Below are 140335 nucleotides of genomic sequence, written 5' to 3' on the forward strand. Positions count from 1 at the left end.
CAATGGCTATTCTGCTGGAGAACATGACAATTACTTTCAAAAAACTGAACATATACCCTGAAAATTACATCAATTCAATTCAGTAAGTATATGCTAACTACCTAGTATGTGCAGAAAAATGTAGAGACTTGACTTTATGCCCACAAACACTGCAGGATCTCATTAGGGAAATAACACTACAATCAGAGAATATAAAACAGGTTATAATTAGATCAGTCACAAAGACCGACTCTTCCAAAGGTGTAATACATTTTCAGTAAATATATATGCCAAACCTGCAAAAACTAGAAATATAATACAGATGGGGGGCCTGGGTGGCTCAGTCAGTTGAGCATCTGCCTTCAGCTCCAGTTATGATCTTGGAGTCCTGGAATCAAGCCCACATCAAGCTCTCTGCTCAGCAGGGAGCTACTTCTCCCTCTCCCTCTGCCTGCTGCTCTGCCTACTTGTGCTCTCTCTCCCCGTGTCAAATAAATAAAATCTTTAAAGAGAAAAAAAAAGGTTTATTTTGCCTGTGGTATGTCAACGGACTATAGTTTAGAGGGGACAAGAAGGGAAGCAGCACTTACAGTGGTCAGCCGGAGAGGCTCAGGATGGTGGCAAAGCAGACAGTCAAGACATATTCTGGACGTAAAACCAACAGACTTGCCAGAGGCTTGGATGTGACCGTGTGCTCACCTAAAGAAAACAACTGAGTGACCCATATATATCATTATAATTAATCAAAAAAATTTTAACTTGTAGGACACCTCGGTGGCTCAGTCAGTTAAGGGCAGACTCTCGATGTCCCTCAGGTCATGGTCTCAGGGTCCTGGGATCCAGCCCTGCTTTGTGTTCCTCGCTCAGTACATAGTCTGCCTCAGGATTCTCTCCTTCTCCCTCTGCCCCTCGGCCCCCTGCTTTCTCTCTCTCAAATAAAAATAAAAATAAAATTTTTTTAAGATTTTTAACTCGTGTAGGCTCTACCAATTAGAAAGCCTGTTGGCACGCACACTCATTCAATACTTAATAACCATTCTGTGCGAGGAGTACCACTCCCCCTACTTTTCAGATGAAGAAACTGGAGCTGTAAGAGGTTAGATGGTCGAGGTCGGCCTCCCAAAAGACAGGGTGCAGATAAACCACAGGGGGAGCCAAAATGAGAGAAAGTCGGTTCAAGTACTCATGAAAAAAGAAGGGGCTTACACTAGACTGGGTGAGTCCTATTCAATCTCACGACGGGTTCGGGTTGGGGGTGCACGGTACCCAGGCCGGGAAGACAGACTTGGGAGTCGAAAGTGGGGAAGGGGGCGCCTGGGTGGCTCAGTGGGTTAAGCCGCTGCCTTCGGCTCCGGTCATGATCTCAGGGTCCTGGGATCGAGTCCCACATCGGGCTCTCTGCTCGGCGGAGAGCCTGCTTCCCTTCCTCTCTCTCTGCCTGCCTCTCTTGTGATTTCTGTCAAATAAATAAATAAAATCTTTAAAAAAAAAAAAAAAGAAAGAAAGTGGGGAAGGGGCTGGGTTTTTAGAGAAGGGAAAGATCACTCTTAACCCACTGAGAATAATCAAACTGGCAAATCCGAAACGTCTACTTAATATCCTCTTGGGTGCTCTGCACTCATACACCCTTCGTAAGCCCATTTTTCATTTTCAGGCCCTTCATTTTTCTCTGCTGCACCAAGAGAGATTTCTCTCGCGACTTCCCAGCTACTGCATGTACTCACTCCCATTCATCACTCCCCTGTTGAATTTAGGGCGCTACAGCGCAAATGTACACCAGCGTGTCTCCGACTACCAGACTCCCTGAAGGCGCGCAAGGTCCTGATTCATCCTTCATCCCTGGCACTTCACGAAGAGAAGGCTTACAAGAGAGCCATTCTTGGCGTGAGTGTCCCACGTCTTGATCTAAAATGGCTACTTTCAATCTTCTGAGAGGGCCGCGCTGGTTCCAGGCCTCGAGTTCGTGGACGCCCCGGGCGCTGAGGTAACCCTGGTCCGGCGGGCCCAAGTGCGCTCCCACCTGAGCCCCTGCGTCCCGCCCCGCCAAGGCCTCCGTGCCGCGGGAGGCTGCTCCGGGGAGACGCGCCGCCCGCTGCCTCAGCCCGGCCGCCGCCACCGCAGCGGCCCCAAAACCCTGCTCCGCCGCCGCCTCGGCCCGCAGCGGCCCCGAAACCCTGCCCCGCCGCCACGGCAGCCTTCGCCCGCCGTCCCGCGTCGCCCCGACCCAACACTCACCCGCCGCCCCTCAGCAACGCCTGCCAGGCCCGAGCGCTCAGAGGACCGGATGTGGGCCGCGGACGCTGTCAGACAGGTGCGTGAGGAAAGAGCCCCTTTCCGCTTCCTCTCTAGGACTCCCGGAGGTCGGGGAGTCTCTATGGTCGCCGGTCCACTGGGCCTGTCCCGGGAGACTGAGCGTCTCTTCCCGGGCTAACTCTTGCCCTAGAGGCTCGAGGTCCTCATGGTCGTCAGGTCCTTTGGCGCCTCCGTGCCTTGGCATCTGCTTTCCCTTCGTGAGAAGGTCCCTCTAGACACGCTACTGGACATGAAGCCTCTTTCAGCAGGCTTTATCCGCCAACACATACTTATTGCGCGCCTCTTGTACTTTGTGACGTGGGTGACAGAGGGAAGCACCTAATCCTTTAGGTTCGCATAAGAGGGGCCTCCCCCCTCCAGTAGTTGGGAGGAGGGAGTCAGGGAAGACTTCCTGGAGGAGAGGCACCTCCGCTCAGATTTGAAGGGTGAGTTTTTAGAAAGTGAGGTGAGCGTCCCCAGTGAGTGGGGAGGGGTTGGCGGCATTCCCACACCACCCAGGCCTCTCGAGCAGACGGTTAAACTTAGTATTTCAGCTGGTGAGCTAAAGGCAATGGGGAGCCATGGAAAGGTTTCAAGGCGGGAAGGGACACATTTTGCGAAGATGCTGCTGAGAACCCTTCGAGAAAGACCGGGGAAGAGGGGAGGGAGCTGGAGAAACCAGCTGACCGCTTAAAAGAAGCTTAAGAAGCAGTCCAGATGGGAGAAGATATTTGCAAATGACAGTACAGACAAAAGGCTGATATCCAGGATCTATAAAGAACTTCTCAAACTCAACACACACAAAACAGATAATCATGTCAAAAAATGGGCAGAAGACATGAACAGACCCTTCTCCAATGAAGACATACAAATGGCTATCAGACACATGAAAAAATGCTCATCATCACTAGCCATCAGGGAGATTCCAATTAAAACCACATTGAGATACCGCCTTACACCAATTAGAATAGCCAAAGTTAGCAAGACAAGAAACAACATGTGTTGGAGAGGATGTGGAGAAAGGGGAACGCTCTTACACTGTTGGTGGGAATGCAAGTTGGTGCAGCCACTTTGGAGAACAGTGTGGAGATTCCTCAAGAAATTAAAAATAGAGCTTCCCTATGACCCTGCAATTGCACTGCTGGGTATTTACTCCAAAGATACAGATGTAGTGAAAAGAAGGGCCATCTGTACCCCAATGTTTATAGCAGCAATGGACACGGTCGCCAAACTGTGGAAAGAACCAAGATGCCCTTCCATGGACAAATGGATAAGGAAGATGTGGTACATATACACAATGGAGTATTATGCCTCCATCAGAAAGGATGAATACCCAACTTTTGTAGCAACATGGACGGGACTGGAAGAGATTATGCTGAGTGAAATAAGTCAAGCAGAGAGAGTCAAGTATCATATGGTCTCACTTATTTGTGGAGCATAACAAATAACATGGAGGACATGGGGAGATGGAGAGGAGAAGGGAGTTGAGGGAAATTGGAAGGGGAGGTGAACCATGAGAGACTATGGACTCTGAAAAAGAATCTGAAGGTTTTAAAGGGGCAGGGGGTGGGAGGTTGGGGGAGCCAGGTGGTGGGTATTATGGAGGGCACACATTGCATGGAGCACTGGGTATGGTGCATAAACAATGAATTCTGTTATGCTGAAAAGAAATATAAAATAAAATAAAATAAAAAAGAAGCAGTCCAGGAGAGAGAGGATGATACAGACCTGGGCCAGTCCCCAAGACCAGAAACTGCCAGGAGTGATTCGATAGGAAACTTACTGGGGAAGTAACATTGCCATGGTTTGAGGATTGATTGGATCTGGAGGATGACAGAGAAGGTGAAATAATTTAGTAAATGACCAAAGCCACATATATCAATAAGAATGAACATTTTTAAAGCAAACAATTTATTGGTTATCTGGAAAGAGATAATGTTGGGTCCATACCTTATGACGCATTCAGGACCAAGTCCAGCTGGGCTCAGAGGATCACAGATGTTTTTATATTACAAATTATATAATCAGTCCACCTTGGGAATAGTGTTATAGCCTACATCTGCTAACATGCACTCACATCTGAGAGTTATTAGACAACCTTGACATCCAGGGCCAAATGAAACTGCCTGATTGGCTCAGTCTATCTGGGAACACTGAGCTATTCCTAGTGATATCAAAAACCTTCCATCAGCTTGCCACGGAGAAGACACAGAGAAGAGAGTGTTCTGGCAGAGGCAGGATTGGATCAGATCACAGGTTTCCAGGGCAGGTTTGGAGAGGAATTGGGAAGAAAAAATTCAAAAAGATTCAAAGAGATGGTCTAGGTTAGGGCTCAGCAAACTTTTTCCACGAAAGGCCAGAAATAACTATCCTAAGTTTTGCTGGACACATTTTCATATATTCTTCATTTTTGAAATCCTGTAAAAATGTCAAAACCATGTTTAGCTCACACCCAGTGCTAGCTTTGACACAAGGGCTGTAGCTGGCTGACCCCTAAAGTAGATGGTTTTAAAATCATTCTACAGAGGTGTTTGAGGAGTTCATTCTTGGCCTCTTTCCCCAGTGATATTACCTGTTGAGAATGCACAGGACAATGATAGGCTTAAATAATGAAGTAAAAAAACTGAAATATCTATTGTGAGGAATAATGTAAGAAAAAACTGTAGGGGCACCTGGGTGACTCAGTTGGTTAAGCATTTGCCTTCCGCTCTGGGTCTTGGCATTGAGCCCCACAGGGGGCTCCCTGCTCAGCGGGGAGCCTGCTTCTCCCTCTCCCTCACCCTCTCCCCCTGCTTGTGCTCTCTTTCTCTGCCCCCCCACAGTTTGTGCTCTCTCCTCCTCCCTCTCTCTCTCAAATAAATAAAATCTTTTAGAAAAAAGAAAAAATTGTAAGGCAAATGGCAAGATTGTCAAGCAACACTGAACACCCAAGTGAGATTGAAACCAAACAAGTGATAGAATCAAGCCACACAATTGTTTGTGCAATCTGGGGCAAATCTGCTTAAAAATAACAGGTGGATTGATCTAATGTTGGGATTTGACATAGAGAATCCCGGAGTGGAGGGAAGGAGTACTCTGGTGGGAAAAGTTTGTGCTGAGTGGCCAGGAGTCTAAGCTGAGCAGAGAGGAGGGATGGAAACCAACAAGAACGGAACAGCTGAGGAATGAGAGGTTGGGATGAGGCCGTGAAGCAGGTTCCAGAAATGTTATAGGCAAACTAAGCATAAAATGCATATCCTGTTTGTTTCCCATAAACAGAACCATGCTATATTATTCTGCACTTTGCTTTTATTCACTAAACAACATCTCTTTCCGTGTCTACACATATCGATCTATTCCACTCTCTTTAACCAGCCGCATAGTGTTCCAGTGCATGGATTTGCCATGACTTATGGAGACTCTTGGTAGACTTTTAGGATGTTTCCAGCATTAAGATTTACCAGAAATAGGGGCACCTGGGTGGCTCAGTGGGTTAAAGCCTCTGCTTTCGGCTCAGGTCATGATCCCAGGGTCCTGGGATCGAGCCCCACATCTGGCTCTTTGCTCAGCGGGGAGCCTGCTTCCCTTCCTCTCTCTCTGGCTGCCTCTCTGCCTACCTGTGATCTCTGTCTGTCAAATAAATAAATAAAATCTTAAAAAAAAAAAAGATTTACCAGAAATATAGGATGAACATTGTTAACCATTCTTGAAAGTTTTATCCAAGGATAAATTCCATACATAGAATTGCTGGGTCTAAAAGTTATATGCATTTGGAATTTTGTCAGCTACTGCCAAATTTTCCTGCAAGGAGTCTGCACAAATTTCCATTCTCACTGACAATGGGCGATTAACATTCATTTCCCCACAATCTCATCAACATTAGATGTTATCAAACTTTTCCATCTTTGCCAATCTGATGAGGGAAATAAATGATGCCACAATTTTTACTTGCATTTCTTAATTATAAGGGAAGTCAATCATTATTCCTGCCCACATTATTTACTTGTATTTCTTTTTCTGTGGACTAGCTATGTTTATCCTTCCCTCTTGTTTCTGTTAGGTTATTTATCTCTTTCTTATTGATATATGTGTTTTCTGGACATTTGAGACAATTGGCCCTTTTCTAAATGTCTTGCAAGTATTTTCTTTTTTGTCTTTTTTTTTTTTTTAAGATTTATTTACTGGGGCGCCTGGGTGGCTCAGTGGGTTAAGCCTCTGCCGTCAGCTCAGGTCATGATCTCAGGGTCCTGGGATCAAGCCCCGCATCGGGCTCTCTGCTCAGCAGGGAGCCTACTTCCCCCTCTCTCTGCCTCTCTGCCTACTTGTGATCTATCTCTCTGTCAAATAAATAAATAAATTCTTTTAAAAAAAAGATTTATTTACTCACTTGAGAGAGAGAGAGAAAAATAGAACAGGGGGAAGGGCAAAGGGAGAGGGACAGAGAGAATCCTCAAGCAGACTCCATACTGAGCACAGAGCCCAACTCGGGACTCAGTCCCAGGACCCTGAGATGATAACCAACTGTGCTATCCAGGTGCCTCCCCATTTGTGTTTCTTAATGAATTTCATGCATGACCAAAGATTGTATGTTTTATGTATTCAAATTCATTTATCTTTTTTTATATTTTTTAAGATTTTATTTATTTATTTAAGAGAGAGAGCGTGCACGCACCCACACACACAAACCTGGGTTGGAGGAGGGGAGGATTGAAGGCGAAGGGGCAGAGGTTGAAGGAGAAGCAGACTCCTGCTGAGCAGAGAGCCCAAGGTGGGACTCAAACCCAGGACCATGAGATCATGACCTGAGTGGAAGATAAGTGCTTAAGCAACTGAGCCACTCAGTCACCCTTCATTCATTCTTTTTTAAAAATCTCTGTGCCTTCCAAGGGCACCTGAGTGACTCAGTCCATTAAGTGTCTGCCTTTGGCTCAGATCCTGATCCTGGGGTCCTGGGATCAAGCCTTGTGTCAGGCTTCCTGATCAGTGGGGAATCTGCTTCTCCCTCTCCTTCTGCTTCTCCCCCCTGCTCATGCTCTAGCCTGTTCTCTCTCTCGCTCCCTCAAATACATAAAATCTTTTTTTAAAAAATCTCTGTGCCTGGGTGGCGCAGTGGGTTGGGCCTCTGCCTTTGGCTCAGGTCCTGATCTCAGGGTCCTGGGATCCCCCCGCATCAGGCTCTCTGCTCAGCGGGGGGTCTGCTTCCCTCCCCACCCCGTCTGCATCTCTGCCTACTTGTGGTCTCTCTCTCACTGTCAAATAAATATAAACAAATAAATTCTTAAAAAGTCTCTGTGCCTTCCATACTCCCAATGACTAGCAAGTTTCCCTCAACACCATTTGTTGAAGGCCATATTTTTCCCTGTATAAAGTTGCCTCTATGTTTGGACTCTTATTCTTTAATCTAGCCCTATGTCAGAACCTGCCAAATTGTTTAATAACCACAGTTTTATATTTATCTTTTATATTTGGAGAGCTATTCTACATCACTGGCCCTTCTTTCATGATGTAAAGAGAAGATTTTTGAAGAAAAGTTAAGAACAGCACTCTGAAAACTGCAAAGGAAACCAGACAAATTCCAACCTCATGCTTCTGGCCCCGAGAGGTCAGAATATAACCAAAGGATTGTTAGGGAAAACGGCAATGTCAAAAAGAAAACAGCTCAGGGATGCTGAGCAAATGAGGGCATTTTTTCCTAGCAAGGAACATGATACGGAATGAGTTGAGAGCACTATGAGGCTCTGAGAGAAAAGAACGGGTAAAGGGAGGAAGGAAGGGAGAAGGAGACAGAGAGACAGAGGGAGAGGGGAAGAAAATTATCTGACAAAAGACATCACCTCTGTGGTTCTTATTTTAAAAATGGGTAGAATTATACCTGGCCTATCTTTGGCAGGACAAAGTAAAATGACAGATGTGAGAGTTGTTTTAGCATTAACAATGGAAATGTAGGTTATAGGGGTGCCTGGGTGGCTCAGTCAGTCGAGCAACTGACTCTTGATTTCAGCTCAGGTCCTGATCTTGGGGTCCTAAGATCAGGACCTGAGTCAGGCTCAGTGGGGAGTGTGCTTAAGATTTTCTCTCCCCCTCTGCCCTTTATGCCCCCCAACTCCCTTTCAAGTAAGTAAATCTTAAAAAAAAAAAAAAAAAATGAAGGTTATAAGTTCAGAGTGCTGGTATGGACAGTTTGGGATTTTTTTTATATATTACCCTTTCTTATTTAACTTTTATAATTCAATAGGAGGTTTTGAAAAGGTAAAACACATGTTTTGAGAGTCAACATCATATAAGTTACCCGCAGAGAATTACTGCTCCTATCTCTGCCTTCTGCTCCCACCCCATTCCCTAATCTATCTCCATCGCCAAAGATTTATTAGTTTATTGTATGAGCTTCAAGCATTTATTTGCAAATACTAATATTTGGATATTTTCCTTATCTTCTCCCCATTTCTTGCATGAAAGGAACTACACCAGGTACCTTGTTGTTTTTTTTTTTGTTTTGTTTTGTTTTTTAAATATTTTATTTATTTATTTGACAGAGAGAGAGGTCACAAGTAGGCAGAGAGGTAGGCAGAGAGGGAGAAACAGGCTCCCCACCGAGCAGAGAGCCCGATGCGGGGCTCGATCCCAGGACCCTAAGATCATGACCTGAGCCGAAGGCAGAGACTTAAACCACTGAGCCACCCAGGCGCCCCGGTACCTTGTTTTTTTAATCATGTAATATGTCCTAGAAAATTTTCTGTGTCGGTACATAAACATCTTTTTTTTTTTTTTAAGATTTTATTTATTTGACAGACAGAGATCACAAGTAGGCAGAGAGGCAGGCAGAGAGAGAGGAAGGGAAGCAGGCTCCCCGCTGAACAGAGAGCCCGATGCGGGGCTCGATCCCAGGACTCTGGGATCATGACCCGAGCCCAAGGCAGAGGCTTTAACCCACTGAGCCACCCAGGCGCCCCGGTACATAAACATCTTTCTCACTTTCTTTTCCCCTTAAGCTAGTGTGGATGTAACATAATTTAACATGTCCCCCATTCATGGACATGTGAATTGCTCATTTGATGTGACAAATGCGACCCTTTGTATCCGTGCACCTATATGTCAGTTTTAAACATGCGTGCAGGTGTATCTGTCAGATAAATCATTAAATTGAGAATGTTAAAGCAGGAATGCTCCTGCAGTCTCGCACACATTGTAAGAGTCCCCTCAGCAGGGGTTATGTCATTTTTTACTTCCATCTACAACACGTGAATTCCCGCCACCCCACAGCTTAGCCGACACAAAGGCCCATCAAAATTTTGAGTTTTGGGGCGCCTGGGTGGCTCATCGATTAAGCACCTGCCTTAGGTTCAGGTCATGATCCCAGGATCTTGGGACAGAGCCCGACATCTGGCTCTGTGCTCAGTGGGGTGTCTCCTTCTCCCTCTCCTTCTGCCACTACCCCCGTTTGTGCTCTCGCTCTCTCTCAAATAAATCAATAAAATCTTAAAAAAAAAAAAAAAGACAAAACACTCAGGAAACACAGACTAATTCAAAAAACTTTTAATAAACTGCAAATACAAGCAAGACAGAACAGTTGTGAGTACAGGGAAGGGGACCACTGATCTGAGTCACGAAGCTCCTTGGAAGCGGCGGAGACCAGCTGCCCCTTAGGCCTCCGCAGGCTCATACAGCTGAGGACGCCTGGAGGACGCTCTCTTGGACTAGATAACCGTTTCTTCCTTCAGCAATGTCTCCTTTTGTATGGAGCTCAGGTCTCCTCCCAAACTCTCCAGATTCTCCAGGTTGGGGATGCCCTGGGTCTCCTCGATACTCCGGGAATTGGGCAACCAATGGCAGCTAAGGCAGGCTGTTTCCTGGAAGAGGCAGATGGCACCTGGGTAACAGCGAAAGTTTGGGTCAGGTTAGGGATTGAGGTCAGGAACGCCCTCCTCGAATGTGACCCCCTCTGACCTGCATCTAACCTCCCTAATTCTCCCCTCCAATAGAGAGTATCACAGAGACAGATGGAAAACAGAATGCATCACAAGACAAGGCAGACGAACAGATGGATAAACTCACAGAACCAGAGCCAGTGCTGGAGGGCGTCTTAGCAACCGGCTAACTATTAATAGGTAAGAAAACAAGGTTTAGGAGAGGAAGGTCAGACACAAAACCCAGGCCTCTTGATGCCCCGCTCAAGACTCCCAGCGAAGTAAAAGAAAGGAAAAAGAGAGCTGATGTCACAAATGGAGATAGCTTGAGTGAATAATATATGCTGTGTTAAGGTTAAGGCTAAGGGAAAGGACAACTTCGATGTTCTGATATGTGTGATAGCAGACTACATACTCTCCCACTGAAAAAAACCCAAAAACTCGACAGAAGATATTTCTTCAGAAACCTATTGGTAAATACAGCATCAAACTGGCATCAGGGTAAGGCATTCTTAGGAACAAAACTCTAGTGAAAACAGAAACCTAGAGAGTTTAAGCAAGCATACAATCAGCCTTCACCGTAGGGACATACACTCAACCCAGGTGACCCTGAGTTTCCATTCTTTTGGACATTTGGGACACAAAGTGAGAGGAAAAGCCCAGGGCCTGCTCAAGATGACCAGTCTAACAAGGCTCTGCCATATGGAGCTAGAACTTCAAAGTTACCTGTATTGACTGAGAATTCATAAACAGAGGCTAGCTGTTCTGTGGGTCTGCAACCAAATTCACAATACCTGTTGTGATCCTTGGCTAGCTGTACATCCGAGCATCAAACAGGAGCAAATGCAAATCCCTTTTTGAAAAAAACCACTTTAAATACAGGCCTCAATTAGTTTCTACTGGGAAAAAAAAAAAAAAAAAAACTTCCAAGGAAAATGAATTCACAAACATACCAAGAAACAAGGCACCAGAAACAAGAGCCAGTAGAAATAGCAGCCTCCGGACACAGACCTGCATATCATTCAGTTGTTAAACTTAAAAGACACAGAATCGGGGTGCCTGGGTGGCTCAGTGGGTTAAGCCTCTGCCTTCAACTCAGGTCATGATCTCGGGTCCTGGGATCAAGCCCTGCATCAGGCTCCCTGCTCAGCAGGGAGCCCGCTTCCCTCTCTCTCTGCCTACTTGTGATCTCTGTCTGTCAAATAAATAAGTAAAATCTTTAAAAAATAAAAGACACAGAATGCAAAGTATGCTTAACATGAATAATAAAAAATGTAGAGAATAGATTAAAAGTATAAATAAGGAAAAACAGCATAAAACTAACACAAATTAAGGGAAAATATAATTCCAGTTATAAAAAGATTCACAGATTGAGTGAAATAAAAATGTAATGAACGGGTAAAGCAGCCAACCAGACACAGCTGGAAAGTGAATGGATGAAATTGAAGATCTACATGAGTTATTCAGAAGGCAGCCCAGAAAGACAAAGAGATGGAAAGCATGAAAAGACAGAGAGAGAGACATAGAATAGAGTGACAAAGTCTAACAGATGTCTTCCTGGCGTTCTGCAAAGAAAAGAAAAGAGAGAGGAAAGCACACAGAGATTAAAAAAAAAAAAGAGAGAGAGAGAGAGAGATTAAGATGGTTGAGAAATTTTGAAAGACCTCACTCCTCAGACTCAGTTCACACCACAAGTCATGACACAAATATCCACACCCTGTAAGGTACCAAAGAAAGTCTGAGAGAAAACTAAGATTGCTTCAAAAAGAATGATATTTTTAGAGTCAACAACAATGGAAGTGGTCAAATAAGAAAAAATAATAGAATAATATCTTGGATGCTTAGGGATACTGTCAACTTCAAAATATAAGTTCAGCAAAACTAATTTTAATAAACAAAAATGAAAGGAAGGGGGCGCCTGGGTGGCTCAGTGGGTTAAAGCCTCTGCCTTTAGCTAAGGTCATGATCCCATGATCGACTCCCACATTGGGCTCTCTGCTCGGCGGGGAGCCTGCTTCCCCTTCTCTCTCTGCCTGCCTTTCTGCCTTGTGATCTCTCTCTCTCTCTCTCTCTTTCTGTCAAATAAATAAATAAATAAATAAAATCTTTTTAAAAAATTTTTAAAAATGAAAGGAAGATAATTTCATACAAACAAAATATGAGAGTGTATCTCTAATTGACCCTCACTAAAACCCATTATAAAGTATGTATTTCAGGCAGAAGGACAGAAGGTCTGAGAAGGGTTGATGAGCAACTAAATTGGTAAATATGTGGGTAAATTTAAACAAATAAATATCAAATGCATAAAATAACAATAACATCAAATGTATAGAATTAAAAAGGAAACAGAAGAAACTAAAACATACGAAACAGCATATAAATTGGGAAGACATTACCTTGTATTATTTATAAAGAGAATAAATATGTTGGTGAAATTTCAACTTTGTTTAGTAAGCATGTTTAGTGTTTAGTAGCATGTTTAGTAAGCATGTTAAAATGACAAGAGTCGCTACTACAAGATAGACTACATGACTTCCAAACTAAAGAGGGAGGAAATATTTAATGAGAACTGTATCGATCAAAGTCAATCAATTCAAAGCAAGGCAAGAGAGGTGGGGAGCAGAAAAAACTGAAAGCAAAAAGTAAGATGGTAGGAAAAAATACAAATATATCAGTAGTCACAATAAATATAAATCAGTAATAAATGCTCCAGTTAAAAGACAAAGATTAGGGGCACCTGGGTGGCTCAGCTGTTAAGGGTCTGCCTTCGGCTCAGGTCATGATCCCAGGGTCCTGGGATCGAGCCCCACATCAGACTCCCTGGTCAGCAGGAAGCCTGCTTCTCCCTCTCCCACTCCCCCCTGCTTGTATTCCCTCTTTCACTGTCTCTGTCTCTGTCAAATAAGTAAATAAAATGTTTTTTTAAAAAAGACAAAGATGATAAAACTAGATGAAAAAGATACAATCACAAGCTATATGATTACATATAAGTAAAAGATTAGAAGGATCTATAACAGGCAAATACTAGAGCACTATTACTAGCTAGAGTAATACCAGATAAAACAGACTTTCACAAATGGGATTACTAGAAATAAAAAGGATCACAGCATGCATAATGATTAAAAGTTCAATTCACCAGTAAAACAGAACAACTTTTTTTTGCCTTTAAAATCATTTTATACACAATTTTCCCAACTTATTCTCCCCCTCAGTTAATAGAGCATGAAGGGCCCTCCACATCAATACATAAAGATTTGCTATACTTTTTAATAGCTACATAGTACTTCATTACACGAACGTAACATAAGTTTATCTATTTCTCTTCCTTAGATAATGCTGCAGAGAACATTCCTATATTTTCCCATACTTGTGCTAGTATTTCCATTTCATTGTGTTTTGAAAAGCCTGTTCTATAGTTATAGTTCCTAGACTTTCTTTCTTTGTGTTGAACTGAAATCTGTGTACCTGTGAATTTCTCTGCTGCCACCCCTCCCTTGATGTGGTTTTTCCACTTCCCTGTGAGCATGAATCTAGGCTTATAAAAATTTGTGAATACAGTTTCACTATACATATATTTGTCTCTTTTACTGGTAAACTTGAAATCACATGTTTTCAGGGCTTTAGCCTTGAAACAAGTATGATGCGATTAAAATGTGAGTTAAGGGGCGCCTGGGTAGCTCAGTGGGTTAAAGCCTCTGCCTTCGGCTCAGGTCATGATCCCAGAGTTCCAGGATCGAGCCCCACATTGGGCTCTCTGCTCAGCAGGAAGCCTGCTTCCCTCTCCCTCTGCCTGCCTCTCTGCGTACTTGTGATCTCTCTCTCTGTCAAATAAATAAATAAACTCTTAAAAAATAAAATAAATAAAATGTGAGTTAACTTTATTAATAACTGGATTTCTGGAAAGGTATGCTTTTGTAGCAGACCGTGTCTTTGTGGGCCTTTCCACATGGCTTCGATTGTGTTTCTTGACCTGAGAGATGCCAGCCACGTCTGTGCGTTGTGTGGTCAAGCAAGGTCAATTGTTAGGCTGTCATTAAGCCACTTACAAAGACCATTTAGAGGAGTTTTACAGGGAAAAAAATCAAAAGAAAAGTTTCCATCTATGTGTAAGCTCTGCCCCTCTGAAGCTGGCATCTGAATTGTCAGGAATGGTTCTTATCACATTAAGTTGGAAGCAATGAGAAAGGAAAACAGGGCATCTTGGGGCACCTGGGTGGCTCAGTGGGTTAAAGCCTCTGCCTTCAGCTCAGGTCATGATCCCAGAGCCCAGGGATCGAGCCCCGAATCGCGCTCTCTGCTTAGCAGGGAGCCTGCTTCCCCCTCTCTCTCTGTCTGCCTCCCTGCCTACTTGTGATCTTTGTCTGTCTAATAAATAAATAAATAAAAATCTAAAAACAAAAAAAAAAACTCAGGGCATATAAGTGAATGAAACTGAGAACTGCCTATAGGAAGTAGGCTCTATTGTACTTTTTTTTTCAGCCTTTTAAAATTAATGTAATTTTCTCCATTTAAAAAATATACTTGGAAATTAAAAATAGAGCTTCCCTATGACCCTGCAATTGCACTACTGGGTATTTACCCCAAAGATACAGATGTAGTGAAAAGAAGAGCCATCTGTACCCCAATGTTTATTGCAGCAATGGACACGGTCGCCAAACTGTGGAAAGAACCAAGATGTCCTTCAACGGATGAACGGATAAGGAAGACGTGGTCCATATACACGATGGAGTATTATGCCTCCATCAGAAAGGATGAATACCCAACTTTTGTAGCACATGGACGGGACTGGAAGAGATTATGCTGAGCGAAATAAGTCAAGCAGAGAGAGTCGAGTATCATATGGTCTCACTTATTTGTGGAGCATAACAAAGAACATGGAGGACATGGGGAGATGGAGAGGAGAAGGGAGTTGAGGGAAATTGGAAGGGGAGGTGAACCATGAGAGACTATGGACTCTGAAAAACAACCTGAGGGTTTTGAAAGGGTGGGGGGGTGGGAGGGTGGGGAACCAGGTGGAGGGTAATAGGGAGGGCACATACTGCATGGAGCATTGGGTGTGGTGCAAAAACAATGAGTACCGTTATGCTGAAAATAAATTAATTAAAAAAATATATATATACTTGGGTATCCTTATCATTTCCATTTTTTGAAAAACGAATTCATTATTTTCAGCTTTTGTTTTGATTTTTTTTATTGTGGTAAGAATACTTCAAATGAGATCTACCTACTTAATGAATCCTTAAGTGCACGGTACAGGTACAGTATTGTTAACTATAGGTATTATGTTGTGCAGCACATCTTTAGAACTTACTTATCTTGAATAACTGAGACATTATATTCATTGAACAACATCTCATTTTGCCCTGCTAGCTGCTGGCAACTACCATCCTACTCTGCCTCTATGACCTTGACTATTTCGGTCATCTCATATTGCACAATCATGCAGTATTTCTCCTTCTGTGACCAGCTTAAACCAGAACAATTCCAAATCAAGATTAGAATAATATAATAAATAAGCTTGATCTAATGTTTATAAGTGAAAAGTTGTGTTCAACATCAAACATCAAAATGGACCTCCAGGGGCGCCTGCGTGGCTCTGTGGGTTAAAAGCTTCTGCCTTTGGCTCAGGTTGTGATCCAGGGGTCCTGGGGTCAAGGCCCACATCCGGCTCCCTGCTAGGTGGGGAGTCTGCTTCCCCCTCTCTCTGCCTGCCTCTCTGCCTACTTGTGATCGCTCTCTGTCAAATAAATAAATAAAATCTTTTTTAAAAAAATGGACCTCCAACTAGGCTACAAGAAATCTCAATAAATCAGAACGCTTTAGGATTATATAGACCATGATCCCTCATCACATTGAAATTAAGTTAAAATCATTAACACGAAAATATAATAAAAAGTTACATGCTTGGAAATTTAAAAGTACACTCTAAAATAATCTATGGATCAAAAAAATCATAAGGGGAGCTAGAAAATATTTGAAATAGAATAATAACATAAAATACCTCATATGAAAATGGGAGCTGCAAATGAAGCAATTCTTACAGGGGAATTAAAGCTTTAATTGCCTACTTAGAAAAGAAGAAGTAGGGACACGTGGGTGGCTCAGTCAGTTAAGTGTCTGCCTTGGGCTCAGGTCATGATCCTGGAGTCCCAGGATAGAACCCTGCATTGGGCTCCCTGCTCAGGGGGGAGTCTGCTTCTCCCCCTGCACTTCACCCCTCTCATGCTCTGTCTCTCTCTCAAATAAACAAAATCTTAAAAAAGAAGAGAAGAAATAAGCAATGAGTTTAGATCCTGACTTAAGAAGCTGGAAAAGGAATAGCAGAATAAATGCAAAAAAGCAGCATGGAGGGAGGTTCAAAATAAGAAGCAAAAATTAATAAAATAGAAAACAAACATAAGGGGCGCCTGTGTGGCTCAGTGGGTTAAAGTCTCTGCCTTCGGCTCAGGTCATGATCCCGGGATCCTGGGATCGAGCCCCGCATCAGGCTCTCTGCTCGGTGGGGAGCCTGCTTCCTCCTCTCATTCTGCCTGTCTCTCTGTCTACTTGTGATCTCTGTCTGTCAAATAAATAAATAAAATCTTTAAATAAATTAATTAATTAAATTAAAAATAAAATTCTAAAATTTTAAAAAAAGAAAACAAACATAAAATATGAAGGTTCAAGAAAACTAAATGCTGGTCCTTTGGAAAGACTAAAAATGTGGTAAATCTGACACAAACCTGGCAATGAGAAAAGAAAAAATTAAGTATGAAAAATGAAGCATATAACTACAGATGCAGCACAAAATAAAGTTAAAAAAGAAAACATTTCAAGTAACTTTATGTCAATAAATTTCAAAATTTAGACAAAATGTATAAACCTATAGAAATATGTAAATTACCAAAACTAACTCAAGAAGAAATCAAATAGCTGAACGGTCCTATAGTAATTAAAAGAAACTGAACCATGAGCTTAAAATTCTCCCACAGAGAAATACCATATTCCTTCTATAGACAAGCTTAGTTTATACAATTAAGTACTTAAGATGTTAAAAATGGGGGCGCCAGGGTGGCTCAGCAGGTTATAGCCTCTGCCTTCGGCTCAGGTCATGATCTCAGAGTCCTGGGATCGAGTCCCACATCGGGCTCTCTGCTCAGCAGGGAGCCTGCTTCCTCTTCTCTCTCTCTCTCTCTCTGCCTGCCTCTCTGCCTGCTTGTGGTCTCTCTCTGTCAAATAAATAAATAAAATCTTTAAAAAAAATAAGTTAAAAAAGATAAGACAGTAAGGTGTTGGTGAGGTGAGTAAGATCACAGATTCCAAGACAGAGATAGAGACAGGCACAGAAACCTGTAGGAGTCAGGAACAGAATAAGATAGAATGTGAAATCTGGAGGCTGGTTCTAAAGTCAAGGAGGACAAGGGTGAGAGAGAGGACTGAGGCTCCGGAGCAGTGCTGTTCTGTAGAACTTTCTGCACTGATGGAAATTTCCGCATCTGCCCCATTCAATATGGCAGCTACTAGTACATTATAATGTTACCAAACACCTGAAGTGTGGTTACCATGGGTGAGGAACTGAACTTCTACAAATTTCATTTTAATTAATTAAATAGCCACAAGTAGTTAAGTGACTAGAGTTTCGGACAGCACCGCTCTAGAGCGTCCACGGCTCCTGAATCCAGACAGAGGGCAGGGAGAGGGGCACCAGCCCCAGGACACTCACCGGCCACTATGAACAGAACGATGGCAAAGCCAAGGACGTAGTAAGGCCACTGCACGGAGAACTGGGGGGGGCTGGGCTTCATCCTCAGATTCTGGATCTCCAGGGCATGCAGCAACAAGGCCAGGAAGGCACAGACCCCTGCAGGGTCACAGGGAGGCACTCTTGCTCTCCTCCCATGGTCCCCGCCTTTGCTCTTAATCCGACAGAGGCACGTGGTCCACACCGGTGGTGCTCCAGTGCAGAGCCTGTTTTCTCCAGCCCACACCTGTGCCCTGTCGGAGCCCGTAACCTCTACCCCACATGCCTCCATCCCAACTCATTTCAGAGCCCATGTGCCTCAGCTCCCAGGGGCCCCATAACCAGAAATCCCTTTCCCGGGTCCCCTCTGTGCCCATGCTGTTGGCTGACTCCAGTTGGGACCCCCTGGGTGCGATGTCTTGGGTGCAACTCAACCTGATTCTCCCACTGTGAGCGTTCCACCTTCTCCATGTGATGGGAGCCTCCCGGGGCAGGGCCTTGGCCAGCCTCTTAAAGTCAAAAGGTTCCAAAGGGCAGAGATGGTGTCTTCCATCCACTCATCCAAGAAACACTTATATTTCACTCATATTATATATTTCACTTCCACACTTTCATTCTGCGCCAGATTCTATGACAGTGGCTGGGATAGAGATGATGGCAAAAAAGAACCCCAGACCGATGACCCCAAGCCAACGCAGTGAGGGCTGTCCTAGCTCAAGTGCAGGGGGCCGAGCAGCCCCCCGGGGAGAGTGACTGTCATCCTGGGGGGCAGGCTGCCTCAGAGAAGGCAGCAGGTGAGAGGGGCCCTAAAAATTCCCTCTCTCCTGACATCACAGAAACCAACCATCTCCCTGCTTTTGGGTCCCCCCACCCCACCCCAACCCCTTCCCAAGGCCGAGGCTTGCCTGAGGACAAGGCCTGCCTGCCTCTTCCACACCTGTGAGGAAGCTGATGAAGGCTGACACCAGATTGTGCTTCCGGGTCCTGGGAAACAGCTGAGATGCAAAGGACACCAGGATGAAGGTGGTGAGGAAAGACAGGACAACCGCAGACAGCAGGAAAACGCGGCCGAGAATGATGTACACTGCAAGGGAGGGAAGCTGGGCTGCAGCTGGAAACCCTGACCCGTGACCGGGGACAGAGCCCCGCAGAGCCTACAGAGGAGGCCCCCGGAGCTCGCCACCCTCAGTCCCACGACGCGGCCTGGGACCATGGCTCCAACCCCGCCACTTTGCCTCCGAGAATGCTCTGGTTCCAACATTTTGTTCCCCATGACATGGAAGTGTATGGGGGGAAAAAAAAAACTAGACGGACAAATGGTCTTTTCAATAAACAATAAAAATTATAAAAGCTGCGTGTGGAAATGTGAAGAATTGTATCAGTATGGGTCACACTGAAATAAGCCCCTGGTGGAAAATCAGAACTTATGCGGTTAAGATGGTCTGAACTCTGGGGGGGAGGGGTGAATGCTTATTTATTTGTCCCAGTTAACAGAAGTAATGAAACAGATCCAAAATGGCAGGACCAGGGTCTCGATGATCCCCAACTATTGGCGTGACTCAGACGCACATTAAAAACACGTCTGTACGCCCTCCTAAGCACGGAGAGATGGACAGCTAGGGGACAAAAAGACAAAGGTGTTGCTAAAGACCCAAATGTTCTAGAATCTACTCTGGAGTTAAGCCAATGGTTCTCAATTGGGGGTGGTTTTACACACACACCCCGGGGATATCTGGCGATGCTAAGAGATAATTTTAGTTGTCGCAACTGAGGGCATCAATTGTGTCGGAGGGGGTAAGGGCGCCGTTAACTGTCCCGCATGGAAGAGGAGTGCCCCCACAACAGAGTATCCAGCCAAGTTTCAGCAGCACTGAGGCTGAGGAGCCCCAGATCGAACAGCACACACAGCGTGGCCTGTCTTCCCCAAAGAGGCTTCTCCGATTCTGTCACCAGGAGAGAGTCCCTAAGGACTCTTCCCCAAAGAGGCTCACCCCTTTTCCAAGACAGACATCCTCCTGACCTCCCTAAGTCCCTTGTAAAACACAGCCTCAAGTGCACCCATGGTCCATTGGGCTCATATCCACCTGCTTTCCCTTGAGAATGTGGTACTCGGGCCTGAGCACCTTATCTGCCGGGTTGCCACCTGCAGTCGGACGGGTGTTCAGCACAGGGGACGAGCGGGGGCTGAAATCCAGCCTGGGTCCTACTAACAAGGCTTTCCCCAGCTGGGAGCTGTGCCCACCCAAAAGGGTCCCTTGTCGGGGAGCTAGTAGCTGCCTTGGGAGGTGGCGGAGCCTCACAGAGTAGGGCAGGACACCTGCCCCTCCATCCTAGGTGAAGCCACTCCCACCCCAGAAATCAACTTCCTTGCTGACACATTTGCTCCTGACCCTGGTGGTCGACTTGATACTATTAACTTTTTGCTAGCCACGTACTTCCCTCTAGAGAGCAGAGGCTCAGAAAATGTCCTTATGCGCTTACTAAATTCTGTCCTCTCTGACTCCTTCTGGTCCTCTTGTCACCCAAGTCCCCATGCTGGCCCCATCTCCCCCTGTCCTGTCCCTGCCTCCATCCCTCCTTACCTGATAAGGGTCGAGGCTTCCAGCACTTGATATGGAAGCAGTTCTCAAACAGGCCACTGAAAAACACCTCGTGGGACTCCCCGTTTACCAGCCGTACCCAGAAGGGAAAGATGGAGACCAGCAGTATGAGCAGGTAGCCCAGGGAGGTCAAGGCTGGGGCTATGGCCCACGTGAATCCCTTCATGTCCTTGTTCTCTAAAGTCAGCATCACCTGTTCAAGGGAAAAGTGAGCGCTTCTCATGCGGAACAGGGGAAGGAGATGACGCCTGCAGAAATGTTAGCACACTAAGTGAGGCTCGGGAAATGTTGATTTCTTGGTCCGGATAAACTTGACGACCTTACAGACCGCTTCAGCAGACCTAAAATATGCACGAAACGTTTTCTGCCACTGAGTCACTGGGGGATCTTGGGCAAGTAGGGTCCCTTCTCTGAGCCCCAATTTCCACCTCAATAAATGATGTTGGACTAGGCCAGTCCCAAAGCCCCGCCAACCCTGAAGTTCTCACCACTCGATTCTGTCAAGAATCACCCCGCCTGCAAAGACCCCCTGCCCTGTGCTCCGCAGGCAGCTAACAGCCAATGGCTTTGGGGATTTCAGGATAACGATGGAGGTGGTCATTAGGCCGGGGTCTGAAGTGCAGAAGACAGGGCCCTCGAGAGTGAGTGGGCTGTTCTCTCTGGTCCACACCCTGTGCAATCCCCCCAGGCACTGGGGCCTCTCCAGGGTCCAGAGGCAGAACCCCGCCCCTGCAGCTGGGGCAGGGAGTGTCTCTGAGGCTGTGGGACCCACAGAGTGGGGGGTGCGCTCATGCACCGCCCCCCCCAAAATCTGCTGTTTATAAACACGTGAACAGCTACACTACTCTGAGTGCTGTCAGTCTGGTTTGGAAACAGCCTCCTGCGCTTTCCCCTCTTTCCTGTCACTAGCTTCTCTTTTTCCCACCTGAATAATCCTTCGCTCTGTCCAAAGCTCCCCTTAGATCTTCCCTCCACCCCCCAGGCCACACCGCTCAGTCACCTCACTGCTGGGCCTCAGTTTCCTTGCTCTAAAATGATGGAGTCAGGCAGTCCCCAGATCAGTCCCAGCTCTACAGCTCTCTGGTCCGAGCCATCCTCACGCCCCTGCTCCAGGTGGGGCGGAGTCCACTAGACACTGTCAGCAGATGGTCTGCACCCCCGCCTGATCCCCCGCAACCTCAACTTCCCTAAAACAGGCCTTCGTGTTTTCCCTGTTTTGGTCATGCTCCATCACCACGCGACACCTCCATCTCCTCCGCCTTCCTCCCAGGAAGTCCCCAAGCCCCTACTCTTCCTGCCCCACGCCTACAGGTCTCCCTCCCAAGCAGCTCCAGCCTCCCCAGGGTGGGGCAGGGGGGCCCTCTGCCTCTCCCACAAAGCTCAGCTTGGCCCCATCCACGGCACCCAGCCCTCCCAGCCACCGGCCACTACCTGTCATTCCGTCCACACTTACCGGACGCCCCATGCCCAGCTTAGGCCAGCAGCAGCGATTCAGGGATGAAAAAGACAGGAACTCGCAGGCTCTTGGTAACTAGAGGGGAGAAAGACACAAAAAACAGGTCACTGGGTACAAAGCCTTCCTCCCCCCGCCTGGGTGACTTCAGGGCCAATGTACCCCAGCATGCCACCTCTTATCTGCTCCCCCCCCCACACCTGGCAGCTCTCCAGTGAGGAGGACCTTGCCAACAGCCCTTAGCCCAGGGACTGGACCACTGCACCCCATGGACATACAACTTGGGGGATGCACTGATATCGGCTAGACTTAAAGGACCCTAGACATGTTAATACAACAGGGAAATCTGTTTGTTTTCAGGGGGTCCCTGTTTGTATACAGGGACCCCTTTGTACTGTTGAAATGGAGAGCAGGAGAGAAAGACCCACCACCACCGGTCAGCGCAGGGGCAAGGACCAGAATCCCACACGGCTGCCCCTCCCTCCCGCTTCAGGGCTCAGGCCCAGAGTTCAGCTTGGTGACTTTCAAATCAGGAACCAGTGAATTCTTCCTACAAGATAAGCTCATTTGCATGAGTGAGAAAGAGATTGTGAATGGGGTGTGGGGTGGGTTACAGAATTGCTAAAACTTTTAATTTTGCCAAAAGCATTCAAAACAGCAACACTTGGGTGACTCAGTGGGTTAAGCCTCAGTCACCGGCTCAGGTCGTGATCCCAGGGTCCTGGGATGGAGTCCTGCCTCCCGGCTCCTTGCTCAACAGGGAGCCTGCTTCTTCCTCTCCTTCTGCCGCTCGCCCTGCTTGTCGACACATTCTCTCTCAAATAAATAAATAAAATTAAAAAAAAAAAAAAAGAGGCATTCCAAACAAAACAAAAACAACTGTCAGCAACTATCACGCTGTCTTAATTATTATTTTAAAAGGACCCAGGAAAGTAAAAGAGCTGCGGCTCGGGGACCTTGGACCAGCGGGGAGCCGCTCCCCGGCTCCCTCAATCGGGGTTCCCTCGGGGAGAGTCCCTGAGCCACCCTGCAGCAGCCTGGATGCAGCCCTGTTCCCTCCGGAGGCCCCGCGCAGCCCCGGGGTCAGCAGGGAACTGTACTGGGAATGAAAGCGATGGACGAAAGAAAGTACATCTGGTCAGGACAGTGCGGGTACCCCTTTCCCGCCAGTGATTCGGGGCAACCTGGGCAGCAAACTGACCCCGGTTTGGTCAGAAGATCCTTCCTGCCGACGAGCTTCCTTGGCCCTTCTCTGGCCCCAAAGCCAGACCCCAAAATGGACCCAGACCTGACGATCCGCCCCCATCCTACAGTGGGTCCCAACAGCATGTAGGGTTCTGTACAGCCTGGAGGTGGGGGGTTGGAGGCCCTCTTCACAACCCCTTAACCGGGGAGACACCCTGACCCTCCCTCCCCCGCGGCCTCCCTTCCCTCCTTGGGAACCGTCAGGGTCTCCCGGTCTCCGGGGCAGGCTTCCCTCCAGGAGGGCCCCTCACCCGCGCCTTGGACCCCCAGTCCGCAGTTTCCGTTGGGCCTGGAGGCCCGGAGCGAGAGGTTGCACGGTCTGCGGACAGAGCCCACGGAGCCCGTGGGGCCCTGCGGAGGGGGGCAGGGGCTCACGGGCCCTGTGACCGCACCCGCCCGCCACTGACCTGGCTCTCCGCTCGGCGGGCCCTGGCCTCCGCAGCTGTTGGCGGTGGGCGCGCTGGAGGGGTTGGAAGCGATCCGGAGCTGGGCAGATCTGAATTCGAATTCCAGCTCTGCCATCACCAGGAGGGGGACCTTGGGTAAGTTACTTCTCCTTCCTGGGTGTCAGCTTTCTCATTCCTGAAACAGGAATGATAATAATAACTCCTCCTGCCGGGCTGAAAGGGCCTAATAGCAAGTGCCCCGAAGAAGGCTCCGACACCTCAGGACCCTTGATTTTTTTTTTTCCCCCTGATTCAAAATAAAAGAGCTGTAAAACACATTCTTGGGGCAACTGGAGAAAGTCTGAATATGGACTGCACTTCAGACGGTATTAGGGAATTAAATTCTTTTTCTTAGGTATGTTACTAGTGTCGCGATGATGCAGAACTGCCTTCCTCTTAGGAGAAGCATGACATTGTACTTAGGAGTGAAGGTTATATCCATGCTCACTTTCAAGTAATTCAGAAAAAAAGTATATGGATAGAAAGCAGGTACCGGAAAACAATAATAATTATTAATCTGAGTGATATATAGGGTGTTCATTTATACTTTTTTCCAGCTTTTTGGTATATTGAAATCTCTCAGATAAAATTATTGTTTAAGAACATATACACAGCAGGGCACCTGGGTGGCTCAGTGGGTTAAAGCCTCTGCCTTTGGCTCAGGTCATGATCCCAGAGTCCTGAAATCCAGTCCCCACCCCCCACCCCACCCCCAAGAATCAGGCTCTCTGCTCAGCAGGGAGCCTGCTTCCCCTCTCTCTGCTTACTTGTGATCTGTCTGTCAAATAAATAAATAAAATCTTAAAAAAAAAACATATACATAGCTGGATGCTAAACTTGGGTTTATCATTCAGCTACATGGTATCTCAGTGCTTTCTCCAATGACAGATACGATGTTCATGTTCGCTGCATAGTCCTCGCCCTCATGGAGCTTGCAATCTAGCACAGAGACAAGTAACTGAATACCTTTTTTTTTTTTTTTTCTCAAATGTGATCAGTGCACAAAGGAACAGAGCTACAGGGATTGCAGAGGCAAATACGGTTCAAGGGAAGACCTGCAAGGAGGCAGGATTTAGACGGAATCTTATCCCGTAAAGGGGACAGCATTGTGCAAAGGTTTTCACTGGCTCTACAGCAAGAACTACTATACAGGGTACACACGTGTGCACATGCACACGGGAAAGCTCCACTTACCTTTGCGACACTCAATGCATGCAAATATTGTCTATCCTGCTCCAGCCCTGCCTACTTTTTACTTTTACCCTCAGTGCTGATTGCAACTCACTATGATAAATTAACCTTATGACCCATTAGTTGCTTTGACCTACATTTGAAAAATACTGTGTTCAAGGGCCCAACGAATTTTAAAACGACTGAAAGGAGTACCCCCAAGAGGACTGAAGAAATCAATGGGCAGAGCTGGGGTGTGAAGGGTGTTGTAGAATTTCATCCTAAGAGCCATGACAGGTGAGATGAAAGCAGTCATGTTTGGATGCTAGTACCCAAATTCCTCTTCCTCCTTCTATCTTCCCTTTGCCCAAAGACTCCTACCTCTTTAACCAGAGCACAGGAAATGCCTCTCACCCAGGGGTCCCAAGGCTATATACACAGCACAGCTAGGGCTTACCAGGCCAGCCCACACTAGACTGGAAATTCTAGAATGTGTGCATAGGTTTAGGTTATAGCCTCCTCTAGAAATACTTTCATATTTTCCCAGCTCCAGGGTAGAGGACGGGCAACGGAGGAGTGAGTGCCTGCTGAAAACGGGGTTTTTCAGCCCCCCTGAGCTGGGGCTCTGACTTCCCCTAGGCTCTGTGCTTCCTTTGGCCAGAGCTCCAAAGGGAAAACCCAAGTCACCCAAACTGTAGTGGGTTTTTTTTGTTTTGTTTTTTTTTTTTCTTTTCAGCATAACAGAATTCATTGTTTTTGCACCACACCCAGTGCTCCATGCAATACATGCCCTCCTTAATACCCACCACCTGGCTCCCCCAACCTCCCACCACCCCTCTTTCAAAACCCTCAGATTCTTTTTCAGAGTCCATAGTCTCTCATGGTTCACCTCCCCCTCCAATTTCCTTCAACTTCCTTCTCCTCTCCATCTCCCTATGTCCTCCATGTTATTTGTTATGCTCCACAAATAAGTGAAACCATATGATACTTGACTCTCTCTGCTTGACTTAGTTTTACCAGGTAACAGAACTGGGAATTGAGCAGGTCCCTGCCCCCTCCCCTCCACACCCAGCTTACTGCCCTCAGGGAATCCCCTCAATAGCTGGCTCCAAATCCAAGGCCAGAGCCCCCTCCCACAGCTCCTTCCTCCTGGGACACCCTCTCTCCACTTTCACATGGGGCTCCTGATGCACTCCACACTCCCAGCCCCATCCTCTTACCAGCCCTTAGTGACTAAGCCACAGATCCTATATGGTCTTTTTGTGTCTTTCTCTCAGCACCTGTAAAGCATTAATATCCTCTATCGCATGGGTTCTCAACCTTAGGTGCACATTAGAATTACCTGGGAACTTGCAAAATCCCAATATCCAGGCCAAACACCACACCATAAAATCTCTGAGACTGGAACCAAGACTATAGTCTTCTGGAAGCTACCCAGGTGATTCCAGTATGCAACCTAAGTTAAGAATTCCTGCTCTACTGGGTCCTGCTGCAGCTAGGAGCTATGAGGGACAAGGGAGGTGCGGTTACTATGGTGTCAGGTGACCAGTCATCCCAGTTTGCCCAGGACCAAACATTTCTTGGTGTGGAATGTTCAGTACTAAGACAGAGAAAGGCTTGACCAACAACTGGGCTGAGTGGTTGCCCTTGTGTTTACCTGAGGCCTAAGAGCTTGGTCAGTTGCCTGGCCACTTGTAGTGGTTGTGCCCAAAGAATCAGAGCCCCCACTTTAGTGGGTTTTTTTTTGTTGTTGTTGTTGTTTTAACATTTTATTTAAGTAATCTCTATACCCAACACATGGGGCTTGAACTTACAACTCCAAGATCAAGTCACATGCTCTACTGACTGAGCGAGCCAGGCATCGCCCCGACCACACACACACACACACACCAACCTCAGTGCCTTTGATGCTGCTAGACAAACTCTTTTCTCCCCTTTCCTGGTCTCCACAGACACCTCTGCCCTTGAAGCCTGGCATTTGACCCCACGCACTTGCCTTATCCTGGGGTGCCCCTCTCTGTTATTCTCCACCAATCAGAATCCCGCCCAGCCTTCAACCCCAACTCATCAAGCTCTGCCTCAACCCTGATGCAGCTCAAGACCCCACAGAAGGAAAGGGCCCTTTCTGTGGTGAAGGGAATGGGGAGGGACTCAAGGAGGGTCATGAGTCGAGTGCAGTAAGTGGGCACTTGAGCTCAGACCCGACCTCACAGAGGGCAAGTCCATACTCAGGACATCCAGATGCAAGGCAGTCCTTAGAGCAAGGTCACCTTCAGTGAGTGCTGATAACCACCTATCGATTACAGAGGGAGAAAAGCAGAGGAGTGCAGACAGGAGATCTGAGATAAAGAAGACTGTGGTGTCTGGTAAACAGGTTCATTCCAGAGCCATGCACTCAGTACCTGCTGTGTGCACAGCACCAGACCAGACTTGGGAGCTATGAGACCGGCAATTTTCTATTTTAAGAGTCCACATTGTAAGTATACTTTTCATTTATATTTTAGATAATCATTAATCCAAACTAACTGGAGAAAAAATAATCTGATTATTTTGTAACCAAAAATAAGCATTTACTTGGGGTGCCTGTGTGGCTCAGTCAGTTAAGCATCCAACTCTTGATCTCAACTCAGGTCTTGATCTCAGGGTCGTGAGTTTGACTGCCCTTACCCCACCCCACCCCACCCCCTGTTATGCCCCATGCCCAACATGGAGCCTACTTTAAAAAAAGAAAAAGAAAAAGGGGCGCCTGGGTGGCTCAGTGGGTTAAAGCCTCTGCCTTCGGCTCAGGTCACGATCCCAGGTCCTGGGATCAAGCCCCGCATCTCTGCGCAGCGGGGAGCCTGCTTTCCTTCCTCTCTCTGCCTGCCTCTCTGCCTGCTTGTGATCTGTCAAATAAATACACAAAATCTTTAAAAAAAAAAAAGTTATATGGGGCACCTAGGTGTCTCAGTGGGCTGAGGCTCTGCCTTCGGCTCCAGTGATGATCTCAGGGTCCTGGGATCGAGTCCCGCGTCGGGCTCTCTGCTCGGCAGGGAGCCTGCTTCCTTGTCTCTGTTTTTCTCTCTCTCTCTCTCTCTGCCTGCCTCTCTGCCTACTTATGATCTCTGTCAAATAAATAAATAAAATATTTTTTTAAAAAAGTTATATCTATTATGTATCACCATTCAACTGCTTTGCTATTCAGCCTTTTCCTGGACAATTATACAATAGTGAAGCTCTGCCTCAGGTTATGATTTAAATTTTGTTATGAAGGAGTTTGAACCGTGGCTTTTTCTCAAAGGAAGTCATAAAAATTATTTTTTCAAAAACAGCCAGAAATTAACCATTCCTCTCTATCTAAACTGAAAATCAATGTGTACTTGTTCAAGAACAGTAAGCACATGTATGACTAGGATTTGATCAGAGAAGTAAAACCATGAGGACACACACACACACACACACACACACACACACAGAGCCCAGCAAAGGCAGAGCAGGATCCAGGGGAAGGTAGGCAAGTGGCAGGCCCTAGGGAGCTGAGTCAGCAGATTAGCAACAACGTGGGTGAGCCACAAAGATAATAACTGCTACTTTTCTTCTGCACTCCTGGTCTCCTTAGAATCTCCCTCTAGCCCACAAGAACCAGAAAAAAATACAGAAAAGGGAATTCTAGCAAATGCAGTTCAGCCCAAGTTGACACATAACAAAGCCCATAACGTGTCATCCTGAGAGATTGTTTGGTCTAGAAAATTTGCCTGTTTATTAAGTGCATTTATGTCCTATAAAGCAAAAAGAGAGTCTGCAGAGTAGTCTGCAGAACGCTGAGGAGTGAAATGCTGGTACAAGATCCAAGAGTCACTTCCATTGATAGTTACAACAAATGGAAGAGATGAGATAGGAGAGTTACTGGGTTCAAAGGTCACCTGGCTGCTTTCTTGACCTACAAGTCCAAATCTAGAATTCCCGGATTCTTTCTTCCCTGGGATGGACCTAACTCATTCCATTTTCAGAAGGCTATGAAGATTTGGACACCAAACCACAGAATCTCCCTCTGATGCAGATCCTTGACACCAAATCATAGTGTTAATTGAAGGTTCTGCTTAGCCACCACCTTCGTTGTGCTGCACTATGTTCCTTTCACAGCCCTCTCTGACACACGCTCCTCCAAAGTGAATCTGCTGATGCTGAGTAAGGCAGAAACTCCATCTAAAGGTTTTTGTGCATTGAACACACCCATGAGATTTGTCTACCATCTGTATTTTCAGGTTTTATTTTTTTAAAGATTTTATTTATTTATTTGACAGACACGGATCACAAGTAGGCAGAGAGGCAGGCAGAGAGGCAGGCAGAGAGAGAGAGAGAGGAAGGGAAGCAGGCTCCCCGCTGAGCAGAAAGCCCGATGTGGGGCTCGATCCCAGGACCCTGGGATCATGACCTGAGCCGAAGGCAGAGGCTTAACCCACTGAGCCACCCAAGTGCCCCTGTATTTTCAGGTTGTTTTTTTTTTTTAAGATTTTATTTATTTATTTGACACAGAGAGAGATCACAAGTAGGCAGAGAGGCAGGAAGAGAGAGAGGAGGAAGCAGGCTCCCTGCGGAGCGGAGAGCCCCTTGCGAGGCTTGATCCCAGGACCCTGAGATCATGACCTGAGCCGAAGGCAGCGGCTTAATCCACTGAGCCACCCAGGCGCCCCTGTATTTTCAGGTTTTAATAAGAGCTGAGCCAGCACAGAAGGCCGCCCACCCTCATGAAACCCAAAGGCTTTCTCCCCAGTTGCAAGCTCTAACATTCAATCAAGGGCTCTACCCACTTCATTTCATTCAGTTGCTCTCTTGTGTGGATTCCTAGATGATTTGGAAAGGTATGAACTGTACTTGAAGGTTTTCCCACATTCTTTGTATTCAGAAGATTTTGCTCCACCATGAGATTTCTGGTGCTAAGTAAGAGTGCCAACTGAAGGCCTTCTCACATTCACAACATGCATAAGTTCTCTTTCCAGTGTGGATCCTGTGGTGTTTAGTAAGAAGTGAACTCCTACTGAAAGATTTCCCACACTCGCTGCAATCATAAGGAGTCTCCACTGTGTGGACTCTCTGGTGTTCAATGAGGTGTGAGTTACAACTCTAAGTTTTCCCACATTCGTTGCACTCATATGGTCTCCCTTTGGTGTGAACTCGCTGGTGTTCTTTTAGACTTGAGCTCTGGCTGAAGGCCTTCCCACACGGGCTACACACATAGGTTTTCTCCCTCGTGTGGATTCTCTGGTGTTGAACAAGACTTGAGCTCCGAGCAAAAGTTTTCCCACGATCATCACACATATAAGGCAGCTCTCCTGTATGAATTGTCTGAAGCTGGATAAGGTGTGAGCTGCACCAGGTTTTCCCACAGCCACTATATTCATAGGGTTTCTCTTCAGTATGTGTTCTTCAATGCTGAATAAAGTTCGAAATATGGCCAAAAGCTTTTCCACATTCATGACACTCATAAGGTTTCTCTTATGTGTGGATCCTTTCATGCTGAATAAGGTATGAGTTCCACCTGAATAATTTTCTACAAATATTACACATTTGGGATTTCTCTTCAATTAAGAATTCGTGGCTGTTGGATAGAGTTTGTGATGTTATGAAAGTTTTGTCCATATTCACAGAGCCCCTCATGTTTGTTTTGTTCATGTTCATCTCCTTTGTGTAGTCATAGCCCTATTTTGAGAGTTTTCTGCTTTTATAATTAACTGATCCTCAGTCCAGTTCTCACCATCTGACATAAAATATTAAAAAAGTAAAATATAACAAGAAAAATTCCTGGTGGGGAACAGGATGATCAGAGTATACCAGAAGTATTTGGTTTAAAAAAATGTATGAAAAATGGCCTTGCAATATAGGGAAAAGATGGATACAAGTTGAGCAGATTTGGAGAAAGTGGTGGGGAAACTAAAATTTGGGTTTATAAAGTAGATAACCAGACAGACATACTGGGATTAGCAGAAAGGGAAGCAGAGTTTGAGGGAAGTGGAGTCATCTCAGAACTTTAGAAGGGAGAGGCTGGGAGCTACATGTGGGGTGGGGCAGGGTCTGAACAGATAAATTAAAGAGGAGAACCTCACCCCAGAGGTTCTGCCCACATAGCACTCTGGCCACATGATCATCCCTGAGGTACAGAGAAGACTACCTTCATGTATCAGGGACCAACACCTTCCCCACCAGAGCATCTCTCTCTACATTCCAATGCTCATTCATGAACACAAACTCGGACCTCATATGCATCTTTTAGAAATACTGCAAATGGGTAAGATTTGATAAAGGAAGAGGTGGGAGGAGGAAAAGTTATTTAAAATATGAACCATGGGGTACAGAGAAATATTCCCAAGTTGATTTCAACTCTAAGAGAATATACAAAAACAAATCCTGTACCCCTGCATTCAAGGGAGACAGGAGAGAAAAATATCTATTTAACAGATTTCTCCCCTTAACTGAAATACGGCTTACTAAAGCTGGAGAGGTTGTTTTGCAATGAAATTAGAGAAAGGAGGCCCTCTGCTAAGAGGGATCTTTATGAAAGGACGGGGTGCCACATTTCCATCAGCAGTGAAAGCGTAACACACAAACAGCCCTGAATTTATTAGTCAATGGTCATTTTAAGAATTTAATAATCATCTGTAATATCTTATCACAGAACCTATTCACACTTGTTTTCCACCTCCAAATATGCCCTCATCCTCTGTATGTTCAGTTTAGATACTGTGTTTTTAATAATTTTTCCTTCTGATAAGAATTTTTAAGATCCCCTCTCTCAGTAACTTTCAAACACACAATACAGCATTACCAAGTACAATTGCCAGGTTGTACATTACATCCCAGGACTTGTTTATCTTATAACTGGAAGTTTCTACCTTTTAACCCCATTCATCCAATTCCCCCACTCCCACCTCCCATGTCTGGCAAGCACAAGTCTGTTTTCTGTGTCTGAGTTGGGTTTTTTTGTTTTTTTGTTTTGGATTCCACACATAATTGAGATCACACAGTATTTGTCTCTGTTTGATTTATTTCACTTAGGGTAATGCCCTCGAGGTTCATCCGTGTTGTCGAAAATGGCAGGATTTCCTTCTTTTTGCAGCTGTACAATATTCCACTGTGTATATTCATATATTTTTTGTTGGCCCAGCACATCTGCTTTATCCACTCGTCCACTGATGGACACTTAGGCTGCTTCCACGTCTTGGCTACTGTACCTAATGCTGCAGTGAACGTAGGGGTGCAGGTAGCTTTCCGAGACAGTGCTTTCATTGCCTGCAGATAAATACTCAGAAGTGGAACTGACAGATATGTAGTTCTCTTGGTAGGTCACCAGTTTACATCCTCACCAACACGTGTTACTTCTTGTCTTTTACGCAATAACCATTCTAGCAGTGTGACTGATTACTGGCTTAATGTTTTTACAAGCGCTTGTACATGTGTTTTACTGTTTCTCTTACATGTCACACAATCTGCAAACAGTTGGAGAACACCAGCTCGGTCTAAAAAGTTAGGTAACTTAAAAAGAAAGATAAAGACACCGATCAAGTCTAAATACTAGCTAGGCAGGCCAATTCTTTTTAGCAAGATACCATAATGAACTGGTACTATGAATTCAAGTCACTCACTGTGCACGGTCCCGACAGAACTTTCTGTGGTTATACAGCTGTTCCACATCTGCACTGTCCAATACAGTAGCCAGTGGCCACATGTGGCTACTGACCACTTGAAATGTGGCCAGTGCAACTGAGCAGCTGAACTTTTAATGGTATTTAATTTTAAATTAAATCTTTTTTTAAAAAATGGAAAGATCAATAGCCTTGGAATGCCTCCATTTGGACTTGGATTTGGAATACTTCATGAAGCAGGAGACGTGCCTTCTGTGGTTGGTTTGGGCAAATATTAAACTCAGGGTTTCTTCTACATCTCCCTGGCCTGGCCCGTCTTTCCAGCTTCATTCCCCTCTCCTCCCCTATACAAAGCCTCCTCTCCTTTCTGTTGGGCCATGCTATTTGTTCTCTCCCAACATGTGAAGGCTTAGTATCCTAGAGGATGAGCTTTTTATGTGGCCCACTGCCGGAGAACTGACAGCTGGCCCGACATCTTCAAGAATGTAAATCCTACAGCTCTCAGGCCCTGTTCAATACCACTCTCTCCATTAAGCTGGAGGTGATCCTTCTCCTACAACTCTCGAGTCCTTCTCTTTACCAGTCCTGTGACACTTGAGTCGTTCACATTTATCTTACTGAGCACCAACAACATGCCACGTACAGTTCAAGGTGCCGAGATACAGCAGGGGGCAAACAGGCAAAAACTCTGCCCTCTAAGGTCTTTCATTACAGTAAGGGAGCCGAGTAGTAAACCCTCATAATCACATACTACTAGAGGATACAAGTGGTACAGAGACAAAAGCAAGAATAGAGAGCCAGAGGGAGGGAGTGGGCAGAAGGGTTGTAATTTTACACCCTACGGTCAAAGGAGGACTAAGAAAATGACACTGAAGCAAAGACTCGAAGGAGATAAGGGTTTCTGGGAAAGAGCATTACACATGGAAGAAACAGCAAGTGCAAAGGACCGGGGTCTTCAAAGAGTCAAGTATGACTAGAACGCAATGAGCATGGGAAAAAGTAGTGAGAAATGAGGTCAGAGACATAGAAAGGAATCAGAGAACATAGGACCCGATAGGCTATTGTAAGAGGTGTGCTTTTATGAGGTGAGACAGGAAGCCTTAGGAGGCTTGTGACCAAAGGAAGACCAAGACCTGACATTTTAACAGGATCACGTTGCCGGCTATAATAAGTATATAAGTAGAGAGTATATAGTAATAAGTATATAGTATATAATAATAAGTATATAGTATATAAGTAGGGAGGCAAAAGCAGAGGCAGGACAACCAGCCAGGAAGCCACTGCCATGATCCAGATGAGGGATAATGGCACCCTGGACCAAAATGGTGGCAGAGAAGGTGTGGTAAGTGCTAGGATTCTGGAAAAACATGGTGATGATGGTATGGACAGGATTTTTCTCTGTGGGTTGAGTAGCTGGAGGGATTGTGTCCCCTTCTCCTGAAATGGAGGATATTTATGACAGGCGACAGCATCTTCAATAATCTAAAAAGGTGTTTCTAAGTGGCTCTCATACCCTAAGTCTCTTGAGATCATATGTCTCAAATGTGCTCCTCCCTCTGGCGTATGAGTATTGGTTTTACTGTTCTTTGCAACTCTCCTCTAGCTTTAGCGTTTTCAAAATATAAAGGGAACGGGTGACAATGAGCAGTAACTCCCTTTTCTGCCCCCACATCCACTTGGTAAATAAGTACTATTGCTTCTACCTACAACACACTCCTTGGTTTTTGTCCCTATCCTCCTATTATCACTAGCAACAGCCTAAGTCGGATCCTAATCACCTCTCACCTCCCATACCACACTCAACAAATCATATTCTCTCCCCTGATACACAATGCTCACTGGCTAGCTGCCTATTAAGAAAAGCTGACATAACATACTTCAATATCTACCAAACGAAAGCTAAGCTCCCTGGCTTGGCATTCCTTTCCCACAGTTCTACTTCACTCTTCCTCACAGACTCACCTTCTATCACATCTCCTCTGTGCTCCAGTCAATGTGAACAGTTTCCTGGCCGTGCATATCCCCTCCCACGTCCTTCTCCTCCACCTATCAAAATCCTATTCAACCTTCCAGACCCCAGACCCCCCTTCCTGAAACCTAACCCTACCCTAATCCCAGCTGGAAGAGAGCTCACCCTTCAATCTCTAAAGCATTTGCTTTTTGCCTCCTTCATAGAATTTAACCACATCGTCCTGGGACCTCTCCTTGGAAGTATTTTCAGTTGTGTGTGTTCCCTTCAATTTATATTGAAAGTATCTCTAGATTAAAAGATGTCTTCCGGGGCACCTGGGTGGCTCAGTGGGTTGAGGCCTCTGCCTTTGGCTCAGGTCATGATCTCGGGGTCCTGGGATTGAGCCCTGCATTGGACTCTCTGCTCCACGGGGAGCCTGCTTCCCCCTCTCTCTGCCTGCCTCTGCCTGCTTATGATCTCTGTCTGTCAAATAAATAAATAAAACCTTTTTAAAAACAATAATAAAATAAAAGATGTCTTCCGGGGCGCCTGGGTGGCTCAGTGGGTTAAAGCCTCTGCCTTTGGCTCAAGTCATGATCTCAGGGTCCTGAGATCGAGCCCCACATCAGGCTCTCTGCTCAGCAGGGAAACTGCTTCCCTTCCTCTCTCTCTGCCTGCCTCTCTGCCTACTTGTGATCTCTGTCTGTCAAATGAATAAATAAAATCTTAAAAAAAAAAAATGATGTGGGGTGCCTGGATGGCTCAGCGGGGTAAAGCCTCTGCCTTCAGCTCAGGTCATGATCCCAGGGTCCTGGGATCGAGCCCCGCATCGGGCTCTCTGCTTAGCTGGGAGCCTGCTTCCGTCTCTCTCTCTCTCTCTCTCTGCCTGCCTCTCTGCCTACTTGTAATCTCTATCTGTCAAATAAATAAATCTTTAAAAAAAAAAAAATGATGTCTTCCATTTCTTTGTCTCCAAGCCCAGTACTATGTAAAGAACCCTGCACACAATTCGGCGCTTCAAAATGCTCCTAATTAGGGCGCCTGAATGGCTCAGTTGGTTAAGCATCTACCTTTGGCTCAGGTCATGATCTCTGCATCCCAGAATCTGGCCCCACATCAAGCTCCCTGCTCATCAGGGAGCCTGCTCCTCTCCTCCCCCCTCATCATCTCTCTTGCTATCTCTCTCTCTCTCTCAAATAAATAAAATCTTCAAAAAAAACAAACAAAACTGAAAAAATGCTCCTGATTATCTCCTAGCAATCCAGAGAAGAATCGTTAAGTCACTGAGGGGCCCAAACAGACCATTTGTAAAACGTCTTCAGGACTGAGGCTCAAACAGAATTCAGAGAGATGTATCTCCTCATGGGTCAGAGCCACTTACAGAAAAAATATCAAAAACTTGGGATTTGAACACTGGTAGAGAGTAGGACCTTCTGGAATGCCTCAGCAGACAGTAGCCAGACTGAGACAGACCTTGAGAAGCCCAAGAAGAGAGCAGTTGTCCCCTGAAATAAACAAATCAAATGTGTCCCTGTGAACAGAGTTTTTTTTTTTTTAAAAAAAAAAGAGTTTCTTCACTGATCTGCTTCTAATTTAAAGGGAAGGGGGGAAAGTAGTTCTTCTAACCCTAACTACAAAGCTGTGGGATCCCAAGTATATTTACTTCTAACAGCAGAAGAAATGAGCATTACTTATTGTACTGGGTCCAAAAGTGCCGTTTCCCTGCCCCACCCCCCACCGATTCATGTCCACCTGGAACCTCAGATATGACCTTACTTGGAAGTGGAGTCTTTGCAGAGTTAAGATGAGGTCAGAATGGATTCGGGTGGGCCCTAAATCCAATGACTGCCATCTATAGAAGAGAAACGAGAGGAAGATTCAGACATGGAAACACACAGGAAAGAAAGCCATTGGACAAGTGAGGCAGCCTTAAGCGAAGGAGCACCAGGGATTGCTGGGAACCACCAGAAGCTGGGAACAGCCAAGGAGGGATTCTATCCTAGAGCCTTCAGAGGCAGCACAGCCTTCATGGATTTCTAGTTTGCAAAAAACTAGAAGAGAATACAGTTCTGCTGTATGAAGCCATGAAGTTGTGGTAATTCGTTACAGAAGCCCTAGGAAACGAATACACTCCCTGTTTGATTTAGCCAATCAGCAAACGTACATCCCACCTACTACATGCAAGATACCAGTAGAGGGCTTATAAAGGTGCTTCAAAGCACAATCAGGAAGGACAACCCCTACCTAGGTGAACTGGAGATGGTAGGCTCAAAGAATGACGTTGAGCTGGATCTTGAACTATGATCAGGATCAACAAGATGAAGAGTATTCCAGGCAAAGTAACAGCATCTGCAAAAGCTCAGCAACATGGAGGGGAACACTAAGTTTAAGGAATAATTAAAAAAAAAAAAAGAAAACCTCCATGTGAGTGAAATATATGGCCCATGTGGGCAGGAAGCCAGAGATACAGCAGAAAAATAGAGGAGAACCAGATGAGGTGCCTGGGAGGCTCAATCAGTTGGCTGTCTGACTCGATTTCGGCTCAGGTCATGATCCTGGGGTCATGAGATTCGAGCCCACACTGGGCTCTTCACTGAGCACAGAGTCTGCTCAGGATGCTGCCCCCTCCTCCCACTTACGCTTTCTCTTTCTCTCAAGAGAGGAAGGAAGGAAGGAAAATAGGAAAAGGGCAGAGCCAGATATGAAGAAGCATATATGCCACACCCAGGGCTTTGGACAGAGACTGACTTGATCAAATTTGTTTCCAGGGAAATTCATTCTGGCAGCAGATGGAGGATAGCCTAGAGTAGGGGACATGGCCAATAGCACAGGGATGTGTGAACGCTCCAAGAAAACTAGAATGGGTCTAAAGTGAGGAAATGGCAGTCACAGACAACAGAATCAGGCCTTTCTGAGGAAACACTGATGGGATTTGGTGGTAGTTGACTGAATACGGAGGGAAGGAGAATAGTAGAGTACAGCTCCAAATTTTCCAGCTTGGGAAAACCAGTTACTACAATTAACCAAGGTAGTCACTGGAAGGTAGGGAGGTGGGGGCCTGGCAGAAAACAAGGAGCTCCAAAGTACACCCATGAACATCTAGTATCCAGGACCCAGCTGGCAGCAAGAGCAGAAGCAAGCAGTTAAGAGAGGTCCTGAGAGGGGATAGGATCACCCACAGGAGTGAAAAAAAGGGGGCTAAGAACAGTCTTGGGAGAAAAACCAATGTTTAAAAACAGATGGAGAAACAGGAGTGGGGAAGGCCCGAGAAGGCAAGAGGAAGACCAGAAGAAAAGAGAAGAGTACTTCCAAAACCAAAGAACATGATGTGCAAGGAATAGCGATCACATCAACAAAAAAATAGTTATAATGGGCCAAAAAATTAAAGCTTATAAAAGGTGTCCAGTGGATTCCTCAGCTAAGCCACTGGCAACTTGGCTTTGATCAATTCTGATGAGGCAGAAGCAGTGCCTGCGTTCCAAAAGCAAAAGCAACTAGTGACGATTTTTTTAAGGGGTATGACAGTGACGGGAACGAGGGCGATTGTCCCCAATTCCTCCCTAATGCTCAATCAACCACCAGGTCCTTGGGTTTTCATGTAAATGTCTCTTGCATCTGTTTGTTTCCTTCCTCACAGTCCAAGTCTGTTTCATAAACTTCACGGAGGAGGCTGCCGTGCATGGGACGCTGGGATATGTGGCGTTTGGATAGGCAGAGAATGTAGGGGACAGCAATGCACATGAGAAAAAGGACACAAAGGCACAACGGTGGAGAGTGCAGGGTCTGTGGCATTACTTTGTGTAGACACACCAGTCTTGCTGGGTTTGTTTTGGGGAACACACAGGAAAGATTTCAAGGTGGGTTGAGGCCACACTGCAGAGGACCCTGGATGCCAGGTTATGGAGTATGGACTGAATGCAGTGGGCACTGTGAACCAACATGAGTAAATGAGTATTTTAGAAGGTGAGTCCAGGCACTTGGCCTTTTAGAAAGACTAGTAACAGGGGCGCCTGGGTGGCTCAGTGGGTTAAAGCCTCTGCCTTCAGCTCGGGTCATGATCCCAGGGTCCTGGGATCGAGCCCCACATCGGGCTCTCTGCTCAGCAGAGAGCCTGCTTCCCTCCTCTCTCTGCCTGCCTCTCTGCTTACTTGTGATCTCTGTCTGTGAAATAAATAAAATAAAATAAATAAAATCTTTAAAAAAAAAAAAAAGAAAGAAAGACTAGTAACAGGGAGCCTATGGTAAGCATCTATCCCCTCTCATTTAAAATTTGACTCCTTTCGGGGCTCCTGGGTGGCTCAGTGGGTTAAAGACTCTGCCTTCGGCTCAGCTCATGGTCTCGGGGTCCTGGGATTGGCCCCGCATCGGGCTCTCTGCTCAGTGGGGAACCTGCTTCCTCCTCTCTGCCTGCCTCTCTGCCTGCTTGTGATCTCTGTCTGTCAAATAAATAATTTTTTTAAAAAATCTTAAAAAAAAAAAAACTTGACTCCTTTCTGGAACACCTGGGTGGCTCAGTCAGATAAGCGTCCGACTCTTGATCTCAGTTCGGGTCATGATCTCAGGGTCGTGAGATCGAGCCCCATGTCGGGTTCCATGCTGGGCATGGAGCCTGCTTAGGATTCTCTCCCTCTCCCTCTGCTCCTCCACTCACTCACTTGCTCTCTCTAAATAAATAAATAAATACAACAATAGTATACTACTTAAAAGAGAAATGCCAACTTCATACCTTTCTTACTCTAAATTCTTTCAAGGCCAGACTTCTGACTTTCTAAGATTTCCAGGGCCAAAACCCAGTCTACGGGGATCTCCTCTTGCAAACTTTTACAGTTTACTGTCCCAAAGCCCCTCACAGGTAACTATTCCAACTCTTAAGTTTGCGGGTGAGTAGGGGTTTGGTTTTCTTCCAACTTAGTCCCAACACCTTATACTAAGAGCTCAATTAATACCTGTCAAGTTAAAAAATTAGTCTGAAAACACAGTTTTTACAAATAAATGTGTAAAAGAAAATCTCCCCCAAAATAAGCCATCTCAGAGTCTTTATCTAAGCCTTTGTCACGCAATTAAATAATCTTTTTTTTTAATGGCTATGCCACTTAATGTTGGGATGGATGGCAGGATGAAATAAAAATGTTTGCTACTCAGGGGAAAAATGTTGATACTAATAGCTTAACCTCATTTTCCATCAGCATCTACTGTACTCCACAGGCAAAGCACCCTCTCGGAGTTTACACCTCAGGTGGTAAATGTATCTTCCCTAAGGATGAAGGAGAGCTTGGGTAAGATGAGCGGAGAAGCCCACTCTTTTCCTGGTACTTCAGGTATGGGACACACTTGGCTGAGTTCATTCATTCATTTATTCACACATTTCCTGAGCTTCTCCGAAAGCCAAGCAAGTTGGCTGGTGCTGGAATGACAGATCCTCCAAGACTTAGTGCGAGGATAGTACTGCTGAGGCAGGTCTGCTCCACACAGTCAAGAGAGGAAACTTTGGTTACAGGCTTTATTTACAGGTAATAGAGCCCTGAGGTTAAAAAAATAAAATAAAAAAAGGACGTGGGGGAGTAGTTTTCCACCAGACCAATTCTAAGTGTAAAGTTAATCGTGGCCATCTGATCCGAGGCCGCGGCTGGAAGGACAAAGTTTAGACAAAGAAAGCCAGCTAGGTCAGCTCCTCACCCTTGCTCTTTCGGGGATCCTGCTGGGAGGATGGGTACAGGGACTCCGGGGTTATCTGCTCAGGCAGCTTCTCCATGGGCTGGATCCAATCCCCGGTGCTGCTCCAAAGACAAGACCTCTAAAATTTCTTCAGAGCGCGGCACAACGGATGGGCAGTCACTGCGGGAAAGGGAGGGAGAAGAGGGTAGATGTAGGGGAAACCGCAAGTGAAGCTTTTCCAGGAGAGGGTCCCACTTCTCTCTCCCCTGGCTGGCTGGGCCCCGGAGTCGGGGGGGCGCGGTCCTGCCTGAGGCCCCACCCCCACGCCACCTGGGTCCCCTCGGCGCGAGCCCCACTTCCGCCGCAGGACCGCGCTTCTCCCCTAGCGACAGCGCAGGCCCCGCAGCTCCCGGTCCCGGACCTCGATACTCACTGGCGCAACCGCTCCGTAGCAGCGTCGACCACGGTCCCCAGGCACGACTGGAAACTCGGGCTCCCCCGTGCGCACTTCCGGGTCCCGTCTAGGCAGCTCGGAGGTCTCTCGATCGCGAGTTCTCAGGGGCCGCTGGGGAGCTGGGCCCAGCGCGGCTTGGGATCGCGTCTCTTTCGGGCCCCCAAGGAGGCATTGAGGGAGATGGGGCTAGATTTCCCTATTTGCCCTTCATCGCCCATGTGGACCTAGCGTCTAAATTGGTTGCTTACTTCTTTCTCACCCCTACTGTCCCGTATGCACCCCCATTTGCCTACTCCCTTGACCCCTGCGGTTTTACCACCCATCCCCACCTCCCTTCTTCCGAATCACAAGGCGGGGATGCCCCTGCTGGGAGGAAATCCCTTATCTTTACCCGCAGTCCAGCCTGTCTTCTCCCTATGCTTCAACCCAACTGGTGTTTCCCCTACACTATTCCAGTACCCCCTAACTGGGCCTGGAGTAAGTAAGTAAGCAGGCCTAACATATAGGTATCCATGGGCTAAAAGAGGGAGAAGAGCCTTAGAAATAGGATCAAGATTTCGAATACCCTACTGTGCCTAGATAAGTTTGCCAGAGGTATATTTGATATGTTGATGCAGGAAAAATGTTAGGGAAATGAATTGTTCCTGATAGGGTTATATCCTGCTAAACTCAGAAACAGCAGTTACCACCTATGGAGTAAAATGGCGTCTCATTAATTTTCACAACAATCCCATGAAATTCGTACTTTTTCACAATTTTAGGTGCCCCAAACTGCAGACTCAGTAAGTAAAGGCAGCCTTTAGACCCCTGGCCAGTTCAAACCAGAGCCTGGGGAAGGACAAAGGCTAGACTAGGTGGAGATTTGTAATTGGAGCAAGTGTGGGGGGAAAAAAAGACAGACACTGTCATTATGCCCAAGTTGTAAATTTATAAACATGAATGGATTACAAATATGAGGTCAACCATTTTCTAAAAGTGAAGAGTGTGGGGGCGCCTGGGTGACTCAGTTGTTAAGCGACTGCCTTCAGCTCAGGTCGTGATCCCAAAGTCCTGGGATGAGCCCTGCATGGAGCCCCACATCAGGCTCCCTGCTCAGCAGAAATCCTTTTCCCTCTCCACTCCCCCTGCTTGTGTTCCCTCTCTCGCTGTGTCCCTGCCAAATAAATAAAATCTTAAAAAAATAAAAGTGAAGAGTGTGAACAGAATGCATCAGCAAAATGAAAAATTCCCGTATTTATTTTCTCATTGACTTGTACAGTGCAAGGTTGAAATCATCTTTCCAGTCTCAGATTAAGCACCCATATTTTGAAGGGAGTGTAAGATGTGATCCCAAAGGGTACAAATCTTAGCAAAAAGAGATGTCAAGGTTTGCTGACTCCAGTAAAGAGCGCCTATGGGGAGGCAGTTCCTACCAGTCTAGGATTCCTGATGACCTCTCAAGCCATATTTAAGTTCTCCAAACCCAGGGTATCCCTCAATGCTAGGACTAACAATGCTAGTCCTGCACTGCTAAATGCTTGCTCCTTAATTTGCTTTTTTTTTTTAGACTTCATGTTCTCACTGGTTTTTATAGTGATGTTTATATTTGTAATTTTTTGGCAGTTAATTTATGACCAGTACCTTTTCTATTACTTGGTTTAATTTTCATGCAATTATTAATCATCATATGGACAAGGAAACCAGAGGCTAAAATGTCCAAAGTCACACAGCTAGTAAACAGCAAAGTTGAAACACAGATATGTCCAATTCCAAAGTCATTGCTCTGACTAATGTTGTCTTCATTACTTGGTAGATGGTTTAACTGTGCCCACAGGTTAGCACTGAATATCACACAGCATCTGGCAACTGTATTACCGAATGAATGAAAGGATAGTTGAGGTCACATTTTCAGATGTGGAAATCCCATTGTGCTTTGCTGTTATGACATCCAAGGGGCCTCCTTTAAACTTCATTCTTTTTTTTTTTTTTTAAAGATTTTATTTATTTACTTGACAGACAGAGATCACAAGCAGGCAGAGAGGCAGGCAGAGAGAGAGGGGGAAGCAGGCTCCCCGCTGAGCAGAGAGCCCGATGCGGGGCCCGATCCCAGAACCCTGAGATCATGACCTGAGCTAAAGGCAGAGGCTTAACCCACTGAGCCACCCAGGTGCCCCTAAACTTCATTCTTAAATTTCCTCAGTTGCCCACTACTTCCTAGGGTGAGCCATTCCTCCAGAGAGCTTACTACATTGAAGATGCCAAACTCTTTTATCTGGAGGCCTTCTGACATGCTCTTTTGCCTGAAATACTCTCCCTGCTCCTCTTCCAGTGGTCCCCATCTCTCTAGTCTACCATCTATCCACTCTCTTGCTCAAGTCAAAATCTAGTTATCAAACTTGATTTTCCCATTACCCACCCTGTTCACTGCTATGATTTAATCAGAAGTGATAGGAAATCTAATACATGTCCATCAATCAGCAAGTTCCAGTTAGCAGGGGAAAAGAGCACATTCTGGCCATTGAGAAATGGAAATGTGTATAGTGATGGGAGCTAGGATAGCTTGACAGGAGGTTAAGAATTTGGGAGCTCTGACCTGTGGCATGTCATTGTCAAAATTATCTAAGCCTGTTTCAGGAGCAGGATTTCTGACTTGCTCCCCAAAGATACGGGGAGTGCTTTCTCCTAGTACTCCAGACAGCTCTGGAAGCATTCAGATTAACTGCAAACTGGTAATAGTCAACCACTGAGGATATAACCGGGAATGAAGAGCTATCAAAGAAAACTTCTCTGGGTTCTGGGATGTGTCTAATACCAACATCATGATGATGGAAAGCCTGGAGTCAGGCCTGACTTGGGCCATTAACTTGCTGAGTGACACTAGCAGATTCTTCAACCTCTCTACGCTTCAGTTCCTCTGTAAAATGGAGCTAGTTCCCTTGCAGAGTTGCAAGAATTAAGTCTGACCATGAATATACATACATACGCATGTAGGTAGGTGGACAGAAAAAAGATAAATCTGCTTGGGGTGCCTGGGTGGCTCAGTGGGTTGAAGCCTCTGCCTTCGGCTCGGGTCATGTTTCCAGGGTCCTGGGATCGAGCCCCGCATCAGGCTTTCTGCTTGGTGGGGAGCCTGCTTCCTCCTCTCTCTGCCTGCCTCTCTGCCTACTTGTGATCTCTGTCTGTCAAATAAATAAGTACGCCTGGGTGGCTCGGTGGTTTGGGCCGCTGCCTTCGGCTCGGGTCATGGTCTCAGGGTCCTGGGATCGAGTCCCGCATCGGGCTCTCTGCTCGGCGGGGAGCCTGCTTCCCTCTCACTCTCTCTGCTTGCCTCTCTGCCTACTTGTGATCTCTCTCTGTCAAGTAAATAAATAAAATCTTTAAAAAAAAATAATAAAAATAAAAATAAAAATCTTTTAAAAAAAGAAGATAAATCTGGTAGACCTCAACTATTAGATCTCTTCCTTCCTCAATCTTCAAGATTAAAAGACTAAAAATACAAACTCATATTATATTGGACTGATTAAATATCACAAGTTTAAAGAGGCAAGTTAATTGTCCTCCAGAATTATTTTGGTTTCTCATTTTTTAAAATGTGTTTTACTTATTTAAAACACACACACACATATATTCTGCCTAGTTCTACTGAAATCTCAAACTATTTATGTGCCAACAAAATCCTAACTGAACAATTCTTAAAACCCTAAACATTCCAATGGACTTTGTTCCCGAAGTCTGTGGAAGAGCAAGCTTTGTATCAGTATGAAAGAGAGTGATCTATTCTTGTGAAGCGGGTTTCTGGAAGGAAGTGAGTCACAGCCAGGAAGGTGATTCCGTGATTTCCAAATGCTTCTGGTTGAGGCCTTAAGATATTTTTTGAAACAAATTCTGAGTATCAAACACACCTTTATTCAAGTGGAAGTACAAAAGCACATTCCTAAACCAAATGCATACATGTGATTTTTACATATTCTGTTATTTAGGGATTAATCTGTTTCATAATCACCAGAAGTGACCATTGGTCTCTGTACATAAGGGCATACACATTCATAAACAAGGGGAAAAAACATGCATTTTTCATTTGCTTTTACATTTATATCAATTCATTTAGATCTCTACTTTGCCCTGATAAGATCCTATGCTTGCTGATGGCTAAGAGGCAAAATACGGTGGTAGAACTATCTTAGAGCTTAGCCATAAGAGGATTATAGAATAAGCAATAAATTGTTATATATTTGTTGAGGATCCCTAGTAAATATTATAACATCTGAACTACGAAGGCCTCACTTGCTTGGAATGACAGTAAGACTTTTAAGTGACATCTTATTCACAAAATGTTATGAAACTTAAGATGGAAAAATATAATAAAATGCTCTAACATCATCTAAACAATCACGAATTCTTGGCGAGTTGTTGACAGGGACCCTGAACTCTGGACATCCTGACATCTGTGATCACTTTTATCAATCAAAAAACCAAGTTCTTGGCCCGCAGACTCATAAAATGCAGAAAATGTGATGATGAACAAACAATTATACACAAAGCCCCCACACTTCAAATACTGTCCTGGACTGATGGGAGAGGGGGCCAAAAATCCAAACAGATAAAGAAGCAATCGTAGCGGTTAAAATTATATCAGGAATACCTGCCACTCTTGAAATTCTCTCTCCAGAGAGATTACAGAAGAATAGCAGTATCTTTTTTGAAAAGCTGCATTCCCTTATGAAGGTCTCTGACTTTTCTGTATATGTTCTTTTATTTTGCCCCTATCAAAAGCAGACCTGAGCATTTTGCTGGCCTTCAACAGAAGTATATAAAATAATTCTAAACCTTGACATGCAGAATAGGTGCTGAATGAATGTAGCTAGACCACCAGGAGTCTTGTGGGCTCCCTGATGTCCTTATCTCTTTTACAGGGCTGTGGATGCAGACAAGGCAGCTAAGAACTTGGGTGTCATTTGAAAATGTTTAGCTGCCTGCCACAAACAGAGCAGAGATGGAATCCTTCAAACGCACGGATGGACAGGATGTGGAATTCCAATTCTTTTTAAAGGTAGATGCTTCACTTTAGGAAAGAAGACACCAGAACACGAACATCAAGTAGGGACGGCATACCTGCTGGTGAGACGCTTAAAACTAGAAAACCATCATTTGACGGTACTAAGAAAATGGAGAAATTAACAGGAATCCAAGTGTTGTGCCTGGAAAGGAACAGGAAAGTAGGATGCTCAGGAAACAGCAGACCTAAGAGTCTGTTTTGGAGAGAACCTGGGGTGAGAACAGCAGAGATAGCTAAATGAGCTGTTTTCAGAGCTAACTTTCCAGAAGTTAATTATGTCTTTACATTGGTATATTAACAATATCCTAGAGAAGCTGTGACAGGAACCAAATTTCGGAAAAAATAAAAATGTTCATAGGCCATATTTAAAAAAATAGTTTCAATGAGTTCCATAAATTTCATATACCTACTTACACCAGCTATTAAATAAAAAGAATGCCAGGAGGAGTCAGCATTGCATTCACCAAGTCACTCCTCAGACTATCTTCTTCTGCAATGAAAAAGATCAGGGCTATATATTAACAATTTTATATAAAATTTTCTCTCCAATATTTTGATGTTGAATAAAGCCTGAAATGTACAAGTCCGTTTTTTCCATTTGCGTTATGAGCAGACTGTGATCTGGTGCGGAGATTCTAAGGATGAAAAAGACTTGAACTCCTACTGGAAGACCTGTCACCTTTGCTACACTTGAATGGCTTCTCCTGGGCATGGATTCTTGAGCGTTGAGTGAGGGGTAGAATATGACTGAATCCTCCCACGTGCATACAGATTTATTACACTCATTGGCTTTCTGCATGGGATGAATTTGATGCTGAGCAAGGTAGTTACTTTGACTGAAGGCTATTTCATATTTATTCTGGTGATGGAATTTTATTCTGGTTAAGAATTCTCCAGCGGTGACTAAGGTATGAAGATGGCATGGAGCATTTACCACATTCAATATATTCGTAGATTTTCCCATTGGTATGGGTTTGCAGATGTCGATGAAGTTTAACACTGGCAAATAGTCTTCCTACATTCATCACATTCAGAGGGTTTCTCTCTGGTTTCGATTCTCTGATGCTGAATAAAGGTTGAGCTGTGCCTGAAGGCTTCACCACCTTCAGTACGTATATGCTTTCTCCCTGGTATATAACCTCTCACATGTTGAAGGAGGCCTGAATCTGACTAAAGGTCTCTCCACGTTCATCACATTCATAAGGTTTCTCTTTGGTATGAATTCTTTGATGCTGAACGAGGTGTGCTCTCTGACCGAGGTTCTTTTCCCATACATCACAATCAAAGGCTTTTTCCCTGGTGAGGACTTCCTGCTGAAGAACAAGATCTGAGCTATGATTGAAACTTTCCTCGTATTCACTACACTCATAGGATTTCTCTCGCCCATGGATTTTGTGATGCTGAATAAGGCATGACGTTTGGCCGAAAGCTTTTCCACATTCGTTACATTCATGTGGTTTCTCTCCTGTGTGAATTCTTTGATGCTGAATAAGATGGGAATTCAATCTGAAGTCCTTTCCACATTCATTACACGTATAGGGCTTTTCTCTGAGATGAATTCCTTGATGTTTAACAAAGGTCAACCCACAATCACTGTACTCATAGGCTTTCTCTTCACAGTGGACTTTCTGATGTTCAGCCAGGTATGAGGTATGATGGAAGTCACTGCCACATACAGTACACTTACAGGGCATCTCTCTGTGAACCTTCTGATGCTGAGTAAGATGCACGCTACGACTGAAAACTCTTTCACAATTACTACATTTATAAGACTTTGCTCTAGTGTGAATCCTCTTATGTGGAGTGGAGTCAGAGCTCTGACTGCAGGACTTATCAGATGCTTCACAGGATTTATCAGATGCTTCACATTTATAGGGTTTTTCTCTAGTGTGTATTCTTTTATGTCGACTAAGACTTGAACTCTGACTGAAAGATTTTTCACATTCTTTACACTTGTAGGGTTTCTCTCTAGTATGAATTCTCTGATGTCTAGAAAGGGCAGAGCTCTGATGGAAGACTTTCTCACACGCATCACACTGATAGGATTTCTCAGCGGCAGGCATGCTGTCACATTTACTAAGGTGGGAGAGATCCATTAAGCTTTCCTTATATTCACTACTCTGAACATCCTGTATGAGATTTATTTGTTCCTGTTTACCAGCAGCTGAATTCTGGTTCACCCCCATGTCATACTTATCAGTATCATCAATATTCTGAATTCTAAGAACTCTTTGATCTGTATCAAGGGTGGAGTCCAGACTGAAGCTTTTTTCAGGTTCATTACATTCATTGTTGTCACTGGTGAAGGCTTTCTTGCTGATTGTTATTTGCCTAAACTCTCTCTCCAGGAAGAGAAATTTCCTTAGGATTTCCTGAAGCCTTTCTAATCTGTCCTCAGGTTTAGACACTTCTCTAGTCCCAGGAACTTGGGCAATATCCTTTTTGAGTCTTCCTACTCTCACTTTGTACGAATGTACTTCTTCCAAAATTTCCTGCTTAGGAATCAACAGCTTGTTCTCTTCTCTGGTCTCTCCATCTGATTCAATATATAAATAGAAAATGCAAATGTAATCTGTACCCTGTGCTTAATGGGGGGGGGGGAACCTCAGAGAGGAGAAAACTAAATAATCTAGAATTTACTAAAATGAGAGAAGTTTATTTACTCTGAAGCAGAGGCACAAAATCTCAACAGCAGATGTAAGGGCATGAACAGGAGCAATAAGGTTAAAACGCAAATGGTTCAGGGTGTGGTAAAACAGAGGACTTTTTGGCACAGAAGGTAATCAATTAAGATGGTTCAAAGCAGGTAACAGGGAAGTAATTCAAAAGATTTATAGATCTTTTGATAGATAGATAGACCCAGTACAACTTGTGGGTGAAAAGGGATAAAATAAATGCAAAGAATTCATCAAAACTGAAGGGAAAACAAAGGAGCTTGCCATCTGGTGTAGAGATCGAGCTCTTCTTCTGACTACCAAAGCGGCTACAATTTGGCTCAACAATTTGAATCTTACTTCCCTACTAATTCCATCTGATTGAGTCTACCTTACTCACCTGAGCAGTCATCTCTTAAGACTTCTCTATTCTTAGTTTCCAGATCAAAGACCTGTAGATCTTGTTCCCGCAGGGAGATCCCATCAGGCTTGGAAATTGGAAATCCTGCTCACAGAGAAGGAAATGGGATGTGGCGATTTATCCCCCAGACACTACACAAAGCCACTTTTTCTCTTAACTAATGGTTAATGGAGAAAGAAAGTAAATTCTTAGGAAGACATAAGGTTAGTCCTAGAGAGTGAGAAGGGCAAAGATCCTCCACAAGGAGCTCCTACTTGTGCTCCAGAAAGAGGTGTGTTATGGGGCAAGTTGATGACTCTGGGAGAAGTATTCATTTAAACATTACTCAGACGGGCGCCTGGGTGGCTCAGTGGGTTAAGCCGCTGCCTTCGGCTCAGGTCATGATCTCAGGGTCCTGGGATCGAGTCCCGCATTGGGCTCTCTGCTCCGCAGGGAGCCTGCTTCCCTCTCACTCTCTCTGCCTGCCTCTCTGCCTACTTGTGATCTCTCTCTGTCGAATAAATAAATAAAATCTTTTAAAAAAAAAATAAATAAATAAATAAACATTACTCAGACAAGGGAACTGGTGCATGAGTGTGTACCTGTCTTCACAGAAGCGATCTTCTTCAGCTACTGCCTATAGATCAATCTTTAGATTAGACCCCGTCAAAAGGGAGGCCCTCAAAATATACCTTTGCTGGACTGGAGAAAGGCAAATACTCAAATACCCATTGTGGGGTGAGCTAAACTGCAGCAACACAATCACTAACGACTGAATAAATATTCCAAGAACCAATCTTAAGAAATGTCACGAATCTCAATTTGCTTCAGTGCACATGAGGAAACAAAAAACAGCATAACACATTCTCACCATCAGGAGCTTACACTCTTCTTTATTCAACAAACATCTATGAGGTGCCTCCCATATGGAGAGTATGTAGAGACAGATATAAACAACTAACCATAATACGATATAGAGAGGCAAATACAATAAAAATGCACCATGGGGCGCCTGGGTGGCTCAGTGGGTTAAAGCCTCTGCTTTCGGCTCGGGTCATGATCTCAGGGTTCTGAGATGGAGTTCCCCATCAGGCTCTCTGCTCAGCAGGAAGCCTGATTCCTCCTCTCTCTGCCTGCCTCTCTGCCTACTTGTGTTCTGTCAAATAAAGAAATAAAATCTTTAAAAAAAAAAATGCACCTTAACATAAAAATTGCCGTTCTTGGGGCGCCTGGGTGGCTCAGTGGGTTAAAGCCTCTGCCTTCAGTTCAGGTCATGATCTCAGGGTCCTGGGATCGATCCCCACATCGGGCTCTCTGCTCAGCGGGGAGCCTGCTTTCTCCTCTCTCTCTGCCTGCCTCTCTGCCTACTTGTGATCTCTGCCTGTCAAATAAATAAATAAAATCTTAAAAAAAAAAATTGCCTTTCTTGGCTCACGTAATGGGACTGCTAGGATCTTATCTCTTTTAAAGCAAAACCAAAAAGCAGTCTGCTCCTGAGGGAGACAGAACTATCAGAGTATCAAAGGGGCAGTTTTTATACATCTTCAGACCAGAGTCTTCTACTAGCACACATACAAGGTCTAGCTCAAGCCCATCAACTTCAAAAACCTTTCTTTCGGGCGCCTGGGTGGCTCAGTGGGTTAAGCCGCTGCCTTCGGCTCAGGTCATGATCTCAGGGTCCTGGGATCGAGTCCCCCATCGGGCTCTCTGCTCAGCAGGGAGCCTGCTTCCCTCTCTCTCTCTCTGCCTGCCTCTCTGTCTACTTGTGATCTCTCTCTGTCAAATAAATAAATAAAATCTTTAAAAAAAAAAAAAAAAAAACCTTTCTTTCTACTTACTGAATAGCTACACAATTTATTAGTTGTTCCTCTTATCCTGACATGTCACTATATAATGGAGTTTATAGATTTTTTTTTTACTTAATTGGTTTCAGGAATTATCATCCCTACTTTATTTGTAAACTTTTACTAGCAGGGACCACACATCTAGTATCTTCTTTTGATTTATTTACTTAAGAGTTACTTATTGAAAAAAAAACTAAAAAAGGAGTTACTTATTGAGTGCCAATCTTGTGTCCCGGTGTCAACATATCATAGATAACCAGTTTCTAAAAGGGCACTGGGCCTGGAAAATATGACAAACCAACAGCTGTCCTCTTGGGATTCCATATGAGAGCCTACGAACAGGCAGACACAGAACACACATAAGAAAGACATTTCCTGGGGAGCCTGGGTGGCTCAGTGGGTTAAGCCGCTGCCTTCGGCTCAGGTCATGATCTCAGGGTCCTGGGATCGAGTCCCGCATCGGGCTGTCTGCTCAGCAGCGAGCCTGCTTCCCTCTCTCTCTCTCTGCCTGCCTATCTGTCTACTTGTGATCTCTCTCTGTCAAATAAATAAATAAAATCTTTAAAAAAAAAAAAAGAAAGAAAGAAAGGCATTTACCGTGTTTCTGAATTCCTGCTGGGCACTAATAGTCTATTACCCCCTTTGGATGCTTATTTAGTTGAGGTCCTCCATGCCAAATGAAATAGTTAAGTTTTTAAAAAAGGTTAGCATGGCTTGAAGCAGCAAATATTCTGCTTGAATTCTGATAACAGAATTTGTAGCTTTTACCTCGAGTATATCTAAAGTATTTCTAAGTATTTGATAACTGAAGCAACTTTTGCTTATTTACTCTATATCTACACGTATATCACCTACAAAAAACAAAAAAAACTGTCTCCACGTGGAAAGAAGCATTTGATTTTTTGAAAGATTTTATTTATTTATGACAAAGATCACAAGTAGGCAGACAAGCAGAGAGAGAGGGAGAAGCAGGCTCCCTCCTGAGCAGAGAGCCCGATGTGGGACTCGATCCCAGGACCCTGAGATCATGACCTGAGCAAAAGGCAGAGGCTTAACCCACTGAGCCACCCAGGCGCCCCAGAAGCATTTGATTTTAGACCGTGCTTAAGTTAATGCAGTGAGGAATAAGAGAAAAAGCTTAGTAGGCAATTAAAGATAAAAAAAACTATAGTTCTGGGACTCCTGGGTGGCTCAGTTGGTTAAGCCGGCCACCTTTGGCTCAGATCATGATCCCCGGGTCTTGGGATCAAGTCCCTTATCAAGCTTCTTGCTTGGCGGGGAGACTGCTTCTCCCTCTCCCACTTGCCCTGCTTGTGTTCCCTCTCCCACTGTGTCTCTGTCAAATAAATAAATAAAATCTTAAAAAAACATAATCTGCATCATCAGTATCATTAAAATAATTAAGCTAACACTTACTGCACATTTGGCAGATCCAAAGTACCACACCAAGAACCTTATAAATTTTCACTAACTTAATGGTAATCCTAACTTCATGAAGTAGAAACCACCATTGTACCCATTTTACAAACAAGAAAACTAAGACTGACAACTTAAGTAACTCACCCTGGAGCGCCTGGGTGGCTCAATGGGTTAAGCCTCTGTCTTCGTTTCGGGTCATGATCTCAGGGTTCTGGGATCGAGCCCCACATCGGGCTCTCTGCTCAGGAGGGAACCTGCTTCCCCCTCTCCCTCCACCTGCCTCTCTGCCTACTTGTGATCTCTCTGTCAAATAAATAAATAAAATCTTTAAAAAAAAAAAAAAAAAAGTAACTCGCCCAAGGTCACAACAACTAGCGAACCTAGGGCTCAACATCAGTCTTTCAGAACCTGGCTTTTACATAATCTGCTTGTAAAAAACAATGGTTGTGAATGAAATCTGTCCTTTCCTCCAACATACGTACAGAAAGACAACAGAAGACCAACATACTGACAATGGAGTAAAAAGTAAAAATAAATAAAAAGAAGACATAGTGGTGCCTCAGTGGCTCAGTTGGTTAAGCGTCTGCCTTTGGCTCAGATCATGATCCTGGAGTCCTGGGATCAAGTCCCATCTCAGACTCCCCGCTCTGCTTCTCCCTTTGTTCTCCGCACCCCTGCCCCGCCCCCGACCAACCCCACTCATGTTCTCTCTCTCTCAAAAAAAAAAAAGAAAAGAAAAAGAGGACAGAGAAATAGTTATTAGAGTAATACACGGAGAGCCAGGACCCAACAGATTTACAGTCATGGATGTTCTAATTAAAAGCGGGCGCCTGGGTGGCTCAGTGGGTTAAGCCGCTGCCTTTGGCTCGGGTCACGATCTCAGGGTCCTGGGATCGAGTCCCGCGTCGGGCTCTCTCCTCGGCAGGGAGCCTGCTTCCCTCTCTCTCTCTCTCTCTCTGCCTGCCTCTCTGCCAACTTGTGATCTCTCTCTGCCAAATAAATAAATAAAAAATCTTTAAAAAATAAAAAAAATAAAAAATAAATAAAATAAACGCAAACTAAAAGATCACATAGTGTCAAAGAAATGAAAGTCTCTTCAAAATAAAAATCCAAACTCCTTTACAAAAGTATGAGCAATATTCAATTTGAGGAAATACCACTATAAAGAAGTAATTTGAACATACTCCTGAAATTTGTTTATATTAAAAAATCTAGGGGCGCCTGGGTGGCTCAGTGGGTTAAAGCCTCTGCCTTCAGCTCAGGTCATGATCCCAACATTCTGGGATCGAGCCCCGAATCGGGCTCTCTGCTCGGCAGGGAGCCTGCTTCCACACACCGCCCCCCACCCCCCGCCTGCCTCTCTACCTACTTGTGATCTCAGTCAAATAAATAAATAAAGTCTTAAAAAAAAAAAAAATCTAGTCTGGGGCACCTGGGTGGCTCAGTTGGTTAAGCATCCGACTCTTGATCTCAGCTCAGGTCTTGATCTCAGGTTGTGAGTTTAAGCCCTGCTTTGGGCTCCATGCTGAGCATGGAGCCTACTTAAAAATTAAAAAAAAAATTTTTTTTTAAAATCTGATCTATTGCTCTTTTCGCCTGCAGTCGTTTCTAAAAAAGCATTTAAGGAACTACCACAAGTCAGGTCCTTACACACACGTAATTTAATCTCATTTAATCCTGGGCATAAATTCAATCCTTGGCATAAACCCAGAAAGGCAGACATTATTTTTCATGTTTTATAGTTGAAGAAAATGAATACCAGTTTAAATAATCTGCTCAATGTAAGATGAACCCAAGTCTGATTCCACAGTTTATATTCTTTCCAGTCTAACATTCTAAGGGTCACAGGAAGCATTAAGGCAGGTTTTCTTGCCATCGTCCTGAATGCCTTTTTCCTAAATTTTAAAGTCAGAACTCTATGACTTAAAAATACGCATTTGCAATTAATTTTTCCTATCTAAAATTATTTAATCTTAGGTACCTAGGTGGCTCAGTTGGTTAAGCGATTGCCTTTGGCTCAGGTCATGATCCCAGAGTCTGGATCCAGTCCCACGTTGGGCTCCCTGCTCAGAAGGGAGCCTGTTCTTCTGACCCTCCCACCTCTCATGCTCTCTCTCATTCCCTCTCTCTCGAATAAATAAAATCTTTAAAATAGATAAAAATTATTTGATCCTTTATTAAAATCTTTTGATTTTTGACATTTAAACCCTGACAGTGTTCCAATGAGATTTATTTTAAATCTGGTCTTTAAAAATGACATTTAAAATTCACCTCATTATTTGGTTTGTTGCCTATCCAGTTATGCTAAGATTTTAGCCACCTAGAAGTTTTATGCCCTTCTTCTTGGTCCTTAATACACAAAATCTTTCCTTAGTAATACTGTTCTTAGGTAGATACCTACTGTTTTTAAATTTATTTATTTGAGAGCGAGCAAGAGAAGGGACTCCCCACTGAGAAGGGGGCCAGAATCGGGGTGGTTCCCATGACCCTGGGATCATGACCTCAGCCAAAGGCAGCTGTTTAACCAACTGAGCCACCCAGGCACCCCTAGATACCTAATTTAATGGAACGTATCCCTAGACAATTTTATTTCTTCTCCAATGCATGTTTTGTTTTTTAAAGATTTTTATTTATTTATTTGACAGAGACAGTAAGAGCAGGAACACAAGGAAGAGGAGTGGGAAAGGGAGAAGCAGACTCCTCGCTGAGCAAGGAGCTCAATGTGGGGCTTAATCCCAGGACCCTGGGACCATGACCTGAGCTGAAGGCAGAGGCTTAACTGGCTGAGCCACCCAGGCGCCCCTCGAATGCATGTTCTTTCTGCTCCCAAACTGTACAACCTAATGCCCATCTGTCCAATTTTTCTAACTGGATGGATTTTTCTAATTGTAATCAGAGTATATAGCCACAAGAATACTTTAAAAAAACACATGTGAAGCCCCTGGGTGGCAGAGTCAATAGAGCATCCACTCAGTTTCCACTCACGCTGTGATCTCAGGGCAGTGAGACCAAGCCCTATGTCAGTCTCTTCACTCAGCACGAAATCTGTTTGGGACTTTCTCTCCCTCTGACCCTCCCCACTGCTCTCTCTCTCTCTCTAAAGACATAGATGGATAGGTCTTTAAAAAAAACACTGTATGGGGGCGCCTGGGTGGCTCAGTGGGTTAAAGCCTTTGCCTTCGGCTCAGGTCATGATCCCAGGGTCCTGGGATCGAGCCCCGAATCGGGCTTTCTGCTCAGCAGGGAGCCTGCTTCCTCCTCTCTCTCTGCCTGCCTCTCTGCCTACTTATGGTCCTGGGATCGAGCCCCGAATCGGGCTTTCTGCTCAGCAGGGAGCCTGCTTCCTCCTCTCTCTCTGCCTGCCTCTCTGCCTACTTATGATCTCTGTCAAATAAATAAATAAAATTAAAAAAAAAAAAAATAACACTGTATGTGGTTAGACTAATTGTCCTAAGGGGTGTAACAATGAAAAAGAGCCTGAGCTTCAGATTCAGATCTGAGTCCTATGCCTAGTTCTGACCCTGAGTGGATCACTTAACTTTTGAGCCTGAGTTTCCTCAGGTATAAAATAGAGTAACGTCTGCTCACAGGGTTATGGCAAGGATTAAATGAGATATGTATCGTACCTTGTAACACACTGGCTCTTCAATAAATAGTAAATAGACATGGCAATAAAAGACATTCTATACAAAATCATTTTTGTTTTCATGACATCAACTTCCAAAAGCAAAGGGTAAGTGTCAAACATTTCCTGATTTATTAACTTACTTAACAACCAGAATTCTGATAGGCATGTTTCTAATGATGTCATTGAATAAGGCACCCGCCGCACTGACCCTGTGTGAAATGCAAACCAGACCACTTTCCTGGTCTTAATCTCCAGCACTAAGTCACAGAAAACTTCCTTTTGGGTATGACCCTCAAGCCAGTAATTCACTCGCTGTGAACAAACACAATTCTTTTCAGATTTAGCAATGAAAAATACGACTTTTTACTTTTTTATTCTTTTACTCGGCTGTTCATACTCTGTACATTTACCACTATACAGCAGAAGCACTTACCCAAAAGAACAAAGTTCTGATGTCTGTGACAACTGAGCTACTGCCGTGGGAAAAAGATGTGAACTTGACAGTGAGACTGCTAAGTCAGGAACCGAATTACAATGCCCATATTTTACAACACCAAACATTAAGCTAAGTACGTGTATAAATTCACATTTCAGGTGGAGTTTGCTGAGCCTAAAAATATAAAAATGATTTCCTAAGAACTGTAAAAAGTAATTACTAAAAAGATGCTGCTGACTTGGTCACAAAAGCAAGGTGAATGGCGGGGGGGTGGAGGGGGTTCTTGTATGCCTTTGTAGCCAGTATGTGAGCATGTGCATGCGTGTCCTGTACTTGCAGAGATGACACAGGAAATGCGATAAAATTCAGTCTAATAGCACGCTGTGCTACTAGGCTGATTAAAGTGCTAAGAAGTTTGTTTACTCCAAAAAGTAGACAGGTTAACTGTTGGAAATTATGTAATTATTAGATAAAATTAACAGTAGTTTACAAGTACATCACTTTACAGTTTACAAAGTTGTTAAATATACATTCAATTTGATACCCTGAAATAGAAAAATTAAACTCTTTCGCCCTCCCATTTCCCATCCATCAAGGACAGAGCTAAGGAACACTTGATCGGGAAAGGTCATTTAAATTCATCAATCTGTATAGCACCACAAAGAATAAAGGGGACAAAGTCAGGGCCTTGGGATGGGGAGATAGGGACTTAAAGGAGAAGACTAGAGTGTTCAACATAAGGAAAGCCTAGGGGTCACAGGAAAGTCAGACCAGAGAAGGGGCAGGTCATATTCACTACAGAAAAGGGGGGTGCACAGCATATATTCCACATTCTAAAATAACATGAAAAGATTATAACTGAAGAGCTGGAGTTGAACTTTGTGGTTTCTCAGAACACAAATAGATGACCACCAACCGTGGCTTTTGAATGAACTCAGAACACAGGTTCAAAATTCATCTGGTTGCAACGGAGGGCCTCCTTGGCCCTTCCGAAATTTAACAAAGGTCATCTGAGGAGCTGCAATTTTACATACTGGTGGCATCCTGAGAGCATCAATCAAGTGTGATATCTTACAATCGTGGAAAAGGAGTTTCCGAGCGGGGACGAGCAATATCGATGGGAAGCCGATACCTGGGCCATCTCTTGGAGATTCCTGCTGAAAGAACTGCAAGTGTTTCTCCAGAGAAAGCACTTGCCTGGGTATGACTCAGGGCCGGGCAGGAATTCACACTATGAATCCGGGTGGTAGGAAGGCGGAGAAGTATGCCTATAAAGATCAAAGAGCCAGGAATGGGAAACACACGAAAAACCTTCCCAGTGGGCAGGCTGCCTCCCCACAGGTAAAAAGACTTCTTTAACCCTGAGCATAATCAAGGAGACAAAGGAACACCCTGGATGCCACCAGCATAGGCAAAGCCGAAATAAAAAAGAGAGAGAAAGAAAAAAAATATGATTAAATACACACATATATTTAGGGGGAAAAAAAAAAAGGCAGAAGCAGAGACCGGCCAAAAAAAAAAAAAGAGGAAAAGGAGCAATGCTCACATCAAGGGGGCTGCCAACAGCCCTGCTGATGCCCCTCTAGAACACTACTGGGGGCCCAATCCCGGCAGCCCACTGTACCACCCAAACGACAAAGGAGAGACTCAGTTTAAAGCTGAAACTTCTGCCGCTCCGGGTAAGGTTACTTAGGACTACCATCTGGATGACTCACTGAAATAGACCCGCAGTGAGTCATGTCTTTAAATGAAGTCTCTCACACTCTGCCTCTTGGAGATGAGTTTAGGAATGTTAAGAGGTGAGGGATCATTCAGCAAGGAGCTTAGCCTATTTAAAAAAGGATTTCTTCTTCCAAGGAAAATGGAAAACTTTCAGATACAGGGGCACTGAATTACCAGGAAGGAAAGTGTCTGCTTGTGGACTGGGAGACCCTAAGGTCCCTCTCATAAAAAAGGAAAAGATAGAGAAGGTAAGAACCGAGGCAAAGCACAAGCAAGTTTCCCTTTTCTAACAGGAAACAGATGCCCCACAAAAGCAGGAATTGTTAATTAAAGATAAGGAGTACAAGGTCTCCTCTTGAAACCCGCCCCCGCAAGAAAACCCACTCCCAGAGGAGAGGACCTTGAAGATGGAGGATTCAGAGGTTCTAACACCTGGAATCTGAGCCACACTCTACTTTCTCAGAGACCTCGCACCTCCTCAGAAACAAGGAAGTAAAGAAATCCTAATAGGTAAACTGAAAAATAAGAAAGTCCTTACCCAGTGAGACCACGTTCCCATAATTCTCTAACATCACTTCTCTGTAGAGATCCCTCTGAACAGGGTCCAGGCATCCCCATTCCTCTCGAGTAAGGTGCACAGCCACATCCTCGAATGTCACAAACTCCTGAAATAACACAGCCTGGCTGCCCTGCGGAATGAGGCCACTACAGCATCGTGGCCAAAAAGTGAAGGAGATGACACAGAGAGAGTGACCAGTGTACAGCCAAGCTGGGGAGGAGGGAAAACAGACCAGAAACAGGGGGGCAAGTTCCATAACCTTTAATATCTAATAAACGCCCATCACAGCACCAGGGGTAGAGAAGAAATAGTGTTTACTGAGGGAGGTGGGGAAATGGGGAGGTGGTTTCTGTGAAGTCCAGGTCTCTGAAGAGGATCAATTCTGAAACTGAGGTCTGCTATTGAAAAAAATTCAAGGCAGGGTTTATGGATGGGATGAGGGAAGGGCCACACTCAATCAGTAGCAACAGTCCCTGAGGAAAAAGCAGAGGGTTCCTCAGCTCACCTGGTACCTGGCTGTCAGGAGCGTAGCTGCCTGGTCTCCTGGGCTTCCCTCATGGGGAAGAGCAGGCACCTGGGGAACAGGTGGAGCTGAGGGAGGAGAGAGGAGCCAAGAGTGAGAGCAACCCTTCCCCAGGGCTCCCTGACAGAAGAGGGAGTCAGCGGGACCCTTCTTCGCATCAACATTCTAGTAAAACTAGTGAATGTTTCTCAGGTACCGAGTGCGTCTACTCTGCTCCTTCTCAACATCAGCATGCCCTCCTTACCCATGTTTAGGCCCGTGATTCAGGATTTTCTTATAACATCTCGTATTTCACCATATTCTCATGACAGGACATTCCTCTAACAAGAGGGTAAGTACCGTACCTGTTTTGCAGATGGGCAAAGCAAAGCACAAAGACTTGCAGTGACTTGTCCAGAGAAATGACTACTTAGTTGACTTACTGTTATGTACATTTTAGTAAGCCTTCATGTGAATGGACACTGTCTCTGTAACCACTGCGTAAGGCTCCCAAGAATAAGGAATGGTCGTCTGTTTCCTCGCAACCTTTTCCACACTCCCACAACGCCCCACAGCACTCTACACACCACAGCACTCAACTGGTGTTGCTGACACAAGTTATTTCAGGCAATGCAGTCGGCCACAGCAATTTAAAACAAGGTTCTTACAAAACAAGAGAAGTACGAGACACATCAACCTATTTATATGATACATAAAGATGTTACTGTTCAGTCAATACGTGGTATGTGTACACTCGTACAGGCGTTATGCTCGACCCAAGAATTAAACGGTTGCTTTTTAGGCCAAAATTAGATTAGTCACAAACACTGCAGCTGCAGCAGAATGGCAGGTGGCAAAGCTCGCAAAGTCACCAAGGAGGGAAGAAACTAAGTGAAGGGAACAGGGGGAGAGAAGGGCCCTAACTCTAAGAGGAAGTAAAAGCGAGGCAGGGATTGCGAGATACAACAAAAGCAGCATATCTTAAAAATTTTTCTGGATGTGACACCGGATAAAGTGAAGGTTGCATGAATGAAAAAAAAAAGCCAAAGCAGAGTGAATGACCACCACTCTGCCTATTAAAGAAAGATGGACTGTCCTTAAAAGAGCCCAAGACCAGGACTGAACTGAGTCACACTGGTCCCTCCCTCAGACCTCCCCTAGGGGCCACCTTCTTAGAGAAGTTCCCGGCCTCTCTCATACCAGACCCAGAAGCCCCACTGTATCCCCATTCTCGTGGATTTCAGTGCTCTCTCAGCCTTACCCCCGTTGAGCTCCTGTTCCATGTCGGTGTCCTGTGTGAACGGAGGCTCTGGGGACAGACCCTCAGACAGGCTCTCCAAAGACTGAAACTGGACAACTGGTGATCCAACAGCTTCCTGGGCGGATATTTCCTCCATCCCTGTTCTGAAGGACAAGGACCATCACTGCCGTGTCAGACTGTGAGAATTCATTGTATAAGCTAAGTCAGCCCATCCTTTTACATCCTCAGGACTTAGCCAAGTATCTTACACGCTGCAGATAACTCAACAGAAACAGTTAATAATGACTAACCACCTAAATAAAACAGAAAGAAAAAATGGAAATCATTCAGTTTCAAATATTTAAGAGCCAAATCACATGGTCCAATTGGGCAGTTTTAAACTCCACTTATTCAGAATTTGTGGTATTTCAGGGGAAAGAAAAAAAAAATCAAGAAAGCCCAACTTTTAAGGCTTCTATCTTCGGCTCAGGTCATGATGCTGGGGTCCTGGGATAGAGCCCCACCACCGGCTCTCTGCTTGGCAGGGAGCCTGCTCCCCACCCCCACCCCCGTCTGCCTCTCTGCCTACTTGTGATTTCTGTCAAATGAATAAATAAAATCTTAAAAAAAAAAAAAAAAGAAAGCCCAACTTAATAAACATTTCTGAAGAAAGTTTAAAATATTTGAAATGTACAAACTTCTTTCAAGGGTCAAGTCTGTACGCAGAGAAACATACTAGTTATGATTACTTTTTTTTTTTTTAAGCAGGCCCCCGAGGCATTACTTGCCAAACACTGCCTGCCCACTGTGATTTACCAAATGGGCTTACCTAATGACAAAATTCCCACTGTGGTGGGGGAGGGGAATGGTCATACAGTTCACCAACGCAGACGAGTTGGGCAGGCCGCTTCCCACCGCCCTGACAGTGATCCAGGGAAGAGCTGCGTCTCAAACAGTTTGGCTCGCGTCCTTCAAACCCAAGGACGCCACAGGGCACCGTCCCGCTTCCACAACCCTCAGAATCGGCCCTGGCGCCCAGCCCTCGGAAGGCCTCGCCCGGCGCTGCCCTCCTCCCACTTCCCTGTTAGGTGAAGACGCGCTCCCCGAAGGGCGGGGCGGGCCCCAGACACCCAGCTCGCACCACGGCAGGGTCACCGGGCCCCGGCGGCGAAGCCCTAGTCCGCGGGGCGTCAGGGTAAAACCTGACTGAAGAGAAACAGGCCCTCGCACCCTGGCCCCGCAGCGCTCCTGGGGACGGGAACCGCCGTCGGCCGGAACGGAGCTCCTCCTCATCCTTCCCAGGAGCCTAAACCAACGGCGACGCCTACCGCGACCCCAAAACGGCTGCCGGGCACTCACCCGAGCTGAGGGGCAAGGCCAGGCGGCCGTCCCGTCGCAGACACCCTCGCTCTAGGAGCAGCCCCAGGGTTTCCGGGGTCGCTCTAGACCGCTTGGAGCCCGACGCTTCTCAGTGGCACTTCCGGAGGTGGAGTCCGACGACCATGGGCGGAAGGCAGGCCCCGGATGAGGGCCCCGGATGAGGGCCCCGGATGAGGGCCCCGGATGAGGGCCCCGGATGAGGGCCCCGGATGAGGGCCCCGGATGAGGGCCCCGGATGAGGGCCCCGGATGAGGGCCTCGGATCCGGGATGAGTATGGAGGAGGGTTTCTTGCCTGGTTTTTCGTGTGCTTTTCCCGGTTTGACTTCCTTCGGTGCTGATCCCGCTGGCAGCTTTTGGAGCCAGTCTACTAGTAGTGACCGCGACAGCCCCGAATTTGCGAAAGCGACCCCGCTGGCCCTTCCCTGATTCCAGCCAACCGTGGAGCCCCCGTGGGGTGGTGGCCGCCCACGTGGTGCGTGTCTCGGGGGTGAGAAGGAGTGGGGGACCTCATGGTCCTTAAGTCAGCGGGTGGGGGAAACAGCATAGGGGTACAAAATACACTGATTGTTGTTTTTAAGATTTTATGTTATGTTTTATGTTGTGTTATGCTATGTTATATTATGTTGTGTTATTTGTTAGAATCTCAAGCAGACTGCTCAGTGATTGCTGTGGGGGCTTGATCCCATGACCCTGCCATCAGACCTGAGTTGAAACCTGAGCATGTCCCTTAACTGTGCTAGCCTGGGCGCCTCCAAATTACACTGATTAAAGCGAGGGTGGAAGGCGTTTGGGTCTATGAGGACCACAAAAAATCGTGGGATCAGAATCTATTAATATTTGGGGGGAGGGACAGGGCATTGAGGAAGTTGGAGTTTCCTCAGAGAAATTGAGCCTGGAAGACAGCTGCGTTTCTGGTGGAAAGACTGGATTATACCGAAATGGACAGGTAAAGCAGGGAGCGTGAGGACAGATTGGGGCTGGGGGCGGGGGAGGGCTGTGCCAGAACTTTGTGACCTCCCATATCCTTAGAAAATGGCATATCTTGGGTTGGAATTGGACTGGCAAGTCTTTTAAAGAATAGAAAGTGATTTGCAGGGGCCCTTGGTGGCTCGGTGGGGTAAAGCCTCTGCCTTCAGCTCAGGTCATGATCCCCGGGTCCTGGGATGGAGCCCTGCATTGGGCTCTCTGCTCAGCAGGGGGCCTGCTTCCTCCTTTCTCTGCCTGCCTTTCTGCCTACTTGTGATATGTCTGTCAAATAAATAAATAAAATCTTTTAAAAAAAAAGTATTTTGCAAGGTACTTTAGATATGAGTCCTTTAAGTTTACAAATCAAGTATGATCCTTTAATGACATTTGACGTTTCAAATTAAATACAAGAAAAATCAAAAGTGTAGTATTTACGTGCCTTTTCAAATTCCATCAGCCTCTTGGAGATTCCCTTTCCTTCTTGAGGGTCATTGATCTAATGCAGCTTCCTACTATGACACACTTTCTAGCCTATGGTGTCTGGCAGGATGGAGTCAGCAGTCAGTTGCTTGCTATACAGCTCCAGTCAGAAACTTTTGTTGAGCAAAAATATACCCCCTAGTGATGCTTATTGTTTCTTTTGAGATTCCTGGAACCGTAGATGGCACATTACTCCCTCCTCTTCATTAACAGCTCTTCTAATGTTCTTTTTTTTTTTTTTAATTTTATTTGACAGAGATCACAAGTAGGCAGAGAGGCAGGCAGAGAGAGAGAGAGAGAGAGAAGCAGGCTCCCTGCTGAGCAGAGAGCCCGATGCGGGGCTCGATCCCAGGACCCTGAGATCATGACCTGAGCCGAAGGCAGTAGCTTAACCCACTGAGCCACCCAGGTGCCCCAGCTCTTCTAATGTTCTTTTTTTTTTTTTTTTTTTTTTTTTAAAGATTTTATTTATGTATTTGACAGAGAGAGATCACAAGTAGGCAGAGAGGCAGGCAGAGAGAGAGTGAGAGGGAAGCAGGCTCCCTGCGGAGCAGAGAGCCCGATGCGGGACTCGATCCCAGACCCCTGAGTTCATGATCTGAGCCGAAGGCAGTGGCCCAAACCACTGAGCCACCCAGGCGCCCCTCTTCTAATGTTCTAAGATCACTGTGAGTTTGGGGGTTTTTCCCTGAGTTACCATTTTCCCACAGCTTGTACCAATTAGGCGGCTGCATTTCTGCCCGAGAAGTGAGCAGACTATGGCAAGGGGTGCATTTGTGTCTTAAGCTTTAGCTGACTCATGCAGTTTGCTCCAGTGAGAGGGCCTTGTGAGGCACTCATTTAAGAGTCCACATCTTGGGGCACCTGGGTGGCTCAGTCAGTTGAGCTTCCGATTCTTGGTTTCAGCTCTGGTGATGATCTCAGGGTTGTGGGATCGGACTCCGCACGTAGAAGGGTCTGCTTGCTTGTTCCTCTCCCTCTGTTCCTTTCTTCATGTCCTCTCCCTTCTCTCTCTTTAAATAAATAAAATCTTTTTAAAAAATTTAAAAAGTCCACTTCTCTTCAGTAGGCATCAGTCCCTAACAAAAAGAAACTAATTTTGCTTTTGAACAAAAATTTTCTTTCAACTGTTCTTCAGATGACACAGGTGGCAACATTTAGCCATCTCTTAAAAGTTGTCGTTTTTATCTTACACTGCATTGCTTCAAAGAAAAATATATGAACAACTATTCCCAAGGGATTGAGCACTTTCTTAGTCTTTCCCATATGCCCACCATTGAACTAGGTATGATAGTTACAAAAGAGAGAAAATATTACACCAGAATTGACACAAGTTCTAAACATGGAGTTTGTTTTCCCTGACTGCTTTATCTCCACCGGCACCATCATCTGAGGGTTTATAGGATGCCTTATCCATTAGACATACCTTAAATCAAGGAACACGTTTTATGGTCAAGGAGGTCTGACAATGAGCCTGTAACCGCAGAATTCATGGTGCTTACTTATCACCGAGAAGCAGCTATCTGATAGAACTGTGGAATGGGAAGGGCACCTGAGTGGCTAAGTTGGTTGGGCATCTGCCTTTGGCTCATGTCATGATCCCAGGGTTCTGGAATCGAGCCCTGTGTCAGGCTCCCTGCTCAGTGAGGAGCCTGCTTCTCTCTCTCCCTCTGCTTGTGTTCTCTTTGTCAAATAAATAAAATCTTAAAAAACTATGGAATGGGGGCACCTGGGTGGCTCAGTGGGTTGGGGCCTCTGCCTTCGGCTTAGGTCATGATCCCAGGGTCCTGGGATCGAGCCCCGCATCAGGGGCTCTGCTTAGCTGGGAGCCTGCTTCCTCCTCTCTCTCTCTCTGCCTGCCTCTCTACCTACTTGTAATCTCTGTCAAATAAATAAATCTTAAAAAAAAAAAAACAACAACTATGGAATGGTATATTGAAGACTCAGCTGAATTAAAACTTGCAACATTGGGGAGCTGTCCTCTAGGATACAGTATGTGCACTGATAACTCGAACCAATAACATACGTACAATATTTTGTCTCCAACAGAAAGATTAAGTGGGTACAGGAACCAAGGGGTACAGGGGTAATAACCCCTATTACTATCATATGCAGTAACTCACTTGTGGAATTTGTGCTTCATATCTCCAAACCCAGAGTCTTCTGGGTTATGGTTCTGATTCGCAGGAAGAACATTTCTTCTAGGAGCTACATTAAGTGTTCAAGTGAACTGGAAAGTAAGAATATCACCAGGCCCCGTAAGGTTCCTTGTGCCAGTAGATCAGCAGGCAAAGAATGGAGTTATTATTAAGGCTCTCTCCCTGCCGCACACACTACATAAATACAAAAACATACACAGCCATCTGCATTCAATAAGCTACCTTCCTGAATTTTTTAGGCACTTTAGTGTAGGAATGGGGCAGGAGGAGGGGGGAATAGGTATGAAGGGGAGAAGACAAGGTTTAGACAAGAAAGACAATGCATAACAATGTTATGTTCTTAAGATGACTTGGAACACTGGAAAGAACTTTGAGGAAGTATGTAGAGGAAGAAATTGTAGGGCTATGGGGCGTTCAAGGAGAACCATAGTTTAGTGAGCAACAACCACATCAAGGTCAAACCTCATAGAGAATGGGATATTATTTAGGGCTTGGAAGGTTACTCAGGATATCACCTGGTCATTGGTTGCCTCTGTAGCACGGGGCTCTTCCTCCTGCTCAGACTTGTCTTGGAATTTGGAGTGTGTCAGTCTTTCAAGGTCTTGGTTATGGTTTTATAAAAGGTGAGGTGTCTTGATCTCCCTAAGTGGTGGTAAAAGCCATAACTATTGTGTTATCATTTTGACAGCAAAGTTGGACTTACTGTAGTAAAACTACGTTATTATGAGGCTGAAAACTCCCTGGTAACTTTATCCAAGCTCAGAATCCCACCACTGTCTAGTACTCAAGAAGTGTGTTACCCACAGGAAATTTTTAAAAATACTGCCCATTCAAGTGGCAGTACGTAATCGGGGTCCCCAGAGAAGCCACCACTTGGGTTTTGTGAAAACATTCATTCTTGTCTTTGATATTCCTCTGTCCAGATTTTTGTTACAGTTCCTCTGACACAGACACACCGTCACTGAGCAGTATCGTTTGATAATAACCAGAATTCTTAACGATTATTGCCATCAATAAACGTGTACGTAGTCGAGCAGGATGATATCAAAGGACATTTAAGCCTCCTTTTCCAAGGCGGGAAAAGCTGAGCTGAGGTGAGATACCCCCAAAACCAGACTCAGCGATTGGAGAACAAGGCCGCAGTCCTCCTGCGTTCCTAGAGTGGACCCCGAATGACTTCTTGAAATATTCTGTTCAGAGATTGGAATTAACCATACCCACTTACTGTTTCATACAGAAGTTTGTTGGTTGTCATAAAGAAAAGTATTGAGCAAAGTATCGGAACTCAGGGATGAGATGTACATTTTCCTCATTGAAAAGCAATCTCATTTGGCAAATATTTTTGAAGATGACATTTGGGTAACAAAACTGGCCTATTTAAGTGATGTTTTTGGCATTCTTAATGAGTTAAATTTGAAAGTACAGGGCAAAAAACAATGTATTTCAGTATCTTTTTTTTTTTTTAAGATTTTATTTTTATTTGACAGAGAGAGATCACAAGTAGGCAGAGAGGCAGGCAGAGAGAGTGAGAGGGAAGCAGGCTCCCTGCTGAGCAGAGAGCCCGATGCGGGACTCAGTCCCAGCACCCTGAGATCATGACCCGAGCGGAAGGCAGCGGCTTAAACCACTGAGCCACCCAGGCGCCCCTGTATTTCAGTATCTTGAAGGTATTCTAGGATTCCAAAAGACATTACTGTTGTGGCAAGCAAGACTTAAAAGTAATCGCCCTAGTTACTATACGTTCCCAACTTTGTTGCAACACGCTGAAGAGAACATCATGAATGAAGACCGCTTAAAGGAAATAAAATTAGAGATACTGATGCATCTCGCTTCTTTGTCTCAAACCTTTCATCATTACTTTCCAGAAGAGAAATTTAAATCATTAAAGGAAAGTATTTGGATAAAAGATCCATTTGTTTTTCAGACCGCGAAATCAATCATTGAGTTAAACTTGGAGCCCGAAGAAGAGAATGAATTATTGCAGCTCAGTTCATCTTTCACGCTAAGGAATTATTATAAGACACTGAGTTTATCAACATTTTGGATTAAGATTAAAGATGAATTTCCATTACTAAGTAGAAAGAGTATATTGTTGTTATTACCATTCACAACTACTTATTTGTGTGAACTAGGATTTTCAGTCTTGACACGATTAAAAACAAAGAAAAGAAACGGGCTCAATAGTGCACCTGACATGCGGGTAGCCTTAGCCTCCTGTGTTCCTGACTGGAACGAACTTAAGAACAGGCAGGCACACCCCTCACATTAAATCCAGTCTCTGTGAAATTTGGTTTTGTACTTTTTAAGGGTTTTTTTTTTTAGTAGATTGTATTTAAAGTATTAATAAAATTATATTTGGAATTTACTATGTTTCATTTTCCTATGTAATCAGTGTCATTCCAGGAAACTTTTCCAGTTACACAAATTGGGTGTATGTGTACCCAGCACATCTTCCTTTCAGGCAGGGCCCAGTCAAGTTCAATTTCTCACCATCTATGTACTTCTGTGGTCTTCCTTTTTTGTTCTAATTCCAGGAAGTGAATCTTGATGCTAATCACGGTTTAACACCCTCCTCACACTGGGTTTATTTAAGCATGGCCACGTGTTATAATTCTAGCTAATGAGATGCATATGTAGGACACTCTGTCAGTGTGTTTTGTGAAGGTGTCCCTTGCTCTCAGAGAGAAGATAGTGATAGGGGCATCGTTTTTAAATCTCCCCAAGTCTCTCCTTAAAAACAGAGCAACTAAGATAGCCAAAGGGAAACTCATGGACGTCATCTACAGCAAAACCAGGTGACAGGATACCACTAACAGAAAACTAACATGGTCTCAAGCCATTGTGGAGAAGGAAAGAGAAGAAACAAGCGTCTGATAGATTTGAAAGCTGTGAACAGGTACTCGTGCAAAATTGCAGTGAGCTACACTAAGACCAGCCCCTTAAACCAGGAGCAGCTTGCCCACTTCAGTAGAGGGTGTGTTTTAGGGGTTGGTGGCAAAGTCTGGGAGCAGGATGGACCCTGTGGAATAGAATCCAAATTCACTAAGACGGGAACAAGAGAGACCGAGTCTTACCTCTGTGTCCTTAAGGATTGTTTGCTTTGGTTTCCTTTGCCCCCAATCAAGTTTTTTTTTTTTTTTTTTGTCTCCTGATTAGTGACAGCTGGCCTGTGGCCAAATTCCAGGGTTTGCCCAAGGGCCATCCTCTTGAGTTTATGATGGGTCTTTCCTACTAAAAAGGATTTCCTGCTAAAATCCTGCCCCTTCTGGATCAAATACCAGCTTCCTTTATGTTTTCTCATGATGGCAGTAACTAGTACACCTATCTCACCAGCACCATTCAACAAGGGACAATTTGGAATTGCAGTGACCCCTTTGGGAGAACATCTTTATCTAGGAAGATGTTGGAATGGGGAGTGAAGCTCACTCAGTTTGCTGCCAGAAAGAGAACCAGAAGGCTGTGAAAACATCAGATACAGAACTTGTCTCTCACTGTAGTGTTGGGGTCTATGTTACACTGAGGAGACCTGAGGCTCCAGCCTCCATTTCAGAGATAACGAGTCACAGTGAGGTCCTCTCTCTGTGCCTCCATCTCTTCTGTAAAATGAGGACTATACTGTTTGCTTTCCCTGCAGAGCTTTTGAAGACCATAGGAAAAATTCCTATTTCCTATGCTCTTCAAAACTTAAAGCACTTACAACTTAAAGCACTATATAAACAGGGTGTATTCAAGAAAAAGATACACCACGTGCTGCTGAGAATTCAGGATCTAGAACTGGACAGATGAATTCTGTCTCCGATCCTTACTACCTATCTACCTATCTGACCTTAGCTTTCTGAAGCTCGGATTGACCAATTCTAAAATTGGGACGCACCTGGGGCGCCTGGGTGGCTCAGTTGTTGAGCATCTGCCTTTGGCTCCCGTCATGATCCCAGGATCCTCGGATTGAGCCCTGCGTTGGGCTCCCTGTTTGGGGGGGGAGCCTGCTTCTCTCTCCCTCTCCCACTTCCCTGCTTGTGTTCCCTCTCTAGCTGTCTTTCTCTGTCCAATAAACAAATAAGTAAAATCTTTTTTAAAAAATACAATAAAATTGGGACATACTACTAAGTAGTTATTAAAAATGTATTGTAAATCTACATGTATTGGGAATACACTGGAAGCCAGTACGTTGAAAATACCCTCCTAAGTTAGGACAGAATTGTGTCTCCCCTCCTGAAGAAATTAAGAATAGAGCTTCCCTATGACCCTGCAATTGCACTGCTGGGTATTTACCCCAAAGATACAGATGTAGTGAAAAGAAGGGCCATCTGTACCCCAATGTTTATTGCAGCAATGGCCACGGTCGCCAAACTGTGGAAGAGCCAAGATGCCCTTCAACGGATGAATGGATAAGGAAGATGTGGTCCATATACACAATGGAGTATTATGCCTCCATCAGAAAGGATGAATACCCAACTTTTGTAGCAACATGGACGGGACTGGAAGAGATTATGCTGAGCGAAATAAGTCAAGCAGAGAGAGTCAAGTATCATATGGTCTCACTTATTTGTGGAGCATAACAAATAACATGGAGGACATGGGGAGATGGAGAGGAGAGGGAGTTGAGGGAAACTGGAAGGGGAGATGAACCATGAGAGACTATGGACTCTGAAAAACAACCAGAGGGTTTTGAAGGGGCGGGGGGGGGGGGGGGCGGGGTGAGGAACCAGGTGGTGGGTAATAGGGAGGGCACGTACTGCATGGAGCACTGGGTGTGATGCCAAAACAATGAACACTGTTATGCTGTAAATAAACAAATAAATGAATAAAAAAAAAGGGGGGGAAAGAAAAGGAAAAAAAAAAAAAGAATTGTGTCTCCCAAAATTCGTACGTTGAAGCCCTAACCCCTAATGTGACTGCATTTGGAGACAAGGGGGTAAAGTGAAATGAGGTCATAGGGTTGGCCCTCATCTATAGGACTGATGTCCTTACATCCAGGAGCGCACGCACACAGGAGAAAGGCCGCGCGAGGACACAGCAAGAAGGCCGCTGTCAGCAAGCCTAGGAGAGGGCACAGTAGAAACCAACTCTGCTGTCACTTGGACCTCTCACTTCCAGCCTCCGAAACTGTAAAAAAAAAAAATTTAGCTTCTGTTGTTTGAGTCACCCTTTCTGCAGCATGTAGTTCTAGGGGCGGAGCATACTAACTTACCAGGTAAAGTATTCAGCGCAGAAATAGACACGTCGGGTGCACAACAAATATAAGCTTTTTTTCTCATAGAAACAAGATAACCCCAATGGTTTAAGGTTGTTTATCTGTTTGTAGTAACACAGCGCATCCTATTTTCTCCTGGTTGCGCTCACAACCAGGGATGTATACTGTACTTGTTTTTGTTTGTTTTTTTTTTTTTAAGATTTTATTTACTCATTTGACAGAGAGAGAGATCACAAGTAGGCAGAGAGGCAGGCAGAGAGAGAGGGGGAAGCAGGCTCCCCACTGAGCAGAGAACCTATGCGGGGCTCGATCCCAGGACCCTGAGATCATGACCTGAGCCAAAGACAGAGGCTTAACCCACTGAGCCACCCAGGTGCCCCTGTAGTTTTCTTTTTCTGGACGTTCTCTAGGTTTCTTTCTCCTCAGGTCTAAACCACCAGAACTGCACTTACTGGTGAAGTCATTCTAGAAGTCTGTACAAGGTTAGAAAGAACGCTCATTCTTTCCTCCCACGCCTTTCCTGATGGGTCCCATCATTTAGGTTTAAGTCAAAGCACAAAGCTGGGCTGGGCAGGGGCGAGGGCACCGTGGAGGAGGAGCTTCCCTCCACATCCTGCTGGGGTGACCCCTCCACCACCCGCACACAGGAACTCGGAGCCGGAGGGGTCGACCCGGGAGAAGGAAGACCAGCAGCACCAGACCTTTGGGACAAATACAAGTCCCAGAAAACCCACCAGGAGTGCTTCACAGCTCCGCCCCCCCCCACCCTCCTCCATGTCTTTGGTGTTCTCTAGGAATCTGGGAGGTCTCACCATGTCGGTGCTTCCCTGATCCTTCCTCTACACATGCAGGGGGCTTTAGCCTCCTCAGACAGGGAAAAAGACCAAAGTTTAGAAGCATTTCCTCCCCAGTGAGAAAGAAAGAAAGGAACTATGGGGAATCTAGCCTCCAGGTGGAAGGTGCAGGTCAGAAGTTCCTCCTGTAGGGAAAGTATGTCGAGATACTGACAGGGGGCCTAGCTGTGCTCAAATGGTTCCAGTACTTTTGGAAAAACAATAGAAAAATTTTATAGAACCAATCACAGGCTTCCTCTCTGCCCCCAGTACCATAGCAAATATTTTCTAAAAACATGCTCCATGCACCCATTTACTGATGTAATTGATTAGAACCTAGATTCTACTGTTCTGTCCCCTTTTTTGCCTTAGTCCCCTCCAATTTTGCAATATTAAAAAGGTTAAGAAAGAAGTGTCTCGAGCCAACAAATATTACTCTAACTTGCCCAAACTCGAGCAAAATAAAATGCATGACCCTAATGTTTTGTTTCCCTTTCCTTTTGGAGGTTTGGAAGAGAAGGTATGATGGATACGGTGACTAACACCAAAAAGCTTTTCAAACATTGAAATCACAAAACTGTCTTAATTCTTTTTTGTCTTCCTGCACCCCGAAGCAATGAAGGAAAGCTGTTAAGACTGATCTGTAAGACTGATCAATATAGTTGTCAGCTCAGGAGGATGTTTCTGGCAATCAGAACCTGGATAGTCAACTGTCAGAAAATGTTTTCTCCAGTTCAACATGTTTATGAAGGATTTGTTACATAAATGTGCCTGAAAACTGGGGATTCACCCATCAGGGTGGGTTTGATAATCCCATGGGACCTGTGACAATTTTAAGATTTTGTAACTGTATGATTTTATGGTATCTTGAATCAGAATTCTTTTTCACACAGGTGACAAAAACACAGTTTTGCCACTTTGCAGTGTTTGATGTTTAATAATAAAAGGTGTGCCTGGGTGGCTCAGTCAGTTAAGCGACTGACTCTTGATTTCGGTTCAGGTCATGATCTCAGGGTCATGAGGCAGAGCCCTGAGTTGGGCTCCACGCCGGGCATGGAGCCTGCTTAGGATTCTCTCTCCCTCCCCTTCTCACATCCTTGTCCCAGGTCAGGTGCCCACGCACACACAACTCTCTCTAAAAGGGAAAAAAAAAAAAAAAAAAAAAAGCTTAAAAAAATAATGTAAGACATAATATAGCTTAGTGCTTAAGAGTTTAGATTTGGAGGCAAAGTGGAACGTGGTCTGGCTGGGTTCAAATACTAGTTCTGCCACATGCTGTGTGCCTTTGGGCACGTGAATTACCTATTGTAAACTTCAGTGTTAAAGAGAGATGATCCATATAAAGCACACGATGTTTGGAACATGGCAAATGCTCAATAAACATTAATACCAGTCTTCACTGAAGTGTTCCTTCTCCATTAAGTCTTGTATGTGACCTTCAGTAGTGATTCTCCTTGTAGGAGACTTCCTAAATGCTACCAGTGAGGCTCTGACACTCACTTTACATGAAATTGGTGGTTACCTGTCCCGAGGGTGTCACTGTCTCTTTAAGCAACTAATGGCTTTCAGCAAGAGCCACCCAATTCCATTAAACTTTCTATTTCGTTTTCCACCCAAACCCTACATAAGCCAGCAGCGCATCCCTTTCTACCTATATCCCATCCCAGTTCACCACAGTTGAGTGTCCCACAACTGAACAGCCACCTCACACCAGAAACTACCAGTACTCCGCCCACCAGCAGTGATGGGGGTCCTCCCTGCCTCCTGGCTGAGTGGCCAACTCCACAATCCATTCTTACAGTCAGCTTCCTGGGACCACCCATGGCACCAAATGTCTTAGATCAGATTTCCTAAAGCAGAGCCTGAGAAAGGGATTCAGAGCCATGTGATCTGTTGGGGAAGTGCTCTTCAGGAAAAGTTTTTGTGTTTTTTTTTTTAAGTAAACCCTATGCCGAAAGTGAGGCTTGAACTCATGACCCCAAGATCAGGAGTCACATGCTCCCCCATCTGAGCCAGCCAGGCGTCCCTTCCAGAAAAGTCTTTATGGGAAGGAATGAAACAGGATAGAGAGAGGCAAGAACCAAGCATGGATGCAGTCTCAGATACAGTCTGGCCTGATCCACAAAGGAGGGTTCTGCACCACAGTTCTCCCCGTCCCCCACTGAGACAGACCTAGTGAATTGGCCTTTTGTATCCCCCATATCAATCAGCCGCTGGCTGGCGGGTATGGAGGACAGCTAACTCCTGCAAGGAATCTCCCATCATCTGAGGACAACTTTCCAGAGTCTCTAGAGAAGGGGGGAAGTTTTGAGTACTCAGCAGCCAAAACTCAGCGGCCAGAGGATGGGTGTGCCAGCTTGGTAATGGGGATCTGGGCAGGGCACCGGTGTACAAAACATAGAGTCAACAAGCATTTACTGTTTATTGTAAGCCCAGCAGTCGGCCGAAGCAGTTCCCAGAAGCACTCTCTCCCTGTCTCTAGAAAAGGGGCTCAAATTAACCCTCTTATCCATGTCATCTTTCCCCCAAGACCTTCCCACAAAGCAGGGCTAACCAGAAGATGTACCTTTCTATTCCCGATTACGGTTTACTTTCAAATCCAACTGAAATCCAAACTGACACTTATTCTACACACCATTATCCTAGGGAGGAGGTCTATCTCCAGAGCAACTGGAAATTGCGACACATCCTCCCGGACCAAGATTCTTAACTTGGTCCAGGTCCTTCCATGGACACAGTTGCCCTCCATCTTGTGGGTGACAGACTGAAAACCAGCCCACAGTTTGGCCTATTTTCTCTTCTCTCTTCCCAAGGTCCCTCTCTCTTCTCCTTAAGATGTGACTGATCAACAGTTTCTCTCCTCAATTTACGCACTTAACTCCTCTTGCTACCAGTCACCTTTGATGCTAGTAGAATCAAAACAAAAACAAGGTGGAAAATGTTTCATGGAGAAGTCAGAGCCAAATAATGCAATGGGAACACATACCATCCAGCCTCTGAACCCCGATTTTGCCAGAATATAAATACCTTAAGTCGATTTCTTTTCAAAGCCTTTAATACTCAAGATGCGCACAACAGCCGGAGCACTCTAGAGGCTGCAATCCTCGTTTCTAGAAAAGGTCCGTTGCTGAGGTACCAAAACAGAAATCATGCTGAAGAGTTCTCTCTTCCTTTCACTGTGCTCTTCCCTGAATAAGCTGTCAAACAAGGCAGAAACTGCAAATAAAGCTTATTTCTACTGCATTCATGAGGCTTTTCTCAGTGTGAGCTTTCTGAGATTCAACCAAAGAATGAGTTCCACCTGAAGGCTCTCCTTCATCCACCGTATCCATGGGTTCTCTCGTCTAGATTCTTAAGCATGAAGATCCTAACAAAAGCATTTCTCAATGAGGAAAGCAAATGGGTATCTACTCACTGTGGGTTCCCCAGTGTCCCTAAGTTCTAACTGAAGGATTTCAACCTGTCTGTAGGTTTGATGGTTACACTGGAGAGAATGCTGGAAGTTATTACATTCATTATAGGAGTAGGGTTTCTCTTAGGAAGGCTTCTCTAAAATTGAGTAAGAGCTGTTCTACAACGGAAACATCTATACACTTCAAGTATTTACGGGATCTGTCCTCTCATGACTTCTCAGATGTTTGAAGAGGCTACAACTCCAACTGAAACTCATTCCACATTCTTTACACTGAAAGGGTTTCTCACCAGTATGGATTCTCTGATGCTGATTAAGATGGGATTTCAGAGTGAAGCCTCTGCCACACTCGTTGCACTGATGGGATTTCACGTTGGAGTAGGTTTTTTGATGTTGTGTTATGTGGGAACACTGGCCAGTGCTTTCTCTACATATACCACATTTATGGGTCTTCTCTGCACTGTGAGTTCTGTAATGCTGGATAAGGTCTGAGCTGTAACTAAAGGCTTTGCCACAGATATCACACTTATAAGGCTGCTCTTGTAATTCAATCTTCTTATCTTCAATCACTGTCAGGTTCCAGCTATAGGCTTCCTCACAAATGCCATTTTTTTCATTTCTCTGACCCATGTGGAGCACCTGATGTTCAACGAGGCTAACGTACTGAAAGAAGATTTCTCCACACTCATGACACTGATGGGATTTCTCTCGCGAGTGGAGTCTCAGATGCCCCGCAAGGTGGGACCGCCTGCCAAAGCCTTTCCCGCACTCGTTACACTTAAAGGGTCTCTCCCCACTGTGCACGCTCTGATGCTGAACGAGATGGGACCTCACCCTAAACGCTTTCCCACACAAGTGACAGGTGTAGGGCTTCTCGCCAGTGTGGACTCGCTGATGCTGAGTGAGGTGCACACGCTGATTGTAGCTTTTCCCACATTCGTCACACCTAAAGGGCTTCTCCCCCGTGTGTATTCGTTGATGTTGAATCAGATGTGCGCTCTGAATAAAGCTTTTTCCGCATTCGTTACATTTGTACGGTCTCTCTCCTGTGGCTGATTTTTTGTGCACATATGTGACTTCATTGAAATTTATCCTCTTTGAAGAGGGCTGTCCTAGTATCTCCTTCCTGGGAATTCCCTGCTTTCTATCCAACTGGCCTGGGTGTTCATGGCCTTCTTCAAAATCTTGACCTTCAGAAACATTTCTTTGGATTCTTCCTGATAGCTCCAAATCTGCTTCTGAAAATTCTGAAATTTTCTTCTTAACATTCAATTTTATATTCTTACTTCTCTTGTCATTGCCTGAAAGAATAAAGAGGAAATGCAAATGTCACCAGTTTTTGGTTTTTTTTTTAAAGATTTTATTTATTTGAGAGAGAGAGAGAGAGCATGAGCAGGGGGAGGGTCAGACAGAGGGAGGAGCAGACTCCCAGCTGAGCAGAGAGCCCGACGTGGGGCTCAATCCCAGGACCTGAGATCATGACCGGAGCCAAAGGCAGATGCTTACCCCACTGAGCCACCCAGGCGCCCCTGTCACTAGTTCTTTTACCGGACAAAAATAAACTGTCAGGAGAAAGGATAATCAGGTGAAACCATGATGTGATGGCAGTAACCAAGGGAGGGGTTGACTGTTCGCAACTGATGCCAGCAGGAGTGAAAAGAAACTTTGGTATTTGTCTAGTGAAAAGAATGAGATGAAGAGGCTCACTGGTCAGGGTGGGGAGAGTGCCCGAGGAGGAGGAGGAGTAGCACACTTCTATCATACTACGGGAAGGAGAGAAGGTATTCTGAAATGTGAACATGAGTTGGGCAGACAGAATGAGACAGAACAAAAACACAGCTGGATGAGATGAGAGCAGAAAAGAACGGAAAGATGGGAAGCAAAGGAGACACCGAGTTACAGAGTTGGAAGGGAACCTCATCAGGATCCATGACAAAAACTACTGTGGGGGTGGGGGGGGAGTGTTAATCAATCTCTGCTCTCTCTCTCTCTCTTTTTTTTTAAGATTTTATTCATTTATTTGACAGAGATCACAAGTAGGCAGAGAGGCAGGCAGAGAGAGAGGAGGAAGCAGGCTCCCTATTGAGCAGAGAGCCCAATGCGGGGCTCGATCCCAGGACCCTGAGATCTTGACCTGAGCTGAAGGCATAGGCTTTAACCCACTGAGCCACCCAGGCGCCCCAATAAAATCTTTAAAAAAAAAAAAAAAGACCCATAAAAATGTTTTTGACCTTTCATTCACTAATCCCCTTCTGGGCATCTATAAGGAAATTATCCTAAATATATTTTTTGAAAAGTTATCAGGACAAAAGAAAAAAATAATTTGAAGTTCAACTGAGGAACAGTTAAGTGTTGGCGTCTCCACACAATGGCAGGAAATAACAGGAGGGCCGAGCCATACTGGACAAAGTGTGTCTAATATTTAGCTGTACCCTCTGAGAACACCTACATAAAAATAAGCTTATGAAAAAAAAAAAGATAGAAGGAATACACTAAATAGTAACAGTTCTATTAGTCAGGATGGTGGGATTGTGGATCCTGCTTGCTTTCCTCCAACTTCCTGGTCCAGTATTATTTTATCATTTTAAAATAAAATGTGAGTTAGCAAAACGAGAAAAGGGGAAAGAGAAAAGGAAGCATGCGGCAGAGCCAAAAATCCTCATTTACTACAACAGAAAGGCAAGAGATAATGTTTAAAATCGGGAAGTCGGGCAATAGCCATATGATTGACAGAAAAGGAATTACCAGGGGCATCTGGGTGGCTCAGTCAGTTAAGCGTCTGCCTTTAGCCCAGGTCATAATCCCGGGGTCTGGGGATCAAGCCACACATTGGGCTCCCCTCCCTGCTTGGCGGGCAACACGCCTCTCCCTCTCCCCAACCCCTGCTCCTGCTCTATCTCCCTCTCAAATAAATAAATGAAATCTTAAAAAAAAAAAAATAGGGAATTACCAGAACAAACAGGTAAGAAAGCTGAAAGCAGGGGCGCCTGGGAGGGTCCTGGGATCGAGCCCCACATCGTGCTCTCTGCTCAGCAGGGAGCCTGCTTCCCTTCCCCTCTCTCTGCCTGCCTCTCTGCCTACTTGCGATCTCTCTCTGTCAAATAAATAAATAAAATCCTTAAAAAAAAAAAAAAAGAAAGCTGAAAGCAGGTACCTCTGGGAAGAGGGAAGCTGGGGAGGGCAGAGGGCATAGGTTTGCCCACTCACCGGACTCATTAAAGTATTAAACAATGAAACGGACTGTGATCTCTGCCCCTTAGCTACTGCTCGCAGTAGCACAACCTGTCTGTCCTGTTGCTCTAAGTTCATAAAACCATTTCGCCTCCGCTTATTCTCCAAACACAAACCCCCGATACGTACATCTTTGGGATTTCTCTCTGAAGTGGCGTTTCAGGTGCTCGATCAGATGGGAGTGCCGGCTGAAGTTCTTCCCGCACTCGGTACAGCCGTACGGTCTCTCTCCGCTGTGCACACTGTGATGCTGGACGAGGTGTGAGCTCACACGGAAGGCTTTTCCGCACACCTGACACTTGTACGGCTTCTCGCCAGTGTGGACTCGCTGGTGCTGAGTCAGATGCACGCGCTGATTGTAGCTTTTCCCACACTCACTACACTTGAACGGTTTTTCTCCAGTGTGGATTCGCCGATGCTGAATGAAGTTCGAGGCTTGAAGGAAAAATTTACCGCAATCGTTACATTTGTGACCTCTCTCGCCACTTGTGTTTTGCTTACGGGGAACGTCCGTGATGGCACTGAGATCTCTTTTCTGGGAAGGGTTCTGCCTTGATTTCCCTGCTGTGGGGTTGACCTGCCACCTCTCTACCATGCTGTGAAGGTCACTAACTTCTCCAAACCCTTGACTCTGGGGCACATTTCTTCCAGGGCTTCCTGACGTCATCCAGTGGGGTTCAGCGTCATCAGAAATCGGCTTGACGGCGAGTTCCACGTTGTCATGCCCAGAATCATAATCTGAAGTAATAGAAGGAAAACGGATTAGCTATTCCCCATACAGGAAGAAACAAAATGACGGAAGGACATGGATAATTATGAAGCCGACATGTGCTAGCACTGCAGGACTTGGCAAAGGCAGTTTTATGCGCCAGGGAGGGGACAAAGAATCCTCTGGCGGAAACAGACAGGCTGGGGATGGAAGCGCTGGCAAGAATGCATCAAACGGATGAAACTGGGAGAGCAGTCCTTCTACTTAATGAAGGTGACGCCCTCCTGGTGGCGTATTTAACAGAACCTATGCATGCACAGCTGTGCAACAGTAAACCTTCTTCATAAAATGTGGTATTGGGTTGTGCAGCCAACCCAATCTTCACCTCCTTCTTCCCGTTCATTTACAGCATGGAGAAGAAAGATGATCTTTCCAGCTTTTTTAATCCCCAAAGAATCTCAGTTTGGTATGAATCAGTCTAAAGGAAAAAAGGCATTTTTCCTATACCCAGAGAAGAATCTAGTACTGTTAAGAGCTAGCTTAACACCTAATAGTCATTGATGCCTACAGATGCTGGAGAGACGGCAATCATCTCCCTATGTAACCTGATCGGCAACCTACATTTCACTGGAAGCATGGACATTTATTACGCTTTGCAGAGATAAATCTTCAGTAATTAAAAAATACGGACTATTGGTGGCGCCTGGGTGGCTCAGTGGGTTTAAGCCTCTGCCTTTGGCTTAGGTCACAATCCCAGGGTCCTGGGATCGAGCCCCGCATCGGGCTCTCTGCTCAGAGGGAGCCTGCTTCCTCCTTTCTCTCTGCCTGTCTCTCTGCCTACTTCTGAGCTGTCAAATAAATAAATAAAATCTTTTTTAAAAAATAGGGACTATTATTTTTTATATGCTAGAGAGAAACAGAGAGACAAGGGCCTACTAAGAACTTTCTAATAAGATTTTTCTTTTTGTAAACAGAAAAGTTGTTTTCAAATATTACACAATCAGGGTAATGAGAGATACCATTTGCTGAGTGCTCCTATGGACCAGATCTATAAATATTTGTTGAATATTTTATAGCATTTAATCCTAACAATGACCTTTTGAGGTAGATACTATTACTAACGTATTTTTCATAGTGAGAAGTTGTAATTTTTTTTTTTTCAGATTTTTATTTTAGAGAGTTGGGGGAGGAGAGAGAGAGAGAGTCTTTTTTTTTTTTAAGATTTTATTTATTTGACAGAGAGAGAGATCACAAGTAGGCAGAGTCAGGCACAGCGGGGGGGTGGGGGTGGCGAGCAGGCTCCCCACTGAGCAGAGAGCCTGGTGCAGGACTCGATCCCAGGACTCTGGGATCATGACCTGAGCCGAAGGCAGTGGCTTAATCCACTGAGCCACCCAGGCGCCCCAGAAGTTGTAATTCTTACACCATCAAGAAAACTTGAGTTTTAATTTCTTAAAACTCTTTTTACTTCTCTTCCTAAAAGACATCTTAATAGTAGAAACAAACATATACGCAAAAAGAATGGTTTTTTTCCTCCCCCATTTAAGTAGGCAGGTAATCTCCCTGTCATCACAGGCTTTTTCTCTTTTATTCACATCTGCTTATACCCACACATTCCACTCTTACCAGAATTCTCTCCCATTCAACCAGTCAAAAAAGCACATGGTTTTCTTTTTCCAGGGATGAATTCAAAGAAAAAAAAAAATCAGATTAGCCCAATGCACCTCTCTCATTCTATTAACAATTGCCCTTTTCCAGAGAAAGTGATTATATACGTTATCACACCAATGGGTTCAGATTAACTTTTTTCCTCTTTCCCCACCTCTTTACCATGTACACGACAAACTTTCTATTGATGTTCTGGGTTTATCTGTATATCTGACAGAGGACTATGCTTCTTGCTCAATGCTCTGCCCAGCTAGTTAGTAATACAATGGTGGGGGGAGAGGAGATAAAAACAAATCAGGCAGACTTGGTGCTTTAAATATTCAGGCCTTTCAACCTCACTGCTGCCCTGTCTGGCATTCTACATTCCTACGTTTGGCTCCTCTCCCCACTCATTTTTCTCATTAGCGATGTAAAAATATCTCCACCGTGAGGGGCACCTGGGTGGCTCAGTGGGTTAAAGCCTCTGCCTTCGGCTCAGGTCATGATCCCAGGGTCCTGGGATCAAGCCCCGTATCGGGATCTCTGCTCCGCACAGAGCCTGCTTCCTCCTCTCTCTGTGCCTGCCTCTCTGCCTAGTTGTGATTTCTCTCTGTCAAATAAATAAAATATTTTAAAAAAAAATCTCCACCGTGGCTTCCAAGATATATCACTGCTACTTTAAAATTCCAGTACTGTATGGTACGTTATCATTTTTGCAAAAACGTGTGGATACAGAATATGCCGGGAGATACAACCCAGAAACTGGTAATAGTCAACAGAAGACTGAGGACTGGGATAGGTGACTCAGTTTTTTACTTTAGACCCATTTATACTATTTGAATATGTTTTACTATGTGTATGTACGGCCTTTTTTTTTTTTTCTTTAAGATTTTATTTAGGGAGAGAAGCAGGCAGAGAGAGAGAGGGAGAAGCAGGCTTCCTGCTGAGCAGAGAGCCCAATGCAGGGCTCGATCCCAGGACCTGAGCCGAAGGCAGACCTGAGCTGAAGGCAGAGGCTTTAACGCAATGAGCCACCCAGGTGCCCCTACTGTCTTCTTCAAGCCAAAGTTCTCCAGGGTATTCGAACCCCTACTCTGCCACCTACTTCATCACCTGCTCTTTCTCAACGGGTGACTGGCTCCTATTTCAAAGAAAGGCAAAGCTCCTATAGCCACAACCAAAAACTTGCTGGCAGCCTTCCTCCATCATCCTCCCGTCATCTCATGGGGGAAGAGCTGTCTCTGTGGCCAGAGGCCAAGCCTCACTCCTGGACCCTGGATCTCCCAATGCCATCCCCTTTTTGAGGGCCCACCCTCATCAATGATCTCCTCTTCCTTGCCCCATCATTTCAACTCACTCTTTACTAGTTCTTTTCCTACAGCATTTAAGTCTGCTTAGAACTCTCCCACTGAAAAAGAGAACGTACAGAGGTGCCTGGGTGGCTCGGTCAGTTAACCGGCTGACTCTTTAACTTTGGCTCAGGTCATGATCTCCGGGTCATGAAATCAAGCTCCATGGCTCAGTGAGAGTCTGCTGGAGATTCTCTCTCTCCCTTCTCCCTTTGCCCTCCCTCTAATAAAAAAGAAAGAAGGAAAAAAGAGAACATACAAAACCAAGCTATCCACCTAAGCCATGTACTCTTACACTGATAAGTCCTCTTTCTCATTAACTTCACAATGTTCTCGAAAGTTTATGTGTGATAGCCTTCTCAAATTCCTCTCCTTTGCTATCTTAACAGAAACTGTCCTTACTCCCCAACATCCCAGACACCCCACTAAATGGCTGTCTCCAGGATACATCTATCTTTTTAAAATTCTCTTTCTGAATCTGACGGATACTTTTTAAAACCCTGGCCTCCTCTTTTTTTTTTTTTTTAAGATTGTATTTATTTAAGACAGAAGCAAGAAAGAGAGCATGAGCAGGGGGAGGCACAGAATGAGAGGGAGAAGCAGGCTCTCCAACTGAGCAGGGAACCTGACACAGGGCTCGATTCTGGGACCTCTGGATCATGACCTAAGCCAAAGGGAGACCCTTAACCAAATGAGCCACCCAGGCACCCCAAATCTTGACCTTCTCAATGCTGTTAAGAACACACAAGCACGAAAATAATCTAATGTGGCCTTCCCAGAGAAGATAAGGGGCAGAAATAATCTAATATGTTCTTAATGTAGGAGTACACTAGAGTTGTAAAGAGCTTATAATGAACAGATGGATTTTTTAAAAAAAATCAGAAAGGACAAAGTTAAAACTGCTTGGAAAACAAAGAAGAACTGTGCCAAGTACTGAAAGCCTGAAACCCATTAAATGCCTGCAAAGTAACTGAAAAAAAGAAAACGATACTACCAGACTCAAATGTGAAATCTGAAATGAATTTGAAATTCATTTAAAAAGAGAATGAAGGGGCGCCTGGGTGGCTCAGTCATTAAGCCACTGCCTTCGGCTCAGGTCATGATCCCAGGATCCTGGGATCGAGCCTCGCATCAGGCTCGCTGCTCAGTAGAAAGCCTGCTTCTCCCTCTCCTACTCCCCCTGCTTGTGTTCCCTCTCTTGCTGTGTCTCTCTCTATCAAATAAATAAATGAAATCTTTTAAAACAATAAAAATAAAAAAATAAAAAGAGAATGAAGAAATATCTGCATTGCATATAACATTTGTGCTGCATTAAGTAATCCCTTGAGATGAATCACCATCACTAAGATCCCTACAAGATAAAGCCGCAGAGGGCACGTACAAGCAAATCAAAGAAAAGGAAATACAAGTATGTATCACTAGTAGTAAAAGAAATAGAGAATTTCAGAGAGTAGGAGTCAATTTTATTTTTTTATATAAAACCCTGTAAGTGAACTAAAACTCTTAGAACAATGTAAGCTGGTGTAAATGCTTAAAAGTCGCCAAACTGTGGAAAGAACCAAGATGCCCTTCAACGGACGAATGGATAAGGAAGATGTGGTCCATATACACAATGGAGTATTATGCCTCCATCAGAAAGGATGAATACCCAACTTTTGTAGCAACATGGACGGGACTGGAAGAGATTATGCTGAGTGAAATAAGTCAAGCAGAGAGAGTCAAGTATCATATGGTTTCACTTATTTGTGGAGCATAACAAAGAACACGGAGGACATGGGGAGATGGAGAGGAGAAGGGAGTCGAGGGAAATTGGAGGGGGAGGTGAACCATGAGAGACTATGGACTCTGAAAAACAACCTGAGGGTTTGGAAGGGGCGGGGGGGGGTGGGAGGTTGAGGAACCAGGTGGTGGGTATTAAGGAGGGCACACATTGCATGGAGCACTGGGTGTGGTGCAAAAACAATGAATTCTGTTACGCTGAAAAGAAATTTTAAAAATCTTAAAAAAAAAAAAGAAATTTGGCATTATATGTGGCTGGCTGGCTCAGAGAAGCACGAGACTCTTGCTCTTGGAGTGGTGGGTTGGAGCCCCATGCTGGGTATAGAGACTAATTAAATAAATAAGCTTTTTTTAAAAAAGACAGATTTGACATTATATGTGTATTTCACCTGAAGTCTACCAGAGTGCTTAGTATGTAGTGGCTCTTCTAAGAGAATTCGTTCAAAAGACAATAAAAGCTGTAAGCTCCAAAATTTTGGTGCTGAGATCAGCATTTATACGGTGAGAGATTTTTTATAAATGCTCCAGGCACATAATTGAGTAAGAGTTTGCAGATCATAATTTAGAAACAAGCTCAAAATCTCATTTGGGGCTCAAAATTCAAGAAGGGACGGGGACATGTAAAATAGAGGTGGCAAGGCGAACGTCATGAACTAGGCACCTCTGATCCGAGAATGGTGATGGAATGAACCACTAGCCACCCATGCACTGGGGAAAGGGGAGATCCTCCAATAACACAGTCGCCCCTTGAACAACACGAGTTTAAACCGCACAGGTCCACTGACACGTGAATTTCCTTTGATACATATAGTCCCATAAATGCATTTCCTCTTCTCTAGCTTAGTTTCATGTAAGATCACAGTATATGACACATACATAAACTACGTGTCACTCAGCTTTATGATCTCTAAAAAATTTTTTTTAATTTTTTATTTACTTTCATTTTATTTTTTATAAATTTTTATACATTTTTGGGCTTTATGTTATCAGAAGGCTTCAGCTCAACAGTAGGCTATGACTAGTTAAGTTTTTTTTTTTTTTTTTATAGAGAGAGATTGGTTGCTATTTTTTTTTTTTTTTTTAAGATTTCATTTATTTATTTGACAGAGAGAGAGATCACAAGTAGGCAGAGAGGCAGACAGAGAGAGAGGAGGAAGCAGGCTCCCTGCAGAGCAGAGAGCCCGACGCGGGGCTCGATCCCAGGACCCTGAGATCATGACCTGAGCCAAAGGCAGCGGCTTAATCCACTGAGCCACCCAGGCGCCCCGACTAGTTAAGTTTTGCAGAGTCAAAAGTTATACTCAGGGGGCGCCTGGGTGGCTCAGTGGGTTAAGGCCTCTGCCTTCAGCTCAGGTCACAATCTCAGGGTCCTGGGATTGAGCCCCGCATCAGGCTTTCTGCTCCGCGGGGAGCCTGCTTCCCTTCCTCTCTCTCTGCCTGCCTCTCTGCCTACTTGTGCCTCTGTCTGTCAAATAAACAAATAAAAATCTTAAAAAAAAAAAAAAAGAAGTTATACTCAGACTTTCGACCGTGTGGGAGGTCGGCGCCCTTGGCCCCATGTTGCTCAAAGGTGAAATGTACTCTAATAAGCAGTTATTCGGCAAAGTCTGAGATGCCTTCACAGATGAGAATTATTCAGTTAAGAATTATTCAATTTGTTGGGGCGCCTGGGTGGCTCAGTGGATTAAGCCACTGCCTTCGGCTCAGGTCATGATCTCGGGGTCCTGGGATCGAGCCCCGCATCAGGCTCTCTGCCCCGCAGGGAGCCTGCTTCCTCCTCTCTCTCTGCCTGCCTCCCTGCCTACTTGTGATCTCTCTGTCAAATAAATAAATAAAATCTTCAAAAAAAAAAGAATTATTTAATATGTCAAGGAATAGAATACAATTAACTACTACGAATCTATTAAAACCCAAGCCTGTCATCAGACACCTGAAAAAATGTTCATCATCACTAGCCATCAGGGAGATTCAAATTAAAACCACATTGAGATACCACCTGACACCAGTTAGAATGGCCAAAATTAGCAAGACAGGAAACAACATGTGTTGGAGAGGATGTGGAGAAAGGGGAACCCTCTTACACTGTTGGTGGGAATGCAAGTTGGTGCAGCCGCTTTGGAGAACAGTGTGGCGATTCCTCAAGAAATTAAAAATAGAGCTTCCCTATGACCCTGCAATTGCACTACTGGGTGTTTACCCCAAAGATACAGATGTAGTGAAAAGAAGGGCCATTTGTACCCCAATGTTCATAGCAGCAATGGACACGGTCGCCAAACTGTGGAAAGAACCAAGATGCCCTTCAACGGATGAATGGATAAGGAAGATGTGGTCCATATACACAATGGAGTATTATGCCTCTATCAGAAAAGATGAATACCCAACTTTTGTAGCAACATGGATGGGACTGGAAGAGATTATGTTGAGTGAAATAAGCCAAGCAGAGAGAGTCAAGTATCATATGGTTTCACTTATTTGTGGAGCATAACAAATAACATGGAGGACATGGGGAGATGGAGAGGAGAGGGAGTTGAGGGAAACTGGAAGGGGAGGTGAACCATGAGAGACTATGGACTCTGAAAAACAACCTGAGGGTTTTGAAGGGGCGGGGGTGGGAGGTTGGGGAACCAGGTGGTGGGTAATAGGGAGGGCACGTATTGCATGGAGCACTGGGTGTGGTGCAAAAACAATAAATACTGTTACGCTGAAAAAATAAATAAATTAATTAAAAAAAAAAAAAAAACAAGCCTGTCAGCTCTGAGCTCTTTTACCCTAAAGCACTAAAATGAAAACATTTGCTGGATTGCAAATACTATCCCCCAAGTATTATCAGACTTTATCCATACCCTGATGATGATGATGGAAACAATCAGAATAAGCTGAATAAGAAAAAAAAAGGGAATGTCAATTTACTCTTCCACAGGAAAAAAAAATAATAATCAAAGTCACAGTAATTAAGTCACATACATGCTTTTATATGATGTGCCAGAAAAACTCTTTATAACAAAGTTAAGATGTCCTAATCCATGCAGATGAAATCATTCTTACCCATGGAAGTAATACTCCCAAATTTCTCCTTCCTGTCATCCCTATAGAGGGACTTCTGGGACTGGTCCAAATGTCCCCATTCCTCCAGGATGAAGGATACAGCCACATCAGCCACATCTTCAATTTTCACCAACTTCTGAAACACGAGATCACCACTAAATTCCCATTCCCTATGTTCAAATTTGGAGTGAGGGAAGGAAGTGGGAGCATGAAGGGAAAAAACAGAGGGAGGGTCTGTGCTTCAAAGAGGAGAGGGGAGCACTGGGTAGAAGGGAAAGCAACATTCAAGTAGGGACCCCAGCTGGGCCCGGTCTGCAGTGAGAGACAGAACTCCTGATGGAGATTCAGGATTATGGTGGCTACTTGTCCAAGAACAGATATGGGTCCTCACTGCGGGCATGGGACACCGGCTCACCTGGGACCCAGCCGAGAGAAGTGAGGCTGTCAGCTCCTGGCTGTCCTTCAGGGGAAGGGAAGGAACTTGGAGAGCAGGTAGGGCTGAGGGGGGAGAAAAAGAGGTGTCAGTGAGAATAACTTTGTCCAGTTCCGACTGCCATCATGGTCTACTTGCGCTCAAGAATCCACGATGGCGCCTTGCCATGTCAAGGCCCTATTTTTCTGCTTGGCTCTCAAGGCCCTCCACGTTGTGGCTCCTTCCCCACCAACTACACTCACTCTTCCCCCACAAAAACTAGACTCCCTGCTGTAGTCGGGCTAATCCCTGCCGGGGACCTCAAGACTGTGCCATTCACTTGTAAAGGATGCAATCTGCTCTGCCAAGGTCAAATCTCATCATCTCAAAGAACAACCAGTCCCACAGCTTCCAGGAGACTGAAGTGCTAGGGAGAGCCCAGGATTTCCCAAACTTTAATGTGCACACAAATTATGTGGAGGTCTTGGTACAGGACAGATACAGCTCAGCCGTTCTGCAGCGGCCCCCATATCCTGCGCCTCTAACAAAGCCATGTGATTCTGGTGCTGCTCCTTGAGCCACATTTTGACAAGCAAAGTCTTAGTCCACGTTCTCTTTTGTCCAAAAGCTATCATGGTTGATGGAGAGTCAGCCAATTAGTAAAGCACTAAGTCTACATTGTGTGTTATAAGAACAGGAAGGTAAAACAATTCTTGCCTTCCAAAAACTTTACTGTCTAGTGGGGAGAGCAGACATGTGAGCCTCACTGACTTACAGCTCAGGGTAAGGGTGATATACTTGAAATTCACTCAAGTTCCCACAGAAGCTGGAAGCAGGAGCACCTCCAGAGTGGGCAGCAGGAGATGGGAGCATCAGGAAGGCCTTTCCACAGGATGTGACTGGGAAGCAGGGTTGGGGTGGGGTTTGGGGGATGAGGGTGCTTTCTGAGCAGAGAGAACTGCATGTACAATGTCTAGAGGGTCTGTTGGTGACCTTCTGACCCCTGCTGTCACCTCTGCTTGTTCTTTGTCTGAGACTGGGGGTGCATACGATCTCACGGTCTATGTATGCCCTGACTGGGACAAATCCACCTGGTATTAATCCTTAATCTGACAGTTTAGACGTTGCTATGGTTTCCCTGGTCCTAAAGATGAATGTCCTTATGTAGCTTGTTTCTCTCTAAGGACTAGGAAGTAATCAGCAATGACACACACAAAAAAGGAGATAATGGTTAGATAATGAAAGCCAGAAACAGAGACGGCAGAGACAGCAGCTGAACCCAGGAGCATGGCTACAGAGTCAAAATAAGACTCCAAGAAAGGGATGAATAGGGGCGCCTGGGTGGCTCAGTGGGTTGGGCCTCTGACTTCAGCTCAGGTCGTGATCTCAGGGTCCTGGGATCTAGCCCCGCATCTGGCTCTCTGCTCAGCGGGGAGCCTGCTTCCTTCTCTCTCTCTGCCTGCCTCTCTGCCTACTTGTGATCTCTGTCTGTCAAATAAATAAACAAAATCTTAATAAAAAAAAAAAGGGATGAATATAGTTTGTACTTAAACAGTAATTCTGATTTTGAGTATAGACTACCTTCCAATTACAACTACAATAATTAAAATAATTATACTCCAGACAATTCCACTTATTTTATGAAGTTCCTATAAAACCTTTTGTTTCTTAAACAAGATGGGATTGGGAGGGAGACAAACCATAAATGACTCTTAATCTCACAAAACAAACTGGGGGTTGCTGGGGGGAGGTGGGGTTGGGAGAGGGGGAGGGGGTTATGGACATTGGGGAGGGTATGTGCTATGGTGAGTGCTGTGAAGTGTGTAAACCTGATGATTCACAGACCTGTACCCCTGGGGATAAAAATACATTATATGTTTATTAAAAAAAAAAAAAAAGGATGAATACCCAACCTTTGTAGCAACATGGACGGGACTGGAAGTGATTATGCTGAGTGAAATAAGTCAAGCAGAGAGAGTCAAGTATCATATGGTTTCACTTATTTGTGGCATAACAAATGACATGGAGGACATGGGGAGATGGAGAGGAGAAGGAAGTTGAGGGAAACTGGAAGGGGAGGTGAACCATGAGAGACTATGGACTCTGAAAAACAACCTGAGGGTTTTGAAGGGGCGGGGGTGGGAGGTTGGGGGAACCAGGTGGTGGGTAATAGGGAGGGCACGTATTGCATGGAGCACTGGGTGTTGTGCAAAAACAATGAATACTGTTACCCTGAAAAAATAAATTAATTAATTTTAAAAAAAGAATGAAAAAAAAAAAAACTTTTGTTTCTTTAGCTTTTTAGCAAATGACTTTGCCCCTCTCATGCTGTAATGAGTTCCAGAGACAGAAAACCTGCCATCGGTGCTATCAAAGGCATGAGGAATGCAGCCTTCCCCAGTGTGTGGAAATCAAAAACCGAAACAAACACAAAACAAACCTCATAATTTTGCTGGAAGAAAGAATCTGGCTGGGTCTAGCTAACAGAGAGGAAAAGAGAAGCAGCACCTAGGCACAGAAGGAGAGAGCAGCCCGGCGTGATGAGACTCTGGCAGTAGAGGAAAGAGGCCAGGAGTGCACTTGGAAGGGCCTGATGGAAAAGCAAAGGCAGCACAGCTAGGAATCGGGTAAAAGGATAAATGTAGAACTGGATTTTGCTGGGGTTAGAAGCCCAGCTCTGTCAATAAGAGCTCCGTGACCTTGAATGAATTACCCAACCTGACCAGGCCTCAGCTTTTTAATTTCTAACATGTGGATAACAGTAGTACCTATTACATTGGATCACTGTGGGCATTAACCCTTGGTATGCCAACTAAGTATATTAGACACAATTTGGAATTTGGGGTTTCTTTTCTGAACAGTGTTAACTATTTCTTTTTTTTAGTGTTAACTATTTTAAAGGCTGGAATTACATGACTTTTATTCCTCTAGAGGTCTTCTGAAGAACAAAAAGAAAATTTGTTTTAGTATTATTAAAGAATAGAATACGACTCATTCTGTCTCATAATTCTATATGGGTCGACTGGACTCTTCTACACATGGAGGGGACATTTTGAGATCTGAGTGACCGTACTTTTCCCGTATCATAAAACATTTTCCTAATTCATCATACTAAGAATTACTGCATGTTTACTAATCATTATTCATTAATTATTCCCAACAACAGCAAAAAAACCTAAAACAGTAAGAAAACAGGAGAATAAAGGAAATACTGAGGAAGATGATGTAAGAGTGAAATAAGTGATCATTCTTCACTAGTCTCCAAGTATTAAATTCGCTGCCCAGAGTTTTGCATCATCTTCAAGAAGGTATAAGACTATTGACGCCTGCTTTAAGCTTTCATTGAGTATAGCTGTGAATTCAGAATTCATTTTCCACCCCATTAGCAAAGAGAAGACAATTTGCAGCTGAAGACACTTCACTATTACTAGATGCCTAAGACACCATGAAGAGACCGAGCAGGACATTCCACACAGTAACAATGAAACTGAACCCAAAGGGCAAATCTTCAAAGGAGTCTACAAATATTATCAGAGGTAAATTTTCTCAAACATAAGAATCAACGACAAACACTATTTCTAGGGGCACCTGGGTGGCTCAGTGGGTTAAAGCCTCTGCCTTCGGCTCAGGTCATGATCCCAGGGTCCTGGGATCGAGCCCTGCATCGGGCTCTCTGCTCAGCAGGGAGCCTGCCTCCTCCTCTTTCTGCCTGCCTTTGCGTACTTGCGATCTCAGTCTGTCAAATAAATAAATAAAATCTTTAAAAAAAAAAACACTCTATTTCTAATTTCAGAAAGGAAATATGACATTCTCATCCACTTAATTATTCAACAGGAAGGACTTCATCAGGCAAGATTTTGCAACAAGATTCTGGACCATCTCACTTTGCAAAAGGGACAGTTTTCATTTTTCTAAAGGGAAAAGGGGCAGTACTAGGTGACAGTATTCTTTCATTTTTTTATGTTTCTATTACCAAAATGTACTTGATATAAAGACGTTTAGTTCTTATTAAAATTTCCTTGAGAATTTATTATCCTTTGATTCTTTTGTAAATTATTCATAAAATAACATAATAATAATATATATAATAAAATAATATAATAATAAATAAAATAAAAGGGTCCCTTGGTAAACAGCGAAAACTATTTTCTCTGGTACACTGAGGGCTTAATGATTCCTACACGTAAAGCACTTGGGACATTTGCTGATGCCCAGTAAACACTGTATTAGTACGGCGGCTGCTCCAACTTTTGTTATTATTACCACAGTGAAAGGAAAGCTGGAAAAGACCGGAGCCATGGGGCATGCGAAATGGACGGGCTGACCCCTCAGGGGAGAACACAAGAAAGCCTGCGGCCGAACCTGGAACACGTTTGTGATACCTTCTCCACAATTCTGAAAGCCCCCAGCGCTATATACCACAGAAGGCGTTCCTCGCATTAAGTTAGGCTCTGAACTAATTTGACAGCAAAACCTGACCAGAACTGATGTGAAGCTCTTTCGGGTTTTTACTTAATCTACTTACTGCAAAGCTGCACACATACCACTGCCAAAATATTAATGTGTGTCACTGTGGAGTCCCACCTCAAATCCTGTTGGTACTGTACTATATGGTATATAAATCATAATCCCGTATTCCCTTAATAAATCTGAAAATGTCTGACTCCTAAAATGTATCTGCTAGCGAGAGTTTCGGATTAGGGTTAGAGACCTGTGGACATTTGCCATCATAAATAAGACTCATCAGTTCGCTTTCCTTCCTTCATGTGTCTAACACAAGTTAATAAAATTTGGGGGGAGGGGCAAGGGAGGAGAGAGAAAGAACAGTCACTCTAAAGGTCACCGTGAAGCCCTGCTTGAAATGTTTCAAGGTGGAGGACTGAGGAGCCAGAAACGAACGCAGTCGGGAACCCGAGAGCTGTTCTCACAGAAGCAGTAAGACAACAAAATTGACGAGCTGGAGCCGGAAAACTGTCGTAAAACATCACGACACTTTCGTAAAGGACTTCTGCAGGTCTTCTAATAGCCGCCGCACTTAGAGCTGTCATCATCAGGGCCCCTTCCGAACGGGGCTACATACACTGCTAGCCATCCTACAAGGTGACCTCTTGCTGAATGCCCAGGACTCGATGCCAGGTCCCCAGCCCTTCCCAAGCTCCCGAGCCTGCTGACTGCAGAGAGGCTGCCCAGCCCGAAGTCTCTCTCCCACAGATACCGCTTACCCACGTGGCCTGGCCACTCACTTCTAGCCATATCTGCTCCACCAAACCTCACGTCCTCACCATTTTCCTCCAGGAGATGAGGCTTCTGTGGCTCTTGTTCAGACTGGGGGTCCACGGACAGGAGCTGGTGGCTGAGGGATTCCTGCACAACTCCAGGTGGCACCATCTTCTGAGGAAGCCCTTCGGGACACACCACGATCTAACAAGCACAACCACACCGATCAGCACGTTGCAGAGAGGGCTGCGGAAGAATCCAGTAAATTCCCACTCTTCCATTCACTCTTTTGCCAGATATTTAATGTGTATCTACAATGAGCCAGGCAAACTGAGTACACAGTGGCTTAATAAACACAGTTTCTTTCTAGGTGAAGATGACTTCCATTAAGCTTATTCACACACAAATAAATACATACTTACAAATTGTTAACGGTTAGAAAGGAGAAGAAAGTGGTGCCTTAAGACAGAGCTGATGAGACCCACTTTAGAGAGGGTGGCCAAGAAAGGCTTTTCTGAGTAAGTGTCACTTTAAGTAAACACCTAAAGGGCAAAAGAAGCCCGCCAGGAGAAAAGTCGTAAGTGTCTGGGGCCAAGAGAATGATATAAGCAAAGACTCTCAGGCAGAAAACAGGTGTCTGGTACAGTTGAGGAACCATAAGAAAGCCACGAGAGTCAAGTTTAGTGAAGGGGAAGAAAGTGAGAAGGGAAGTTGCAAAGGTCAATATAGACTCAGGAAGCCACACTCGGGTCCTTAGTGGACCCCGTTCAAGTAGGACAGACCAACACCAAGACCAGGGCTAGTTCCTGTCCCACCTGCTAAGTACTCCGTGTTTCTGTTCTGGGCTCTTCGTCCACCCTAGCGGACACACAATTACTCTGCCACAACTGGTCTCTGCAGTCTCTCTTTTCTGGAAGGTACAAGCTCAGCAGCATCCTAGCAGAAACTAAGATCCTGCATTGAGAGAGAACTGACATCCCCCTTTTCCCCTCCCTTATGTTTCAAAGCACTTTGAATTTTCATCCTCTTAGCACTGGCAGAACGTGGTACAGGAGTCACATTAACGAGCACCCCAGAACAGTTGTGGCAAAGATCATTTGGCATGGAAGTTGTTTGTGTGTCCTTGTGGACCCGCTCAGGGTAAGAGTCAAGATGATGCCAAGTATGTCAAAGGGCACATCAGCACCGAAAAAGCAAAGCAGCCCTTGAGGTTCCCTTACACTAGGACAGAGACACCAAGGGATAAAGCCTGGGAAAAGGGCTGCCAGAGACAAGAACTGCCTGGAGAGAAAGCTGAGGAACAGTGTCGGGGATACAGATAGCAGGCAGAGAGAAAGGCAAACAAAGTGAGCTGTGGGGGCCTTTAAGAAAATCCCCTATTAGTCAAGTATCATATGGTTTCACTTATTTGTGGAGCATAACAAATGACACGGAGGACATGGGGAGATGGAGAGGAGAAGGAAGTTGAGGGAAATTGGAAGGGGAGGCGAACCATAAGAGACTATGGACTCTGAAAAACAACCTGAGGGTTTTGAAGGGGCGGGGATGGGAGGTTGGGGGAACCAGGTGGTGGGTAATAGGGAGGGCATATATTGCATGGAGCACTGGGTGTTGTGCAAAAACAATGAATACTGTTACACTGAAAAAATAAATTAATTAATTAATTAAAAAAAAAAAAGAAAAAAGAAAATCCCCTCTTGGGGCACCTGGGTGACTCAGCAGGTTAAGCCTCTGCCTTCGGCTCAGGTCATGATCCCAGGGTCCTGGGATCGAGCCCCACATCGGGCTCTCTGCTTATGGGGGAGCTTGCTTCCCCCCCTCCCTCTCTGCCTGGTCTCTGCCTACTTGTGATCTCTCTCTCTGTCAAATAAATAAATAAAATCTTTAAAAAAAAAAAAAAATCCCCTCTACGGGCCTCAAATCCCTACTACCACCAAGAAACTAATTTTCTCTGTGTCCCTGCCAAAGATAGGCTGCATATCACAATGAAGGAGGTAAATGTACATAGCGGCTGTCGATCCTGTTTCAAATATCTGTTTTGTTTTTCATTGTACTTTTCAATATTTATTATTATAAAAAAAAGTAGGGAAAAGTTTGTTTGTTAATGTCCCAAATTATGCTTAAAAAAGGAATAACCAGAGGTCACCACGAACCTTTATTTTCTGTCCTGACGGAGGCAATAGAAAGGTTCAGACATTCCCATCTGGAGGACAATCATTCAGTATAGCCAAGGGTCTGGCTGAGGGTCCATAGCAAATCCCTCTTGCTGCCCACTTACCTCATGGAATGAATTATACCAGCTGAAGAGCCTGAGGATGTTCTGGAATGCTGAAGTACCCCTCACCCAGATATGAAGAATAATGAGACTGGGACCTTACAATGAAGTGCAATGGCTCTCAAAAATGAGGGAGGGGGGCCTGGATGGCTCAGTCAGTTAAGTGTCTGACTTTGGCTCAGGTCATGATCTCAGCATCCTGCATCCTGAGATCAAGCCCTATGTCAGGCTCCCCGCTCAACAGGGAATTGGGTTATCCCTCCTCCTCCCTCTGCCCATGCTCTTTCTCTCTCTCAAATAAATCTTTAGAAAGAAAGAAAGAGAAAAGAAAAAGAAAGAATGAGGGAAATTCTCCACCTAGCTTCAAACTCTTGTGACCTAAGGTCTCACAATTTTTGTTTCTTCGTTAAAAAAAATAATTAATTAATTAATTAAAGCTTAAGAAAGTGTGACCCTAGCAACAAGAAGGTAGAAGGTCAGGTTATAAATGAGTAAGACAAGAATAGGGGCGCCTGGGTGGCTCAGTCAGTTAAGCGTCTGCCTTCGGCTCAGGTCACGATCCCAGGATCCTGGGATCAAGCCCAGCATCGGGCTCCCTGCTCAGCAGAGAGCTTGCTTCTCCCTCTCCCTCTGCCTGCAGCCCTGCCTACTTGTGGTGTCTCTCTCTCTGTCAAGTAATTTCGTTAAATTAACAAAAAAAAATAGATAAGAAGATGTAACAACATAAAGATACTGATCCTCTCTAAATTAATACATGATTTACTGCAAACCGCCCCCCCAAGCCAAAAAAAACCAACAGGATTTTTGGAGTGGTGAAAACTAAAGTAAGTAATTCTAAAGTTCATCAGGAAAAAAGAAAGTATTGAACAAAATTTGGAACGGGGAAGGGTAGCCCAATCAGTACCAAAACACTTTACAGAGCTCAAATAATCAAAAAACTCAAACATTAACAGATAATAAGGTCAATAAAACAGATTAAAAAGACCATAAATACACCCAAATACATGCAGAAATTTGGTATGTAATAAAGACAGCATTTTAATGAGAGAGGAAAAAAGGGATTACTATGCAAGTTTGCTGGGACAACTGGATAGACATCTGGGGAAAGAAAGTTATAACCATATCAAACACTGTGCACCAAAAAAATAAATAAATAAAAATTTAAAAACTGAGAAGAGACTATTAGAAAATTTTCTTATAATATTGTAGTGGAGAAGACCTTTCTAAGTATGGCACAAAATCCAGAAACCATAAATTAAAAGATATAAATGGACTACATAAAAATTTAAAACCCTGCAAAACAAAAATCTCCATGAGCAAAGACAAACAACAAAGTGGAAAAATAAACTTGCAACTCAGACAGACACAGTGCTTACTTTTTTCAAATAGATAAATGATGTAAACAGATAATGCACAAAAAAGGGTACATAGGCAGCCTGGCTGGCTCAGTCAGTGAGCATGTGACTCTTCATCTCAGGGTTGTGAGTTCAAGGCCCACATTGGGTGTAGAGGTTACTTTAAAAAAAAAAAAAAAGGGGGGGGTGGGGCGCCTGGGTGGCTCAGTGGATTAAGCCGCTGCCTTGCCTTCGGCTCAGGTCATGATCTCAAGGTCCTGGGATCTAGCCCCGCATCGGGCTCTCTGCTCCGCGGGGAGCCTGCTTCCTCCTCTCTCTCTGCCTCTCTCTCTCCGCCTGCATCTCTACCTACTTGTGATCTCTCTCTCTGTCAAATAAATAAATAAAATCTTTAAAAAAAAAAAAAAAAAGGGTACACACATAACCCTTTAAAATATATTGTGGTCGGGGCACCTGGGTGGCTCGGTGGGTTAAGCCTCTGTCTTCGGCTCAGGTCATGATCCCAGCATCCTGGGATCGAGCCCCGCATCAGGCTCTCTGCTCAGCGGGGAGCCTGCTTCCCCCCCCACCCCCACCTGCCTCTCTGCCTACTTGTGATCTCTATCTGTTAAATAAATAAATAAAAATCTTTAAAAAAATAAATAAAATATATTGTGGTCAAACTCACTCATAATATGAGAAATGCACACTAAAATCTCGCAGTAATGGAATATTGCATCTTTCAGATTAGCAATAACAAAAAGTTGGATAACATCACATCATCAGGCTGTGAGCAAAAATTTCTCTTGTACCCTGCAGGAGGGCGTAAAAACTGGTCTAAGCTCTGCCAAGGGCAATCTGTCAACAGCTGTCAAAATTACAAATGCAGGGGTGCCTGGTTTTAAGCTCCGTGGTTAAGCGTCTGCCTTGTGCTCGGGTCATGATCCCAGGGTCCTAGGATCGAGCCCCACATCAGGCTCCCTGCTCAGCAGGAAGCCTGCTTCTCCCTCTCCTGCTCCCCTGCTTGTGTTCCCTCTCTCGCTGTGTCTCCATCAAATGAATATATAAAATCTTTAAGAAAAAAAATTACAGGGCCCCTGGGTGGCCCAGTGGGTTAAAGCTTCTGCCTTCAGCTCAGGTAATGATCTCAGGGTCCTGGGATCGAGGCCCACATCGGGCTCTCTGCTGGGCGGGGAGCCTGCTCCCCTTGCTCTCTCTCTTCCTGCCTCTCTGCCTATTTGTGATATCTGTCTGTCAAATAAATAAATAAAATCTTTTTTTAAAAAATTACAAATGCATTCGCCCTCTGAGCCAACAATCCGACTTCCTCTGAGCATTTATTCTATACTTAATGACGTACGTAAAAGTCATTGCAGCCAAGTTTGTTATAGTAAAAGTTCAGAAACAATCGAAAGGAAATGACTTAAATGGCCTTCAACAGGAGTTAAAATTCTGGTACATTCATCCACACTGAAATATAACACAGTTTCAGAGACTGAGGCAGCGTTGTTCGCACGAACATGGAACAAAACAAGATGTAAGAAAAAAACAAGAGACAGAAGTACACAGTGATTTAAAAACACTTCTGTTTTCTTAAAACACATCACCTACATGTGTGCTCATATATACACAGAAGAAAGTCTCTCTCTATAAGGATATACAGGTATCGAGCGAACAGTGGCTGCCTCTGAAGAGGATTAGGTAGCTGGGGACTTAGAGGCAAGAGGAAACTTACTTTTCATAACAACCTTATGCACCTTTTGAATTTTGTATCATGTCATTCAAAAAATAGATACAGTAATTTTAAAAAGAAATAAAATCGCTGACTGTCTTCTCCAGGTTAACACACTGGATACTGCTTCTCTTTGCTGGACTGGCAGGAAATCTCCACAGTGTACCTAATCCCAGGAGAACAAAAGAATATGGATGAAGGACCAGAGCTCGAAGGATCTCACCCCTGCTCAGCAGCACCCTAACTCTCTTCCTCTCCTTCCTCATTGCACCAATGTCTCCCCTTTCGCTCACCTGTTGCCTGCGTTCGTCCAGTTCTCTCTGTATATTTTCTACCACAGCCACAGCCTCTTCTCCACTTTCCGGGTGATGTTCTCTCACCCAGGTCTGAAATTCTTCAGGGAGGATGGTCAGGAACTGCTCCAGCACCAACAGCTCCAGGATCTGCTCCTTGGTGTGCAGCTCGGGCCTCAGCCACTCGCAGCACAGCACCCGGAGCTGGCTCAGGGCCTCCCGCGGACCCGAGGCCTCATGATACTGGAAGTGCCTGAAGCGCTGGTAAAAAGTCTCAAACACTGGAGGACTGTAGTCCTGCATCCAAGTGCAGTCTTCTTCTTCCACCTTAACTATGAGAAGGTCTTCTTGCTCCTGTGAAGTCTCAGCTGCAGGGTCTAAGACTATAACTTCCCCAGACTCTGTCATTATCATTCCAACTCCGAGGGATGTCTCTCCAGGTTAGATGAGTTACACAGATCAAATCTGTTTTCTGCCCTTTAAGATCTTCCGAAGGGCACTTCCATTAGTGTGCAACCTACTGATATATTGGAAATCATTATTAGCAGAGAGATGACAAAGAGGTCATCGGTACTAACGATGACAGCTCAACAGTGCCATTTACTTTAAAATACAGACTACAAGACAGCCGTCACTCCGCCCATAAAATTACTACCAATAGAGAACATTTCCAACATTTAAACAATGCAAAGAAAAGCAATAAAAACCTGGCATCAGGCCTAACCGAATACAATTTTAATGGTGAGGAACGTTACATTTCATATAAATAACAGGACAAGACTTACTAACTCGTCCAGACGCAGTCTCTGCTTGTCTCTACCACAAGCCAAACTTAAGTCAAAACAGGGGTCAAAAACATTACAGCGGTCAAAAGGGGTCTTGTCCTTCATGCCACAAGAGCATGAGAGACCAAGAGGAGACTTCATTGGTTCCGAAGAGAAGCACAGTTATAAGTACAGGCTTGGACCTGGATTCTTCGGAATCGCCCCTGACCCCATAGTCAAGAAACCGGGCCGGTCAAGGTTAGAGACAGGACCCCCGTCTGGACACAAAGCCCATCCCCTTTCCTCCAGGCGCCAGTCCCGGGGAGCTCTCCTGGAGACCAAGCTCCCGCAGCTACGCTTGGAAAAACGGGTTTTTTCCCACAAACGGAAAGAAAACCGAAGCCGACACTTCGCAACACTTCCTCGCCGGAAGTAAGCAAGTCCAAGCTTTCCCGGTCCAACGGGGTCGGGCCATCAATCCCACCGCCGAAAGCACTTCCGAGTCCTCTCTAGGAATCCCGGAGGCCCTCGCCTCGCAGCGGGCGGGAGCGGCCCGCCCCAGACCCCGCCCCGGAGGGGCTGTGGGCCAATCGGCGGGGAATTTGAGATGCTCCGGGTCGCGGCCGTTCCCCGCCCACCGAGCCGCAGGTTCAGTACCACTAGAGCTGGAAGGAAACGGAGCCCCCTTCTGTCCACCCGAGCCCAAACACATTTAAACAGCCCGGGCTCCCCCCATTTCCTTGGAGTGAGGGCAAGGGACCGGGCCTTAGCTGTCCGGAGTGGTTGCTAGGGCAACAGTTTAGCTAATGTCTGATTGGCCGTAGAACTTGTGCTCCCCCACCTCCAACGCTCTGCGCCCCACTTGGAAGTAGGTTCGCCCCTTCCTGAGTGCCCGCAACCCTAATTTCGCTTCAATTTTAAATCCTTCGTGTTTTTTTTTCTCCTGAATCCTTGCCCCTCCCCGCACCCCGTCTCCAGACACACCCACCTCTTCGCCACAGCAGTGCTCAAGGGGCCGAAATCTCCGACATCAGACGCGGAGTCCAGAAGCCTACAACTCCCAGCAAGCCCCGCGCGGGCCACGCCCGCTAGCCAATAGGTCCGCAGGTCTCTTTGCAGCCTCGATCTCGAGAGCCTATCAGAACGTGGGAGGGCAAGGAGGCGTTTCCTCGAGCTCCGCCGCGGGAAGGCAGATGATGGGGTAGTGGGTTGGTCTCCAGACTTGGGGGTAACGGAGTCCGGAGCAATACGTTTCTGCGGAGTAGAGGACTCGTCTGTGCAGCGGTTCTTAGCCAAAAGGATGCACTTCTTAATAACCTCTCGTTTGTGTATGTGTTTATAAACGCCTAAATTGACACTGCGATATGTCTGGTGGGCTACAGGATTTGTGTGGTTTCACTTTTTACATGTACTTTGCGTACGTTCACTTTTTTTTTTAATATTTTATTTATTTATTTGACAGAGAGAGAGATCACAGGCAGAGAGAGTGAGAGGGAAGCAGGCTCCATGCAGAGCAGAGAGCCCGATGCGGGACTCGATCCCAGGACCCTGAGATCATGACCTGAGCCGACGGCAGCGGCTTAAACCACTGAGCCACCCAGGCGCCCTGCGTACGTTCACTTTTAAACACTGAGCCTTTGATCCATTCAAAATTATCTTGGTGTATGGTGTAAAGTATAGATCGAACTCTTGTCTTTTTCCAAATCACTACCCAGTTGTCTCATCATTTATGAGAAAGTGTCTTCACCTCCCATAGATTTGTGATGCTGCCTTTATCGTACACTAAATCCTCGTGCTTTGTGGTCTGTTTCTAGATTTTCTACTCTGGTGCAATGGTCTGTCCCTGTGATGATTTGATATTTTGATTTATTGAGGATTAATACTTGGCTTTAATCTCTCTTTTTAAGATTTTATTTATTTGGCACAGAGAGAGAGAGCACAAGCGGGGGGGAGTGGCAGGCAGGGGGAGAAACAGGCTCCCCGCTGAGCAAGGAGCTATAACCCAGGACTCTGGGATCATGACCTGAGTGGAAGGCAGACGCTTAACCGACTGAGCCATTCAGGCGCCCTTGGTTTTAATATCTCTGAGGGCATATGTCCCCAGTTCGGTTTCTTCTTCAAAGTATTTTTGCTTCTTTAGTTCTTTTCCAAATTTAACTTTAGATTCAGTTTTTATGGTTCCAGAGAGAAGTCTCTATTGGGATTAGTTTTAATTTATATAATTTATATTCACTTAGGGAGAATTGACATTCTTATGAAGTTGATTTTCCTATCCAAGAACAGGTTATGTTTTTCTGTTTCTGGGGCGGGGGGGGGGGGGGCCTAATTCTGGATCCGTCAGGAGTATTTTAGTTTTCTTCATATATTTTGCACATAGCTTATTATGTTCCTTCCTAAGTGTTTTATCTTTCTTGTTAATATTGTGAATTGGGGGCACCTGGGTGGCTCAGTGGGTTAAAGCCTCCGCCTTTGGCTCAGGTCATGATCCCAGGGTCTGGGACCAAGCCCCACATCAGGCTCTCTGCTCAGCAGGGAGCCTGCTTCCTCCTTTCTCTCTGCCTGCCTCTCTGCCTACTTGTGATCTCTGTCTGTCAAATAAATAAATAAAATCTTTTAAAAAATATTGTGAATTGGGTTGCTCTTTTTTTTTTAAGTGTGTCTGTTAGTTTTTGCTGCATAACAAACCACACAAAATTTAGTGACCTAAAAAAGCAACAACTTATTTTGCTTTTGACTCTGTGGGCTGGCCATTTGGTGCACGCTTAGCTGGGTGACTTTTCTGCTGGGTTCCTTTGGTCTGTGGTGGGCTGCGGATGAGATAAGCACTTCTCCTTCTGGGGATTGGCTGGTTGTCAGTTGGAGTGCTAGAAGGCACGCGGGCCACCTGTTTTCCATCACCCGGCAGCCTAACTTAGACTTGTTCACTTGGCGGTGGCAGGTTACAAAAGCAAGAGACCACATTTGCGAAGGTTCTTGATCCCAAGGCGTGAAACTCAGACAGTGTCACTTCTGCAACATTCTTTTAGTCAGATCAAGCCACAAGACCAGCCCAGATTCAAATGGTGGGAAAACAGACTCCAGTTTTAGAAAGGAGGAAAGGCAAAGCGTATTCCTATACCTTTTGTTTTAATTTTTTGGCCATTTTTGCAATATACCACAATAAGATACTATCAAGAGGAGAGAAAAGGGTGATGATCCAGTTAGTACTGGAAATGGACTTTTCACATAATCATCACAGCCTGCATGGCAGAGTAAAAGGTCTGGAAATCAATGCTGTAGACACTTTGGATTTTGTCTTTATATTAAACCAGAACTTCAGAGAGTTGAATCTTAAATGACACTCTTTTTCTTCCTTCTCAGAATTAGCTCTTTTGAATTTGTGCTTTGGGACTTGCCATCAGCTAACACTGAAAGGGCATTAAAATCCGTTAATTTTATTTACTTATTATAGAGACAGTATCTTAAGATACTGTCCACTATGTCACACAGTGTCCTTTTCTTGGGCAGTCATGGGAAATTTATCTTCCCGCTTGGTATCAAGAATAGCTGAATTTCTCCTAAGCTACTATGAATAGTTTGCTTTTTTAAAAAAAATATTTTATTTATTTGACGGAGAGAAATCACAACTAGGCAGAGAGGCAGGCAGAGAGAGAGGAAGAAGCAGGCCCTCCACGGAGCAGAGAGCCCGATGCAGGGCTCGATCCCAGGACCCTGGGATCATGACCTGAGCTGAAGGCAGAGGCTTTAACCCACTGAGCCACCCAGGCGCCCCTAATAGTTTGCTTTTACCCAAGACACACTGCATATCACGTAACTGATCTCGTTTTCCTTTTGCATTGGGTGCTGAGGCTTTTCAGAGCCAAACTGTGGGCAATCTTTCGCCAGTACATAGGAGCTTACAGTGGGCCACTTGTAATCTCATTTTTATCCCTGGCCCCATTTATCCTTGCCCTATTTTTCAATTATTTTTCCAATTATTTTTTAAAGGTGAGACAATATGTTGTGGTTAGAGCCCATAATCACACAACCCAGAGGCAGGAGCTGGTAGAACCTGACTGGTAATCAGCCGGTGAGCAGACCACCTTGGTGGGAGGGGATGAAAAATGCTTGTATTGTCCTCACAGTACTTGTTATTGACTTCCAGATTCCATAATTAGTTATATAAATGGATATTTCCTGAAGCTAGGTTTGCCTGTAGTTAGGAATTTGCATTCTGTCCTTAATTCCTTTGCCTATCCTTGGCCACCTGGCCCTAGTGGAAGCCTTGTCCTGAAATACTGGGAAAAGAACTCTTGACTTCCTGCCAGATTGTGACAACATTCCCACAGAGATGAATAAGTAGACTTATACAAAGTTTCTGCCTTCCGGGGACTTTCAGACCATTTGGAATATCAGATATAAACATCGGACCAGTTATGTCTTTAAATTATTATAAATTGCTCCAAATTTCGAGAATGACAAACCTAAGCCTTGAGAATAATGAAGTTGTTTCTCTAGAAGTGGACTTATCATAAAGATAAATCCTGAATAACCTGCCTTTGCCTCTTTCATGCCATATTAATGTCTAACCAAAACAGATCCCAGACTAGCCACTTAGCTGCTAAAGCAGAAAGTAGGGGTTGACTCCCCGTGCTTTTGCACAACTTTTGGATAAATCATTAGTTTGTAATTTAAACTTTAGTCCATAAAGATGTCATAGGGAATTCTGACCTTGCCTGGGACTTTGCATTCATAAATCAGGATATTAATTGTACTCATTTAAATAGATGAATTTTTAAAATGAATTTACCTATAACATATAACTTGGATAATTCTTCACTTGTTAAATAATGCAGGTGATTTAATGTAAATGTTAAACCAATGTACGGTACTTTTTATTTCAATTGTATGATTTGTTTTCTGAACATTGTTGAAGTATAAATGGATTTGAAACATGTAAAACATAATTATTATATTTTTATTATATATTCTGTTTCTTGAGGCAAGGAAAAAACTCCTAAAATCTTTTTCTATTAAATAGCTAGATTATTTTCTGCTTCCGACTTTTCTGACTACATAGGATCCAAAGGTTAAGCTATTTCCATGATACTTAAATAAGTCTTTGGTATTTATGTTTTCAAACATACTATAATGAGGAGTTACTGTCACATAATAGAGTCCAGGGGTCAAAATGATATAATCATTAAATATTTTTTAAAGATTTTATTTATTTATTTGATAGAGAGAGCGATCACAAGTAGGCAGAGAGGCAGGCAGAGAGAGAGGGGGAAGCAGGCTCCCCGCTGAGTAGACAGCCTGATGCAGGGCTCGATCCCAGGACCCCGAGATCATGACCTAAGCTGAAGGCAGAGGCTTAACCCACAATATCATCATAAAATATTTTTTAATGAAGTTTTAAAGTGATCAAAATTCCTGTCACAAACTCAATTAAAGTTTAGTTTCAAAGGTTTGGAGGCAAGATACCTATGGTGGAGCTCCATTCCTTCCACATTTTCTCCTGAAATACAACTCTATTTCACATTGTCACACAAAAATTTATGTGTCCTAGTAATCTATTTACACAAAATATTTAAGTTGTGTACTGGTCAGAAAGGTTCATCTGATCTCTTCTTTGCAATTCGTGTGTATACAAGTCACTTGGGGGTCTTTTTAAAATACAGATTCTGGGGCTCCTGGGTGGTTCAGTCAGTTAAGCCTCTGCCTTAGGCTCAGGTCATGATCCCACTGTCCTGGGATTAAGCCCCACACTGGGCTCCCTGCTTAGTTGAGAAACCTTCTTCACCCTCTCCTCCCTGCTCTCACTGTCTCTCTCTCTTTCAAATAAATAAACAAAATCTTTAAAGAATAGAAGAAAATAAAATACAGAATCAGATTCAGTAGGTCTGAAGCAAGGCTTAAATTGTGCAATTCTAACAGGCTTCCAGGAAGTTCCAGTGCTGTCTGCCGCCCACAGTTTGAGAAACAAAACCTCATACATCCCTGTCACCTGTGGGTATGTGTACACCTTGGCTTGGTGCCACATCACAAAATATTAAAAAAAAAAAAAAAAACCTTTCCTTGAATGAGATGAAAATTAAGTCATCATGCTACCTAATTCCTGATATAAACGCTTCATGGAAATTTTTAATGATTAAGGAAGAAGGTGAAGTTTCATTAGAAATGAACATTAAGGGGTGCCTGGGTGGCTGACAATGGACTCTTGATTTCTGCTGAGGTCAGCACAGGGGCACCTGGGTGGCTCAGTCGATTAAGTGTCTGACTTTGTCTCAGGTCATGATCCCAGGGTCCGGATCCAGCCCCATGGGGGTTGCCGGGGAGGGAAGGCACCGCGGGAAGTTGGTGATGAGCTCTCTGCTCATTGGGGAACCTACTTCTCCCTCTCCTGCTCCCCCTGCTTGTGTTCCCTCTCTGTCAAACAAATAAACAAAACCTTAGAAAAATTTATGTCTTCAGTCCATACGGACATTTTAAGCTTTAATCTCCTAGGCGAAGTCATTCACGGTACCCTCCCTCCCCATCAGCCATGGCTGTCCATACATGCCAAAGTATCGCATTTACCACCCTGTCCTGTAACGATCTAAGTGTCTGACTCTCTTAGGAGACTGAGGATAGAGACTATGTTTACTCAGTCTTGTAATTTTGGTGTCAGGCAGGATGCCTCGGCGTGTAGCAGGTACTCTACAAACCTTTCCTGTATCAACAAGTACCACGTGAACGGACACTTGTTTACCACTCACTGTACAGGTGGATTTTTATCGTCCCTACGACGAAACTTACAAAACTTTATTCACAGACAATGTGCTTAAAAATGACATTCAAGCTGTAAAATAAGAGTAGCTCTTCTGAGCTCAGCGACTGCAAACTCCTCCAGGAGGGTACACACACAAAGTACCTGTGGAAGGGGCAGGAGGGCAAGCCACAGAGATGGACCTCACTCCTCCGGGGCGCCCAGAGAGGCCCAGAAAATGCCCGGGAAGGAAGGCACCGCCGGAAGTTGGTGACGCACTTCCGGGCTGGGTATTTTTTTTTAGTACTTTTTGTCGCGGGGCGAGGCGGGTTGTGGGTGGAATACCTGCGGGTGGGAGGAGTATCAGAGGGGGCCGGGCAGAGTAGGCCCTTGCTGGGGACTGGATAGTCGGAAGCCGCTGTTCTGGGGAAGGCCGATGAGTTCCGGGGCTTTTTGCAGGGTTTGCTGTCTTTGTCACCTGAAGGCAGCACTCCGGGAAAGTCTGCACGCGCCAGAGGACGATGAGCTCGAGCTTGACCGCGAGTCAAGTCACTGACGCTGAGGCAGGAGCCTGGATGGCAGCTGCGAGGTCGAGGGTCGGCGCGCCGTCTCCGCGTGATGGACTTTTGATAGTGAAAGTGGAGGAAGACTCTCCCGAAGGTCAGGAGCCCGAAGCGTCCGGGGACTGTCAGGATTCGGAAAAGTCGCGACAACGTTTTAGGCGGTTCCGTTACCAGGAGGTGGCTGGACCCGAAGAGGCGCTAAACCGGCTTCGGGAACTTTGTCGCCGGTGGCTGAGACCCGAGATGCACTCAAAGGAGCAGATCCTGGAGCTGCTGGTGCTGGAGCAGTTCCTGAGCATCCTGCCCCAGGAGCTCCAGGCCTGGGTGCGGAGGCACTGCCCGCAGAGCGGGGAGAAGGCTGCGGCCGCCGTGCGCGCTTTTCAGAGAGCTCTGGATGGGGCTTCACCCCAGGTGAGGAGTGAAAGTGTTCTGGTGGCCGAGATGCTGAGTTTCAGACCTTCTTTCCTAACTATGCTTTGTCCTAACTTCACGGTGTGCATGAAAATTTCTTTTCGTAAGGAAAGAGTGACAAGTAAATCTATCCAGGAAATGATCCTTCAGTTATAGACCTCTGAGCACAAAACCAACGTGAGAGCATTATTTACCCGTTGTAAGACACCCGCTCGTCTAACTAGAGTATTTGGGGAAGAAAGATGTCAGATGGAACGTGGCTTCATGTCGTTGACTACTTAAGCTAGAGCAGCAATTCTCCACCACTTTGTTTTACTTTTTAGAAGTTTAGCGACCCCCCTCCTCCTACATTTGATAATGGTCCTGGCAGAGGGGAGATGGGCTATAATGGAGTTAAGTGATCATGCCTACGTGATGAAGCCTCGGTAAAAAATCCAAACAGGGTGAGATTCGGAGAGCTTCCTATGGGTGAACACATCCATGTACCCAGAGGGTGACAAACCCCAACTCTTTGGGGACAGAAGCTCCTCCTCTCTGGACCCTCCCAGACCTCACTATGTATCTCTTCATTTGGCTGTTCATCTGTATCCTTTATCATATCTTTTTGTAATAAACTGGTAAACCTAAGTGTTTCCCTAAGTACTGTGAGCTCTTCAAGCAAAGAGTCAAATTGGTAGGGGGAGATCTTGGGAATCCCTGATTTGTGGCCAAGTCAGACAGAAATTGTGGGTAACCTGGAGACCCAACTGCTCCCTGAGTTGGGAGGAAAGGGTAGTCCTGTGGGACCCCGTCCTTAATCTGTGGGATCTGAGTCTATATCCAGGTAGATAATATCAGAATTGAGTTAAATTTTTAAATTTTAGGATACCCAGCTGGTATTACAGAACTCCCTGATATATGAAAACCCCTACATCTGGTGTCAGAAGTGAAGGGGTTTGGGGATGAAAGTACTCAGAGTACTGAGAGTAGAAGAAACACACAGGAAGGAGTATGATTTTCATTTACAAGGAAGCAGAGGCAAGGGTCAGGAAAAAACAAGTTTTATTATACTCAGATCTTAGAAACAGGAGGCACAGCATGACACTCAGAGCTTCCTGGGAAGGACACCACAGGTGGTGAGGAGGCAGAACACTGGCGCAAGGGGAAGGTTTAGGCCAGAGCCTGTACTGAGGTTTCTCAAAGAAAGACAAGGCAGGGCAGGGGAACAGTTTAGAATCAGTTGGTTTGAATAATTTTAACAGGCTCTAACCTATAGGGCTGGTCTGTAGTTGGCCTGATACCTGCTCCTAGGATGAAGAAGGTAGAGGAGTGTTACCTCCTGGAGTGTACAGGCCAGGTAGAGGAGGTATGGCTTGAGATTAAGTAGTATTGGCTAAGTCTTTTTTTTTTTTTAAGATTTTTTTTTTTTTTGGACAGAGAGGGATCACAAGCAGGCAGAGAGGCAGGCAGAGAAGAGGGAGAAGCAGGCTACCTGCTGAACAGAGAGCCCGATTCGGGGCTCGATCCCAGGACCCTGAAATCATGACCTGAGCTGAAGGCAGAGGCTAAATGCACTGAGCCACCCAGGCGCCCCTGGCTGAGCCTTTTGCTCTAAGAATTGACTAGCCCTGGGAAGGGCAGTCTCCCTAGCCAGGAAAAAAAAAAAAAAAAAAAAATTTTAAAGCTATCAAAACAACACACAGAAAATTTAAAAATATATTTCTTTTTCCTGTTCTTTAGTGAGAGATTCTTGGAGTCAGTTTGTGACCCATCACTGAAGCCTGGACTGACATCTCCCCACACCAGTGCTGGAACCTTCCCTTTCTAAGAACTGCGGTTTTACCCTCTGTGAATGGTCAACTTAGATTTAAATAAGCTATCGCAAAAGATCATCTTACTGGTTAATTATCTTATAGGGCAATGGTCATGGAAAGGGAAAGTAAATGTTATTGAACAGTTGCTGTCAGTGAGCTACCCTCATTCTTCTTAAATTTTTTTTTTTTTAAAGATTTTATTTATTTATTTGACAGACAGAGATCACAGGTAGGCAGAGAGGCAGGCAGAGAGAGAGGAGGAAGCAGGCTCCCTGCAGAGCAGAGAGCCCGATGCGGGGCTCGATCCCAGGACCCTGAGATCATGACCTGAGCCGAAGGCAGAGGCTTTAACCCACTGAGCCACCCAGGCGCCCCTCTTCTTAAATTTTTTGTATGCATCTCACACATGGGTTGGCGAGTCTCAGAGCCAGCACTGGAATTTGGGACTTCCTGGTTACCTGTATATTTTTAATCTATATCAGATTTCCATTTGAGTTAATCACAGTGATATAACACAAATGAAGATTTTTCTCTTTCCCCACGTTAGTGTAAACAGTCCACAGAAAAGCTTTTCAGGATTGCAAGAGAATTTCAGCCTCTTTGTTACTTTGAAACTCCAGTCCGTGCAAGACTCACTGGAAAAGACTCAACAGTCATGGTTGTTACTTGATTCCCAGGGCTTCCTGCTCAGTGTTTGCAGACTCCTCTGGAGTCCAGCCTCATCCGGAGATGAGTGGTCACTTACACTGTCCTGGAACAGCAGGCGCTGAGTGGAGGTCTCGTGTCATTTCAGGAGTTGGTGATGGTTGACAATGTTGCTGTGTCTCTAACTTGGGAAGAGTGGGACCACGTGGACCCAGCTCAGAGGAACTTCTGCCAGGAGAACACCCTGAAGGACTGTAGAAACATGGTCTCATTGGTCTCTCCGAGTAAGTGCTGACTTCGTTTCAAGCTGTGGGTGATTTGTGGAGGGCCAGTCACACAGACAGGTTGAGAGCTGTTAATATCTCTTTTGTGACTCAACAGGACCTTGCTGTTCTATATTGTTAGGTGATAGATTCGGCTTTTTATTTTCATTTGTTTTTTGTTGTTGTTTGTTTTTAAAGATTTTATTTATTTATTGGACAGACAGAGATCACAAGTAGGCAGAGAAGCAGGCAGAGAGAGGAGGAAGCAGGCTCCCTGCTAAGCAGAGAGCCCGATGGGCGGCTCAATCCCAGGACCCTAAGATCATGACCTGAGTTGAAGGCAGAGGCTTTAACCTACTGAGCCACCCAGGCGCCCCTATTTTCATTTGTTTTAAATAAAATACATATAGAAAAATACAAAAAATATAATGGGCATCTGTGTATCTACCACCCAGGTTTAACAAATTTAATATATCCCTGTATGATTCTTTTGCACCTTGCCTTTTTTATTTATTTATTTTTTTGCCTGCATTACATTTTTGGTATTTATCTATGTCAACACATGTAGCTCTCATTCATTCTTTTTTTTTTTTAAAGATTTTATTTATTTATTTGTCAGAGAGAGAGTGCATGCGCATAAGCGGGCAGAGTGGCAGGCAGAGGCAGAGAGAGAAGCAGCCTCCCTGCAGAGCAAGGAGCCGGATGCGGGACTCAGTCCCAGGACCCTGGGATTGTGACCTGAGCCGAAGGCAGCGGCCTAACCGACTGAGCCACCCAGGCGTCCCTCATTCATTCGTTTTAACACTGGTATATTTCATTGTATGAATAGTCCAGAATTCATTTATCCACTGTCCTATCAATGGACATCAAAGCTTCTAATTTTTCACCATTACAAATAGCATTACATCAAACATTCTTAAATCATTCCGTGTTCATTTGTAGGAACACCTAAAGAGAATAGACTTAGGCATGTTTGCCCATTTTGCTGTTCAGAAGGACTGTAACCAGTTTGGGCTCCTACCAGCAATATGTGAGAATTCTTTCTCTTCATCCTTGTCAGCGTTTGGGGTTCAGCTGATGGCGTGATGTCATGACGCAGTAGCTCACTGTGCCTTTTGCAGGATTACATCACACATCTGCTCCGAACCTGCAGTGGCTCTCCATTTCACACAAAGTAAAAGCCTAATGCGACAAGGCCCTGTCACCCTGCCCAGCCCTCTCCTACTGTACCCCTCCCTCACTGTGCTTCAACCCCACGACCTTCTGCTCCTGGAACATGGTGGGCGTACTGCATCCTGTTGCTTCTCTGTTTGATACCTCTCCTTGGAATAATCTTCCTCCAGATCTTCCACTAAGCAAACTCCTTGACTTGTTTCAAGTCTTTGCTCAGAGCTCAGTCTTCAGTGAGGCCTGACCTGACCATCATGTTTTGATACCGCAGTTTGCCTTCCATTGTCTCCTTCCCCCATGCTGCTGACCGATCCTTACCTTCCTCAACTTGGTCCACAGCATTTATCACCCTCTGACTTCTTATGGGATTTGTTTTATGCTCATTTTGTTGTCTGACCACCCCTTCTAGACTGTAAACTCCACAAGGTGGGGAGGATTTTGTCTGCTTGGTTCTAATATATCCCAAGCACTTGGAATAGTGGTTGGCATACAGTAGGTGCTCAATAAATACTAGGTGGGTTAAAGAACGAATGGTGTCTTATTTTAACGCATTTTCCTGATTCCTACTGGCTTAAATATCTTTCCAGACTTTTGTTTTGGACTTTTTGTGAATTGCCTATTTATATCCTATCTCCCTTCCTTTCCTGTGTTATTATTTTTAAATTGTTTTGTGGCAGTTCTTTGTATTTTTTATATTAACTCTTTGGTGTTTTACTGATTATGTAAGTGGCTTTTCACGATGACATCTTTAGTTATGTAGAATTTAAAAATTTTAATATATGGTTGACTTGTACATGCAGGGGTTAGGGGCACCAACCCCTCCCCCCCACAGTCAGAAATCCACATATAACTTTTAACTCCCCCAAAACTTAATTACTCATAGCCTACCATTGACTGGAAGCCTTATGGATAACATAAACTGTTAACACATATTTTATATGTTATGTGTATTACATACTATATTCTTACTTTAAAGTGGGCCAGAGAAAAGAAAGTGTTCTTAAGAAAATCATAAGAGGGGGCGCCTGGGTGGCTCAGTGGATTAAGCCACTGCCTTCGGCTCAGGTCATGATCTCAGGGTCCTGGGATCGAGCCCCGCATCGGGTTCTCTGCTCCGCAGCGAGCCTGCTTCCTCCTCTCTCTCTGCCTGCCTCTCTGCCTACTTGTGATCTCTCTCTCTGTCAAATAAATAAATAAAATCTTTAAAAAAAGAAAGAAAGAAAGAAAATCATAAGAGGGCGCCTGGGTGGCTCAGTGGGTTAAAGCCTCTGCCTTCAGCTCAGGTCATGATCCCAGGGTCCTGGGATCGAGCCCCGCATCGGGCTCTCTGCTCAGCAGGGAGCCTGCTTTCTCCTCTCTCTCTGTCTGCTTGTGATCTCTGTCTGCCAAATAAATAAATAAAATCTTAAAAAAAAAAGAGAGAGAGAAAAGAAAATCATTAGAGAAAAGACCTTTACAGTACTGTGTTGTCTTTTCTTTTTTTTCCCAACAGCACTGTATTGTCTTATTTCCCCCCCCCCTTGGTATTGTACCATCTTTACAAAGAAATCCACACATGAGTAGGCCTACACAGTTCAAACCCTTGTTTGAGGGTCAACTATGGTTGGATTTTTTATCTTTTATTATGTGGTTTGTGTTTTTCCAATCTTAGGAAAATACCAGGGGCGCCTGGGTGGCTCAGTCGTTAAGCGTCTGCCTTCGGCTCAGGTCATGATCCAAGAGTCCTGGGATCGAGGCCCACATTAGGCTCCCTACTGAGTGGAGTGTCTGCTTTCCCTCTCCCTCTGCCTGCCTCTCTGCCTGCCTCTCTGCCTACTTGTGCTCTCTCTGTCAAATAACTAAATAAAAATCTTTTTTTAAAAGATTTTATTTAGTTATTTGACAGAGGGAAACATAATGAGAGGGAACAGAAGCAGGGGGAGTGGGAGAGGGAGAAGCAGTCCTCCCGCCAAGCAGGGAGCCCGATGTGGGCCTCGATCCCAGGACCCTGGGATCATGACCTGAGTCGAAGGCAGACACTTAATGACTGAACTACCCAGGTGCCCCCAAACATAAGAATTCTGACTGAAAACTCTGTTTTGGGGTAGGATTGTGACCTAGTGGTCTTCAGTACAGGGTCAGTCGTCTGGTGCTGTGCATCTTTTTGTTTTTTATTTTTGAGTACAGTTGGCACACAAATGTTAGCCTAGTTTCAGGTGTAGAGCATAGTGATTTGACAAGCGTATGCATTATGCTCTGTTTACAAATGTAGCTACCATCTGTCCCATGACATTACATCCTATTGTAATATCGTCGACTGTCTTTCTCATGCTGTGCCTTTCATTCCGGTGACTTACACCATAACTGGAAGTCTGTATCTCTCACTCCCTTTCTTTCTTTTTTTTTTTTTTAATATTTTATTTATTTATTTGTCAGAGAGACCACAAGCAGGGAGAGTGGCAGGCAGAGGCAGAGAGAGAAGCAGGCTCCCTACTAAGCAAGGAGCCCGATGTGGGGCTTGATCCCAGGACCCTGGGATCATGACCTGAGCCGAAGGCAGAGGCTTTAACCCACTGAGCCACCCAGGCACCCCAAAAGCTTTTTTGAATTTTTATATAATCTAGCTTATTTTTGCTCTTGTTTCTCTTGCCTAAGAGACATATGTAGAAAACAGCCGACTCAGAGAAATTACTGCCTGTGCTCTCTTCTAGGATCTTTATGGTGTCAGGTCTCACATTTAGGTCTTTAATTCATTTTGTGTTTATTTTTGTTTACGGTGTGAGAAAGTGGTCCAGCTTCACTCATTTACATGTAGCTGTCTGGTTTTCCCAGTGCGGTTTATTAAAGAGACTGTCTTTTCCCCGTTGTATATTCATGCTTCGTTTGTCATCGAGAAATTGACCACACAAGTGTGGGTTTATTTCTGGGCGATCTATTCTGTCTGTTTTTGTGCCAGTACCACGCTATTTTGATTACTACAGATGTGTAGTATATCTTGAAATCTGAAGTTGTGATTTGTTCTTTCTCAGCATTGGTTTGGCTGTCGGGTGCTGTTTTATTTGGGAATTCCCATATTTCAGGCCTGGGCTGGCAAGTTTGACCACAGAGGGATTTATTCAACAAATATTTTGAATGTCTGCAGTAAACCAGGTGCTGTTCTACGTGTCGGGGACATAACAGGGAATAAAACCTGTGAAATCCCTTCCCTTTCTGCCTGGAGGATGTCAGCTTTGGAGCTCAAGGATTGGGGCAGGAGCAGCGAGCAGTGCACTAAGGTTCTCCCAATTGTGTGTCCTTTTTCACTTGATTCTCCTGATAGGCAAGTGGTCCCCGCCCTCTGTTCTCAGTTGTGCCTGACGTCCCCAACTCAGAATTTATCTGATTCAGTCTCCCTAGAGTGTAAACCTCAGATATTCTGGATTGGGTGGCTAGACTGCTCCCCTGTAAGTTTTGAGTCAGTCCAAGATTGTCTCCCACGCAGACCAGGCCTCCAGACATCGGAGGCATGTGGTGTGTCTGTCACGATGACTCATCACATGAGTAGAATTTCTCTCGTTCAACCATCCTTCATTCATGGGGTACGGCCTGTCCTGTCCTTCTTGACAACCTTTCCAGATGTGCCTCCGTCATGACATCGTGACTCCTATAATAGTGACATGGGCAGGGGGGGAAGAGATGGCTTCGTGGGTGTAAGCGCAGGTATAAAAGGAAAGGAACAGGGTTCCTACTGGTAAGTATGAGCACATCTGGCAGATGGATTAAAATAACTTAACTTGGGGAGTGGTTCATGGAGATATTAAAAAGGTTTTGAGGGGGGCATCTGGGTGGTTCAGTGGGTTAAAGCCTTTGCCTTCGGCTCAGGTCATGATCCCAGGGTCCTGGGATCGAGCCCCACATCGGGCTCTCTGCTCAGCAGGGAGCCTGCTTTCATTCCTCTCTCTCTGCCTGCCTCTCTGCCTACTTGTGATCTCTGTCTGACAAATAAATAAATAAATAAAATATTTTTTTTAAAAAAAAGGTTTTGAAGGGGGCATTTTATTGCAGGCGCTTACATGTATCACTCCTGTGCAGGGATGACATGTCACCCATTTTTTTTTTCTTTTTCATGTTTCAGGTTTGGAAACCAGAATTGAGAACAAAGAATTTATTCCAAAGCAAGAAGTTTTAGAAGAAGTAGAGCCACAGGGGCAGCTACAAGAAGGGTTCCACAGGAAGGGCCCCCCGTTTTCTAGGTGTGGGGATACCCACGAGAACAGGGTAGAAAATCTGAAACTTGAAAATTCTCCTGAAGAGGAAGGACTCACCAGCACCATAGATCTCAAGAATGGTTTCACAGAAGAGGGAGACTCCAAAAATAATGAATGTGGCAACAGTGCCCTGACTTCAAACTTTGTTCCTTGTCCACACATCCAGACAGCGGAGAGGCCCATTAATGGGAACGAACAGGGGGACAGTTGTAAAGAATGTCGAGACCTGGTAAAACGTCAGAGGGCGAAACCTCAGGGCTCTGTCGCCAGTGAGGGACATTCCCGCAGGGCACGTCTTTCTGAGACCCAGCGGCAGTTCCGTGAAGAAAAGCCTTACAGATGTGACCACTGTGAGAAGGGTTTCAAACAGCGTTCTGACCTTTTTAAACACCAGCGGATCCACACGGGGGAGAAACCCTACGAATGCCAAGAATGCGGGAAGAGCTTCAGCCAGAGTGCCGCCCTCATTAAACACCAGAGGACACACACGGGCGAGAAGCCCTACACCTGCCCCAAATGTGGGGATAGCTTCAGACAGAGCTCCCACCTCAACCGGCACCAGAGAATCCACGTGGGAGAGAAACACTTCAAGTGTACCGAATGTGGGGAAACCTGCCGCACTTCCAACCGTTTCAGACATCAGAGGATACATAAAGGGGAGAGACCCTATACGTGTGAAGAGTGTGAGAAGAGCTTCAAACGGTGCTCAGACCTCTCTAAACATCAGAGAGTCCACACTGGCGAGAAGCCGTATGGGTGTTCTGTGTGTGGGAAACGCTTCAGTCAGAGCGCGACCCTCATTACACACCAGAGGACCCACACTGGAGAAAAGCCTTATAAATGTCTTGAATGTGGGGAAAGCTTTAGACAGAGTCCACACCTGATCCGACACCAAAGGATCCACAGAAATAAAGTCCCACTGTTCTGACATGGCTGCTGCCTGGCTGTTTTGGTTGGTTGGTTGGTTGGTTGATTGGTTGATTGGTTCCTTCCATTGTCCAGAAACTACATTCTTTGGCACTTGGAGTATTTCAGTCAATTGCGGGTCATGTTTCCACAGGCATCACAGTTAAGACAGATCAGTGAGTCTGACTTGAGTCTCAGTACCTACTCAGAACATCGCAGTGAAGCAGGAATGCGTAAGTAGGGAGCCCTTCCAAAGGATGGTCCCAGGGAAGGGCCTTCCGACATACGATACTTCTGTCTTGTCTCTTCCCGCTTCTTACCACTTTCAGACCCAAACCCTGCCCGTTCAACATACTTCCCTGAGAAATATTTTAGTCGCTTAGAACTGTCTTTCCACCTCGATGGTGGACGGGGATTTCTTTTTTTTTTTTTTAATTTTTTTTTTAAAGATTTTATTTATTTGACAGAGATCACAAGTAGGCAGAGAGAGAGGAGGAAGAAAGCTCCCCACTGAGCAGAGAGCCCGATGCGGGGCTCGATTCCAGGACCCTGAGATCATGACCTGAGCCGAAGGCAGAGGCTTAACCCACTGAGCCACCCAGGCACCCTGGACGGGGATTTCAAATATGATAATTCAAAACATGTGTAAAGTTCGGTGCATACAAGAGGCATTCTATATTTTTCGGGGCACCTGGGTGGGTTAAGCTTCTGCCTGCGGCTCGGGTCATGGTCTCAGGGTCCTGGGATCGAGCCCCGCATGGGGCTCTCTGCTCAGCGGGGAACCTGCTTCCCCCTCTTCTCTCTGCCTGCCTCACTGCCTACTTGTGATCTCTCTGTCAAATAAAATCTTTTTTTTTTTTTCTTTTTTTTACAGAGAGAGAGAGAGAGAGAGATTACAAGTAGGCAGAGCAGCAGCCAGAGAGGGGAGGAAGCAGGCTCCCTGCCAAGCAGAGAGCCCGATACGGGGCTAGATCCCAGGACCCTGAGATCATGACCTGAGCTGAAGGCAGAGGCTTAACCCACTGAGCCACCAGGCGCCCCTCTGTCAAATAAAATCTTTAAAAAAAAAAAAAGGCATTCTATATTTTTTGCTTTTTTTTAAAGATTTTATTTATTTATTTGACAGACAGAGATCACAGTAGGCAGAGAGGCAGGCAGAGAGAGAGGGGAAGCAGGCTCCCCACTGAGCAGAGAGCCCAATGCGGGGCTCGATCCCAGGACCCGGGGATCATGACCCGAGCCAAAGGCAGAGGCTTTAACCCACTGAGTCATCCAGGCGCCCCTATTTTTTGCTTTTTTAAACACTGACTTTGCAGAGTTTCTCTTTCTTACCCACTCTAGGAGTTGTTTTATAACTCCTGTTGATTTCTTTTTAAGTAGAAGCAAAGGAAAGCCCCACCAAAACACACCCACTAATTTCCATCACTGCGTCGTTTGGATGCTTGTTCAATTAAGGGCAGTCTGTTTGAAAACTTGGTTTTTGATGAAAGGCCTCCCTAAACATTTTATAAGTAAGCTTTGTTGGGGGGGCTTTTGTGATATCACATAGCCTAAAACACATTTTTTTCTGTCAAAGGCTTCTTAACGTATGGGGCGTAAGGAAGAGCGCTGGAGCGTCTCCTTGGGGGTGTCCCGCAAAAGGCACCAAAGGCAGAAGCTCCGTCAGCTCCTGCTCCTTTTCTACATTAGGAACACTGGCATCATATAATATTCTGTTCATAAAGTGCCCCCATGGGCATTTTTCCATTTGACTTCCTAACAGCCCTATGAGTAAGTAGAGAGTTCCAGCATTCCCAGGTGGAGTGGAGAGGAAGAAAGGAAAGCTCACAGCTGATGCTTGGAACTTAGGTGAGCAGGAGCACCTGGGTGGTTGAGTCCGTTCAGGGCCCCCATCTCGATCTCAGCCCGTCTCTTGATCTAAGGGTCATGAGTTCAAGCCCTGCAGGGGGCTCCACGCTAGGTGTGGAGCCTACTTAAAAAAGAGGTCGGTCGGGTGATGTGACTGCTTGTCCAGTAATGTGACCAGGACCCTGAGATCGTGACCCGAGCTGAAGGCAGACACTTAACCAACTGACCCACCTAGGTGCCCCTATTATGGAGAATTTTTGACTCATGCACAAGTGTATTCTGAAGCTCATAATCCGAACTGAAGGCAAATGCTTAACCATCTGAGCCACCCAGGTGCCCCCTGTTTTTGTTTTTAATCGGGGGAATATACGGACATTATTGGATATTTGGGGGAAAAAAAAGAAAAGAAATTACCCATAATCTACCACCCTGATTACCTGTTACCGGCGTTTTGTCATAATTCCTTCTGATTTTTTTCTCTGCATACTTCTCATGTAATAAAAATCATAGTGTTTTTATTTTACTTTTTTTTTAAGATTATTTATTTATTTATTTATTTGACAGAGAGAGAGAGATCACAAGTAGGCAGAGAGAGAGGAGGAAACAGGCTCCCCGCTGAGCAGAGAGCCTGATGCGGGGCTCGATCCCAAGACCCCGAGATCACGACCCGAGCCGAAGGCAGTGGCTTAATCCACTGAGCCGCCCTTTTGTCTGAAGTATTTTACATGGTTTTCAACCTTTATGCTTAACGGCTGCATGCATCATTTTACATCAAGTGGACTTAATGATGGAGCCGTTTTCCTTTTATTGTCATTTCAGGCATTTCTCCTCACTGTCGCAAGCAGCGCTGTAGTGAAGGCCCATGTAATTTTAACGTGATTTGCCTTGTTTTTTAGAATCAAAGGCTAGAAGGGCGCCTGGGTGGCTCAGTGGGTTAAAGCCTCTGCCTTCAGCTCAGGTCATGATCTCAGGGTCCTGGGATAGAGCCCCACATCGGCTCCCTGCTCAGCAGGGAGCCTGCTTCCTCCTCTCTCTCTGCCTGCCTCTCTGCCTGCTTGTGATCTCTGTGAAGTAAATAAATAAATAAGCTAGGGGAAAAAAAAGAAAAAGAATCAAAGTCTAGATTCCCAGAAGCAGAATTCCTTGGTCAGTGTGTAAGCTGATACATTTTCCCAGTTTCTTTCCCCTAAAGGGAGTACCAAATCACATTGTATTCTGAGTGTCCTACTCTATCTAGCCATGTCAGCTTCGCATCTTAATTTTCTTTTCTCCTAAATGTACAAAAACCAAAACTCAATTATTTGCCTTCCAGAACTCACTTCCTTGATCCTGGATGTGGTGGAACAGTAGTACACGCCTTCTCCTTGGACCTTCCTTGGGACCAGCAGGAGGAACGGTGAGAAGGCTGGCCTCGGTGCCTTCAGGCTTTGGAGAGTCATGTGGAGAATGTTGCAGATTTCAATGAGATTTCATATCTAGCACTGGGCTGAGAGTGAGGAGATGTGTACATGGTGTCAGTTTAAATGGGTCACAAGCTGTACCTCCCTGGTGTTCTCCCCAGGCTTACCAAGGTTATTTGCCCAGGGTCACAGAGGTGGTAAACAATAGAGTAGTAATGATAACATGGTACAGGTACTGATCCCAGTATTCTTTTTACTGGAGGAACGCCGCAAACTTAGAGCGGACTGGCCTCTCTGTACTTCTAGCTTTCCCTTCATTCTTCCCTTTCTCTTCCACCCTCCCTATGCATGACTGTTGCCCACACACTGCAATTTTCCACATAGATGCCTTGGGTCAAGATGCTTCCTCTGCTAGTAATCCCAGCTCCCTTACCCTGGACCCTAACACACCAAATTAACAATGGGCAAGTCCACTCTTTTTTTTTTTTTTTTTTTTTTTTTTTTGAGAGAGATCACAAGTAGGCAGAGAGGCAGGCTGAGAGAGGGGGGAAGCAGGCTCCCTGCCAAGCAGAGAGCCCAATGCGGGGCTCGATCCCAGGACCCTGAGATCATGACCTGAGCCAAAGGCAGAGGCTTTAACCCACTGAGCCACCCAGGCGCCCCAAACATTTCCAAGTTCTATTCTGGAAGGTCCTGTGCCCTGCTCGGGACTCAGAGGTCTCTAGGGCAGTGGCATAGAGTTAAAAGGGAAGCTCCTGGGGCCCAGGGGTGGGAACCACAGCAGCACATGTGTGGGCCCTCTCACTAACCCCACCAGAGAGTAAGGGACCAGAAGTTCATGAAGCATCTCAGGTTCCTTTAAGGGACGTGGGGCAGGGCTATCTACTAGGCACACACAGTGTGGTGGGCCAGGCTGAGCTGGTGAGCCCATTTCCACTGTGCTAACCTGGCACGATTCTGAAGTCTTTGGCAACCCCCGGTGTCCCAGCAGGTGGTTACAATGGAGTGTGGGCTCGTATGACACAACGTGGCTTGAGAGCCTCTGTGGCCACTCATCGTGGATGCCCACACCCTCATATAGCCACTTCAAGTGGTTCCCCTAGAGCATCTGTTCTCTTCGGAACCCACCCTGATTATTCTAGTGGGCAAAAGGCTTATCGTAATTGGGCTCCCCACTTTATTTTTAATTGTCCAAGGCCGGGGCGCCTGGGTGGCTCAGTGGGTTAGGCCGCTGCCTTTGGCCCGGGTCATGATCTCAGGGTCCTGGGATTGAGCCCCACATCGGGCTCTCTGCTCAGTGGGGAGCCTGCTTCCTCCTCCTTTCTCTGCCTGCCTCTCTCCCTACTTGTGATCTCTATCTGTCAAATAAATAAATAAAATCTTTAAAAAAAAAAATATTTAAAAAAAAAATAATTGTCCAAGGCCCACTTGCCAGACTGTATGGCTTAGTTTGTTTTGCTATTGGCCACAGCCCAAGGGTAGCCTTTAGAGCATGCCTCTAGTTCTCCTCTAGCTGACTGTATGCCTGTAGCTGAGTCTCCCCAGACCAGACTGCTGATTTCCAAGTCAATTCTCAGTCACACAATGGAGAGCTGCTATCAGGAAACCAAGCTGCCATTTTTTAAATGTATGTGTTTCTTTTTAAAGATTTTAAGTAGGGGCGCCTGGGTGGCTCAGTGGGTTAAGCCTCTGCCTTCAGCTCAGGTCATGATCTCAGGGTCCTGGGATCGAGCCCCGTATCGGGCTCTCTGCTTGGCAGGGAGCCTGCTTCCTCCCCTCTCTGGCTGCTGCTCTGCCTACTTGTAATCTCTCTCTCTCTCTCTCTCTCTCTCTGTAAAAAAAATAAAATAAAAAAAAAAAAAAAAAAAAAAAAAAAAAAAAGATTTTAAGTAATCCCTACACCCAACATGGGGCTCAAACTTGCAACCCCAAGATCAAGAGTCACATGCTCCATGATTGAGCCTGCCAGGCACCCCTATTTATTTATTTATTGCTTTATTAGGAAGCTTTATGGCTTCCATTTAGCAGTGGAGGGAAGCACTTTCCATAGGTTCCCATCTCCCTAGGTTGTTTTAAGCAGGACTTCTCTCTCACTGGCTTATTTCCCCCTCAGTCAGAAGTCAACTTTGTTTAGGTTCTTCTAGCCAGTTCATGCTGACCAGTACAAAATTATTGCTTTTTTTAAAAAAAAAGATTTTATTTATTTATTTGACAGAGAGAGAGATCACAAGTAGACAGAGAGGCAGGCAGAGAGAGAGGAGGAAGCAGGCTCCCCGCTGAGCAGAGAGCCCGATGCGGGGCTCGATCCCAGGACCCTGGGATCATGACCTGAGCCAAAGGCAGAAGCTTTAACCCACTGAGCCACCCAGTGGGTTAAAAGCAAATTATTGCTTTTTGAACCCAATATACAATCTGTTGTTATTTTCCTCCTGCAAATCTCAAGATTCCTAAATTTTCTCAGGTGCCACTTCCTTTTCCTCAATAGATCTTTGTTTTTATGTGTTGGGTAAGAAGTCATAGAATTGGTAGGAGTAAGAAAGTAAATTGGGGCACTTCCAATGGTCTTTTTCCAGTTAGCGTCACATTGATATCTGTTCCCTGTGAGTACCCTGATGCTTAATAAAGCTTGTGCGCCAGATGAAAGACTTTCCGCATTTGTCACATCTGTAGGGCCTCTCTCCGGTATGAATGACCTCATGGCGATGAAGATTTGCCTTAAAACTGAAAGTTTTTCCACATTCTCTACATTCAAAGAATTCCTCCTTGGTGTGGGTTCTTTGATGCTGAATGAGATCTACAGTCCGGCTAAAGGCCTCTCCACATTCACCGCATTTGTGAGTGTTCTGTTTGGTATGAATCTGTTGATGGCTCAGAAGGGTCGAATGCCGACCAAAGGCCTTTCCACACTGGAGACATTTGTGGGGTTTTTCTCCGCTGTGGGTTAACTGATGTCGAATAAGGGTTGAATTCTGACTGAAGGTTCTGTTGCACTCACTACATTTATAGGGTTTTTCTTTGGTATGAATCCTCCTATGTTCAATAAGATACGCCATCTGACGGAAAAATTTTCCACAGTCATGACACTTATATGGCTTTTTCTGAGGGTGACAGTGTCTATGGGCAGCAAGAGTCGACTTCTGTTTGAAGGCTTGCCCGCATATGTCGCATTCAAAGGGATCCTCCGCCGTGTGAATTCTCTGATGTCGAAGGAAATTTGCCTGACGCCGGAAGACTCTGCCACATTCACTGCATTCATAAGATTTTACGTTTGTAAGAATTTGCTTGTGCCTCAAAAGCCGCGCTCTCTGATGGAAAGGTTTTCCATACTCCTCGCATCTGCCCTGCTTCTTCCGCGTTTGAGAATTCTGATCTTGACTAAGGGGGGGAAGGTTTTGCAGGAAGTCCTTGTGGCATTCATCACCAAGAGCAGGGAAGGCACGTCTGTAAAGGTCCCCCAATTCACTACATTTATGTAACGTTTCTGCAGGTCTCTTGGCCATCTTTTGCTTTACCACTGATGTCTTACAGGACCCTGAATCTTCAGAAATGTTCTGTTTTGGAGTTGGCTTTTTCGTCTTGCATCTGGCCTCAGAACCTAACCAATAAAAAGAAAACATAGAAATGACCTGTGCACTGCAGAAGGAAAAGAGAAGCCAACGGAGTGTGCTATCACTCAAATGAAGCTAAAAAGTGCTCACTTAGTTATTAATTACATCATCTGGCTAAAGGGGCCAAAATTCTGATTTTCACAGGACTCCTGGCTTCAATAGCAGAAAGAGTTCCAGACATGAACCAACCAACAGAAAAATGCACAAGTGTGTGCCAGAGAAGTAAGAACGTAACAAACCCATCACCTCCACTGGAAAAATAACCTCCTCTGAGTACTGTAGTGCCCCTTAAGTGTAGAAAAGGTATCTCATACTTTCTCAACAAGCAGGTTTTCAATAGTTCTGGGAGAACTTCTTAAAAATGGGAAGTGTAAGACAGAATAGGAAAGGAACCAGAGGGAAGTAGATACAAAAGCCAAGAGAATACGGCAGTGGTTCTCAACCAGGGGTGATGCTGCCTCCTGGGGGAGAGTTGGCAATGTCAGAGGACCTCTCTGGTGGTCACAGCTGGGGTGGTGCTACTCAAATCTAGTGGGAAGAGGCCAACGATATGGCTAAACATCCTACAGTACACAGGACAGCCCCCCCTCCCCCAATGAAGAATTATCCAGCCCAGAATGTCAACAGAGCAGAAGCTGAGAAACCCTGGAGGAGAAGGATATGGAAAAAGGCAGAAGCAGCAATCAGGACACAGTAAGTAGGAAAAAGCAGATATGTCAAGAAACACCATGGGAATGCGAAAATAAGATGAAAGCAAAGGAACAAGAGAAAACAGAGAGGAAGGAAAAGTAACGAGGGTAGAATAAGGCATATCTAGTCTGGCATAAGAGCTGTCGGACGGGCTGCTTTAGAGAAGAAATCTACTGCAATGAATGAGCTTGGCAGACTTGAAATCGAATCCCAACTCTCAATCTACTGTGTGACAGAGATCTGAATCTTTTCAAAGTTTATTTACTTTTAAATCATCTCTGTGCCCAACGTGGGCTCAAATTCATGACCCCAAGATCAAGATCTGCACACTCCACCGACTGAGCCAAACAGGGGCCCTGAATCTTTCAGGTTTTTCATCTGGAAAATGGGACTAATGGTCACATGTACTACTTTCAGAGGGCAGCAGGGATGAAAAAGTGGGAGGAGATACACCAAACCCCGGGCTCTGGGGCAAACAGGGGGTTTCATTAGTATGGCTTTCCTGCCTCTTCAGGATTTCCACTCAACTGGGCCTTCTTCTCTTCACCCACCTGGGCAAGCACTACTGGAAGCCTTCCGAGTCCCGGCTCTTGGCAGATCCAGGATCCACGGTTCTTCCCACTGCTCCAGCAGGCAGATCACCTCAGGTTTGGGAAACTGAAATCCTACTCATGGAGAAGTAAATGGGATGTGGTTAGTGAGTCAGGGAGAGATGTCCTAGTGCTCAGCGTAACACCCTTGGGTCTACAGGGGCAAACAGATAAGGATAATAATCAAAAGGACCGGTGGGAATAGAATTTGGCCCAGTCTTTCTGACAATCTGACCATCTTTATGGAAAGCCTCAAAAACCATCACACTCTTAGATGTGGTCATTTCACTCTTAGGGATACAGCCTACGGAACAATTAGGACCAAGATGAATGGACCAGAGCTGTTCAGCAGAGTTGTACCAGCACAAAGCAGAATATAAAGTAAACATCAACAGGGCATGTAAATGCAATGAAGGCAAAAAGTATTAGTCAGATACTAAAAATCCATGTGTTCAAGAATATATATTTTTTTAAAGATTTTATTTATTTATTTGACAGAGAGAGAGAGATCACAAGCAGGCAGAGAGGCAGGCAGAGAGAGAGGAGGAAGCAGGCTCCCCGCGGAGCAGAGAGCCCGATGTGGGGCTTGATCCCAGGACCCTGAGATCATGACCTGAGCCGAAGGCAGCGGCCCAATCCACTGAGCCACCCAGGCGCCCCGCGTTCAAGAATATTAAAATAGGAAAATGTTCCCTATAGGTTTTATTTATTTATTTATTTATTTATTTTTAAAGATTTTATTTATTTATTTGACAGATCACAAGTAGGCAGAGAGGCAGGCAGAGCAGGGTGGGGGGGAAGCAGGCTCCTCACTGAGCAGAGAGCCCGATGCAGGGCCGGATCCTAGGACCCTTGATCATGACCTGATCAAGGCAGAGGCTTTAACCCACTGAGCCACCCAAGCACCCCTCCCTATAGGTTTTAAAGCAGGATGCAAAGCTCATGTGAAGTACAATCCAAATCTTTTTAAACTACCCATGTGTATGTGTATGTACATAAGTATACATATATATGAAAATACAAGGAAAAAGTCCAACCAAAATGTTAATGGGGATAATTTCTGGGCAGTGGGCCTGTAAAGGATTTTTATTTCCTACTCTGTTACTGAAAAGTCATTGGGTAATACAAAGAGATTTGAAAGTACCCATACCCTTTAACACCAAAATTCTGTATCCTGGGGAATAGTCAGAAATTTATGAGAATTTATGGTCAGAAACATCTATTCGAAAATTATAATATAGAAAATGATGAGTTCATAAGCAAGCCAACAGCAACAACAAAAACCCAAACTAAATATCCTCACATGGGAAAATGATTCAATATTATAGATCATACAATAGAACTACATTACGGTCATTTACTGTATTTATGGGGGCTTTTAATAGCATCGGGAAATGCTGATGCTATAATGTTAAGACTTAACGGAATTACAGCATTATATGAAGAATATGTTCCGCTACATTTTTTAAGAGCATGGGGGAGAAAAACTGGAAGGAAATAATCCAAAATATGAGCAGTGTTATCCCTGAATGTTCTCCCCTCCCTGTCATAATTTCCTGTACCTTTTGTGTATTCAAGTCTGCTCTTATAATGCTTTTAGAAGGAAAACAGACATCAAAAACTCCAGAGGTGGGCGGACAATCCCACAAGAGGTGGTCAAGACTGTGGCAAGAGTGTCAGTGTGGAGGTCAAATCTGTGGTTCCAGAAAGAAAGCTATTTGTTGAGGAAATGCCCCCCCCCCCAGAGGAGACTGCACTGGAATAAGACAAAGGCAGGCTCCCCGAGGGAAAAAGCAGTGAAGTTTCAGAAATGAAGTCAGTTAAGAGTCACTTCCTGGACACCTGGTGATGCTGCAATAAGGAAGGAACCCATTTCCAGAGAGAAGACTGAAAAAGACTTTGCAAGAGAAAAGAAGCTAACTTTTAGAATCCAATCAGCCATAATCTTTTCAGCAGCTACAGGTCTTTTTTTTTTTTTTAAATATTCCATTTATTTATTGGACAGAGAGAGATCACACGTAGGCAGAGAGGCAGGCAGAGAGAGAGAGGGAGAAGCAGGTTCCCCGCCAAGCAGAGAGCCCGACGCGGGGCTCAAGCCCAGGACCCCGAGATCATGACCTGAGCCTAAGGCAGAGGCTCAACCCACTGAGCCACCCGGGTGCCCCGTCCTACAGGTCTTACAGATGTGGAGGAGGCAGAGCAGGGTGGGGAGTGGATTAAGCATCTCTGACCTCTAGACCAAAGGAAACTATTCATTGCCCACAATCCCTTATTTGAAAGCTTTGAGGCCAGGCATGTTTCAGGATTCAAAATTTTTTCCAGGTTTTAGAAAGGTGATGTGGTGTGTCTGTTTTTTATTATGTACCGCCCCCAACGGGGGTTGGAGCTGTACCCTTAATCAAACACAGAGATATTTCTGATGCTTAACAGATACAAAGACCGAGTGGGAAAAATAAGGATGAGACATAGCTTCCTGGAGGAAGAGATCAGGTTTGACCACTTGATGACTTTACAGGTTGGGTCTTGCAGCCAAATGAGTTATGGTAAAAACTAGTTTTTGGAGTTTCTCTGATTTTTGGAATGGCAAGTAAGGGACTGAGGACTTGCGTAGACACTCAGAGTCAAATCTTCAAGCCGAGTCATTACCCAACAAGATCATGTTTCTGTAATTCTCCAGCATCACATCTCTGTAGAGGTCCTTCTGAGCCCAGTCAAGTTTGTTCCACTCTTCTCTGGTGAAATACATCGCCACATCCTCAAAGGACACCAACTCCTGAAAACAGAGACTAATTATAGGCTCAATTCATACAATAACTTTGTGAGCTGTCACTATGATTCTATAGGTGAGGTTTGAGGTCGTCAAGTGACTCAGCCAAGCTCATTCTTTCTTCTCTATTAGAGAGTAGACAAACTTTTTCTGTAGAGGACCAGAGGGTAAATATTTTAAGCTTCCTAGGCAATTTGGTCTCTGCTAGGATTATCCTGCACAAAAGTGGCAGGAACAACAGGTAAGTGGATGGGCATGGCTGTGTTCTGGTAAAACTTGCCGCCAGGTCCAGGTCCGTTTGCTGACCCCGCTTTCATACAATACCACCTTTAACACGGAATATGTTTCTGCCCTGGGTCCCCTAGGAAAGAGATGACACATTCAAATAAGCTCACTGAAGATCAGTTAGCATACAGGCTATTCAAAAGGAAGGTGCTTCATGGAAACCAACAAGGCCGGCTCTCATGGGAACAATCACCCACCGCGTCTGAAGGGGAAGAAGGTAGGGGAGGGTTACTGGAATCCAGAAGGTTGTTGGAGAGGAAGCAAGACTGGGCTATGCGGCCTCTGTCATCCCACAGCCCGGCAGGCAGGGAGCTGTGGGAATAAAACTGGCCACCACCCTTCCTCCAGGTTTCTGGCCCCCTGACCCCCTCCACCCCATTGTCAAAATCCAACCGGAAGCCAGAGGGCAAGAGAACCCACTGATGGCGTATAAAGGTCAGCCTCCGAGGGCACAGACCCAAGTAGGGGAGGCTGAAGCATACATCAAAGGTGGGCAGAGACTATTTAGTACAATATATACGGCAGAAGTTTCCATTTACATGTGTGTTCAACTCAAGTGGGCAGAGAACAGAAGGTGCCTCACACAACTGCAGCCTTTGGGGCAGAGGCCGGGTGTCTGTCCACCACACTCCCTTCCCTGAGGAGAAACGGTGTAGCCTGAGGGGCTATCTGAGCAGCGAAAGGGCATTCAGTAATAGGAAATACCACCACCACCCATCAGGAAACCGACACCAGAATTCCCAAAGTACAGGGCCCTTCTTTCCTCCCTACCGAGCCTGACTTTCAGAGTTACCATTTCGAGGTCCCTCCCACCACCATCCCAAAAGTCTCTCCTTTTACCAGAGATGTTCTGCAGGTCTCCTCAGCAGACATTCTCTGCTGCTGCATGAGTATGAGCAAGCACTGAGGAATAAAATGGCTTCATCTCCCCCAGGGTAATTTCTATACATTCAGTTATATGGCCTTTAATGTTGCCCCAAACTCTCACCCTCCTATTCCTCCCCAGGGTCTTCTGTACCTTTACTACCCTCGTTCTCTCAAGAAACTCTGGGCACCAGTAAGTTGTTAGCCTTTAAGCCGTAGGCCAGCAATAAACGTTCCAGCTCCTGCTGAGGCCAAAGGATACAGCTGTTCAGGCTGTGCACTGCTCAAACTTATAGCGCACCATTTATATCACAGTTGTGTGAATGGGATCCCTTGGAGTTGCTACTTGTACAACCTGTATGATTCTATAGTAGCCCAGGTACCTGCTTAGGGAATGGACCATCCACGGGGAAAGATGGAGTCAACACGGTAACAATCCAGTGGGAGGTACTCAGAGGGGCCTAGGAGGACACGTGCTCACCACACCACTCCCTTCCAGAAGTCATTGGCAGTTAGGTCCCAGGAAAGAGCCCAGAGGGCACATGTTCCCTAATTCACTCCCCCGCCATCCCCACCAAGCATTACCTACATTCTCACTCAACACTTTCTCTTTTCCCTCAACAAAAGAAGCTGTCCTCCTAGCAATCCCTCCCCTCTGCCTCAGTTTCCATTCCCTCATGTCTCCCCCAGGGTCTTAATCCAACGATGAGGACTCTTCCTTTTCTATATCTTTACTCTCTTTCCCCTGTGGAGCTGTGATTTTTAACAAGAAATATATATTTAGCGGCACTGGTTGGCTCAGTCGGTTGAGCATCTGCCTTGGGCTCAGGTCATGATCTCAGGGTCCTGGGATTGAGCCAGCCTCCCTGCTGAGTGGGGAGTCTGCTTCTCACCCTCTTACTCTCCCTCTGGCCCTTCTCTCCTCTCGTGCATGTGCTCTAATAAATAAAATCTTAAAGAGAAATATACATTTAATCTTCATCCTCATTTCTGGCACAGAACTCCTAAAACCCCTGGAATTCCTAAGGGATAAGAGCAGGAGCCTCTCTTCATATCTGGTCTTTTGTCCTTGGTTTTTGAAATAGCTCCAGAGTCGAGCTGAAAGGAGTGTCTCCACATTCATCACAAATTCCTTTCACCACACCTGAGTTTATGTTAATGAGGTGATCTTTGGAAAGGCCCCAAGGATGGCAGGCTAGTTGCCAAAGGAACCAGCCATGTGATTAGAATGTTTGAACCACCCCCCATTTCAGAGGAGGGGAGAGGGGCTGGAGATCCAATCAGTCACTAAAGGGCAATGATTTACTCAATCAAGCCCATGTAATGAGCTTCTATAAAAACACAAAAGAGGGGGACGCCTGGGTGGCTCAATCGTCAAGCATCTGCCTTCGGCTCAGACCATGATCCCAGGGTGCTGGGATCGAGTCCCACATGGGGCTCCCTCCTTGGGGGGAGGCCTGCTTCTCCCTTTCCTACTCCCTCTGCTTGTGTTTCCTCTCTCACTGTGTCTCTGTCAAATAAATTTTAAAAATCTTAAAAAAAAAAAATAACACATGGGGCGCCAGGGTGGCTCAGTGGTTTAAGACTCTGCCTTCGGCTCAGGTCATGATCCCAGGGTCCTGGGATCGAGTCCCGCATCGGGCTCTCTGCTTGGCAGGGAGCCTGCTTCCTCCTCTCTCTCTCTCTCTGCTTGCCTCTCTGCCTACTTGTGATCTCTCTCTGTCAAATAAATAAATAAAATCTTAAAAAAAAAAAAAAACACAAAAGAGGGACGCCTGTGTGGGTCGGTTGGTTAAGTGGCTGCCTTCAGCTCAGGTCATGATCCCAGGGTCCTGGGATCGAGTCCCGCATCGGGCTCCTTTCTCAGTGGGGAACCTGCTTCTCTCTCTGCCTCTGCCTGCTTGTGCTCTCTCTCTGACAAATAAATAAGTAAATCTGAAAACACACACACACACACACAAAAGAATGGGGTTCAGGCAGCTTCGGGGTTGGCACATGCGTGGAGAGCCGGGAGCATGGCACACTCAGAACATGGAAGCTCTGTGCCCCTCTTCTGTCTGGCTGTTCCCGAATCACAGCCTTTTAAAACAAACCAAGTAAAATCTAGTAAAAGTAAAGTGTTCTTGAGTTCTTTGAGCCTCTCTGGTAAATTAATCAAACCGTGGAGGGGGTCATGGGAAGCTCCAAATATATAGCCAGTCAAGGCACAGGTGACAACCTGGACTTAAAACTGGCTGGTGGCAGAAGTGGGGGAGGGGCAGTATCGTGGGACTGAGCCCTTACCCGATGGGGTCTGATGTTAACTCCAGGTAGAAAGTGTCAAAACTGAGTTAAAGTGCAGGTGCCCTACCCCACTGGTGTCACAGAATTGCCTGATGTGTGGGACAAACCCCAACATGTCTGGTGTCCTAAGTGTGGCATGAAAGGAGAAAGTAGAGAAACACGGGAGTGTTTTTCCTAAACATTCACTCCCCTCACTCCTTCCCCTTCATCAGCAAAAATGCCAAAACTTCTTTTTTTTTTTTTTTAAGACTTTATTTAGGGGCGCCTGGGTGGCTCAGTGGATTAAAGCCTCTGCCTTTGGCTCAGGTCATGATCTCAGGGTCCTGGGATCGAGCCCCACGTTGGGCTCTCTGCTCAGTAGGGAGCCTGCTTCATCCTCTCTCTCCGCCTGCCTCTCTGCCTACTTGTGATCTCTGTCAAATAAATAAATAAAATCTTTAAAAAAAAAAAGATTTTATTTATTTAGATGACAAAGAGAGAGGGAGAAGCAGGCTCTCTGCTGTGCAGGGAGCCCAATGCAGGACTCGATCCCAGGACCCCAGGATCATGACCTGAGCTGAAGGCAGCTGCTCAACTGACTGAGTCACCCAGGTGCCCCAAAACCTATCTTTAAAAAGATGTTCCTGGGGCTCCTGGGTGGCTCAGTGGGTTAAAGCCTCTGCCTTCAGCTCTGGTCATGATCCCAGGGTCCTGGGATTGAGCCCTGCATCGGGCTCTCAGCTCAGCAGGGAGCCTGCTTCCTCCTCTCTCTCTGCCTGCTTCTCTGCCTACATGTAATCTCCCTCGGTCAAATAAATAAATAAAATCTTTAAAAGACATTCCCGTGCCTGCCTTCCCGTCTGATTTCTGCTCTCTCTCCTTCCCTTACCAAACCAGCTCCTAGGATAAAACTACTCTCACTTCCAGTCGCTCCATAAGCCAGCGTCTGGTTTAAGCCTCACCACACATCTGCAACTGTTATTCCCCTGCCTACTTGGGATCACAGGGACAAGTCATGCCATTAATGTAGGAAGTTGGAGGGTTTAACAAAGAGGAGTTTTTAGTTCAGTCTCGAAATACGACTATGTGAGTTTGCCTGTGTAGGGAGAGAGCAGGCTATGCGCAGGAATGGAAGAACAGAAGAGCACCTCGGATTCTCTGGCAGGCAGGGCACGCTGGGGATGCAGCCGGGGAAGCAAGTAGAGCTTAGGATTCCTCAGAAAGTTCAGACACACTGGAGCAACGTGGTCAAACTGCAACAACTCGAATTCCCTCTCTCTCATCCAACCTTCTTCCAAAATCGTTGCCATGGCTTCCTAAATTATCTCCCCTTTTTTTTTTAAAATATTTTATTTATTTATTTGACAGAGAGAGATCACAAGTAGGCAGAGAGGCAGGCAGAGAGATAGAGGAGGAAGCAGGCTCCCTGCGGAGCAGAGAGCCCGATGCGGAACTCGATCCCAGGACCCTGAGATCATGACCTGAGTAAGTAAGCTTCCTTGTACCCTTTAGTACTCCCAGATCAGATTTTATCCCTGTAATGCAAGAGTCGGTTTACATATCTACCTTTCCAAAAACAACAAAAACAAAATAAAACAAAAACAAAAATAAAAAACAAAAAACCTGTAAACTCCTTCAGAAAGAGTTTATCTCTAGCACAAAGGATAATATCTGATACACAGTAACACTCACTGACAGAAACAATGAACAACTATGATAACAGTATCTAAAATTCACAGAGTGGGGGCACCTGGGGTGGCTCAGCTGTTAAGCCTCTGCCTTCGGCTCAGGTTATGATCCCAGGGTCCTGGGATCAGACCCCGCATCGGGCTCCGTGCTCTGCAGGAAGCCTGCTTCTCCCTCTCCCACTCCCCCTGCTTGTGTTCCCTCTCTCACTGTGTCTGTCTCTGTCAAATTAATAAATAAAATCTTTAAAAAAAAATAAAATTCACAGAGTGTTTAAAATAGAACTAGAAACTACATAAAGTATTATTGACCTATTTTACCAAGTGCCTCACTTAACTCTCACAACTCTTGGTCATAAGCAGTATCATCCCATTTACAGATAAGTAAACTGAGGCCCAGGGAGCTTATGTAACTTGCTGAAGGGAACACATTTTACAACAAAGCCTGGGTTTGAATCTGCCTGACCCCAGAGTTCAAGCTCTTTACAGCCCACCTTCCAAGAAGGAAAAATCCCCGAATTAATAAAGATGGCTCAACCTGAAAAAGGGAGTCAAAGCCATTGCCTGGCTACCGGGACTATCCTGAGGCAGGGGAGGAGAAGCCCAGCTCACCTTCCACCCAGCTGTCAGGAATACAGCTTCCAAGTCCTGGTCTCCGAGGTGGGGCAGGACTGCCGCCATCAGGCTGGACTGAAGGAGAAAAAAAGATAATGAGTAAGGCCAGTTCCAATTTAAGGCTCTCTCACCAGGCAGCCCTGGGACAGGGAATTCCAACAGGCCAAACACACCTGAGCCAGTATACAGTCACCATGTTTGCTGCTGAAAGAGGGGATAAAAATGAAAGGAGCTGTTAGAATGGTGTTTTTTAGGAACTTCCGAAGTTAGCTCAATTTCCAAAGCTTTCTCTCAGGGCCCTGCCCTCCCCTTCTCCCTAGAAAATGTTCTGTAGCACCTCATTGAAAAACTGCATACACAAAGGGACAAGACCATAGACAAGAACAGAACTCTGACCTACACCTTGCAACAACCAGCCCAGAACCCAAGTCACACCCAATGCAGCAATCAGCCCAAACCAAGATCAGGTCAATAACTGCCAGCTTATCCTTAATTCTGACTTCCTTCCTACAACTGAGGACCAACAGAGAAAGCCAAATACACTCCCTTACCCAAACACATAGGATATTCTGCTTCTACTTATTTAACCTACCTCCAGCTTTCTCAAACCAACACCCTCCAAACTGGGCACATCTGAGTTTTCCATTTCTGTCCACCATAAACCTTACCCCTGCCTGCCTTTGGGTCTCCGCCAAGCAAGGGATGGTAGCTCACTCCCTTGCTCCAGCAGGATCTGAATGAAGAGCCTTTGCTTGTTCTTGTTTTGGGGGATGGGGGAAGGCGTTCATGTATTTCTACATCCTACAGGATTAGCTCAGAGAGTATAAAAACGACTTTAGGGCGGTTAGAGATTTCAGGCTACATATTACAATCATTGTCAGAAGAATATTCAGAGAGCTTTACTTGATATGAATATTTATTGAGAAATATTATTATTATTTATTTTATTTATTTATTGCAAAATATACAGCAAACAAGGATACTTCAAAACGGAAAGCATGAAGAGGCTGAGCTCTCAGCAGCCACCGCTTAGTTCATAAAGCATAAGGTGTAGCAGAATATGCCACCCACAATTATCTTGAGCTATAGGCACTTGAAAAGCAGCAAACACAGAGAAAGGCTTTCTCTGAACTCCCCTTATCTGCCTAAAGACGGATCCTTGAAAAGGAACTCAACTGTCATAAATTCCCCTCCCGGGAAGATAGACTTCAGTCACAGGAGATGAGACTAGACGGTGACACCACACCCAAACTGTCATAAGCCATCAGGCCTCCGTCTGCTCTTCTGAGGACCCCTTCGTCTTTCCTAAAACTCATTTATTCTCCTCTAAGAGGCCTACATCCTCTCTCCCCTTTCCCGATTAAGAGGGTATTTAGGACTGAATTTTTTTTTTTTTTGAGATTTTAAAAATTTATTTGTTTGACACAGAGAGAGAGAGGAGGAAGCAGGCTCCCTGCTGAGCGGAGAGCCCGATGTGGGGCTGGATTCCAGGACCCTGGGATCATGACCTGAGCTGAAGGCAGAGGCTTTAACCCACTGAGCCACCCAGGCACCGCTTTTAAGATTTTTTAAATTTATTTATTTTTAGGCCTGAATTCTAACCCACTGCAGGAGTTACTCATTTCTCTGTATTTCTTACCCATACATGTTAATAAACTTGTTTTTCTCTCAATCTTTTATTGCTGGGATCTCAGCTAAGAACGGAGTGAGAAAATTATTTCTCCATCCCTACACACGAAATGAGGAAGTACCTTGCTTTTTATTGCGACTATTTACGAGAAACTTAGAATCCTTCTAGACTAAAAGCACTGCAGAAGCTTACTTGTTTTTAGCTAATTGGCTAGGAAGCTACAAGGTCACCATGACATGAAGATAGCTTAAGTTTCCTAAAAGAAGAGTCAGCATTTGGGGGAAATTAGGACAGCTCAAGTTTTGATTCCACAGCTCGGGGTGGTTGGCCTGGGGGTATACCCAAACTGTGGTCTATGCTTTGGTTTTTCTTTGACATTAGAAACTCAACATTGTTACTCTCCAGGAATACACAAGTGAAGGGATAGAAGTGATTTTCTTTTTTTCTTTCTTTTTTTTTTTTTTCTTATGCTTTTCGGGCCACTGGTGAACCTTGCTTTCTGTGAGTGCATTTTTAAGAAAGTCTCTCGTACCATTCACGTTCCCTAAAAATATTATTTGGAAGATGCTCTGTCTTTTAAGCAAGGAGGCACTCCAAAAAATGTCACTGACCAACGGCTTCAAGACTGGGGAAGGGACCTCAAACTTTTCATTATCTAAACTATCTGTCTACCGTGAACACGGTGCATTTGGAAGCCAGAATCTTAAATGCCACTTCTCAATAATGTGAACTCCTGAAACGTTCGATCCCATCGGCTTTTCGCTTACAACCAAACCAAACCACAGCGTTCCCCAGCCTCTCATTCATCCGACTTGCTCTTCCTTACGCCACGGAAAATATTCACAAGTTGACATCTTCAGAAAGACGCTCCCTAAGTGCCCTGCACCCTCCCCTGAGGGTCTCTCGAGCCCTGACACCTGCCATGGACGGCCACCGGGGCTTCGCCCGCGCCACCCACTCCCTAGCTCCTCACTCCCCACACCTGCTGCGCTCCTCTGACCCTCCGCCGCTTCACCTCCTCCAGGAAGTCCTCGGTGTCCACCTGCAGCAGCCATAGGGGCCGGGCTCCCCTCTCGACGTTCCCGACCGGACCCGCGATACGGTCGGCGCCCCTCCAATGACCGCTCCCCAACCCGAGAGAGCGAACGCGGAAGAAACCCACCCCATTCGCCGACCCTCATTCGCGCGCGGTGAGCCCCGCGTCTCACCCCGCGTCTCGCCCCGCGTACCTTCTAGGAAGCGCGGAGGCTTCGGAACTCTTTGGTCAGGTTCAGAGAGCCGCAGCCTCCGGTCTCACGCACCCGCCGCTGTGGTAGGGGCCAATCAACGGCCTCAGAGGGCGCCGGGTGAGCCACGTGACTCCCAGGCCCCGCCCCGCCCGGTTCCCGCCCAGCGGAGCAGTCCGGAATCTCCAGTAAGAATCACCTGAGGGCTCTAAAATTCCACCACCTAGATGCTCGTTTTCCACACCAATTGAATCCGAATTTCTAGGAGTGGGCCCTCGAGCAGCTGGGTGTTTTAAAAGCTCCTCTTTTGAGTGTAGCGTACAGTGACCATCTTTTAAGAGAGCTAACCCTGGACGCAGTCCTACCAGACGAATAACATAGTATGTTGAATATAATGAATGATTATACGGATCTGTGTTATATACGTAAGAATATGAAAAATAGGTAATTACCTGAAATTCCGTATTCGGAAATTACCCGAATGCTATTTAAACAAAGCAACATAGGATTTATTATCAGTGGCGATTAGTTGTAATGGATAGTAGGACTAAGCTTTGAGCGGATTCCATGTTTAGCAAAGAAAGAAAAAAAAAGTAACAGATTAAGAAAAAACACTTGTGGGACGCCTGGGTGGCTCAGTTGGTTGAGCGACTGCCTTCGGCTCAGGTCATGATCCTGGAGTGCCAGGATCGAGTCCCGCATCGGGCTCTCAGCTCGGCGGGGAGTCTGCTCCCTAGCTGACCTCTCTCATGCTCTCTCTCATTCTCTCTCTCTAATAAATAAATTGAGTTTTTTTTTTTTTAAAGAAAAAACACTTGTGTGAAATCTCCCTTTAAGACTTGATTTCCATGGGCCAAAACACTAGAAACAGAGAGAGAGAAGGAGAGGGAGAGAAAGAGATAGGGTGTTTGTTTTACCTGTATCCTACTAATTGTTTGACCTGGGACAAACTAGTTCACCCTTCTGTATGTTAGTTTCCATACATGTACAATGAGACTAGGACTATGAACTTCATAGGGTTGTTCTGAGTCATAGTAACCCCTTATCCCCTGTTTTGCTTCCCACAATTTCAGTTACCCAGGTCAGTGATGGTCCAGAAGCAGATGCTCCTTCTGACATATCCTGAGAAGGTCAGTGGTAGCCGAACGCTACCTACAAGGCCTACATTATTCACCTCACTTCATCTCATCACACAGGCATTTTATCATCTCACATCATCACAAGAAGGGTGAGTACAGTACCAATAAGATACTTTGAAAGAGAGACCACATTCACATAACTTTTTTTTACAGTATATTGTCATAGTCATTCTATTTTATTGTTGTTGTTGTTAATCTCTTACCATACCTAATTTATAAGCGAAACTTTATGATAAGTGTGTAAGTATAGGGAAAAACATAGTATATATAAGGTTTGGCACTATCCACAGTTTCAGGCATCAATGGAGGGTCTTGGAATGTATCCCTCTACAGGTAAAGGGGGGGGATAAAAAGTAGAAGAGCCTCTTTCTGCTTGTTCTCTACTCTATTAAGAGAGTTTATAGGGGCGCCTGGGTGGCTCAGTGGGTTAAAGCCTCTGCCTTCAGCTCAGGTCATGATCCCAGGGTCCTGGGATCAAGCCCCACATTGGGCTCTGCTCAGCGAGGAGCCTGCTTCCCCCTCTCTCACTGCCTGCCTCTCTACCTACTTGTGATCTCTGTCAAATTAATAAAAAAATTCAAATATTACACATTTAAATGTTACTCAGAGTATTTAGGGCATGGTCCTGGCAAAGCACCACTGATCTCATACAGGAAAAAACAGTTGAGCTTTTGAGAAATTATGCTGTGCTAACATAATAACATTGGAGACTTGGAGGCCTCAAATTCAGAGGTGATTTCCTTCTCAGGATATTTACCAATAGCTGAAGCTACATGGACCAGGAGGCGAAAGAACTATACTAAAACATTGGGAAAGGAAAAGAAGTGTTTTCAGTCTCCCAGGGCTTGAGATAAGGACAAAGCAACGTAGGATTTATTTACAGGGAAGAGATCACTAACTGTAAATCTTACAATAGTTTCCACTGCTACTCTTTAAGCTGACTGGTCTTTTTTTTTTTAAATCTCTAGAAGTTCTATTTATTTGTTTCTATTACCTTATTTTTTTTCATTATATTTGTTTCTTTGTTCCTATTTGTTTCTGGTTTTGTTTGTTTGTTTTAGAGAGAGCGTGAGCAAGAAGGGGCAGAGGGAGAGGGACGCAGAGAATCTTAAGCAGACTCCACACCCAACTCGGGACTCAATCTCAGGGTTGTAGCTGAAATCAAGAATCAGACGCTTAACTGAATGAGCCACCCAGGTGCCCCATTATGTTTGTTTCTTTTAAGTCCTTGAGCATAATTATTTTATTTGATTCTTTTTTCAGGATTTTATTTATTTGAGAGAGAGAGAGAAAACAAGCAGAGGAGAGGGGCAGAGAGGGAGAGAGAGAAGCAGCCTCCCAGCTGAGCAGGGACCCCCACGTGGAGCTTGATCCCAGGAACTTGGGATCATAAGCTGAGCCAAAGGCAGATGTTTATAAACAACTGAGCTACCCAGATACCCCAAGCATAATTTTAAAGGCCATGTTTCCTGGGGCACCTGGGTGGCTCAGTCAATTAAGCTTCTGATTCCTGACTTTTGATCTCAGCTTAGGTCGTGATCTCAGGGTCATGAGATCCCTGTACTCCATTCTACTTAAAGCTTGTCTCGTGACTCCATAATGTCTGTCATTTTTTGGTTTTGTTTCTATTAACTGATTATTTTCTTGGTTTTGGATTACATTTTCCTGCTACTTTACATACCTATTAATTTTTTTAAAATATTTTATTTATTTGACAGAGAGAAATCACAACTAGGCAGAGAGGCAGGCAGAGAGAGAGGAGGAAGCAGGCTCCCTGCGGAGCAGAGAGCTCGATGTGGGGCTTGATCCCAGGACCCTGGGATCATGACCTGAGCCTAAGGCAGAGGCCTTAACCCACTGAGCCACCCAGGCGCCCCCATACCTATTAATTTTTGATTGAGCGCTAGACATCATGAATTTTACATTGAGTGTCAGAGTTTGTTGTTTTCCTTCAAAAGCATTAGAACGATATGATCCAGAAATCCCTCCTCTGGGTTAATACCCCAAAGAAATGAAAGCAGTGTGACTCAAACATATATCTGTACACCCATGTTTGTAATAGCCTTATTCACAACAGCCAAAAGGCAGAAGCAAGCCAAGTGTCCTGGACAGATGAATAGATAAACAAATTGTGCTGTATCCATACAATGGAATACTTTTCAGCCTTAAATAGGAAAGAAATTGTGACAAATGCTACGTACAAATATTGTATGATTCCACTTATGTGAGGGACCTGAAGTAGTCAAATTCATAGAGACAGAGAGTACAAGGACTGTTGCCAAGGGCTGAGAGGAGAGGGAAATGGAGAGTAGATGTTTAATGGGGACAGAGTTTCAGCTTGGGAAGATGAAAATAGTTCTGGAGATGGGCTGTGGTGATCGTTGCATACAGTGTGAATGTCTTTAATGCCACTGGACTGTCCACTCACAAATAAAAAATAAATAATAAAATAAAATAAAAATTAAAAAATTAAAAATTTTTTAAAAATTAAAAGGTTAAACTTCATGTTATATGTATTTTACCAGAATAAGATAATTTTTTTTCTTTAAGACAGTTCAAATTACTTTCAGATCCGCTTGACTCTTTCAAGGCTTGTTTTGAAGCTTTGCAAAGATGAGTCACCCCAAGAAGAGTGTGACCTTGGCTTGAAGCTTGAGCAATTCTTGACCTTCCTCTAAGGCTAGTTTAACACTTTTACTAATTATGGCAATCAGGACATGAGCATCTCCCAGATCTGTATGAACTCTGAGAATTATTCAGCTTACAGGTTCCTGTTCATTTTTTGCCGGACATTGGTTCTACTAGGAACGGACTCAAGAGGACCCATTAGAGAAATTTCTAGATATTTTCTCTGTGTAGCTTCTGGTTCCCTAGGAATCTGCTACCCAAATCCCAGTTACCTCAACCTCCTTGAATTCAAATCTCTGTCTTCTCATCTTAGAGAGTCTGCTGTGGTCTGTTTGGACCCTTCCTCCCCTATACTATGGAATAGAAGATGTTTTTTTCAGGGATCACAGGTCTGAACTGCATGTTGTCCCCAGTCAGAAACATTTTTTCATACATTCTGTCTAGTTTTATAGTTTTTTACAGTGCGTTCATTAAGCCCAGCCTTAGTAACTGCATCACGTCCAGAAGAGGCAACTCAGTATAGTTTTAACATGCACTTCCTTTATTGTGAATGCACTTAAAATTTTCATATACCTGAATTCTATTAAAAAGAACCAACAGGGGCGCCTGGGTGGCTCGGTGGGTTGAGCCGCTGCCTTCGGCTCGGGTCATGATCTTGGCGTCCTGGGATCGAGTCCCACGTCAGGCTCTCTGCTCGGCAGGGAGCCTGCTTCCCTCTCTCTCTCTCTCTGTCTGCCTCTCTGCCTACTTGTAATCTCTCTCTCACTGTCAAATAAATAAATAAAATCTTTAAAAAAAAATAAAAATAAAAATAAAAAGAACCAACAGAGGCACCTGAGTGGCTCAGCTGGTTGAATGACTGACTCTTGATTTTGGCTCAGGTCATGATCTCAGGGTCATGAGATGTAGCCCTGCATCGGGCTCTGTGTTCAGTGCACAGTCTGCTTGAGATTCTCTCCCTTTCCTTCTGCCCCTCCCCCTGCTTGCTCTCTTTCTCTCTCTCTCTCTCTCTCTCTCTCTAAAATACATAAAATCTAAAAGAAAGAAGCAGCAGCAGCAGCAGCAGCAACAGGCCCAAAATGGAATCACTTGGGTTAAACCTGAAGCCAGCAGGCCAGGTCTGGAAAGCCAGAGGGATTCCCGCAGGACCAGCCATGGAAGTCCCTGGCTGCGCCTAGGATAGAAATGGAACAGTGCTAGCAGGAAATGAGGCAGAGTTTATTGACGGTGTGGAGAGAGTGCAGATACAGAGTGTCCGGGAGACTCAGAAAGGAAAGGAAGGAGACTCATTGTTGTTCAGGGTCTGGGAGTTTTTACTAAGGACAGTGGTCTGGTGAATGTGTCCCTTCAGGCATCTAGGAACTGGTCGGAACAACGACGAAGGTCCAGGTGTTATTCCTCAGAGCCAGGGGGCCTTGGGATCCGTCTTGTGTCATGGCCTGGAATGTGCGAATAATGGCTGTGGTGTCGAAATGAGATGTCTGTCCGATTGGATGGGGGCCCCCAAATGTGGGGCAGAGATTGGGTGGAAGCCGGTGCTGGGGGCCCATGAAAGAACTCACCTGAGGCAAAACAAAGTGACAGGAGTTTATGAATACACCCCCAAGAGAGCGGAGGGCAGGACAGCAACGCAGAGCCTGTCTGCAAGGACAAAGGGGGTGGGGGCTGTTAGGTGAGGAGGTAATGGCAACATAGGGCCTTTTCTCTTTTTTGGTAATTGTGCCCAGCTGTAAGTAGACCAGTGGAGAGTTAGGGCCTGTGGTGGATCACCTGATGGGCCTGTCTGCATTCAGCTATGGGGTCACTGTGGGCCCTTTCTACAATCCATCACTCAAGGCTGTTTGCCTAAAGCGGCCTGTACAATGGATTCCTCTGGTCATTCTCTCCTGGGCCTTCCTTAGATGTTACCTATTCTAAAGGAATTATTAGCTCCTTGTCCCTTATAAGGAGGACGTTCTGTGTCCTGTGTAGAGTGGAGTGAGGGTGTGGTACAAGTCCTAGCAAGAATAAAAGCACGGAAAGGAGAAAAAAAAAAAAAAGGCAGGTTTTTATGGAGTCCTTCAGTTTCCCTGCCTCAAAGCCATGACACCATACCAGGATTTAATACCTGACCTAATTACTTTCAACCTTCCCTAGGAATGTAATCCTAACCTGTCAGTCTGGAATTTTCTGGTCAGCACCAATGAAGCAATGCTTCTAACAGGTCCTGTTGTCCCCCAGAGGAAGGTTACCTTGCCAGAAGATTTTCTTTTTTCTTTTTTTCATTTATGACTTCC

At 45.1% G+C, this 140335-nt stretch overlaps 6 protein-coding genes and 1 long non-coding RNA gene across 35 annotated transcripts in view; 2 read left to right on the top strand and 5 right to left on the bottom strand.

Annotated features, from left to right (window-relative positions):
• Positions 1 to 2285, bottom strand: part of LOC123934027 (zinc finger and SCAN domain-containing protein 25) — a 27997-nt gene extending 25712 nt beyond the window's left edge. For 2 of the 6 annotated variants that reach the window (XM_045993889.1, XM_045993887.1), the window contains exons 1-2: positions 2215 to 2285; positions 570 to 678 (exon numbers count right to left, since the gene is read on the bottom strand). The gene's annotated coding sequence lies outside the window, so the exon portion shown is untranslated. Of the gene's footprint in view, positions 1 to 569; positions 692 to 1185; positions 1331 to 1845; positions 1916 to 2214 lie in introns of those variants that run through there. The other 4 variants (XM_045993888.1, XM_045993885.1, XM_045993886.1 and 1 more) reach the window with 3 other exon arrangements.
• A 7483-nt stretch (positions 2286 to 9768) lies between these two features.
• TMEM225B (transmembrane protein 225B) lies at positions 9769 to 40554 on the bottom strand. Of its 10 annotated transcripts, none has more exons than XM_045993365.1 (12): positions 40447 to 40554; positions 40035 to 40193; positions 36603 to 36707; positions 36135 to 36210; positions 23580 to 23754; positions 21928 to 22005; positions 20457 to 20667; positions 18812 to 18958; positions 18310 to 18381; positions 17857 to 17994; positions 10949 to 11007; positions 9769 to 10117 (listed from the first exon to the last, which is right to left on the bottom strand). In XM_045993365.1, exons 6-12 carry the CDS (start codon positions 21937 to 21939, stop codon positions 9992 to 9994), a joined length of 765 nt encoding a protein of 254 aa, XP_045849321.1. In that variant the 5' UTR covers positions 21940 to 22005; positions 23580 to 23754; positions 36135 to 36210; positions 36603 to 36707; positions 40035 to 40193; positions 40447 to 40554; the 3' UTR covers positions 9769 to 9991. The 10 variants fall into 10 exon arrangements, with proteins under 10 accessions (XP_045849321.1, XP_045849320.1, XP_045849323.1 ...); XM_045993364.1 differs by having other exon boundaries at positions 36603 to 36738; XM_045993367.1 differs by lacking the exon at positions 36135 to 36210.
• A 3775-nt stretch (positions 40555 to 44329) lies between these two features.
• LOC123933785 (zinc finger protein 655-like) lies at positions 44330 to 61409 on the bottom strand. 4 transcript variants are annotated; one of them, XM_045993351.1, is made up of 5 exons: positions 60736 to 61212; positions 59928 to 60070; positions 58670 to 58755; positions 58144 to 58270; positions 56324 to 57151 (listed from the first exon to the last, which is right to left on the bottom strand). In XM_045993351.1, exons 1-5 carry the CDS (start codon positions 60777 to 60779, stop codon positions 56955 to 56957), a joined length of 597 nt encoding a protein of 198 aa, XP_045849307.1. In that variant the 5' UTR covers positions 60780 to 61212; the 3' UTR covers positions 56324 to 56954. The 4 variants fall into 4 exon arrangements, with proteins under 4 accessions (XP_045849306.1, XP_045849305.1, XP_045849307.1 ...); XM_045993350.1 differs by lacking the exons at positions 56324 to 57151; positions 58144 to 58270; positions 58670 to 58755; positions 60736 to 61212 and adding exons at positions 44330 to 48038; positions 48557 to 48661; positions 61266 to 61409; XM_045993349.1 differs by lacking the exons at positions 56324 to 57151; positions 58144 to 58270; positions 58670 to 58755 and adding exons at positions 44330 to 48038; positions 48557 to 48661 and having other exon boundaries at positions 60736 to 61247.
• A 194-nt stretch (positions 61410 to 61603) lies between these two features.
• LOC123933791 lies at positions 61604 to 66970 on the top strand. Its single transcript, XR_006816675.1, has 2 exons — positions 61604 to 61759; positions 66817 to 66970. It is a non-coding gene; the product is annotated as an uncharacterized LOC123933791 (long non-coding RNA).
• Positions 66971 to 74329: 7359 nt separating this feature from the next.
• ZKSCAN5 (zinc finger with KRAB and SCAN domains 5) lies at positions 74330 to 99128 on the bottom strand. Of its 6 annotated transcripts, none has more exons than XM_045993344.1 (7): positions 99107 to 99128; positions 97355 to 97871; positions 91786 to 91924; positions 86507 to 86589; positions 86092 to 86227; positions 77692 to 78300; positions 74330 to 75632 (listed from the first exon to the last, which is right to left on the bottom strand). In XM_045993344.1, exons 2-7 carry the CDS (start codon positions 97766 to 97768, stop codon positions 74515 to 74517), a joined length of 2499 nt encoding a protein of 832 aa, XP_045849300.1. In that variant the 5' UTR covers positions 97769 to 97871; positions 99107 to 99128; the 3' UTR covers positions 74330 to 74514. The 6 variants fall into 6 exon arrangements, with proteins under 6 accessions (XP_045849300.1, XP_045849299.1, XP_045849302.1 ...); XM_045993343.1 differs by lacking the exon at positions 99107 to 99128 and adding an exon at positions 98140 to 98615 and having other exon boundaries at positions 97355 to 97874; XM_045993346.1 differs by lacking the exon at positions 99107 to 99128 and adding an exon at positions 97065 to 97227 and having other exon boundaries at positions 97355 to 97488.
• Positions 99129 to 105189: 6061 nt separating this feature from the next.
• ZNF394 (zinc finger protein 394) lies at positions 105190 to 118212 on the top strand. 2 transcript variants are annotated; one of them, XM_045993353.1, is made up of 4 exons: positions 105190 to 105819; positions 108406 to 108541; positions 113784 to 115055; positions 117983 to 118212. In XM_045993353.1, exons 1-3 carry the CDS (start codon positions 105367 to 105369, stop codon positions 114842 to 114844), a joined length of 1650 nt encoding a protein of 549 aa, XP_045849309.1. In that variant the 5' UTR covers positions 105190 to 105366; the 3' UTR covers positions 114845 to 115055; positions 117983 to 118212. The 2 variants fall into 2 exon arrangements, with proteins under 2 accessions (XP_045849309.1, XP_045849310.1); XM_045993354.1 differs by lacking the exons at positions 108406 to 108541; positions 117983 to 118212 and having other exon boundaries at positions 113784 to 113981.
• Positions 118213 to 120334: 2122 nt separating this feature from the next.
• On the bottom strand, positions 120335 to 134412 carry ZNF789 (zinc finger protein 789). Of its 6 annotated transcripts, none has more exons than XM_045993355.1 (5): positions 134296 to 134412; positions 131434 to 131511; positions 125605 to 125731; positions 122920 to 123033; positions 120335 to 121665 (listed from the first exon to the last, which is right to left on the bottom strand). In XM_045993355.1, exons 2-5 carry the CDS (start codon positions 131500 to 131502, stop codon positions 120650 to 120652), a joined length of 1326 nt encoding a protein of 441 aa, XP_045849311.1. In that variant the 5' UTR covers positions 131503 to 131511; positions 134296 to 134412; the 3' UTR covers positions 120335 to 120649. The 6 variants fall into 6 exon arrangements, with proteins under 6 accessions (XP_045849311.1, XP_045849314.1, XP_045849313.1 ...); XM_045993358.1 differs by lacking the exon at positions 134296 to 134412 and adding an exon at positions 134229 to 134278; XM_045993357.1 differs by lacking the exon at positions 134296 to 134412 and adding an exon at positions 134049 to 134195.
• Between the last annotated feature and the right edge of the window lie 5923 nt (positions 134413 to 140335).

This window comes from Meles meles, chromosome 21 (assembly GCF_922984935.1).
Source record: "Meles meles chromosome 21, mMelMel3.1 paternal haplotype, whole genome shotgun sequence".
NCBI classification, from domain to species: domain Eukaryota; kingdom Metazoa; phylum Chordata; class Mammalia; order Carnivora; family Mustelidae; genus Meles; species Meles meles.

Bases quoted from the DNA above. Each gene is read 5' to 3' on its own strand.
- ZNF394 (XM_045993353.1), top strand. From the start codon at position 105,367: ATGAGCTCGAGCTTGACCGCGAGTCAAGTCACTGACGCTGAGGCAGGA. The intron at 105,820-108,405 runs GTGAGGAGTGAA...GTGTCATTTCAG, and splicing joins TGGATGGGGCTTCACCCCAG to GAGTTGGTGATGGTTGACAA. The intron at 108,542-113,783 runs GTAAGTGCTGAC...TTCATGTTTCAG, and splicing joins GGTCTCATTGGTCTCTCCGA to GTTTGGAAACCAGAATTGAG.
- ZKSCAN5 (XM_045993344.1), bottom strand. From the start codon at position 97,768: ATGATAATGACAGAGTCTGGGGAAGTTATAGTCTTAGACCCTGCAGCT. The intron at 86,590-91,785 runs GTGAGGACGTGA...CTCCCCCCTCAG, and splicing joins TCATCTCCTGGAGGAAAATG to CCCTACCTGCTCTCCAAGTT. The intron at 78,301-86,091 runs GTAAGAATGATT...CTATTACTTCAG, and splicing joins TGGGAGTATTACTTCCATGG to ATTATGATTCTGGGCATGAC.
- ZNF789 (XM_045993355.1), bottom strand. From the start codon at position 131,502: ATGGCGGCAGTCCTGCCCCACCTCGGAGACCAGGACTTGGAAGCTGTA. The intron at 125,732-131,433 runs GTGAGCTGGGCT...CTCTGTTTTCAG, and splicing joins TCCTGACAGCTGGGTGGAAG to GAGTTGGTGTCCTTTGAGGA. The intron at 123,034-125,604 runs GTAATGACTCGG...CTCCATGAGTAG, and splicing joins CAGAAACATGATCTTGTTGG to GATTTCAGTTTCCCAAACCT.
- LOC123933785 (XM_045993349.1), bottom strand. From the start codon at position 60,779: ATGACCATTCCCCTCCCCCACCACAGTGGGAATTTTGTCATTAG. The intron at 60,071-60,735 runs GTAAGCCCATTT...CTTGTCCTTCAG, and splicing joins AGTGGGAATTTTGTCATTAG to AACAGGGATGGAGGAAATAT. The intron at 48,039-48,556 runs GTGAGTAAGGTA...ATATTGAATCAG, and splicing joins CTTAAGAGATGACTGCTCAG to ATGGAGAGACCAGAGAAGAG.
- TMEM225B (XM_045993368.1), bottom strand. The intron at 11,008-17,856 runs GTGAGTGTCCTG...TTTTTCAAAAAG, and splicing joins CGTTCTGTTCATAGTGGCCG to GGATTTGCATTTGCTCCTGT. The intron at 10,118-10,948 runs GTATTGTGAATT...GCTGTTACCCAG, and splicing joins CTAGCCAAGGATCACAACAG to GTGCCATCTGCCTCTTCCAG.